At 37.1% G+C, this 144,179-nt stretch overlaps 2 protein-coding genes across 2 annotated transcripts; both read right to left on the bottom strand.

The window, feature by feature from the left end:
* Positions 1-59,013: 59,013 nt before the first annotated feature.
* Positions 59,014-125,872, bottom strand: VTA1 (vesicle trafficking 1). Its single transcript, XM_053591349.1, has 8 exons — positions 125,635-125,872; positions 103,179-103,273; positions 100,442-100,569; positions 99,418-99,493; positions 88,801-88,909; positions 82,235-82,411; positions 75,765-75,845; positions 59,014-64,688 (listed from the first exon to the last, which is right to left on the bottom strand). Exons 1-8 carry the CDS (start codon positions 125,744-125,746, stop codon positions 64,543-64,545), a joined length of 924 nt encoding a protein of 307 aa, XP_053447324.1. The 5' UTR covers positions 125,747-125,872; the 3' UTR covers positions 59,014-64,542.
* Positions 125,873-131,230: 5,358 nt separating this feature from the next.
* Positions 131,231-133,666, bottom strand: GJE1 (gap junction protein epsilon 1). Its single transcript, XM_053590614.1, is given in 8 exon segments — positions 131,231-131,278; positions 131,280-131,403; positions 131,405-131,565; positions 131,567-131,626; positions 132,157-132,273; positions 132,276-132,313; positions 132,316-132,340; positions 133,628-133,666. Coding segments are annotated over 8 exon segments (612 nt in total).
* Between the last annotated feature and the right edge of the window lie 10,513 nt (positions 133,667-144,179).

Genomic DNA, 144,179 nt, shown 5'->3' with positions numbered 1-144,179 from the left:
CAGTAGGGTCCCTGCTCCTTTGAGAATCTAATGCCACTGCTGACCCAGCAGGAGGTGGAGCTCAGGTAGTGAGGCAAGAGCTGGGGAGAGGCTGTAAATACACATAAAGCTTTGCTTTTGCCTGCCACCCACCTCCTGCTGTGTAGCCTGGTTCCTAAGAGGCCACGGACTAGTACTGGTAGCCAGGGTTTGTGGGGAACCACAGTCTTAAAGGATATATTTCTCTTTCAGGAAATAATTGTAAAAAGAGGCAAGAGAATATACAATTATTGATGGTACATCTTTGTTTTTAAATCTCAGAGCTAGATTAATAAAGAAATTGGAAATTTCTTCAATTGAATTATTAGCAAATTAATATTTGCTGAATTCTAAGGTATATAAAGCTCAGTAAGAAGTATTATCTGATATTTCACAGAAAGTAAAATAATAATCCTTGAATTAAAGAATGATTTTTGTTGCAGTTGCCCCTATTTAAAACGAATATGTAGTGTTCAAATTTATAATCAGGGTTTGAACATGTAATAAAGTTTCCATTTTAGATCTAACTAAAAGGGGCAATATATGTGAACATCTACTAATTAAGCAGACTGGCTCAGAGTATGTGTAAAACAAATTATTATTTATTATTACTGTTAAAAAAAAGTATTACATGGCTTGGAGCCTGTGGCTCAAGCGGCTAAGGCGCCAGCCACATACACCTGAGCCAGCAGGTTCGAATCCAGCCCGGGCCGCCAAACAATAATGACGGCTGCAACCAAAAAATAGCCAGGCATTATAGGGGGCACCTGTAATCTCAGCTACTTGGGAGGCAGAGGCAGAAGAATCGCTTGAGCCCAGGAGTTGGAGGTTGCTGTGAGCTGTGACGCCACAACACTCTACCCAAGGCGACAGCTTGAGGCTCTGTCTCAAGAAAAAAAAAAAAAAAGTATTACATGACAAAGTCTTAATCTTTGTCATGTTATTTTCTCTTCAGTGTAGCCTTCAGTGCTGTCAAGAAAATAAAGAAGCAACTATGATTTTTACGGAATTTCCTATTCTTTCATTTATGCCCTCTAAACTTCTTTCTAATAAAATAAGCATCTCTCCTTTAAACCAAATTTAATCCTGAATTTCCACCTAACATTATAGCTAATTTATTAATACAGTCACAGCATATTTGTTTTTCCTGTTTGGCCATATTTCACTTTGTGTATATCATGAAGTTCCGAATTATTTATATTGTATATTTTCCTTATTGTTCTTACGCCAAATCATAGTATAGTGAAAATAATATTTTTGCAGAAATTGATGAGCTATATAAATATAAATATGAGTTATAAGCTTTGTAATAATTATATGTAAATGAATCTGGTTCGAATTTAAGTTTCAAGTATAAGAATATATTTTCATAATTTAACATTTAGATTGTACTGTGAGATGTATTTATAAAACTAGCATTCCTAAATAATCTCTATAGTCCTATACTGTTGTAGCTATGAAAGCATAGTGTAAATGAAAGATATATTGATTCCGGAGTCAAAATGAGTATGGACCCTAGCCATAGTTCCAAAGACACTAAGCTGAGTGGATTATGGCCTGGGGACATTGATGCAGAATTATCTCATTTATCCTGTGAATATACATCATAACTGCTATCTAAAAGATTTTGAACATTTAGCTTAATTTAAAATTGTCATTATAGCAACATCTCTTCAACATACTATATGGATCACATTAAATGACAGATGGGACCATGCCTTACAAATTACAAAGTGTTGGAGAGGGCGGAGCAAGATGGCAGCCGAGTAACAGCTTCCTTGCATCTGGGCACCGTGAGTCTGGGGAGATAGGACTCCAGGCATCTCCGGCTGGTGGGAACTGCCTAGCATCACTCCTATGAGGATACAGGGAGTCAGCGAGAGACTTCTGGACCCCAAGAGGAGGACTAAAACAGTGGAAAACCGGCAAGTGGTCGCATGTGTTCAATCCGTCTAAACCCGCCCACAACTGTAAGTTCAGTAGCAGCGAGACTGCAAACCAGAAAGGCCTTACCTGTGAACTGTTTTGATGTCCTTGGACTTGGCACTGAGTTGAACTGCCCTGGGGAAGGCCTGAGCGGGAGTGCGGAGAACTTTGGCCGTTGTCTAGGGCCCCAGTCTGAGCCGCTGAGCCAGACGGAGCTAACAGTGTTTGGCGGTGGGTCACAAGGAACCATTGCCAGTGATCTGCCCTGGCAAGCTCCGCCCTCAGGGTCGCAGAGCTAGAAACGGGTGGGAGCTTGTAACCCAGCAACCAAGTAGCCTAAGGGTGGGGTCTGAGCCACCTTGCAGCCCTAACCCTCAGGGGCAGAGTGAGACCGGTTTTGGCACACTGGGTAAGTGGATAGCCACTTCAGCAGTGATTCCAGCGAGAAAGCTGGGAGAGCTTCTGCTCAGCAAGTTTACAAGTTCAAAGTGCCTTTTAAGTGGGCTGAAGAGAGATTTAGGGTGTCTACCTGCTGGGGTTTGAGAAATCAGCAGCCTCCAGTCGTATCAGAACTGTGACTAACATCTCATACCCCAGAAGACCACGTGTTGCCCAGACAATATTCAATAACATATACAAACTGCTTTGTTTTTGGTTGTGTATTTTTTTCTTTTTTTTGTTTGTTTGGGTTTTTTTTTGTTTGTTTATTTTGATGTTGTTGATGTACTTTTGTTTTTTAATTTCAATCTTTTCCATACAGATCCCTTTTTCTTTCTCAATTTTTCCAGTTTAATTATAATTTCCCATTGCTGCCTTTTTTAATAACTACAACTTCATTTTTGCTAGTGTTTCTACCCCTATCATTTGGTTTTTCACCCAATTGTATCCCCGTAAAGTTTTCTGTTTGCTTCTTTTGGTTTGATTTATAGCATTTTTGTCTTTCCTCTCTACTTGGTGGAGGTGGGGTACTGTGTCTGATCAGGTTAGCAAAGAGCTGCTGACCTCAAGGGAACCACCCAACTGGGCATACCCAGAAGGTGGGGTTTTTTAAGGTTGTGTCAAAGTACCCTATTGTACACCTATATTGCCCTGTCTCCCTCTTTCTGTACCTCTCTTCTTTTTGTCAATATTCCTTATCCCCACCCCCTCTCCTTTCTCTATCTTTCTTTTTTATCTTATCACTTGGTCCTCCTTTCTTTCATCCCTTTTTTGCTCCTCAACCTTCTCACCCTTCTGGTCCTGTAACCCTTAGTCCACAGGCACAAGAACTTAGAGCAAGAGGAAGTGAAAGGAAAATTAGGGCAAGGAAACAGATAAAAGAAATCACTCATGAGGAAGAATCAGCAGAAAACTCCAGGCAACATGAAGAACCACTCCAGAACAACCCCGCCAAGGGACCATGAGGTAGCTACTGCAGAGGATTCCACCTATACAGAAATGTTAGGAATGACAGAAAGGGAATTTAGAATACACATGTTGAAAACAATGAAAGAAATGATGGAAACAATGAAGGAAACTGCTAATAAAGTGGAAAATAACCAAAAGGAAATCCAAAAACAGAATCAAATCAGAGATGAACGATATGAAGAATATAAAAAGGATATAGCAGAGCTGAAGGAAATGAAACAGTCAATCAGGGAACTTAAAGATGCAATGGAAAGTATCAGCAACAGGTTAGACCATGCAGAAGAAAGAATTTCAGAGGTAGAAGACAAAGTTTTTGAGATAACTCAGATAGTAAAAGAGGCAGAAAAGAAGAGAGAGAAAGCAGAATGTTCACTGTCAGAATTATGGGACTTTATGAAGCGTTCCAACATACGAGTTATAGGAATTCCAGAAGGGGAAGAAGAATGCCCCAGAGGAATGGAAGCCATACTAGAGAATATTATAAAAGAAAATTTCCCAAACATCACCAAAGATTCTGACACACTGCTTTCAGAGGGATATCGGACCCCAGGTCGCCTCAACTCTAACCGAGCTTCTCCAAGACACATTGTGATGAACCTGTCCAAAGTCAAGACAAAAGAAAAGATTCTGCAAGCTGCCAGGAGTAAGCGCCAGTTGACATACAGGGGCAAATCCATCAGAGTGACCGCAGACTTCTCTAATGAAACTTTCCAAGCAAGAAGACAATGGTCATCTACCTTTAATCTACTTAAACAGAACAATTTCCAGCCCAGAATTCTGTACCCTGCTAAGCTAAGCTTCAAAATTGACGGAGAAATCAAATCATTTACGGATATACAAACATTGAGGAAATTCGCCACAACAAGACCGGCTCTATAGGAAATACTTCAACCTGCTCTGCACACTGACCACCACAATGGATCAGCAGCAAAGTAAGAACTCAGAAATCAAAGGACAGAACCTAACCTCCACACTGATGCAAAAGATAAAACTAAGCAATGGACTCTCACCAAATAAGACGAATAGAATACTACCACACTTATCAATTATCTCCATAAATGTTAATGGCTTGAATTCCCCACTGAAGAGACATAGATTGGCTGACTGGATTAAAAAACACAAGCCATCCATTTGCTGTCTGCAAGAAACACACCTGGCTTCAAAAGACAAATTAAAGCTCCCAGTCAAGGGTTGGAAGACAATTTTTCAGGCAAATGGAATTCAGAAGAAAAGAGGAGTTGCAATCTTATTTTCAGATACATGTGGATTTAAAGCAACTAAAGTCAAAAAAGACAAAGATGGTCACTTTATATTGGTCAAGGGAAAACTACAACAAGAAGACATTTCAATTCTAAATATTTATGCACCCAATTTAAATGCTCCCAGATTCTTGAAGCAGACCTTACTCAGTCTGAGCAATATGATATCTGATAATACCATCATAACAGGGGACTTTAACACACCTCTTACAGAGCTGGGCAGATCCTCTAAACAGAAATTAAACAAAGATATAAGAGATTTAAATGAGACCTTAGACCAACTATGCTTGATAGACGCATATAGAACACTCCACCCCAAAGCCAAAGAATATACATTCTTCTCATCACCCCATGGAACATTCTCCAAAATTGATCATATCCTGGGACACAAAACAAATATCAACAGAATCAAAAGAATTGAAATTTTACCTTGTATCTTCTCAGACCATAAGGCACTAAAGGTGGAACTCAACTCTAACAAAAATGCTTGACCACACCCAAAGGCATGGAAATTAAACAATCTTCTGTTGAATAACAGATGGGTGAAGGAAGAAATAAAACAGGAAATCATTAACTTCCTTGAGCATAACAACAATGAAGACACAAGCTACCAAAACCTGTGGGATACTGCAAAAGCAGTTTTGAGAGGAAAATTCATCGCTTTAGATGCCTACATTCGAAAAACAGAAAGAGAGCACATCAACAATCTCACAAGAGATCTTATGGAATTGGAAAAAGAAGAACAATCTAAGCCTAAACTCAGTAGAAGAAAAGAAATATCCAAAATCAAATCAGAGATCAATGAAATTGAAAACAAAAGAATCATTCAGAAAATTAATGAAACAAGGAGTTGGTTTTTTGAAAAAATAAATACAATAGATAAACCATTGGCCAGACTAACTAGAAATAGAAAAGTAAAATCTCTAGTAACCTCAATCAGAAATGATAAAGGGGAAATAACAACTGATCCCACAGAGATACAAGAGATCATCTCTGAATACTACCAGAAGCTCTATGCCCAGAAATTTGACAATGTGAAGGAAATGGATCAATATTTGGAATCACACCCTCTCCCTAGACTTAGCCAGGAAGAAATAGAGCTCCTGAACAGACCAATTTCAAGCACTGAGATCAAAGAAACAATAAAAAAGCTTCCAACTAAAAAATGCCCTGGTCCAGATGGCTTCACTCCAGAATTCTATCAAACCTTCAAGGAAGAGCTTATTCCTGTACTGCAGAAATTATTCCAAAAAACTGAGGAAGAAGGAATCTTCCCCAACACATTCTATGAAGCAAACATCACCCTGATACCAAAACCAGGAAAAGACCCAAACAAAAAGGAGAATTTCAGACCAATCTCACTCATGAATATAGATGGAAAAATTCTCAACAAAATCCTAGCCAATAGATTACAGCTTATCATCAAAAAAGTCATTCATCATGATCAAGTAGGCTTCATCCCAGGGATGCAAGGCTGGTTTAACATACGCAAGTCCATAAACGTTATCCACCATATTAACAGAGGCAAAAATAAAGATCACATGATCCTCTCAATAGATGCAAAAAAAGCTTTTGATAAAATCCAGCATCCTTTTCTAATTAGAACACTGAAGAGTATAGGCATAGGTGGCACATTTCTAAAACTGATTGAAGCTATCTATGACAAACCCACAGCCAATATTTTACTGAATGGAGTAAAACTGAAAGCTTTTCCTCTTAGAACTGGAACCAGACAAGATTGTCCTCTGTCACCTTTACTATTCAACGTAGTGCTGGAAGTTCTAGCCAATACAATTAGGCAAGACAAGGAAATAAAGGGAGCAGAGGAGGTCAAACTCTCCCTCTTTGCTGACGACATGATCTTATACTTAGAGAACCCCAAAGACTCAACCACAAGACTCCTAGAAGTCATCAAAAAATACAGTAATGTTTCAGGATATAAAATCAATGTCCACAAGTCAGTAGCCTTTGTGTACACCAATAACAGTCAAGATGAGAAGCTAATTAAGGACACAACTCCCTTCACCATAGTCTCAAAGAAAATGAAATACCTAGGAATATACCTAACGAAGGAGGTGAAGGACCTCTATAAAGAAAACTATGAACTCCTCAGAAAGGAAATAGCAGAGGATATTAACAAATGGAAGAACATACCATGCTCATGGCTTGGAAGAATCAACATTGTTAAAATGTCTATACTTCCCAAAGCAATCTACCTATTCAATGCCATTCCTATCAAAGTACCTACATCGTACTTTCAAGATTTGGAAAAAATGATTCTGCGTTTTGTATGGAACCGGAAAAAACCCCGTATAGCTAAGGGAGTTCTCTGTAACAAAAATAAAGCTGGGGGCATCAGCATACCAGATTTTAGTCTGTACTACAAAGCCATAGTGCTCAAGACAACATGGTACTGGCACAAAAACAGAGACATAGACACTTGGAATCGAATTGAACACCAAGAAATGAAACTAACATCTTACAACCACCTAAATCTTCGATAAACCAAACAAGAACTTACCTTGGGGGAAAGACTCCCTATTCAATAAATGGTGTTGGGAGAACTGGATGTCTACATGTAAAAGACTGAAACTGGACCCACACCTTTCCCCACTCACAAAAATTGACTCAAGATGGATAAAGGACTTAAATTTAAGGCATGAAACAATAAAAATCCTCCAAGAAAGCATAGGAAAAACACTGGAAGATATTGGCCTGGGGAAAGACTTCATGAAGAAGACTGCCACGGCAATTGCAACAACAACAAAAATAAACAAATGGGACTTCATTAAACTGAAAGGGTTCTGTACAGCTAAGGAGACAATAACCAAAGCAAAGAGACAACCCACACAATGGGAAAGGATATTTGCATATTTCCAATCAGACAAAAGCTTGATAACCAGGATCTATAGAGAACTCAAATTCATCCACATGAAAAAAGCCAACAATCCCTTATATCAATGGGCAAGAGACATGAATAGAACTTTCTCTAAAGACGACAGACGAATGGCTAACAAACACATGAAAAATGTTCATCATCTCTATATATTAGAGAAATGCAAATCGAAACATCCCTGAGATATCATCTAACCCCAATGAGAATGGCCCACATCACAAAATCTCAAAACTGCAGATGCTGGCGTGGATGTGGAGAGAAGGGAACACTTTTACACTGCTGGTGGGACTGCAAACTAGTACAACCCTTCTGGAAGGAAGTATGGAGAAACCTCAAAGCACTCAAGCTAGACCTCCCATTCGATCCTGCAATCCCATTACTGGGCATCTACCCAGAAGGAAAAAAATCCTTTTATCATAAGGACACTTGTACTAGACTGTTTATTGCAGCTCAATTTACAATCGTCAAAATGTGGAAACAGCCTAAATGCCCACCAACCCAGGAATGGATTAACAAGCTGTGGTATATGTATACCATGGAATACTATTCAGCCATTAAAAAAAATGGAGACTTTACATCCTTCGTATTAACCTGGATGGAAGTGGAAGACATTATTCTTAGTAAAGCATCACAAGAATGGAGAAGCATGAATCCTATGTACTCAATCTTGATATGAGGACAATTAATGACAATTAAGGTTATGGGGGGGGAAGCAGAAAGAGGGATGGGGGGGTGGGGCCTTAGTGTGTGTCACACTTTATGGGGGCAAGACATGATTGCAAGAGGGACTTTACCTAACAATTGTAATCAGTGTAACTGGCTTATTGTACCCTCAATGAATCCCCAACAATAAAAAAAAAAAGAAGAAGAAATTACATAGTGTTGGACAGATGTTTGTTGTTATTTGAATCTCTTACATGGAATTTAAATAATTGTTTTCATATTTCTGATTTTAAAGTGCCAAGGACAAAAATCTCTCTATCTTAGATGACAGTAGCAAACACTTAAAATGTTGAAGCATAATAAGTAAAGGGCCCTCGACTATAGCAAAACCCAGTCCCCATAAGAGAAAACACAAAGTGAAGACCTTGGGTCTGAGAGGGCAGAACACAGAGTCCTTCAAAGTAAGCAGAAATGTCCACAGTCAAAATCAATAAAGTATTATCTGGGACAATCAAATTCGAGTAGTTGGCATGATCTCTGAAGCACCTGAATTCTGTTGGCATCATGTTCTGGCATGGGAGCCAAAACCAGAATGAGGAAATATAAAATCAAGGCTCTTTGCCAGAAATAATCCATTAACTTGGCAGTGTGATGGATAAATTGTCAGTGCATAATAGGCCTACAACTGTCGATTTTCATTCAGCAAAATCGAGACGTATGTGCACATGTGTGTGCACACAGAGGCACATACACGTACATACACATACACCACACATACTCGTTCCATTATCTGAAATTTTTTCTAATGAGCTGTGGCGATTTCTGAGATGCCAACTAAAATAAAACCTGAACAACTAGAAGCCAAAAACCGAGCAGACACATTAGTAACTATGTACTACATGGAGACAAGTTTCAGAGTCTGAATCCAGGCAAGTTACAGGCTAGTACAAAAAAAAAGCCTCAACAATCCTCAGAAGAACAAAACAGATTACAGAGTGGCTACAGTGTCCATTGTTCAACCAAATTCATACAACAACAAGAAACCCTCAGTTATACAAAAACTCAGGGATCAAAGCTGTCAATAGAAATTAACATAGGGCTGGGCATGGTCACTCACACCTGTAATCTCAGCACTCTGGGGGACTGAAGCAGGTAGGTTGCTTGAGCTCAGGAGTTCAAGCCAAGCTTGAGCCGAAGTGAGACCCTGTCTCTAAAAGTACAGGTGTTGTGGCAAGTGTCTATAGTCCCAGCTCCTTGGGAGGGTGAGGCAAGAAGATCACGTGAGCTCCAAAGTTCAAGGCTGTTGTGAACTATGAGGCTACAACACTCTACCCAGGATAACTGAGTGAGACGCAGAAAGAAAAAAAAGAAAGAAACTAACTTGACCCAGGTGTTGAATATAATATATAAAAACTTCAAAATACTACTATAAATTAAAGGAAATTTCTTCAAATAACTGAAGAAATAATGTAACATTATAGTATGATGATATGAATAGGGAAGTAGAAACTACAAAAACACTGAAAATTCTAGATCATAAGGTATAATAACTGAAATAAAAACCTGACAACAAACTCAATAACAGATTTTAAATGATAAACAAAAAAGTGTACTTGAAGATGAATTATTAAGATTTATTTTACCTCATAAGCAGAAAGAAAATAAAGACTAAAGACAATAAAAATTTTTGCAACTTGCTTGGCACCTGTAGCACAGTGGTTATGGCGCCAGCCATGAGGCTGGCATGTTCGAGGCTGGCCACGGCCAGGTAAACAACGACAACTGCAACAAGAAAATAGCCAGGCGTTGTGGCGGGTGCCTGTATTCCCAGCTACTTGGGAGGCGGAGGCAAGAGAACTGCTTAAGCCCAAGAGTTTGAGGTTGCTGTGAGCTGTGATGCCATAGCACTCTACCAAAGGTAATTGAGTCCCAGAAGAAGAGGAGCAAAAATTGAGTTCATAATTGAAATAATTTGTTCACAGAAAATTTAGCAAGAAAATTGCTAAATTCTATCAAATATTAAAGGAGAAATAATATCAATCCTACACAAATTCTATCAGAAAACAGAAGAAAAGGGAACACTCCCAACTCATTTTATGAGGTCAGAATAATCCTGATACAAGAATCAAGGGAAAAAAATTCCACAAATATAATGAGACAAGAAAACTACAGACCAATAATCCTCACAAGCATTGTTATAAAAATCCTTTGACACATCAGCAAATTAAACACAACACAACCTGAAGACTATAAAGGGAACAGAATATTAATATTTGCATTAGACATGGCAAATGAAAGTGGAGAAGATTTTCTTTTCTTTTCTTTTCTTTTCTTTTTTTTTTTTTTTTTTTTTTTAAGAAAGAGTCTTAAGCTGTTACCCTGGGTAGAATGACATGGCGTCATAGCTCGCAGCAACCTCAAACTTGGGCTCAAGCGATCCTCTTGCCTCACATTTTCTATTTTTAGTAGAGATGGGGTCTCACTTTTGTTCAGGCTGGTCTCGAACTCATGAGCTCAAGCAATCCACCCGCCTCAGAGCACTCCCAGAGTGCTAAAATTACAGGCGTGAGCCACGGAGCCTGGCCCAACAAGTGAAAGTGGAGAAGATTGTTAATGAGGAAAGAACACGAAGAATGCTGCTTTAAAGTCGGTTGGAGTCTGTGTAAAACTATAACATGGGAAGAAGAATACTCATCTCATGTGGTTGTTATGAGGAATAAGCGAGATAATGTACAAGTACACACATTGCTTAAAACAGAATCCAAGGCATAGTAAATTTTTGATGTTGATACTATACAGAGAAAAGAACAAGAAGAAGCACAAAATTAGAAAAGCACAGGCATATTTTGGGAAAGGCTAAAACTCTTCTGTCCCCGTTAAGACTGAGGATGGGGGCTAGGAGTGAGGGAATCAACTATTAAGATGGAAAATGAAGGGTGGCGCCTGTGGCTCAAAGGAGTAGGGCGCTGGCCTCATATACCGGAGGTGGTGGGTTCAAACCTGGCCCCAGCCAAAAACTGCAAAAAAAAAAAAAAAAAAGATGGAAGACGAAAAGGCCATATTTGGGGGGTCATGCTAAATAGAAAGGATTTCATCTTATATGCATCAATAGATAGCTTAAATCAGGTAGTGAAGGGTTAAAAACTTTGCTTTAAGAAGAGTTCTCTGTAGAAGGTATTTGAATATTTAAGATATTTGTGTGTTCACTGCTATAGTCTAGACAAGGAAACTGGCATTAAGGTATTCCCAGTAAAAATGAATGTTTTGAACATTTGCAAGATAGAATTGAGGAACTTGTATTCTGGGGATAAGATGAAATGGTTCTGGGGTTTCTATCTGAATGAACAGAAAGACAGTAATTCCAAAATGAGGTCGGGAATAAAGGTATTTCTAGAATAGGTTCAGTAAGGAATTTATGATATTAAAGTGTAGTGATCCATCTCTTGTTTTTTGGATATGGCATTCTCAGCACCCACTGAAACTTTCTGTCCTTTAGGGAAGTCATTTAAGGTCATTTAGTATTAGATGAGTATTAGTTTCTTCTTGAGATATAAATATAAGTGTGTGTGTGGGAGAGAGAGTGTTTGTGTGAGCGTTTGTGTGTGTGTGTGTGTGAGGAGAGAGAGAGCGAGAGAAAGAAATTAACTAAAGCCTGACATGACATTATCACAAGAATTGCCATATTGCAGTCAGGATATAGACCCAATGTATGCAAACATGATTACTGTTATTATTCAAATAACACATACTCCATTTACACAGATTATTTGCTTAATCTAGACTACTATCTGGTTTTAGAGCATGTTTTTCCTATAGCCACAGGCGCCTCTTGGAACACTATGCACCCTGCAGGGGAACATCATGTGTTCTCACAAAGAAGACAGTCCTTGTTCCCCACCCTCACCTCTCACTTTAAAATGGACTACTTATATAAAATGTCTTGCCCCAGGCTTAGGTGAATCTGTTTATAAATGAACAAGGGGGAAAAAAAGAGGATCAGAGGAATTTATAAAAGATATCTGTACACAAAATAGGAGATCGAACATTTATAAAAACTACCATAATGCAAAGTAGCATGTAGGCATGTCCTCACACTGGTGCTGAATAGGAGCGTGGAAACATTCTTGCTTTCTACGGGGGCACATACAGGAACAAAGTGACATTAAGTTGGCTCTTTAAAACGTGACCCTTCAGACCTAACCTTTAAAATTACCTCCTCCCTTTTTTTCTCTTTTTTCTCACTAACCCCTATCAAAATGTATTGCCAACTAAAAGTTAAGACTGCTATAAAAGGGGTTAGAAGTAGAAGTGTCACAGCTTGCTACTTCCCTGGGTAGTTTAACAGGTAGGGAACAGAATGAATAAGTATCTAGTGGTAGAATTTCAGGAATTTGCAATAGTAGTAAAGGTAATTTCTAGGAGAAGGCCCTTGTCAGCAGCAGGGAAGTCAGTTCTATTGATTTTAAGCGATCCATTATCTACAGCTACATTCAAAAAGTAGGAGTAGGAAGAAATATCAGAATGGAAACTGAAACATGGCCTTTTTTGGTCGCCTTCAAAATGATTAAAAAAGAGCAGTACCTTATTACTGTGTAATGCACCAATGTCAGGACAAAATCCAAAGAAATTTTAAGAGGATGTGGGGGGGTGGGAATGACTAGAGAGGGTTTCCTTTGGATTGTGTGAAATTTCTTTGACCTCCACTAGTCAAAGAAAATATCATTTCTGTACCTCTGAGAATTATACAAATGTAAGTCTTAGACACCAGATACTTGGACTGTTGAGAATCTGAAAATTAAATTGGAAGCCCCACAGCACGCATGTCATTGCCAAGTCATTCTTAAATTCCTCCTCAAAATATCTTTTTGGTTTAGCGAGAAGATTTTGGCAAGTGCCCAGAGATTTTTGAACCATCTCTGTGCTTGAGACCAAAAAAGATAGGCCTTCTGAAAGCTCCCTAAGTACTATTTTTCTGGGGTATCTTTGTGTTTCATTTTATTTTGTTTACAGGAAGTTTTATTCTTTGAGCACCTGGACTTCATTGCCGCACTTGTTTTGCTACATGATTTAAATGTGATGCCTAGTGGTCAATTAATAAATCAAAAAGAATAGTCAATTTCCTCTCCTTGAGGTAGGAATTTCTAGCAGAAATGTTGGCTGAAACATGTGGTTTTAAAATGTATTATGCATGAAAAACAAGGAACTGGTGGGTGGTCAGTACAATGCAGTGGTCATAGTGGAAACCGGAGCACTTGAAAAGATCCTTGTGGAAAACACTGTGTATGTTTAGAGATGTGTAAAGATTCCTGTGGGCTGTGAGCTTCTACATCAAAAATAAATTTAAGGTAGCCTCAGAACAGAGTTTTTAATGGCTTGGCTTAAAATGTAATCAACAGCAACAAAAGCTAATAGAAGAAAGCATAAAATATCTTAAGTAAATTCATAAATCAACGAAATGAACTAATGATGAAAGTCAAATAATGTACTTGTTTTTAAAAATAAGACTGATGGGCTGGGTGGAGATCATCATTAGAGTATAGTTCTACCCAAATACAAAGACATGAAAGCCACGATCCCTGTTCATATTTTTGATTTTCTGGGATTATCTTGTGTTTGCTGTTGAATTAAGTAAGGAGTCTGAGTCTCATTAGAGAGGCTGACAACATATTGAGAAGTTATACTAGTAGCTCTGGAGGTCCCCAAGTTTCTGAAGCAGGACATTAATAATAAGTAAAGACCATCTCCATGGCCACTCTAATCTTTATTCCAAGAACTCTCTGACTAACATTGGTGGAGGTATAGTCAAGCTTGATTTGCTTTAAAAAGAAAAAGCTTGGAATAATATTGAGTTCCTGGACTCCTTAAATATAACTTTCTCAATTTCTGTTTTTCCTTCCTCTCTTCTTTTCCCTCTCTTTCTCTCTGAAATTTAATTGACCGTTATTGAGGTTTTACTGCCGTGTCCAGCACAGGCCACCTTCTGTGGAAGGACAGAAACGAATGAAAGCCGTGGTTCCCATGGGCGCCTTCTTCTGTGCTCACGCTTCTTACTGGACAGCCCTTCTCGCCTGCCTGGTCCTTCCCCAGCTCTCATTATTATTTCTTGATGAAGAAGGAAATTACCACATGTTAATTTCTCCACTGTAGTAAACTGAACGTGTGTTTTTGTCTGTCCCGCCATCCATATGTTAAAATCCTTCCCCACCCAGCGCTGCTAGAGGAGGTGGGGCCTTTGGAAGGTAATGAGGTCACGGAGGGCGCAGCTCCGGTGTGCAGGCACTGAGCACCACCAGGCTCACCCTGAACAGTCCTCGGCGCCCAGCCGCTCCGCTCCAGTAGCGCTGACAAGGACACACGGGCCTGTCCCGCCGTCCGGCCTGCTGGGCCTTAGCGGAGACACCGGCGGTCTTGGCCCCGAGCTTCCCTCTTTCTGCATGGCTAGGGGTATGTGTCCTTTTGGTCCCCAGCTGCTGTCCCTGACAGGTAGGGCAGGAATGGCTGGGCCTGGCAGAAGAACTGCCCCCGCCCCAGCTTCTCTTCTTGACCGGACTGAAGACACAGGGGAGCAACTAAGTGGCGTGGGCTAAGGGCCCGGAGTCAGAACCAGGGTAGCGCTAGGGACTGTTCCCCGTCGGAAAGAGAGCGAGGAACCCCGAATGACCCCGGAACACAGAGGGAGGAACCGCGAATGACCCCGGAACAGAGAGCGAGGAACCCCGAATGACCCCGGAACAGAGAGCGAGGAACCCCTTATGACCCCGGAACAGAGAGGGAAGAACACCGAATGACCTTGGAACAGAGAGGGAGGAACCCCGAATGACCTCGGAACAGAGAGCGAGGAACCCCGAATGACCCCGGAACAGAGAGCGAGGAACCCCGAATGACCCTGGAACAGAGAGGGAAGAACACCGAATGACCCCGGAACAGAGAGCGAGGAACCCCGAATGACCTTGGAACAGAGAGCGAGGAACCCCGAATGACCTTACACCAACTTGGGCTCATGGCGGCCATTATATATAACTGCACTTGGAAATTTTGACCCCTGTGAGGTCTTCAGAGGTTGGAGGGAGGCACTGGTGTGTTAAGAAATTTTGTTATGTAACCCCAACCTGTCAATTGCTCCATAGGCAAGAGGCCACAGCCTTTGCGGCTGGGAAAAAGGAACAAACCAGTTGGCTTAGTCGGCCTATAAAAGAGGCTGTGTGCTCAGACTTCACAGTCTATTCTCCGCTCGCGGAAGGAGCCAGTCATGACCCTCCATTGGTATGCTCTTATTCTCCTTGTAGTTTGCCTTTGGCCTGGAATAAACGTGGGTAATCACCATTACTTTATGTTTGTCATCACATGGGCTAGGCACCAATGCTCGCCGAGAACCAGGGAACATCCTCCCCCAGAGGGACCTCACAGTGCCCTTATGGAAAGCCCCCGGAGAGCCCTCCAGTTACCAGGAGAGGATGGCCTATTGCAGCTGGTAACAGGCTCCCCACCAGGACCCAGCCCCGCGGGCACACTAATCTTGGAGTTTCAATCCGTAGATCTGTGAGAGATGTATTTCTGTCCTTTATAAGCCACCTAATCTACAGCATTTTTCTATATTAACCAGAAGAAGACATCCACAAAGCCTTCTCTTCTTTATACTGTGCATTTCTGAGGGCGGGGCCCCTATTACTCATCCCTAGAAGCTCTGAAGTATCTAGCATTGTGCCTTGTATGTTCTAAATATTGACTGAGTTCTACTTCTGATCCCCAGATACATAAAGCAATGAGTAACAACAATATTACAAATTAATAGATGAGTATGTGATAAAATGAGTGATCTAAGCAAAGAAAATGCAGGAATTCTGAGAAAGAAGAAGCCCATTTACAGGGCTGAGAAAAGCATCAGAAAGAAAAGGGATGAGCTGGACATTAATGGAAGATGGGAATTGGATAAATGTGCAAAGGGAAGAAGGACATTCACAGGCGAAGGTGTTATAATTTAAAAAAAAAATTTTTTTTTTGTAGACACTTTATTGCCCTTGGTAGAGTGCTGTGCCATCACAGCTCACAGCAAACTCCAGCTCCTGGGCTTAGGTGATTTCCTTGCCTCAGCCTCCCCAGTAGCTGGGACCACAGGCGCCCGCCACAATGCCCAGCTATTTTTTTTGTTGCAGTTTGGCTGGGGCTGGGTTTGAACCCACCACCCTCGGTATATGGGGTCAGCGCCCTACTCACTGAGCCACAAGTTTTTTAGGCAGCACCCATAGCTCAGTGAGTAGGGCGCCAGCCACATACGTTGAGGCTGGTAGGTTCTAGCCCAGCCCAGGCCAGCTAAAACAACAATGGCAACAACAAAAAAAGAAAAATAGCTGGGCATTGTGGTGGGTTCCTGTGGTCCCAGCTACCTTAGAGGCTGAAGCAAGAGAATCGCTAAGCCCAAGAGTTTGAGGTTGCTGTGAGCTGTGATGCCATGGCACTCTACCCAGGGCCGCAGTTTGAGACTGTCTCAAAAATAATAATAATAATTTAGAAAGTTTTTAGCAGAATCATGAGAAAATATCTTGGCTTAAGTGGCAAATTCAACCTAAGAAAAATAGGAAGTAATAACGATACCTGATTTTATAGAGCATTTTAAACAGGGAGAAGTTATTGATCTACTCTGAGATTTTTCCAGTACCCTAGAAAGTTATATATATGTGTGTAGATTTTTTTTTGAAAGTGACTTAAAGATTATTTAATCCAGGCTTTATCAACAAATGAAACAAAGGCTAAAATAAATAAAGTGATTGGATTAGAAGGCCTACAAAGTTAACAACAAACTGAGACTCAAAGTCCAGGTCCCCAGACTTCAAGTCCAAGTAAATGCATCTCCCATTCATTTCTCTTGGCTGCACACCATCCTCCAAGAGCCTAAATGCCTTTGGTTTTATAGTAATTGCTATCAGTTTTTCTTGGTGGATAATCCTTATAAACCAGCATACAGATAAGTCACTTCAATTCAACTGGAGCTTTCTTTCTAGTCTCTGGCTCACCAAACAACTATTGGAAGCATGTGGGCAACAAACAGATCTGTTCAGCATGTACCTTATGGCCTTAGACCTGCCACTGAGCAGATGAGGACGAACATGCCCTTTAAAATACAAAAGACAGGCTCAGAAGCTTCTTAAGGGAGATGCCTGCCCCTGGATTTTTAGAGCAAAAGAGTTGCAGGCAACCCTTTGACCTATTTTCCTCCCACTTCATCCTAACATCTGGCAGCCACCTTCTCACATCCCAAAATCTCCATATGTCACTGGAAAGACTGATGCCTGGGTCTCAGTTCCCACCCAAGAAAAGCGTCTTTGGGGTTGAACTTTGAAATTTATAATCAAAATCTCTGAATTAGTTGAAATTACATACAAACTCATTCAAAATGACCAAAATATTCTGGAAAAAAGGATGTAGTTGGTTAAAAATGTCACCCCAAACACTGTCCTGATTAAAACTTAAGTTCTTCCCATGCCTTGGCGGTCAGGATGGAGCCATTGTGTTTTATTTTTTTGTTTTTCAGAGAAATGTACTTTTTAAAGATGTCTGACACAAAGGATCAGCATCTACAGTTAACAGCTTTTATGTTTTTAGTGGCCTAGCTGAAGAGAAAAAGAATAAAAAAAATTTCCCTGGAAAACTGAGATGGAGAGATGGCATAAATGTCTCCAAAGATGCCTTTTTCATGCAGCTAATATTAGAACAGCACTGAGTCCTTGCAGGACTGTTATTTATGAAGAAATTATCTTTTCCAGAAGAGACAGAACTATCCACAGGGAAATTATGACCTTTTAAACAGAGAGAGGTGTAGAAAAGAGCTTTTTAAAGAAAATCAGAATGAGTACCGTTGGCAAGGAAAGTAAAATAATGGTGCCTTGACCTATGCCTAGGCCATCCCAAGTAGACTCATTTAGCTGCTACGCTTGCTATGTAATATTCTGTGCGGTGATTTTAGGTACATTATTTCTTTAGTCCTCAGTTACTCCATTAGTAGACATTGTTATGGTTCGCGTTGTATGGATGAGAAAATTTAGGCTAAAATTACATGACTGGAAATTAATGGAACCAACTTATGAACTCAGATTATTTCTGAATCAAACAGGCATTATTTTAAGCCGTATACTTCACTACGACAACCAACAGAAACAACGGTGGGCTCTGGAAAGATATACAGTGAGAAATATATAGTCTATGGCATTGGATAGATTTAGGATGGGATTCTGTTTTCACTACTTCTTAATAAATGTGACAATACAATTTACTTAACTATTCTAAGCCTCTATTTGTTCATCTGCAATAAACAGTAATAACGTGAGGTTTTCTTGTTAGGATTAAATAAGAAAAGTAAAACTTCTGGTATATATAGCACTTACTTGGTTCTCTTCCCTGACTATTTCTTGTTTTAAAACAGTCAGTCAGCCTACAATTTCATTCAAATAATCTAAAAGCAGGATAAAGTAGAGGCACATGCTGAGGGGAAGGAAAAGATAGTTGCAGTCCTTGGAGAGGTACAGCTTTGCTGTCCCTCCCTCCAGCCCCCCTGCCGTGCATGGCCTGCTACTCTGTGACACTGATGATGATGACCGCACTGTCATTTTATAGTGAAGTATGGCGGGCATTGGTCACAAGGGAGGTGTATGAGAAAGAGGCATATTTAGAGTCTGTCACCCTAGCAGCAACAGCAGAAGTAATATTAAAAATATTTGTGAAACCCCTTCACCGTGGCTGGCAGGACAGGAAGAATATTTTATGTTTGCAGTCCAGGGCATGGTGCAAGTCTGTACATTTGTGCGGATGTCAAGTGTCCTTGCCTTTCCCTGACTGCTCCTCTTTTTTTTTTTCTGTGACTCAGTGATGCACTTCTCCCTTCTCTAGGTTACAGCTGACAACTGTTAAGTTCCAGCAGGTTTTCTTTTCGATGAAGAAATGAATGGAAGAGTGAGACATAGGTGCTTCAGGGCCTTTGTGAATCCAGAAGGAATAACAGAAACTGGCTTTCTTCCTGGAATCTGCATTAAACAGCTTCAAGACAAACAGTTTTGAATGACCATTACAGCTTCTCTGATAATGTCATTAGGCCAATAAGACCCCCAGCTCTATTATTCCACTAAGTAAAGAGTGATGAGAAAGCCCTCTTATCGATGTTTGACAAATCTTGGTGTAGGTCGGTGGCTCAAAAGAAGGGTAGGGAAGCTCCCTGAAGTATGAGGAGTGGGAAATAAAATTTGTCCTCCTTTCCCCGATCCTGCTCCCCTCCCCGACAGTGGCTGCCAAGAGAGACAACTGAACCATCATGTGAAGGCTTCCCTGGAAAGTGGGCTTTAAACCTTTCCTCTACAGGTCCTGCAATGGCACCCCCAAATTCTCATCAAAGGAGACTGGTTGAATAAATCTTCAAATACAATGGAATATCACATGGATGTAAAAAAGGAATGGGGAATCGCTAAATATACTACTTGGGAGGTTCTGGCATAGAACCATGGTGAGTTGCTATAAGAAAGGAGAGGAGGCCAGTCCAGAGACAAGGAAAGACTTTAACAGACTGGAAAAGGAGAATGGAGACTGAACAGGTGTCAGCTCAGCTCCCACACACAGTTGCAAAAAGGCTTTTATTAGCCTTATCAGTGTAGCTGAAATGGGGAAGTGAGCCTAGAGAACCACCTGGGACTATTCTGTAATGTGGGTCGGGATTGTGAGCCTATCTTTAGGGTCAGGATCATGGGCAAGGTGTTTCCAGGAACTCTGGCTTTGAGGAACTCCTGGAATCTGAGGAGGGGATTGCTGGTTTCTGACTTGATTTTCTAAAATGGCTACACTCATGTCAGGATTATGAGAATTCCTTTCCCACACTACTGTGGAATGATCTCCAAGATTTAAGTCCAACAAAAAGCAAGCTAAAGTGTGTATACTTTTTTCTTGTTTTTTTTTTTTTTGAGACACAGTTTCACTATGTCACCATCAGTAGAATGCCATGGTGTCAGAGCTCATAGCAACCTCAAACTTTTGGGCTTAAGCGACTCTCTTGCCTCAGCCTCCCAAGTAGCTGGGACTACAGGTGCCCTCCACAACGCCCAGCTATTTTTGTTGTTGTTGTTGTGGTTGTCATTGTTTTAGCAGGCCTGGGCCAGGTTCAAACCCTCCAGACCCTACCTACTGAGCTATGGGTGCCACCCTAAAGTTTGTATACTTTCAATAAACAGTGCTGCTGTTTATCAAAAAGAGGAGAAATATAAATATATGTGCATATCCTATATTAAAAGTAATGGAAGAATAAACCTTATTTTAAATGGTTACCAATAAGTGGAGAGAAGAAATAGGGTAGAAGGCACAGGGAAGGGAGCTACATTTCTTTGACTATATCTTCTACTTGTAGATTTGCTTTTTGAATTATATATGTATTTAACATAGTTATTAAACAAAATTTAAATTGGAAATCTTTTTAAATATTCAAATATTTTTAAATGAACCTATTTTGTACCAGCCGATGGCACAACTACACCAGTGGAATTATTTCAAATGACTTTAAAGTTTTAGTGGGGGATACAGGGACAAAAGAACAGCTCCATGTTTATTTTTTTCAGTAATTATATTGATACGACAATGTTATTCTAGAGTGTTCTGTGAGTCAAGCCTACTAAATCAAATGAACAATTATGTGATACTTAAATTTTAGCATCACCCTTGTCCTTGAACACAAGGATACTTGGCATTGGAATAAAGACGAAGTTTTGTTAACTGTAAGATAGCTGAGGATCCATAAAAACAATACAGTTCTAATTCTGCATTGAATATATCAAGAATAATTTATATTTTACAGTTGTGTCCACTGAAAAGGCCCAGAAATGATTAGCAGTAACGATAATACCCCTAAAGCACAGATGTGGTTCCTACATATTTCCCACTTAAAAGGACATATCTTAGACTTAGAGATATGTATAATTACCAGGTGTGCGGTAGGAAGTGTATCAGATGAGCTTGGACCTGCTATCATACCAGAAGGCAAAGAACTTACAAAATACTAGAACTGTGACAAAAAAGACGCAGAATCCAACCTAAAGTGGTCCTACCAACCAAAGATTGGGCATCTATTAATATAACTAATACAGTGAATGAAAACACATTTGTATATGCTCATTTATGAGTAATTCTGAAAAAAATTAGAGAAAGAAACCCAAAATCTTAATGCTTGCCATAAGAGGATATCGTGGATCTAACGGATTATTCTGAGGACTGGTAAACAGTACTTTTGATCTCAGCCCAAAAGGCGAAGAAGACCTGTAAGTAAATGAGAAGAACCAAATGTGTTCTGCTTTTCCTGCAAACCATATGCCACTCTGCAGTGATTTCGGTAAGGGGAATTTCTTTCTGTACGTATGTTCCAGTTAAGCAACAAAATAAAGACTGATATTGTAACCTGAAATGAATTAATTGGTCTTGGCTAGACCACCAGTGGCTGCTAAGATCACAAAAAGAAAGAGCAGCACTGATTAAGAACTCCTGATAAAAAAAGGTAACATCAGTGAAATAGTCTTTAAAAATATCAAAACTGAACATGATCATGGTACTTATTTATAGGAGATACATGTTACACCACACAACTCTATATTGTAATCGGCAGAAATAACCAGGTATTTGCAATGAATATATTACAAAAGAAAAAAGAAAGAGCTGGAAGGGAAGATCTAAAAATTAACAGATGTTTAAAAGCAGCAGTATGCTATTAAATTGACACTGCGGGGGAAAAAAAGATCCAGAGTGTTTGGCAATTTCCATGGTGTAAATAATCCAAAAACTACACAACTTTTTCAGGATTATGTTGGCTGTTCTGAGTCTTTTGCCTTTCTATGTAAAGTAAGTACTAAAACGCCATCTGGGAGATGGGGTATGATGGAACAGCTATGAAACGCCACCTTGTACAAGTCTCCCAGCTCCTCAGAAGCCAAAGGAAAAGGAAAGAGGTAGAAAAGACAGTGAAAGCTGTGACTATCCTAGTGCCCTTTACCATTTCCTTTCACTCATGGCAAGGTCACCTCCATTTAAGACGAGGATGTGTGCTTAAAGACCTGACTGCTCCAAGGTCTTTCTTCCATGATGATGTCATTGGAGCACACACCAGAACAATGATTCTCAACTTTGTGTATATAAATCCATGCACCAGTATCAGAGATTTTGACTAGTGTGGGGTGGGATCAAGGCATGCATTTTAAAAAATGAATTTTAAGGCTCAGCGCCTGTAGCACAGTTTACAGTGCCAGCTACAAACACCAATGCTGGCAGGTTTGAACCCAGCCTTGGCCTGCTAAACAACAACAACAAAATAGCTGGGAGTTCTGGCGGGCGCCTGTAGTCCCAGGTACTTGGGAGGCTGAGGTAAGAGAACCACTTAAACCCAAGAGTTTGAGGTTGCCATGAGCTGTGACACCATAGCACTCCACCAAGGGTGACATAGTGAGACTCTGTCTTAAAAAAAAAAAAAAAAAGAATTTTAAAAACTTTTCAATATCCCTACACGTGAGTCTAATGTGAAGCAAGAGGTGCAAATCAGTGCATAGAGAAACTTCTGTAAAATGCCTGCTGGTTTAGATCACACTAACATACAGTGTGTTTCAAATGCCTTAAGTGAGCTCTGATACTGAAACTGATTCCATCAGTCCTCTGGTTGCTGCAGCCCCTGTGCCTCTGCCTATGAGCCGCCCTGTCTATTTCCCACAATGTTTGGGGGACATAGTATCATGCCAAAAAGCCTGAGAAACACAGAGGTAAACAAGAGCAGAGATTTGTTTCCAGAGAGCGGTAGAAAATGCCCATTTGTTACCAGGGCAGGGAGAGAAACACACAAAAGACTCTTCTGAATTCTTTTCCTGTGGCGGTCCTGAGAAGGCGCTAGCCAGACCCTGCTGCAGAAAGGGAAGGCATCTGACTGACGGTGCCAGCTGCGGCTGCTCACCCACCCCGTTCACCCCGGTGGGCCCCTCAGAGATGCTCCCAGCCAATGGCTGAGCACTGCTGTGGGATCAGAGCCAGACCTTCTTACCTGAGCTGGTCTCCTCTGAGGGTAACTGTGTCTCAAGGACTTCCCACTGGCCTGGCTGAACTCTCAGAGCCATACTGGTGTCTGAGCCTCTTCCTGCCAGTGCGCCTTTCTTCTGCCTCTCCTCCTCGGGTGTCAGGCCTGCATTGCAGAAGGAAGGCTTTGCCCTCCTTCTCCTGACCTAATCCTTCTCCTGACCTATTCCTTCTCTTTACCCTTCATAAACATTTCCCCCAATATCGCTCTTGCACTTCTAATCCCATTTTGGCTTCTGTTTCTCTTCTATCAGCTGATGAATAAGAATCAGCACATCAGACATAGTAACTGTTTCCTTGAAAGACAGAATAGGTCTGGCTTTGAGAGATGGGATAAAAGAAAAACAAATGAATTGCTAGAGAAGTTAAAGGAAGTCATCTTTCAATGGTTCAGGAAAAATAACTATTGCTAAGAGCAGAGCTGTAGAAGCTATGCAGCCCTGAATATAGGAACGAGTTTGAAAACAGATAAAAACATACACTGGGGAAAAAAATCCTTATTCAATACATGGTGCTGGGAAAACTGGATAAATACATGTAAAAGACTGAAACTGGATCCGCACCTCTCAGTGGACACAAAATTTAGCTCATGATGAATAAAAGACTTAAACTTAAGGCCGAAAACTATAAGAATCCTAGAAAAAAATGTTAGGAAAACTATTAATGATATTGGCATACATAAAAAATACATGAAGAGGAGCCCAAAAGCAATCACAGGAACAATAAAAATAAACAAATGGGACTGATCAAATTAAAAAGCTTCTGTACAGCCTATGGCATAGTCAAAAGAACAAAAGGACAACTCAGAGAATGGGAATAAAATATTTGCACGCTATGTATCTGGTAAACCACTGATAACCAGAATCTGCAAAGAACTCAAGCAAATCAGCAAGAAATAATCAACCAACCACATTAGAAAGTAGACAAACAACATGAACAGAAAATTTTCAAATGAAGACCTACTAAGGGCCAACAAACTCATGGAAAATTCTGAACATCTCTAATCATTAGTGAAATGAAAATCAAAACCACGATGAAATATCACCTAACCCCAACAAGGATGGCTTTATTAGTAAGTCCCCAAACCACAAACGCTGGCATGGATGCAGAGAGAGAGAGAAACGCTTATACTCTGTTGGTGGGACTGCAAATTAGTACAGCCTCATGGAAACTCATGTAGAGATTCCTCAAAGAACTTAAAGTAGACCTACCATTTGACCCAGCAATTCCATATCTGGGTATATAACTAAAGGAAAAAAAGATCATTTTATAAAAAGGACACCGGCACATGAATGTTTATAGCAGCACAGTTCACAATCACAAAGACATGGAAACAACCCAAGTGCGCATCAATACATGAAGGGATTAATAAACTATAGTATCTGCATACTATGGAGTGTTACTCCGGCATAAAGAAAAATGGCAATCTAGTATCCTTTGTGACAACCTGGATGGAATTGGACACCATTCTTCTAAGTGAAACTTCATAGGAATGGAGAAACAAATACATGTATTCAGTAATGGTGTGGAATTAATTGATCAGCACTTAAGTGCACATATGGAGGTAAATCTCAGTGAAAGTCAACAGGAAAAGAGGAGAGGGTGGGTAAATGAACACCTATGGGGTATGGTGCACACTGTCTGGGTGGGGGCATTCTTATCACTTTGATTTAATTTGTGCCAAAAACGAAGTATGTAAAGAAAACACGTGTGCTCCCTAATATTCTGAAATTTTTTTAAAAAAAAGAAATCAAACAATTGGAATTAGAAGCTCCAGAGAACAGTATTTACGTGATTTCCTGGCAGGAATATTTGAGTATCTGTTATATAGTAGATACTTTAGATATATTTAGAAAAAAAAATAATGTTCTTCCCAGGTGGAGTTTTAGTCTCGTGATAGACACTGAAAGTAAAGTCTTTCCTTCTCAGCATGGTGTGACACTGGGCTTAAATGTTACCTTTCTGACTTCTGACTGTTCAGACACTTTACTCTCCACTGCACCAATAAGGCAGCAGGTCTTCCTTCAAGTCTTCTGCTGTTCTTCTAACTCAGAGCCAGCATTGAACTAAACCTATTGTATAACATTTTGTTTGCATATCTGCTTTTCCAACTAGACTTTGAACTTCACTAGATCTCCAGCCTCAACCATAGTATGAGGTACTCAGCAGTAGTCCAATAAATAAATGTATACTGAATAAAAAACAGGTAGGGCATTGAAACATAGCTTTTTTTTTTTTTTTTTTGAGACAGAGTCTCACTTTGTCACCCTTGGTAGAGTGCTGTGGTGTCATTGCTCACAGCAATCTCAAACTCTTGGTTTTAAGTGATTCTCTTGCCTCAGCCTCCCAAGTAGCTGGGACTACTGGCACCCAACACAATGTCCAGCTACTTTTTAGAGAAGGGTCTAATTCTGGGCCAGGCTGGTCTTGAACATGTGAGCTCAGGCAGTCTACCCGCCTCAGCCTCCCAGAGTGCTAGGATTATAGGGGTCAGCCACTGCACCAGGCCCTCAGTTTTTTTGTTGTTGTTGTTTGTTTGTTTGTTTGTTTTTGAGATAGTTTCCCTTTGTCACCCTTGGTAGAGTGCTGTGGGAGTCATAGCTCACAGCAACCTCAAATTCGTGGGTTCAAGAGATCCTCCTGCCTCAGCCTCCCTAGTAGTTGGGACTATGGGCACCTGCCACAATGCTGGGATATTTTTAAAGAGGGAGCCTTGCTCTTGCTCAGGCTGGTCTTACACCAATGAACTCAGGTAATACACCTGCCTCAGCCTTCCAGCGTGGTAGGATTATAGGTGTCAGCCACTGCCCTTGGCCCTGACAAAGTACTTACTCTTTTGTACTGTTTCTTATCTTTATACTTTTGAGACTTATCCATGTCACTATAAATGGATATTTACATAATTCAAGGACAGTATAAATTATATCAAATGAAGAAATCACCATTTGTATATCCATTCACCCACTGAGTTTTCCTGCATTTTGGACATTACAAGTTATTCTGAAAATGAACTTCTTAGAATTGCCTTCTTGTGCACATTGTAAGAAAGTCCGTTTAGATGTGTGCTGTAGGGGGAGTGGGCATCTTCATTTCTACTAGATAGTTACTAAATTACCTTCCAGGCAGATCTATCCATTTAAACGGTCAAGCATGTGGTTTAAAACCACATCCCACTGGCTAACGCTTCATTTTTAGGTTCTTCTAATTTAAAAAAAAAATTAGCCATATTTGATGTAAAATGTTATCTCACAATGTTTTAATTTGTAATTCCTTGGTGAATGCTGAAGTTGAGATTCTGGACATTCGTTTACAGACTTTCCAGTTTCTTCTGTTACTTACCAGTTCATAACCTGTGGCAGAGAGCACTGTGGAGGGTCCATTCTCCCCAGTGACTCTGTGGAGCTCTTGCTGATGCAGGTGACCTCAGACAGAAATCGTATGTCCAGGCACCACTCACATCCAGATTGGACCCCATGACTTGTTCTTACCAATGGGAAGTGGGCAGAAATGATGCTGCCTATGTCATGTTTAGAGATGGTGGGTAAGAAGTGAGAGCGTCCTCTCTATTCTTTTTCCCTTCTAGCTGTATGCAGAACCCTCTGAAGCCACAGGAGATGGAGAGCTCCCCATGATGGAGGGAGGCTGGGTCCTTGTGTTACCATGTGGAGAAAGATGGCCTTCAACCAGGAATTCTGGGCTTAGATTGTTAGATGACTGGAAAATAAATTTCTGTGTTCATCTAATGAAATGTGGAGGTTTATTTTTGAGAGAAGCTATCAGCATTGACTTAAGCAATGCAAATCCTTTACCTATTTTTCTGGAAAAAATACATGTGGATGTATAAAGTGTCAAATATCTTCTCTCAATGTGTAGCCTGTTTTTCTCATGCTATGATGTATATAGAAGCTTTTAGTTAAAAACAAGCCATTTTTATTAATATTTTTCCTGGATAGATTGGGCTTTTTCATCATTGTTTTTTTAAAAGTAAATCTTGGCTCAGTGCCCGTAGTTCAGCAGTTAGGGTGCCGGCCACATACACCCGAGTTGGCAGGTTTGAACCCAGCCTGGGCCTGCTAAAAGCAAGGACAACTACCACAAAAAAGTAGCCAAGCATTGTGTTGGGAGCCTGTAGTCCCAGCTGCTTGGGAGGCTGAGGCAAGACAATTGCTTAAGCCCAAGAGTTTGAGGTTGCTGTGAGCTGTGATGCGACAGCACTCTACCAAGAGTGACATAATGAGACACTGTCTCAAAATAAATAAATAAATAAATACATGAATAAATATAAAAGTAAATATTTTGCCTAATATCACAATAATTATTGTATGTCCGGGGCCAAAAAACCCACTCTTCTATTTTTAAAGTTTTGGTCTTTATTTTTTTCCTGAATTTATATTTGGTGTGTGCAGTTGATATAATTGTATCCTCCCCTCATAGTTAATTATCCCAGAACCAAATTTCCTTTGTATTTAATTAATTATTTTGGTTTTTGCATTTGTTAAACACTCATTATTACCCTACTGAACTATAATGCTTCCTGTAAAGGCCTTCTGATCTGTAATACATCAAGTTCCCATTGATACTGAACTATTGGAGTAGAGAATGGAACTGAGAAACTGATCTTTCCTTTCCTCTATACGCACGGTATGATATGCGTATGTAGAAGGTTTTAAAAAATCATTGTTTTCAAAAAATGAGATCATATCATATATACTTTCTGTATCCTGGTTTTTCTGTTCAACAACATCTCATGGAAATATACCCAAGAAAACTAATATAGCAATAACATTTTTTTTTTTTTTTGAGTCTCAAGCTCTCCCTGGCTAGAGTGGTGTGAAGTCATAACTCACTGCAACCTCCAACCCAGGCTCAAGAGATCCTCTTGCCTCAGTTTTTTCTATTTTTACTAGAGACGGGGGGCCTCGACTTTTGCTCAGGCTGGTCTCAAAACCGTGAGCTCAAGCTATCCACCCGCCTCGGCCTCCCAGAGTGCTCAGATTACAGGTGTGAGCCACCGCACCTGGCCAGCAATAACATTTTTTTAATGACTGAATAATATTTTATGAACAAATGTTTACAAATAAGAATGAGTGTTCTATATTTTTTTTTTTTTTTGCAGTTTTGGCGGGAGCTGGGTTTGAACCCACCACCTCCAGCATATGGGGCTGGCACCCTACTCCTTTGAACCACAGGCGCCACCCTGTTCTATAATTTCTTAACCGACTCCATTAGTGGGTATCTGTTTTGTTTGTTTTCTTATCACGAAAACATGGTTGCAGCAAATAGTCTTATATATCTGTATCTACGCGGTAGTGCCAATATTTCATTGGGATAGAGTTCCAGAAGTGAGATGGTTAGGCCAAGGATATATATATTTTAATTTTATTATATCTTGCTAGATTGCCTTCTAAAAAGTTATAAGACATCACATTGACACTGAAAATATGAAAGTAATCTTTCCATTCACTGTGCCAGCAATAAGTGTTATAGCTCATTGTTAAGTTTTACTAGCCTGGGGAGTACAAAGTGATATCTTTCCGCTTTTTCGTTTTTTTTTTTTTTTTTGAGCATTTTTTTCCCCCAAGTAAGCATTTCTTTTAAGTGTTTCTTGACCATTTATATTAACTCCTCTGGGATGTGTTTACTTCTAGGTTATGCTCCTGGATATTCTGTTTAGCTGTCATTTTGTTAAATTTTTATAGCTTTTTATAGAGCACATATACTAATTTTTAATGTTTGCAGTACAAATTCTCCATCATAATTACCTCCTGATTTTATTTGTAACATTTTTGTCCTATAAACACTTTTAATTTTTAAATTGTTATGCCATTCTGAGTTTCCAATAATGGACAAGTAGATTTTCCCTTCCCCTGTTCTAGATTTTCTTATAAAATTATTCTCACTTTATATTTCACCTCTTCAGTTTCAGTTGTTTATCTGGAAAGAAATAAAGTGTATAAATATGTGATTTATTTTGTATTTTGGGACTTTTTTGAACAGTTTGTATTCAAAATTAAAACCCTACGCTTTTAATCCAGAGACACTTTATTTAAAAAAGTGTTTGATGGTTTTTAAAAGCATATTGAAGACTTTTTTAAAATTATAACTAACATACTGCTTAAAAATAGGTTTGCACTGTGTTTCCTAACTCTCTGGACTTGTTCTGGTTTCTAACTTACATTGCAATTTATTCTTTGAGACAAAATTTTCTAGATAAGATTTTTAATGCTAATATATAGAATTTAATATTAACAGTTTTATTTATTAACACTTGTTTTATGAATTATTATGTACTCAACATTTACGTGTGTTCCATATGTATTTATAAAGAATATGTATCCTCAATTGCTGGATGCATAGTCTATGTCCATTAGATAAAGTTTGTAAATTATATTTTAAAAATAATTTACATTCCGCCTGTGGTCCCAGCTGCTCGGGAGGCTGAGGCAAGAGAATCGCTTGGGCCCAGGAGTTGGAGGTTGCTGTGAGCTGTGTGAGGCCACGGCACTCTACCGAGGGCCATAAAGTGAGACTGATTCTCTACAGAAAAAAAAAAAATAAAAATAAATAAATAATTTACATTCTATCAATTAATTTTTTTTGAGAGAGAGAGAGAGTCTCACTATGTTGCCTTCAATAGAGTACCCTGGCATCACAGCTCACAGCAACCTCAAACTCTTGGGCTTAAGCGATTCTCTTGCCTCAGTCTCCCAAGTAGCTGGGACTACAGGGGCTCACCATAAAGCCAGGCTAGTTTTTGTTGCAATTGTCATCGTTGTTTACCTGGCCAGGGCAGGATTCAAACCTGTCAGCCTCGATGTATGTTGCTGGCGCTGTAAGCACTGTACTATGGTTGCCATGTTTTTTTTGTTTTGTTTTGTTTGTTTTTGAGGCAGAGTCTCACTGTGTCACCCTTGGTAAAGTGCTATGCTGTCATCACTCACAGCAACCTCAAACTCTTGGGCTCAAGCGATCCTCTTGCCTCAGCCTCCTGAGTAGATTAGTTTTACTACAACGCCTAGCTAGTTTTAGAGACCAGATCCCACTCTTGCTCAGGCTGGTCTGGAACTCCTGAGCTCAGGCAATCCACCCACCTCGGTCCCACAAAGTGCTGGGATTACAGGCATGAGCCACACCCCTGGCAATTAATTGTTTATCTATCTTGCCAAACAATTATTGAAAGAGATGGGCTAAAATGTCTTACTATGACAGAATACAGTATTTATAAATTTCCTTTGTATTTAATTGAGTATTTTGGGTTTTGCATTTGGGGGCTATATTTTTAAGCACACACAAGTTCAGCTTTGTTACATTTTCTCATGAATTTTTCCTGTTAGCAATATACGAATAATCCTTTTGCTTATCATTATGCTGTTTGCATGTATACTTTATCAACAAGACCATCAATAGCTTTGCTTGATGCCATTTAACGGGTCTGCCTTTTTCTCTCTCTTTTCTTACATATATATTTGCTGTATTTTGATGTGTCTCTTATAAACATTTTAATGATTAAACATCATAGCAGACATGGATGACCTCAACTTCTACACTTACAAAACACAAAGCTAAAAACTTGGACAGAAGATATAACACCATTGTTTTCAGAATTGGACTTTGGATGTTGGTGGTGCAAGCCTGCAGTGCCTAGCAGAAGCGAATCTCATCAGATCAGCCCCACTGTATCCTGGCTCTGTATCTGGAGAAGTTTTCTGAGCAGGGTACAGGGGTGGAATGTGGACAGAAAGAAAACTGTGACCGCACTGAGCCAAGGAAGCAGAGCGCAGAAGAAGCTGGAATCAGGAAGGAGGAAGTACCAAAGGCCCCGCAGATGAGGATGCAGACAGTTCAAGTGGAGCGGAGCCTCACATATGGGCAGTGAGGCTGCTCGGACTGTCGGGGGAGGACTGTTTGCCCCACAGTCCAGATTAGAAGGAATGTGCTAGAGTGAAGGGCAAGCCACCATGGGAGCTGTGTTAACAACTTTTTCTGGTGAATTCTGAAGGACAGACAGACATTCTCTGTGGTATTGCACACACTTTCACTTCTGTCCCTTGTTACTTTTACCTTTTCCTCGTTTTGTTTCTTTTTTTCCCCCTCAACCTTTTTCTCTCCTCTGTTAAAATGTGTGCCAGGGCTCTCTGGGACCAAGCATAAAAATGTTTTCTTTGGCTGTGTTTTATTTATTTATTTATTTTAGAGATTTTATTTATTTATTTATTTTTTTATTAAATCATAGCTGTGTACATTAGTATGATCATGGGGCACCATACACTTGGTTCATAGACGGTTGACACATTTTCATCACACTAGTTAACATAGCCTTCTGGCATTTTCTTAGTTATTTTGCTAAGACCTTTACATTCCACATTAAAGGATTTGATCTGTGGTGTCAATAAAAATATAAAACTGAGCAAGTAGATATTCACGTCTTACCACTTGTGTTTTACAAATGAAACAACAGTGGCTCAGAGACATCAGGTGATTCTTTTTTATTTTGGCTTATAAGTGCCACAGCCACGAATGAACGCCAAGTTGCCTGCTTCCAGAGCCTTCCTCTTTCCACTACCCCTTGCTGCTGTCCTAGTCACAATTCCTAGCAGCAAGGGCTTCTGTGAGCTTCACTATATGGTCAGGCACTGGTCTACAGAAGAAATGTGGGGCAGGTTATAGCCAGACTCGCCTCCTGAGAAATTCCTGCTCTGCATTATTTTGGGGTGACGCAGAGAATGACGAGCATGCCCAAAGTCACCTTCTGCCCTCGCATCTCCTCTTCCCAGGGCCCTGCCCTCCCCACTCTCTCCTTTCTTTTCATCCCTAGGCATCTCCCCTCTCCCAGGCATCCAGCACCCTCCTCCCCTGTCGCTTTCCTGAGCAGCCAGTCATCTGAGAATGGTACTGACCAATACAGTAGCCACTAGCCACATGCAACAATTTAAATTTAGCTAAAGCAAAGTTAAAAATTCAGTTATTCAGTTGTTCAAGCCACGTTTCAAGTACTCTATAGACACGTGAGGCTAGTGAGCTAAGCAATTAGTGCAAATATAGAACATTTCCATCATCACAAAAACTTCTATTTATTGGACAGAACTGCACTAAAGTGTAAGTGACTAATGACAGCTTAAAATATTTTTCCTTCTGGGAGATCTATATTTATCTGGATTCTTTTACTAAATAGACCCAGCTCTGATATGAGCCTTTGTTTTAAGAGGAAGCTTAGGAGCATCCCGCCTCTAGGTTGCCCCAAAGGCACCGCAGCTAGACCTTGGTGCTCAAACCTTAGGGCGCAGAGCTCACCCGGAAACCTAACAATCCTCTCAGAGGGGGCAGGACGCTGTAGCTCTGAGTGTTGTCTAGGTGACTTTAATAATCAGTTGCACTGAGAGCCACATTTGCCATGCCGTGCTCTGGGATCTTGTTAGTTCTGCTCCCCTCGCTGCTGTCCCCTTCAGCTTCCTCACTGGAGTGGCCCCCGCCCAGCCTCCAGTCCACGTGTCCATCCTTAGGATTTAAAGTGGTTCTGCACTGAGTTTTACTTCCCTGCACACCCACGTGTGGATCAACCAGATCCAATTTAGCATTGAGTATAGGTGGGGTTTGTTTTTCTGTACTTGTGATACTTCCCTTAATGTGTGTACCCCTGTAATTCTCTGAAACTGAAAAAAATAAATACACTTAAAGTGATCCATCAGCCCGGCTCCTTCCCTCTCAGAGCCATATTTACTTGTGCTGGCACGGGTCCCTTAGGCCCAAGAAACTTGCTTTCTTTTTTCTTTATTGTGTTAGCATTTCAGTCTAATTGACCTATGTGCTCAATAATACTGATATAAACATTTCAGTGATGCAGGGAACGGAGGTAACACTAAGCAGTAAGGCAGAGAGTCACTGGGGGCTTGCTTTCTGCTGTTCAAAAAGTGCGTTCATTTCCTATTAGCCAAACCAAAAACAAGAATATTGTGGAGAATATTTTTCATGCAGTTGTCAAAGAGGCCCTGAGCCACAGAGGGATAGATGGAGACCAGTTAGTGGAAGGCTCTGATCATGTAAAGAGGCCTAGAGGTGCGGGGTATGCCCAGCTGTGTGCAGGAGGGACCAGCCCCCACACAGTGTGGTCACCCTGGTGGGGCGCCTCCACGATGGGCCTCTGCCTCCCACGGAAAAACATTTGTTTAAATGCAACAGCTCAAAATCCACATAACAAGGTCAGCGCCTTTATCTGAAACAGTATATAACCATCAGAATAGCTTTAAACATTTTTTTTTAAGGCATGGGGAAACATACTAGATAAATATGAGTCTGACTCAATTTTTTTTGGATCCTATATTCTATACAATTTGTGGGACTCTCTTTAAGGAGAAGACATTAGGTATGAAACAAATATTTATTAATTTTTAGAAAAGAAATGAAATAATAGTTTTAAAAGACTGATACTGCAAACCAAAAACTCTGGATAAAAGTATTTTATTAACTATAGCAAGGGCAGTAGTGTGCACCTATAGTCCTAGCTACTCAGGAGGCGGAGGTGGGAGAATTATTGGACCCCAGGAATTTGAGACCAGCCCGGGCAAGACAGATAGATCCTGTCTTTTAAAAAATTAAGAGGTGACACACCTTAGTTTTTTACCTCATTTTTTTCCACCTTTGACAACTTTCATATCACTCTCTTGGTAGGAATAGAATGATAATTCAGTATTTTCTCCTTCATAATCAATTATTAGTCAATAATTACAATTACTGATCGTTTAGAAAACTTGTAGCTTCAAACCCCATTACTGGTAATGTCATATACATGTTTAGGATTCTTGACAAATCTGGGGAAATGCTAGTTTCTTTTTATTTATGTAAGCTGTAGGACTCTTGGCATTTCAATATTCTCATCTAATGACTTATTTTATTTTATTTCACATATTTATTTATTTATTTTTGAGAGAGAGTCTCACTATGTCACCCTTGGCAGAATGCCCTGGCGTCATAGCTCACAGCAACCTCTAACTCTCGGGCTTAAGTGATTCTCTTGCCTCAGCCTCCCAAGTAGCTGGGACTACAGGCACCTGCCACAACACCTGGCTATTTTTGTTGCAGTTGACATTGTTGTTTAGCTGGCCTGGGCCAAGTTTGACTCTACTACCCTCAGTGTATGTGGCTGGCGCCATAACCACTGTGCTAGGAGCGCTGAGCCTAGACAGGGTCTTATTTTGTCACCCTAGGTAGAGTGCCGTAGCATCACAGCTCACAGCAACCTCAAACTTTTGGACTTCAGCAATTCTCTTGCCTTAGCCTCCTAAGTAGCTGGGACTACAGTTGCCCACCATAATGCCCACCTTATTTTTAAAGACAAGGTCTTACTCTGGCTCAGGCTGGTCTTGAATTTATGAGATCAGGCAACCCATTCACCTTGGCCTCCCAGAGTGCTAGGATTACAGGCATGAGCAACCGTGCCTGGCCGACTTATTTTAAATGCTTGTTGAATTACCAACATCCATTATTAACCAGTTGGTCTTGATGGCTTTTAGTGGCAAGTTAAGAATGTTGGCTTTGCTAACATCAGATGCTAAGTCAAGTTAGCAAGAAGTTAATAAAAGCTTTAGTAAAAGCAAAATGCATGGTCTAACAAAGGAAGGCATGTTCTATGGATGGAGCATGGTTTACAGGGAGACGTGGATGGGGAATAAACCAGGAAGGTGTGGCAAAACCAGGCAGGACATGAGAAATAGTGTCCAGTGCTGTTTGATGGCTGAGAATTGACTATAATGACTTACGTTAAAGAATTAAAGAACCCTTTGTAGATTTCTAAACACATGAAAGAAAATGTACGGTCGGGAGAATATTCAATAGAGTCAGAAAACCCTCTGGATTCTGCCTTTACTCCCACTAGTCTGCGAATCCTCCCAAGCAACAGGTAAGCCAGATATGGGAGTGACCGCAAGCTACATAAATAGACCTCCCCAAACCCAAACTAAACGTATCTTCAACATTTCAAAGATGATACGTTTCAAAGATGATACGTTTACTTCATCCCTACCTGGCAAAGCAGAAACACGAGGGATCTAAAGTTGGAATGAAAATAGAGCATGTTCTGAACCAGTGGTTCTCAACCTTCCTGATGCCAAGACCCTTTAATACAGTTCCTCATGTTGTAGTGACCCCCAACCATAAAATTATTTTCGTCGCTACTTCATAACTGTAATTTTGCTACTGTTAAGAATCGTAATGTAAATATCTGATATGCAGGATGTATTAGGTGACCCCTGTGAAAGGGTTGTTCGACCCCCAAAGGGGTCGCACCTTACAGATTGAGAACTGCTGTTATAAACAAATAGGCTAAAATGTCCTACTTTGGCAAATTTTACAAGAGCATACAGCTATGTGAAGGTATTACTGGGGCCCTACTTAGAGCCTCGGGGTGATCCATGAAAATGAGAAGTCCCAAGGCATTAGTTCCAGGGTTAGTCTTCTCCTTGGAGCTAAATGCTTGGATGTGAATCCTAGCTGTGCAACCACACACAAGTTAACTAATCTCTCTGGGTCTCAATTTCCTCATTTTTGCAGGAGGCGTAATAATAATCTCTACCTCATAGTGCTGTTGAGAAAATCGATTGACATATGTGAATGACTGATAACAGGGCTTACTACATATCTTTTTATTTTAGAAGTATATTAATAATAGATGGTAACTATTATTGTATAATTTTTATAATAACCATCCTTTCAATATTTCTGTGGTGTGGTTATCTCGTTTCTGTTTTCCAAGTAAGAAAATCGAAGTCCTAGCAATTTAAGTGATTTGCCTCCGAGTGTGTGTTACATGTCTTTCCTTAGAGCTTTCCTGCGTGCCTCGCTTACTGAACAAATTAATACAGTAGCCTATGTATTTGTCTGTGTCCTCTACTCAAGCATAATCATTGAAGTAAAGGCCAGAGTCTTGTTTCACTGCAAATCCCCAGGGCCTTTTAGGAAGCAATCACAGCTACTTGCATCTCCTCTGCCTAAGTTTCTTAAAGGACAAGTACTTATGGCCACCATCTGGTGTCATCTGTCAACTCTGTAAATGTGTTTTTCAAGATATAGGAATGCAAACCTCTCTAGACATGCTAATGGTTATCATCATTTGCAATTCCCACTTGCAAGAATGAGGCCCCCTTTTACATTGTGGAGAAAACACTGTATTTCATGACTATGTTAAAGCTTGGGAACTACTTGATGTGGGGAAATTAAAAACCAGCTCTCTTCCCTGAAGCCAGTAGAGAAAAAAGAGGCCTGCATGCTGGAACCAAGGCCATCTCCACCTCTTTTGTTGGCCTTTTTCTAACAATTGGAATTCCTTTGGAAATCATTTATTGAAGGTAGTTTTCCTCTTCCAATTTACTATTCTTAGAACAGACTTATTGGTTGTAATTTCTTGCCAGTTGGCAAGTTATTTGTAATGTTTTCCACTGCCAGGAATGCCTGTTGTGGTTTATTTTGAATGGATTTACTGCCTATTTCCACTGGAAAACTTGTATGATGGAATTTAGAGCTACTCAGTTGCTTTTTTTTTTCATCTGTTTTATATGTCTGAAGACTCCAGGGATTAGTGTTCAGAAGACACATGGATTTGGTCTGGTTTCTGATATTTACTCATTTCCCCAGCAGGATTCCTTCAACCTGCATCGGGGCCAACCCCACCTCTACCTTCTTTCAAGTCGATCAATCAGGAATGTGAATAAAAATAACACAGGAAAGTTCTTCTTTCCAATCAACAACAACTTTCTCAGCTTACCTCACTATTATTCCCACCGCAGCATCTCAGCCACGCGGGAAAAAATAAACAACAACAACAACAAAAACAACAAAACCCAGGATGAACTGGGGCTCTTTTAAGACCTGAGAAGATTAGAACTTGAGTTAAAAGCATAGATGTTCTTTGTCATCTTTACATTTAAAAAAGAAACCCTATACTTTCATCCTATTGAGAAGATTATTCCTGATTTACAAACTGAATAATAATACAAATAGGCAATTACTTTTTCGAACTAAGAGAACGTTGTTTGTGAAAAATCTAGGTAACCAGTTCCTTGAGACGATTCATTAGGTTATTGATTTGTGCTTTTTCTGTTTTTTGGATGTGGGCATTTAATGCAATAAATTTCCCTATTAGGACTGATTTTGCAGAATCGCACAGGATTCTTAGTTTGTGGCTTTTGTTGTCATTTTGTCTGAGGAATCTAATGATTTCCTTCTTTATCTCTTCCTTGACTCACCTGTCATTCAGCATAAGGTTGTGTAGTTTCCATGACTTTGTCTGGGGATGAAGGTTTTTGTTGGAATTGAGTTCCATCTTTATTCCACTGTGGTTCAAAAGATAAAAGGTATGATTTTCTTCTTTTAAATGTGTTGAGATTTGATATGTGTTCTAGGATGTGGTTAATTTTGGAGAATTGATCTATGAGATGATGAGAAGAATGCATATTGAGTATTATTGAGGTGGTATGTTCTGAATTTGTCTGTTAAATCCATTTCTTTTAGAGTCACATTTGAGCTAAAAGTAGACTTGCATTTGATCCTGTAATCCCATTATCAAGTATCTACCCAGAAGAAAAAAATCATTTTATCACAAGGATATTTGCAGCTCAGCTCACGATTGCAAAGATGTGGAAACCACCCAGGTGACCATCAACCCACGAATGGATTAATAAACTGTGGTATGGCATGGAATATTATTCAACCATTAAAAAGACAGAGACTTGGGGCAGCACCTGTGGCTCAGTGGGTAGGGTGCTGGCCCCATATACCGAGGGTGGCAGGTTCAAACCCAGCCCCGGCCAAACTGCAACAACAAAAAAATAGCTGAGAGTTCTGGTGGGAGCTTGTAGTCCCAGCTACTCGGGAGGTTGAGGCAAGAGAATCACTTAAGCCCAGGAGTTGGAGGTTGCTGTGAGCTGTGACGGCATGGCACTGTACTGAGGGTGATAAAGTGAGACTCTGTCTCTAAAAAATAAAAATAAAAAAATAAAAGACAGAGACTTTACATCTTTTGTATTCACCTTCATGGAGTTAAAGACCGTTCTCCTTAGTAAGGTATCTCAAGAACGGAAAAGCAAGCGCCCTATGTACTCAATATTAATTTGAAACTAGTAGGTGAACAACTATAGGCCCACAGGAGAGAAAAACATAATTAAATTCAAGTAGGAGGGAGTGGGATTGGTAAGCTCCCACCTAATGGGTTCGATATAGGGGTATATAGCATATCTCCTGGGTGAAGAACTCTACTACAACTCAGATGCTACTTAACAAATGGAAATGATGATGTACTCTTATATTAATATGAAAAAAAAAAAATCCAGGTAAACAGAGTTGTCCTAGCATGGAGATGTCCCCCAAAGGTGCTTGGTATCTCTTCAAGGAGCATATCTTTCTTTATTATTTTATTTTTCCCTCCATCTAAATTTAAGGAGTTTTGTTGTTTATCTGAAATTTAACAGTGAACATTGATAGACATTTAGACTTTGAGCAGCTTGAAGACACTGACCTGGAATGCAATGTTAATAGGTGATATGGAAGTTAGCAGGTAATAACAATAACAAAAATAATGTAAATAATGACAGCTTCAACATCATTTCCATCTTCAGACTGTTTGCATCCTTCAGTCTTCACTGATCCACTAACCTCCTAGAGGGGCCTAGAAATAAAGGATAGGGTTTTACTCACACTCCTTCCGCCCCAGTAGTGGGAAAGAGAAGAAAAGGAAAGAAAAATACACTAGATAAGTAGTAACAAATGAATTGATCTTTTTTAGAGAAGATGTATTTTAAGACCCCATTTCCTAGAAATTTTTAACAAAGGACATTTTCTTCACTATTAATGGAAAGTTACAGCCGCTTAAGGGACTTCGAGTTTTGAACGTGTCCTTTGGGAGAACTTTAGTAAGTAGGGATGCCTTACTCATTCTTCCATGAGCTCACTATTAATAACTGCAATCCACGCGGTACCATAAAGGTTTAAAGGATGCTCATCCACTGGGAATTGGGTCCTATTTTTTTTATACACAGAAATAGATAATTAAAAGCCTGGAAGACATGGGGTAAAGGACAAAGGGTGTTATTTCAAATTTTTATTTTTTATTAACTCACCTATCCTAACATTCTTAACCTTTCACCTTTTCCTAGATTTTCATTAGTAATTCTGAACTCTTTGTGGAACAGCTGATGCTCCCTCAGGAAGGAACTTACAGGAAGGATAATGAAGTTAACAGAATGATATTTTGAATATTGTCCTTTGGGGACAACACAAGGACTGGCCAATTTTTTGCAGCTCCTGATAACCTAAGTAGAAAGAAACAACTGGAACCTTCTGGTTACTTGAAGTCATGATAAACCAATTCCCTTTCCACTGAGGGACGGATTTTTATTGTTTTTATTTTAATTATAGATTAATATGAAGGTACAAACAATTAGGTTGCCATGTATGCATTTGTTAGGGAAGGTTCCTGATATAGTTGTGCCCCTCACCCAGGAGTTGTGCCATAGTTGTGTGTATAGTTGTGCCATACACCCCTACATTGTGCCATTAGGTGAGAGCACACCAATCTCCCTCCCCCAAAGTGAATTACATTGAGATTTTTCTCTTTTGTGGGCATGTATTAGTTCTTCTACTGGCTTCACATTAGTATCGAGTACATTGGATACTTGCTTTTCCATTCTTGTGATATTTTACTAAGAAAAATGTGTTTCAAATCCATCCAGGTTAATATAAAAGATGTAAAGTCCCCATCTTTTCTTACAGTTAGTAAACTCCAAGGTATACATATACTGTAATTTATTAATCCATTAATGGGGCAGTGGGCACTTGGGTTGATTCCTCATCTTGGCAATTATAAACTGAGCTGCAATAAACAATCTAGTGAATATGTGAAGGACCAATTTTTAAAAGTTCATAATACTTTGGTCAGTCAGAATGTGAAGTTATAAAAACTTACCTTAACCAGTTCTGCAGGCCAGGTGTCATTTAGCTGAGGGATGAGTCTGCCCATAGCCAGAGTTCGTATTTCACAACCCTCAGGCATTCAATTTAGTTCCATTCAATAACTTTACTGAAAGTCAATTATGTTTTAGTAGCAGAAGCTGATACAACAAATAAGGCGTGGTTTCTTCTTGCTACAGCTTGGCGGTCGGTCACCCCATGAGCTGAATCAAGAATTCTTCCTAGCTCCCCACCTCTAGCTCAGCGGCTAGGGTGCCAGCCACAGACACCAGAGCTGGCAGGTTCAAATCTAGCCCGGGGCTGCCAAACAATGACAACTGCAACCAAAAAATAGCCAGGCGTTGTGGTGGGTGCCTGTAGTCCCAGCTACTCTGGAGGCTGAGGCAAGAGAATCGCTTATGCCCAAGAGTTTGTGGTCGCTCTGAGCTGTGATGTCACGGCATATGTGCGACTTGTCCTACCATAATTCTCATCCTTAAGACTTTTCCCAGCTTTTTCCAAGTCTTATTCTGTTGGCAGTTCTTCTTGGCTTTCTCTTGGGTCTTGACATGGTTCTCTCCCTATTTTTGTAGAGTTAACACATTCAAGGGCACAAGGGACCCACTACAGAGCTAAAACTAAAGTTAAAAATATTAAAATATTTAACGGACACTATATATACTGGTTAATAGAAGGGGCGGGAGATTATGATACTGAACTTTTCAAAAATCTGAAGCAAATACAGTAGAACCTCTATAGCTGACCACGTCCCTACACTGACCACCTCCCTACACTGACCACCTCCTTAAGTTGGCCTGATTTTCATAGACTGGACATGCACCGCATGTACATGTCAGTACAGTGGGCCTAGTTCCTAATGTTGACCACCTCCGTGTGAGGACCAGTTTGTTACAATCCCTTGAATGGTCAATTTACAGAAGTTCTACTGTGGTTAGAAAATGTGCTTATGTTTAACAGGCAGAGTCAATTTTTTTTATTTTTTTTTGCTATCTTTTGAACTTTCTGTTTTCATTTTTTTTATTTTTAGAATTCACACACACTCACACACACATACCCAAGCATACACTCACACTACACACACATTACTGTGAGTATAAAGAAAAAACCTCTTCAATGCCTATGAAATGAAATACAGATTCTCAGCCCTAGAAATTATAGCCATTCCTGACCTTCTGTAACCCACTTCTCCAACATTTCTCTCCCTTCTTCCCTGACAGCAGTTGCCTGCATTTAATGGCTCACTTACTTCCTATCTCCTCACCTGTGTCTGCGATCTTTCCCCACTGCTGCATTTTTCTGAAGCCTGCCCTGCCAAAATGTCTACTTACCCACAGATTGCATAAAACACTTTAGGCCATTGAGAATACTAATAATAGTACCTGTCTGACCGCATTTCTGTCTCGAGGGGCCTCCATGTCCCTAGCACAGGTAAATGTGGTGAGACAGGTCGAAAGAAGAAGGAGGAAAATGTGGAGACTGAGTAAGTATTCAATAGGCAGTTAGTTAACCAGGGTTATGGGTCTGCGATTTAAACTGAAAAAACTGATACATTTGGCTCGGCGCCCTTAGCAATAGTTACGGTGACAGCCACATACACCAAGGCTGGCGGGTTGGAGCCCGGTCCCGGCCTGCTAAACAACAATGACAACTGCAACAAAAATAGCCGGGTGTTATGGCAGGTGCCTGTAGTCCTAGCTACTTGGGAATTGCCTAAGCCCAAGAGTTTGAGGTTGCTGTGAGCTGTGACACCACTGCACTCTACTGAGGTCAACATAGTGAGACTCTGTTTCAAAAAAAAAAAAAAGGACTGATACATTTAAGATGGTAAGCAAAAAAGGCAGAAGCCCTGTGGAGTGGTCTTTATGAGGCTGTCTTGTTGAGTTGTAGAGAAATAAATTTATAGTTTTATGAATCAGAATCATGGTGGGGCCACTTGGAATTCTCCACTAAGATTGCTTCAATCAATTTTGTATATCATGGTGTGGTGCCTAGATTTTTGTCATTAACAATAGGATCTATCTGGAAGATTCTTACTTTAACTATTTATTGATGTGCAAGTGCTAAATTTAGATATCAAATCTCAAGATTAGTAAAACATCACTCACTAAAATCTGTGAGCCTTATCAATGCGGATACCTGGGCAAAGTCCCACTCGTTCCCCCATTATTATATCAACAAAAGTAGGGAATGTGGGAGGAGAAAAAACTTTGGGAGGCAAATGATGAACTCATTTTTAAAAAAATAAAATGTTTAGTTTAGAATAGTTTTATATTTATAGAAAAGTTATAGACACTGTCCAGAAAGTTTCCTAATAGCTTAAACCAAATTTCCCCATTATTAACTTTTTATATTAGTGTGATACATTTATTGCAATTAACAAACCAATTTTGATACATTATTCTTAACCAAAGTATATACTTTACTTCTATTTTCTTTTCTTTTCTTTTTTTTTTTTTTTTGGTTGGGGTGAGTTAGACCCCACCACCTCCGGTATAGGGGGGCCGGCGCCCTACTCCTTTGATCCACAGGCTCCGCCCCTTATATTTTCTTATTTTTTTATTTGACATCTTTTTCCAGTTCCAGGACCCCATTCAGGATAGTATCTGACACTTAGTTGTGGTGTCTCCATGGGCTCCTCCTGGCTGTGACAGTTTCTCAGACTTTCCTTGCTTTCGATGATCTTGGCAGTTTTGAAGATCACTGGTTAGGCATTTTGCTGAATGTATTTCAATTGGGATTTATCTCACATTTTGTCCACGAGGTTATGGGTTTGGGGAGAAAGATCACAGAGGAAAGGTAGCATGCTCATGGAATGGGAAGGACAGGAAGGACACATGTGACCCACTTCGTTACTGATGTTGGCCTTGATCACCTGGCTGAGGAAGCGTTGCTTGGATTTCTCCATGAAAACTCACTCTCCCCTCTCTGTATTCTTTGGAAAGAAGTCGCAGTGCACAGCCCACACTTAAGGAATGACAAATTATTCTCCACTTCCTTGAGGGTGAAATTTGTACATGAAATGAGTTCATTTTTGACACTCAGAGTTTGGGAAGCCTACGCAATACATAGTGGAAACTCTCTATGGGTGTTGAAAGTATAAAATTGTAGCTCCATAGAAAAATAAGGGCAGAGAAGGAGAGAGAGAGTGAGAAGGAAAAGTCAGCATCATAGAAAAGAATATTCAGTGTGTATCTGGAAGATGAGGAGCCCCAAGGAGAGCAATGAAGGGAGCGGTCCCTGGGGAGGAGGGGGAACTCGAAGGAGCAATGTCCTGGAAACCAGAGGAAAATGGGGTCGAAAGGGGGAGGATAATCCGTGATGTAAAATGCTACAAAAATCCAGATAAATGAACAAAAACAGCCAAAAAAGCTAAGGAAACTTTTGAATTCGGTACCTAAAGAGTTCATCGCTACTTTTTGTTGTTTACTGCTTGTTTGCCTTTGTCCATTGATAGCAGCTGGAGCCTACACTTGATCTGATGCCATTGTCAACTCTGAGCCATTCCCAGGGTTGATATGCCTGTTCCCCCTGCCAACTACATTTTGGTCATGTGTTACCTTGACTTTGCAATGGATCATTTGTCACTGTTATAACATATCTACATTCTCCAAGATCTCATGGAATAAGGGGATTTCTGCTATAAAAAAATGACAGCATATTTTTATATTACAGATGGGTTTTGTCTTATGAAGGACTATTTCTTACATGACCTTTAAGTTCAGAGATATTTAAGAGAAATAATAGGATACAGAGAGTACAGAAATAACTAGCTTCCTACCCTGAGAGAGGTCCTTGAGAACTCTACACACAAAGACCACCAGCAACAAGAAAAACAGGTGCAGTGGAGAACGCAGTGGAAGGGCAAACTGCACCACGTCAGTGGTGTTTGTCTCTTTGTGTTGGCTATGTGTCCATAAAGCCAGCAGCCCTATATGTCTAGTTATTATAGTACGTGCTCCGAGGTGTATCTGATTTGGTGTTGAGTGAATCTGAGACATAAATGTTCTAATTCAATATACTGTTAAATATTTCCTTCTTAAACTACTTTTTAGACAAAGGAGAAAAGCATATTTGCACTCACATAGAATTAATTGCTTTATCTAGTCAGCATTTAAAAAAATTTTTTTTATTTCAAATTAATATGAGTTTACAAATTTTTAGGTTGCCTTGTTTTCAATTCTAAGGTAAAGTTCAAATTGCAGTCGAGCCCTTCACCTCGGGGGTGTGCTGAACACCCTCACACTGTGCACATTAGATGAGGTCCTGCCAACCCCCTCCCCCTCCTCCCTCCCCTCTTCCTCCTCTCTCTCCTCCCTTGCCAAACTATATTTGTGTTTTATCATTCATGTGGGTGTGTAGTTGTTTATATATTAGTTTCATTTTAGTATTGAGTACATTGGATTTTTTTTTTTTTCCGTTCTGGAGATACTTTACTGAGAAAAATAAATTTCCACTCCATGCAGGTAAACATAAAAGATGTGAAGTCTCCATCTTTTCTTGTAGCTCAGTAGTACTCCATGGTGTACCTACGCCACAGTTTGTTAGTCCATTCATGGATTGATGGGCATTTGGGTTCCTTGGACAACTTGGCAATTGTGAATTGAGCTGCAATAAACATTCTGGTGCAAATGTCTTTGTGGTAAAAATGATTTTTGTTCTTCTGGGTAGATACCTAGTAATGGGACTGCAAGATCAAATGGAAGGTCAACTTTTAGTTCTTTGAGGATTCTGCATAATTCTTTCCAGAAAGATTGTATTAGTTTGCAATCCCACCACCAGTGTAGAAGCGTTTCCTTCTCTTCACATCCACACCAGCATCTGCAGTTTTGAGACTTTGTGATGTGGGCTATTCTCACTGGAGCTGGGTGATAACTCAAGAGTGGCTTTGATTAGCATTTCTCTGATGATTATAGATGACAAGCACTTTTTTCTTTTTTTTTTTTTCTTGAGACAGAGTCTATGTTGCCCTCAGTAGAGTACTGTAGCTTCATAGCTCACAGCAACCTCAAACTCCTGGATGATTCTCTGGCCTCAGCCTCCCAAGTAGCTTGGACTAAAGGCATCCGCCACAATGCTCAGCTATTTTGAGAGATGGGGTCTTGCTCTTGCTCAGGCTTGTCTTGAACTCCTGGCTCAAGCAATCTACCCATCTCTGCTTCCCAAAGTGCTAGAATTATAAGAGTGAGCCACTACGCCTGGCCTGATGAATATTTTTTTATGTGTTTGTTGGCCATTTATATGTCATCTTTAGAGAAGTTTCTATTCAAGTTTCTTGCCCACAAAGAAATGGGGTTGTTTGCTCTTTTCTTATTGATTAATTTAAGTTCTCTGTAGATTCTAGTTATTATCCCTTTATCAGATTCATAACATGCAAAAATCTTCTCCCACTCAAAAGACTGTCTGTTTGCTTTAGTTGTGGTACCCTTAGCTGTGCAGAAGCTTTTTAGCTTGAAATTTTTTCATGTTGTTGCAATTGCCTGGGGAGTCTTCTTCATAAAATCTTCCCTGACAGCCTCAAGTTTTTGGAAAATATTTGAGACAGAGCCACATCAGAATTTGACTCTTCAAAGGAAGAGTAGAAGCTATTAATTCTAAACCAAATATGTCTGTGATCCCACATAACGCAAAACCAAAGGGAAATGAAACCTTTTTAGGGTCTTGCTTTCCAAACTCTGCCCTTGGAATGATAGTTGGTAGCTGAAGGAAAGGATATTCCTGGAAATTAAAGCTATTACTTGAGAATAATTCAGGACTTTAAGATATAAATATATATGCAAAGCGTTCTGTAGAATTTTGATTGTCATAATAATTGTAAATCACCCACTGCTGTCTTTGGCTTATGGTAATCACTCAAGATTTTCAACATTTTATAAAAGAAGGTTTAACTTTCATTGGATTCTGATTAACTAAATTAGCTATGGGCAGAAAAAGTATTTTTCTTTTTTTTCTAATACAGTGTTAAGGGACTAGTTTTGCTTTTTTTTTTCAATCTGTGGGTTCCTCAGGAGTGTTATGCGTAAATCTAATGGATCACTGTAACAGATACGGTAATGATGAAAATGTTTGAAATACTGAAAGAATTACTTAAATGTGACACCAAGACATGAAGGAGCACATGCTGTTGGAATAATGGCTCAGACAGACTTGCTTGATTCAGGGTTGTCAAAACCTTCCATTTGTAAAACGTGGAATATTGTGACCTGCAGTAAAGTGAAGTGCAATGAAACAGTTATGCGGAGGCCCAGCGCGGAGGCTCATGCCTGTAATCCTACCCCGCGGTCCAGGAGGATGAGGCCAGAGGAGCGCTAGGGACCAGGAGTTCACGACCAGCCTGGGTAACATGGCGAGGCCCCATCTCCACACACAAAAAAGAAGTTAGCCTGGTGTGGTGGTGCGTGCCTGTAGTTCCAGCAACGCGGGAGGCTGATGCAAGAGGATTGCTTGAGACTAGGACTTTGAGATTGCAGTGAGCTATGATCATGCACTCCAGCTTGGGCGACAGAGCAAGACTTTGTCACAAAACAAAACAAAACAAAAAACCAAGGTATGGCTGTATTCATAGTGTTACAAACCAGAGGGCAGAGGGACAAAAGAGAAAGTGGGGCAGAGGAAAGGGATTTTATTAGAGAAAATTAGGTTAGAACAAGAGGTTTTGCATCTTGTTTCTAGTTGAAATAGCATGCAAACGTAACAAGGAGTCTCAACAATCTCTCTCCTTACACAGAGGGATGTAAATGAGGGGCATGGATGGGATGAGGACGGAACTATCAAATTTCTTAAGGAGCAGGGCTTTTCTGCACAAATCCTGAAACCCCATAACAGTCATGGGCTCTCTTGCCACCCCCAGGTGCCTTTCCTTCAGGACTGTGTTCTGGCTGCCATCTGCCTGTCCTCCTCTAAGGTCTGAGAAGAGAGGACAATGATGTCATCAGGGAATTTCTCAGTGTGGTGGATTATGGGTAAACCTTAACTGTTTATGCACCTTTTTCTATATTTTCTTAACTTTCTAAAATTAAAAAAATACATTTTTATAATCCAAAAAAATCCTTAAAAAAATTTTACCCAGGGCATATCACATGCACACATCAAAACAACATAACAGTTTAGTGATAGCAACTTTTCAGAGAAATTTCAACCTTCCAGTCTTATGTCTTAGAAGAACCAGAGTTGTTTCTGAGGCTGATGACCATGCTATGCCCTTACTACCCAGGAAATATTTATGGCCTCCAGTGACAAGAACACAGGCTGTATAAGGGTGAAGTTCAGACTTTCAAGTTACAGAGATGTGGTTTAAACCCTACATCACATACTTGTTAGCTGTATGGATTTGGTGAGTAATTCAACCTCTTGAGTTCTAATGTCCTTTCATGGAACTAGAAACCAACTCACACCTTGGAGACTTATTACAAGATTACAAAAGAGAGACCATCACACATTTTGTGGAGGTCCTGCCCAATAGAAAGAGCATCCTTTGTAACAGACACGGTGCAAACCACCATTGTTTTCCTGTAGTTCTTTGATCCAGGATATTTTGTACTGACCTATGAAAAAAGGGACAGAGGAAGATTTATTTTACAAAAATGTCATGATCTTTTAGAAAAGCAGGAGATAACATGTCACCCATGGATCTTTGTGTGACAGTGGAGCCACAGGATAAAAGCAACCTGGCTCCACTGATCACCACCTGCAGAAGAGCCACCCTCTGACCAGATATACCCCCTTGGATTTTTATGAGTAAGAAACACGCTATAATTGTGTTTGTGCTATTACGCGTTTTAGGCGTACATATGTTACAGTTGTATAATCCACTCCTACTATTACAAATTCTTATAGGGTTTCTTTAGTAGCATGAAATTATATAACACTCTCTATCACTTTAAAATTAATTTAAGAAATCAGACCTGCTAAATTCAAACTACTTGCAGCACCAGTAAATATATTCTGCAATTTGTTACTATTTATAACAATGCACAGGCATTGATGAATTGTTTGGTTATATGAAATAAACCAATACAATGCTGGTCCCAGTTGAGGATTGCTATTAGAGGCAAGTGATGTTTTTTGGGGTGAGTGGGAATATTGAACTGCTTTAGTGAAAAAGGGATTGAAAACCATGATGCACAACTTAAATGTTTAGGATTTTACAACTGAATTTCGGCATTACTTAACTTTTTTTGCATTATAGAAAACTCTCTGTAAGACATTCTGAAAATCCCCCATGTAAAAAACAGATATCATTTGACACAGCTTTATGGGACTTGAGGCCAGAAGGACTATAGGCATCCTAAGTAATGAAAAATACTAGTTTTGAATTCCTGAAAACACACTGAGGTTCATGAAGTGCAGAAAGTAGATCTATCAACTAAATTAGACCTTGCACAGTGGAAAGCTGGCAACATTATAGTTCTGGCATCCTGTTCTGTCTAAGATCCAGATATCCTACTTTATTATACATTATATATTCTTGACCTGGACTAGAGACAGACATTTCTAACACATCTGTGTCTCATTACCAAAAGGAGCTAGTTCTGGGAAAGAATGATTGTATTCTTTCATGCATATTTTCAAAAGCAAATTGATCAATGATTTAGAATTTTATAATGTTTTCATTGGCAGTTTTAATTTTTTTTTTAATTTTCTTAAGTTCTAAATGCACACTTTTAACAAAACTGCTGCTTGCTACCAGAGGACACAGATCTTGTGCTATTAAATGGTCTGCAAATTATGCCTAACAGCAGATAGACTGAACTGATGTTGACAAAGACAGACTGAAGTTTGGTTACTTCACGCTCGTGGCTGCTCATAAAGAAAGGAACGTCTCTTTTAGATTACAAAAGATCTTTTTATTTCCCCTGACAGGTTCCAAAATAACAGGTAAGAATGCATTTTTAAATTCTATAAGATGGCTGGATGCAGTGTCTCATGCCTGTAATCTTAGCACTTTGGGAAAATAAGGAGGGAGGATTGCTCGAGGCCAGGAACTCAAGATCAGCCTGGATAACAAGGTTAGACTTTTTTACAAAATTTTTTTTTTTTTAATTTTTTTTTAATTTAATTTTTTTTTTTTTTTTTTTTTTTTGGCCAGGGCTGGGTTTGAACCCACCACCTCAGGCATATGGGACCGGCGCCCTACTCCTTGAACCACAGGCGCTGCCCTTTTTTACAAAAATTTTAAAAATTAGCTGAGAGTGGTGGCTCGTGCCTATATTCTCAGCTAATTGAGAGGCTCAAGTAGTAGGGTCACTGGAGTTCAGAAATTTAAGGCTGTTGTTAGCTATGATTGTGTTGCTGCACTGCAATTTGGGTGATGAAGTGAGAGACCCTGTCTCAAAAACTAAACTTACAGCACAACTTTACAAAATCAATATCACTACCAACTTTAATTAGCCAGATACTTTAAAAAGTGATATTTATAAATTGAACAGGTAGAAAAACGGAAACTTATTTTAACGATTATTTGGTATTAATATAACAGGGTTAGGAATTGATGTCAAGAAGAAATTGCCAGAGACCCTATTGCCATTGAAGTGATATGGGAATACCATTCATTCCCTCGGCATAGATCCTTTTTATTGGGTTTTCATTTTCCTACAACAATTCCCTACCATGATAGTTTAGTAGTTGCTGGGTTCATCTGAAAGCTCATAAAGTAATAATGTCAGTTAAAAGGACTAAAATCACTCTTCCCTTGGCTTTTGTCCCTGCATGAATGAATTGCCTGTCTGAATGTAATCCAAATTTGGAAATGCTGGCAGGCAGAACAAATAAGAATCACTGAGACAAAAAGTCAAGGGGAAAGTCAAGCTTGAGTGAGAATTATACCTGTGATTTTGCTACAATTTTCTTTTTCTGGAACATTTGGATAATTGTGATGGACACATATATAGGTTTTTCTTTGGGGTCCCACTAGGCATTGATGGGTGTCAGTGTCAAACTACGCAGGGTTTTCTTTTTAACTGTAGCTGCAGACCCTATCAGACAGGGATTTTTAAACTATTTTTATACCTGAACACCTCTGTGTGTGAAGTTTCTCAGAATAATATTTTTAAACGCATAAAATTAAATGACTACCACACTAATTTGCTACTGCTGCCATACCACATACTGGAAACTTAGTGAATTTGACAACACGATTTTATTTATCATCGTTAGTTCTGGAGGTCAGCCGTCTGCCAGAGGTCTCGCTGGGCTAAGATTAAGGTGTTGACAAGGCTGCATTCCTTTTTGGAAGATCTAAGGGAGAATTCATTTCTTGGCCTTTCTGGCTTTCTAGAGGCCACCCACATTCCTTGGCTCATGGTCCCCTTTTTCCATTTTCAAAGCCTGCAAAGCAGGTCAAGTCCTTTTCACAGCACCCTCTCTGACCACAGCTGGGAAAGGCTCTTTGCTTTTAAGAACATGTGTGAACCCAGGTGGATTCAGGCAAATCACAATTGCAAAGTTCCCTTTCTGAGCTATATTCATAGGGTATGGGAATCAGGGTGTGGGCTTCATTGGGGGCCATTACTCTACCTAATGGAATTACGGATTAAATAATTATGTGGAAATCATTCATAAAAATATATTTAAAAACAATATTGTGATATAGTAATATATGTTTGCCTTCATTAACACATGAAATAACAAAATCTAGAGCAGGTTTAGCCATGTCCGTACATTTGAAATAGTGATGAGCATAAATGATTTTCTTTCTTTCCTTTTTTTTTTTTTTTTTTTTTGTAGAGACAGAGTCTCACTGTACCGCGGCTCATAGCAACCTCTAACTCTTGGGCTTATGCGATTCTCTTGCCTCAGCCTCCGGAGTAGCTGGGACTACAGGTGCCCGCCACAACGCCCGGCTATTTTATTTTTTGTTGCAGTTTGGCCGGGGCTGGGTTTGAACCCACCACCCTCGGCATATGGGGCCAGCGCCCTACTCACTGAGCCACAGGCGCCGCCCGAGCATAAATGATTTTCTAATACATCAGTAACAACTGTGATGATGTGAGAAGATATGAAAATACCTGTAATTAATTTCTGTCAGTGACAGATGCAGAAATTACTACCACTACTGTGATTTGTTAATTATATTAATAACTGTAAGAAATGTTAAATTACAGCTAGAGATTAAAAAAGTAAAGAGGGCGGCACCTGTGGCTCAAGGAGTAGGGCACCAGCCCCAAATGCCAGAGGTGGCGGGTTCAAACCTGGCCCCAGCCAAAAACTGCAGAAAAAGAAAGATGTATTTCCCCCCAGCCCCCAATCCAAGATCACAGACCCTTTTCCAGATTGGGAACTTTTGTTCTAAGAAGACATCAAGAAATAAAACAGTGATGTTGCCCTGGCAGTGGCAAAAAGAGTGCAGACTCTTCACACGAGTCACGCAAATTATCTTGAATAGCAAGCGTGAACAAAGACGGCAGAGAAATGAGTTTCCATAATGCTAGGAAAATCCAGTTATCTTCCAGCTCTGCTTTCTCCACAAAGCCTTTTTGGACACTTCTAAGGACGTAAGTGACAGCTGAAATCCTTGTTCCTGTCTGTCAGTTTGGCATCTTATCATACAGTCCTTTGGAATGTTACATATCTTTCATCTGTGTGTTTCTTATTGATGAGATTTGAAACTCTGTAAACAGAAGTGGTTTACATTTTTATTTTTTTGTGGCCTTTTGAGAACATTTAATAATGAGTGAATGTTTATGAAGTGATTGGCTAATTAATCAGTTAATGATCCCCACTGAACTTACGTATTTTAATGTAAATGGAAAATTTTTAAAAACGTGCTTGATTAGCTGAAAGTCTTGTGGAAATAGTCTTAAGAACGTGGTACACGAAAAGATCTCTCGTCTGAGGGTCAGAGTTATTTTTGTGTTTTACCTGTTCTACTAACCAGCTGCGTGACCCCCAGCAAGTAATTGAATCTCTCTTGCATCTCAAGTTCATCCTTTGTAAAATGGAAGGATTGGATGAGATCACCTCTCAGGCCCTTCCATCTTTAACAGTGTGAATCAAAGAGTTTAGGTCGCCTTTATCAACATTACTAAAGCTTTTAACACTGCATTAGGACTGAATTCACGTTTCCAGGATTATTCAGCTTCCCCTACTTTGAGAGTTTAAGTGCCTACACGGAGAAGGTAAATTGTGACTTTATCAAACACACCCCTCATAATATATACTCCTTCTTGTCAAAAGACTCAACTAGAGTGATACACTATCTCCAATCCTACTCAAATCCTTTCATATCCAGATGAAAGAGGGATTAGGTGATGAGGTTTTTGGGAACTTTTTTTTTTTTTTAGGTGTTCAATCAGTATAAAAGCCTACTGTGGGGAGGACATGATGGCTTACGCCTGTATTCCTAGACTTTTGAGAGACTGAGGTGGTAGAATCATTTGAGGCAAGGAGTTCAAGGCCAGCCTGGACAACTTAGTGTGACCCCATCTGTACAAAAATAAGAAAAATTAGCCAGATGTGGTGGTGTGCACCTGTAGTCTCAACTACTCAGGAGGCTGAGACAGGAGCGAGGCAACAGAGACCCTTTCTCAAAAACAAAAAACCAACAACAACAACAAAAAAATAAACATGCTATGAAGTTTTCAGTTACTTTCTTACAAAAACTATAAAACTATATATCTTTTTTTTTTTTCTTGTAGAGACAGAGTCTCACTTTATCCCGCTCTGTAGAGTGCTGTGGTGTCACACAGCTCACAGCAACTTCCAACTCCTGGGCTTAGGTGATTCTTTTGCCTCAGCCTCCTGAGGATCATTTTGATAACTTACCCTGGTACTCACCGAACAATAACCACCAGTGATTCTCTGAGCAGGACTGTAATGACTTTTCATGGAAGGTGTTGATACTGAGTTGCACCCTTACTTTGTCTTTTAAAAGTCAGGGTAGAATATTCCACCCCTTAACCTGCTTCCAACTTCCTCCTAGCCCTGTTCACCCCGTCTGCTCCATAGCACTCACTCCCTATGGTGAACCATCCCTTACTTTGGGCTGTATGTGTCTGAGAGATGTAAGGCACAGGGCAGGTGTGTGACGATCAGGAAGAGGACTGGAGCTTATACGAAGTTGGGGTCTGTAGGTTCAGCTGGGGATCTACATGTTCAAATTCAGTTCTACAGGTTCAGCTTCAGAAAGAATACTGGAAGGAATTTGGACTCAAATATACTATTTTATCTTTTGTTTTGCCTTTCTTGATGTTTGCTAGGACACTGTATTCATCCATCCTTTTTTCTCTCTGTGGCCTGGGCTGAAGTGCAGTGGTACGATCATACTCACCGTACCCCGTCACTCAAGCTTTCTTCCTGTCTCACCGTCTAAGTAGCTGGGGCTCTATGCAGCCACACCAGCACACCTGGCTAATTTTTAAATATTTTTAGAGATGGAGTTTTGTTATGTTGCCTAGGCTGGTTTTGAACTCCTGGCCTCAAGTGATTCACCTGCCTTGGCCTCCCAAACGCTGAAATGACAGTCATGAGCCACCAGGGCCATGCATCCATCTATTTTTAAGTAATTAATATTCATATTTGCCAATATACATAGTGGGTATTATAGCTATAAAGAATAAAATACTGCCTGATTGTCAAATAACTCATGTCCAAGTACAGGAGATGCATTACAGGACTGCTGTGGTCTGAGCGTTTGTGTCCCCCAAACACTGAAACCTAATCCCCAATGCAATAGTATTAAGAGTTGGGGCCTTTTGGGAGGTGGTTACGTAATGAGGGCAGAGCCCTTGTGAAAAGGATTAGTGCCCTTATAAAAGAGAGGAGAGGGAGCTCGTTTTTCCTTCTGCCACATGAGGACAGAGCAAGAAGGCAATGTCTTTGAAGCAGAGAGTTGGCCCTCACCAGACATGGAATTTGCTGGTGCCTTGATCTTGGACTTACCAGCCTCCTGAACTATGAAAGATAAATTTCTATTGTTTCTAAATCACCCAGTCTGAGGCATTTTGTTATAGTAACCTGAAGAGAAGGTAGAAGGTTGAACTTCAAAATTTGAACTAGTGAAACATGCAAATGAGTAACTTGTTTCAAAAATTTATTCATTGATATGGCCACGGACACAAAAACTAAATGGCCTATTGAGATTGCCGCCTGCCTTCCTGGGAAGATGTGAGTGTGCCTGTTCCGTTCAGCAGTTTCTTCTTAGAACTAACATGGTTATTCTGCTGCAATCCAAATAAGTTAGGTGCTTTCTCTCAATTACATTTTTCCTTGTATGGTTCCCTTTTATCTTTTTTTAAATTTTAAATTTTAATTTTCTTATTTTTCTTTTTTTTGAGACAGAGTCTCATTATGTTGCCCTCCATAGAGTGCTGTGGCATCACAGCGCACAGCACCCTCCAACTCTTGGGCTTAGGTGATTCTCTTGCCTCAGCCTCCCAAGTATCTGGGACTTGGGCACCCCCCACAATACCTGGCTATTTTTTGTTGCAGTTGTTGTTGTTTGGCAGGCCTGGGCCAGGTTTGAACCCACCACCCTTGGTGTATGTGGCCAGCGTCCTTACTCACTGAGCTACGATCGGTGCCGAGCCAGTTCCCTTTTATCTTAATCATGCATCTTAGTTCCTCTGCTAGAATCCTGCTCATTCTATAAAGCACAACTCAAATGTACAACCTTAATGAAATGTCCTGCTGCAGTTACCCCAGTTTGAGGGGAAAAAAATATTAGGTTTCAATAGCAAAATGTTAGTGTTTCTTTTTGGCACTTAAACTGTGCCTTCAATTATGTTTATTCGTGCACATCCCTGTTCCTGAACAGATTTTAAATGGCAGAGACCTCTAATGAAATGTTATATCATCAGGTTACACAGGACACAGTGCTTTACACTTACACATGTTGAACTGATGTGGATGGAAAACCTACTGTCTCCATTCGGTAGCTCCAAGATCATTTATTAGAAATGATCTGATCTTCTTTTTCTATTTTATGGAGACGAAACTACCCAGTATGTAAGGGACAAAAAAAATTGCCAATATAAGCAGATGCGGAGATTAGAATAAAAAAATAAATTCTCTAATTTTCTTTGCTTCTTGTTCTACATGATTGTACAAATTATCTTCAAAAAGATCACATATATGTTCATAATGACATATCTGGTATATATTATACATACACCTACATATATGCAAACATATACTATTCAATAGGATTCTGTATGCTATTATACCTGCAATGTTGAGATTTTTCTCTTAAGATACCAAAAAATAATGAAATCATCTGAGAGCTTTTTCTATAGTGATAGATAATATTTGTTTTCCCCAAGTTGCTTGTTGGCAGATTCTTGGAACTATTTGGAACATCAAGGCTGGGTGGGGTGGCTCATGTCTATAATCCTCGCACTCTGGGAGGCCGAGGTGGGTGGATCACTTGAGCTCAGGAGTTCGAGACTAGCCTGAGCAAGAGTGAGACGTTTTTCTACCAAAAAGAAAGAAAGAAGGAAAAAAAAAAAAAAAAAGAAAGCGAGAGAGAAAGAGAGAAAGAAAGGGAAGAAAAAGAAGAAAGAAAGAGGCAAGAGGATGGCTTGAGCCCAAGAGTTTGAGATTGCTGTGAGAGATGACACCATGGCATTCTACCCAGGGTGACAAAATGAGACTCCGTCTCAAAATAACTCAAATAAAGAATATCAAAGAATGCTTATAAATACTAATAGTATCTCAAAACAGTATTGATAAACGGATCAGTAAGTATATATACTCACAAGTATACTCATTTGTAAATAACTAAACACACCATGTACCATTTCCCTTTGAATTCAGCACCAAAAAAAGCAGACTTGTTGGCAATCTACTTATGAGTCGAAATAAAATCTCAGAACAAGAGAAAAACAGGATCAATGGATCATTTTCATACTATCCCATATAAGAATCACCCCCTTCCCCTTCCCTAAAGAAAAGGAAAAGCTCACTGCAAAAGAAAAAAAAATTCAGGGTCATATGGGCCAATTTATTTTAGGACCAGTGTACTAGTCATATTTCCTAACCGTTCTATCAATTATTCAGATGGGGGTTAAAACCCACTTTTCTTTGCAATTTTTTTTTTTAGCTTTTGCTTCATGTATTTTTGTTTTGTTTTGTTTTTGAAATGGAGTCTTACTTTGTCACCCTTGGTAGAGTGCCATGGTGTCACAGCTCATAGCAACCTCAAACTCTTGGGCTCAAGTTCTTGCCTCAGCCTCCCAAGTAGCTGCAGGCATCTGCCACAACACCTGGCTGCTGTTTTATTTTTAAGTGATGGGGTCTCGCTCTGGCTTAGGCTGGTCTTGAACTCGTGAGCTCAGGCAATCCACCTGCCTCGGCCCCCCAGAGTGCTAGGAACAGGTATGAGAGCCAGCGTGCCCGGCTTGCTTCATGTATTTTGAAGCTAAGTAGGCACATAAACCTTTGAGACTTTTATGTCCCTTGATTAATTGACCACTTTCTCAACATGAAACATCTTTTTATCCGTGGTAACATTCTTTGCTTTGAAATCTTCTTTGTCAGTTTTGTGCTCAATGGCAACCTTCACACTGACAGAAGAAAATCCCTTGACCAAAGAAACTGCAGTTATTTTGCTGTTCTGGTCCTTCATTTCAACGTTGTGCAAAGGGATTAATTTACAGCATTCCTGGCATATTAACAAAGATGTTCAGGGATACTCACTGAGTAGGATGAATGTCAGGATTTAAGTTTTAAAAACATGGTATGTAACATGTCTGATTAAAATGAGGAGTGTATTATTCAGAGACTTGAAAAACTTTAGATCTTCCAAGGATGTTAGAAATCTAGCTCTGCCTGCTCATGTTTTATATGGGAAAACTAGGACTCAGAGGAAAGTCAGGAGGGCATATTTCCTCCAGTTGACGGACAAAAGACTGGGGCATTGCCTGGACCAGGAGCCCAGCTTCCCGACTCAGAATACAACTGTCTTCATGGCAGCATTCTGTAGCCAGGGTTTATCATCTTCACACTCTTTCTTCAGTTACTTGTATTTGGACCACTGTGCACAAGAGAAGGTTATATATAGAGGAAAAAAATCAGGTGAGTTCTGACCTTCCCACCAGTGTTTGTATCTCAATGGCAACTTTAAGCTTCCATTTGCATTCATCTATAAAAATAATCTTTTAGTTAGTTATGTTTTCCTGAGATGCCATAATTATTTTCAGTTTTCAATATGGTCTGAGTATTTTTTTCCTGTTTTTAACATACAGAGTTGTACTTCTTATGAATACGTGAGACCTGCCAATTAAGTTTGCTAACTCACCCTAGAGAAAGCACTACATACCTCCTTGCAGGATATCACTAGTCATGTTTGAAAGACCCCCCTTGGGAAGGTGCGCAACACCAGCAGCGCCGAGTCCACCTTCAAAGCAATTTTGGAACTCTTTTTCTGGAATAACTATCAGAACTGTCATCATATTACTCTTGATGTCCAGAGTCTCATCAAAATGCCTTCCTTCAGTATTTCTTTTATCTTTGTGTAAAGAAAAAAGTCCCTGGGGGCCCGATCAAGTGAGTAGGGAGGGTGTTCCAATCCACTTATTTGTTTACTGGCTAAACACTCTCCCGCCCTCACCTCCACAGTGCTGTGAGCTGGTGTATTGTTGGGAAGCAAGAGCCACGAGCTGTTGGCAAAACGTTGAGGTGGTTTTTATTTTTCACGCAGCCTTTTCAGCATTCCCAAATGGTAAACGTGGTTAACTGTTTGTCCAGTTGGTACAAATTCATAATGAATCATCCCTCTCTTCTGTAACAGGTTACCAACATCCTTTTGACTCTTGATTTGCAAACAGAACTTTTTTTGTTACTGAGAACTGGCTGACTTCCATGGCGCATTTTGATGCTTTGTTTCAGGGCAGCATTGGTACACCCGTGTTTCATCACCAGGAATAACATGGCCCAAATCATCTTCTTGCCTCCCCAAAAGGTCTTGGCAAATTTCTACCCTCCTTCGCTTTTGTTCATTGGTGAGCTCCTTTAAGGCTGTGTTTTGCACACACCTTTCCCATGCCGAGATTTTCAGTTAAGGTTTTCCAGTTTCCTTGTCGATGTTTACTTGGTCTACTGTGCGTCTCAGGCAGCTGACAATTTTGATGCACAATTTGACACATTTTTGCAACGTTTTCATCAGTTCTGCTCATTATTGGCCGCGCTGACCTCTCTTGATCAGTGTTGCTTTCTCTCCCCTCAGAAAAATATTTAAATCCATTTGTACGCTGCTGTTTTCTTCATGGGATTGTCCCCATAAACTTGGACTGATACGGCCCTGATTTCACTTTCACCATTGCCAAGTTTAACAAGAATTTTACGAGGGTTTGTTTGTTGCTCTAATCCAAGCTCCGACATTCTTGCAACACACAGAAACATGCAACGATCATGACCACCACTCAGGAAGACACGGCCACATGACATGGACACAGCTGTGAGACAGCTGACATGCCACAGTTAGGAAACCTTACGGAGCCAGTGTACATGCACAGGGGCAAATCTGCAAACTTAATTGTTAGACCTCATATAATCTCCACCAGGGTACAGACTAAGAACATAGAAGCTGCTGGTCAAGAACATGTGTGTTGTGACTAGTATGTTCTTAGTATAGATCCTAAAATGATCTGTGCACATCTGATTCAATGTTTTTCTTCATAATTTCAAGAGATAAAGAACCATACTTTTGAGTTAGGATATGAGACTTCCTGGTAGCATGGACTCTATGCACTGTTCTGATATTTTGATATCAGAAATGGGATATGGAATGGGATGAGGAATATTTTTGATAATAGATTAATAAGTAATTTCAGAACTTTGTAATTACCACTATGTCTTTGATCACACTACAATATTAGAGAACAGAAGTTTCTGCATGTAATTCTTTATTTGATGATTTTAGTATATTTTCACCCATTCAACTATTAATTCCACCAGTTAGGGATACGCAGAATGTACCAGGCTTCATGCAAAGTAGTAGGGATTCACAGATGTATAAATAATACTCTGAATCAAGGAGCTTAGCATCTAATGCAGGAGATACATGTCAATAAAGTTTAACTTATATAAAGTGACAAGGTAAATACTAAGAGAAATGTTGCCAAGTTACTGCTGCTAGCAGGGCACTACTGCTTTTATACAGAAAGCATTAGAAACAAAGTATATAAACATTGCACAGTAGATAAATCCAAATGCCCTTCTTCCTTCTCCGAGCGTCTCCCATTCCACAATACAAACAACAGCCCAGGGGTCAAAAACATGAAACAATTCCCCAAGTACCATTAAAGCAGGTGACCAACAAGGTTCCCAGCACATTCGAGCCTCTCTGTGTCCTCACCCAGCCTCTTCTCTGTACAGGCATAGAGTGAATGAGCTTTGCTGGCTCTGGTTCTTGCCCTGAGGACACTAGTCCTGTAGAATTAGGGTCCCACCTTTATTACCTCATTTAACTTTAACTGCCTCCCTAAAGGTGGCATCTCCAAATTCAGTCACATTGGAGGTCACTATTGCAAATTCTGAATTTTAAAGGGGGCACAATTCAGTCTATAACACCTCCCACCTACGCAATCTCACATTTCTAACTCCTGGTCTCTGTGGGCTCTCTGCACGGCAACACTAAGTTACTTGGCTCCCCTGAAATTTCCCCCCCCCCCCACCCCCCGGGGTGTTGCTCATACTTTTCTCTCTGCTCACTTCTCCTTGCTTCTCTGCTTGGCAAACCTTCAGCTCAACCTCCTCGGTGAGGCCTTCTCTGACTTATCACATTAAACTTTTGAGGGTAAGTGCTCAATAAATAGTAATTCTGACCATATGAATCACTTAATATTTTACAAGATCTCCCAATATTGCTGAACTCTCAAGCTAGTTCTCCATGAAGTTACATTCACAGAATCCTGCTGTGCAATCATCTCTTTCCCCCACACTTGGTTTCTGAAGAGACAGGGACTCTCGTGACAGACTTACCAGGTAGAAATTTAATTCAGAAAATACTTAATAACATTGTTAATTTTATATCGAAGTCCACATCCCAGTCTGATTTAGTGAAGGTGAAGGCTATCTAATTAGAAACAACAGAAATGATATTTAAATAAAAAGGGAAAAATGGGGACATCCAAGAAAGCCAGGACTCTAATGATGCAGGACATCCTATCCAACAGACTATTAATCCATTATATAGACCATTATTTGTCCCAGACTTGATTTCAAGCCATAGTTCCATGTGTGTCCCAAATACTGAAGGTGCAATGACATTTTCAAGTTCATGCCCCGTGTTTACAGTCTAGTTATCACAGTTAGTTGGAACTTACAGGTCAGATAAGAGAAAAATCTAGTTACTACACCTCCCACTTATCCTAGAAACTGTCCAGTGATCTTGATAATGTGGAACTCACATTATCTCACTGTACTCACAGTAATGTGTCTGATAACTGATCACATGGATGATGTTTCTTACGGTCTGAAATAGGCAGTCTGAGCTTAGAAATAAATATTAGCTATGAAACTTAGGCTAATTTATTTATTACTTTGGGGCTCAGTTTCCTCATCTGTAAAACACTGGTGATTGAATCCATCTCTCAGGACCACTGGCAGGATTAAATGAATTAATATATGTTAAATACTCAGTAAGCACTCAAATGCTAGCTATTATATTCACTATTATTAAAGTATTGCTTACTTGGAGGTAGTCCTACTTATGTATAAGCCTGCAGTCACACGATTTCACACAGACATCAAAAATTACAATTAAGCAGGCAAGAGGATTTCCATCTGAAAGATGTCTTAAAAGTTCTGTGATCTCTTTGAAGAACAGAACTTTTCTGATGGAGGTTTGTTGGGCCAGATTAGAGGATCTGATTCTATTGCTTTGGTGTAGTTAAAAAATAGAGGTGGTTAAAGAGAGGAAGCCATGCAGATAACCAAAACCCTGCAACTCCACTCTGTTCTTTCAGAGTTGAAAATATTTGTGAGAATGCTACTAGAGTGTAAGCTTCTTTAGAATAAAACGGTATAGCTTTTTTGTTGTTGTCCGGAGACAGGGTCTCTATCACGTGGGTTGGAGTACAGTGGTGTGACCTCTGCTCAGGGCAACTTCCAACTCTGTGGCTCAAGTTATCCTCTTGGCTCTACCTCTCACGTAGCTATGACAGCTGCATGCCACCACGCTCAGCTAATATTTAAAGTTTTGTTGAGATGGGATCTTTCTGTGTTGGCCAGGCTGGTCTCAAACACTAGGTCTTAAGTGATCCTCTCATCTCAGCCTCCAGAAGTACTGAAATTACAGGCCTGAGCCATTGCACCCAGCCAAGCATACAAATGCTTACACAGAAACCTCAAATTTTTAGAAGTACAAGTTGTACGTAAATTCATTCTATGAACATCCAAGGAAATTACTTTTCGAGACCCATAACCAGAGCCTTTTTCTTGGTGTTAATTTGACGCCTGTAAAGTTCCTTGGCTGTGCTATCCATGGGAACTTTTCTTGGCTTGTAGCTGCAGTTCAGCAGTAATTTGGTGAGATATCTTGGCAATCATTATAAACAGAACTCTATCTTATTCCCCCCCCCCCCCCCCGCCGTCACACTGACAAAACACTGAGTTGGGATGGTCAAAGGAACATGGGAACATTGTACTTGAACCAAAATGCCTGGAGAACTGGCAACTTTCCCCTGCAATAAATGACTATTCATTCCTTCCCTTTAGGCGTTCAGGCTAAAGACTTGGGAGTCAACCCTAACTCTTCCTACGTTCAAACCTCATATCTGGTTTACAGAAATACTAGGGCTCTACTTAAAAGAAGAGCCAGAAACCAATTACATCTTATTATCTCTGAGGTTACCCCTGCTCTAAGTCATCATAACACCTCACCTTTATTAATGGAACGGTATTTTATTGCATTAACTGCCATGTAAGTATTTAACTCAGGCTAGTTTTGAGCCCAGGGCCTTGTGAGGCATGTAAAATTCATGTCGCTACCTTGGGAACTGTGTAATAAAACAGTGGCCCCAAGGAAAAAGGCTTGCTTTTTCTAGCATGGCAGTCAGTGTGCTAACTGGTTTCTTAGCTTCTAACCTTACCCTCCCTGTGGTCTAGTCTCAGAGAGTCCTTGACAGAATCCATTTAAAAGGTAAGTCATATCAGGCTACTCTTCCACCCAAAACCTGTCTGTATTTACATCTAATATTTTCTATTAAGGTTGTCTGTTTCCTCCCTGTTCGAATGTAAACACTGAGGCACGGATCTTCTTCTTGTTTTCTGCCATTTCCTCTTGCAAAGAACAGTACTAGGCACAACAGTTGTCCAATAAATACACGTTAAATGAATAGATGAAAACTGCTTGTCCTAGAGTTACATCAGAACATGTCTCCTAATTTTATCATCAAATTTTATATGAAAAAATACAAATACAAAGTTAAAAAACATTACATAGTTTAGTCACCTCATGCAAGAAAGCATTTTTAAGCACTGGGCCACAGAGACAATGGAGATTTCCTGATATCTGGGAAATAAATTATTAACAATTTACACTATTATTACAGCATTAATATCAACAGTGAACATTTATGGAATGCTACCTCGTGCTAAGCACTCCATGTCCTGTATCTCATTTAGTTCTCTAACAATCTCTGAGGTGGCTAATGGTGTCAGGCTATACAGGGAAGAGCTGTTACACCACACAGCCCACTGTCAGTGGACTCCACAGCTTCCATAGTGTCTCCTTCCCCTTATGTACTCTCCCAGTTGGGAGCCAACAGGCAGGGTGGGAAATAGGTAATGAGTTTGCTATTTACTGTCTAGACATTAAGGCTTGGATTAAACTGTGCTGATCTATACTTACCTCTTGTAACATTAAAGCTCATCCTAGCCAGTTTCCTAAAAATGTTCTAGACAGCCACTGTTTCTACGTGCAAATTGTGAACCCTACAAATGTTCACGTATCTTGTAAAAGATATGAAAATGTTTTTACGAGGGTTGTTTTTTGTGATAATTTAGAACAGTTCATTCAGCCTGAATATTCATTCTACCAAACCCTGTACAATAGCATTACATTTATACAGAGAAAAATTTATACTTATGAGTTAGTGATTCAGTTTTTACCGAAGACTAGGTGTCAGTAAACTTATTCTTCAAGGGCTAGCTAGTAAATAGTTTAGACTTGCAAGTCATATTATTCAATAGTTGTAGAAAGCAGCCATAGACAAAACATAAATGAATGGGTAAGGTTTTGTTCCTATAAACTTTATTTTCACAATAGGTGGCCAGGTGTGGGCCATGGCTTGCTGACTCTGTAGTTAGATGATTTTAATCTTAGTGGCCTGAATGAAATGGACCAGGTAAATTAATTAAATTACAAGTAAACTATCAAATTTACCTTATAAAAAACCCCTCTTTGACTATACAGAAACATCCATATTCTTGTAGCTAAAAATAATGACTTAAAAAAAAAATGACAGTTTAGCATGCAAATTAAGACAGACATTTGGCTCTGTATTAAGCTGAACTAGTAAAAAGAACCTTTGTAATTTATTTTGCACACAGCACAAATGCAGGCGACATAGTAAGTACTTTATTCCCCACAGAAATGAAAAACATAAAATCTCAAGTCTTATAATCTTCTGCATCATTCACAGCTATGCACGCTGTGGAATCTATTCCAAAGGAGTCAGGAAAACCTTAACTTAAAGCACCAAGTTTCTAGGCATTACTATAAGTATCTTCACATTCTCTAATACATGCAGTCAAACTGCCTACGAAGCAAATACCAATTCACCTTAAACTTGAATGGATAAGAGAAAGCAGTTGGGGAACCAACAATTTTAAGTCTCAAAGTGATCCTACTTCTTTACCTTATTGTATTTTCTTCCATAAAATCTTAAACTTTTAATGTAGTTATATTCAATATGAAATACACTGAATTTTGAACATGCCTTAGTTTAGGAGGTTTCTGTATGTTTTATGTCTTGAAAAAACAAAAACATATCTCTAATCTAGAATATTCTGGCAATCTTTATTAGAAGTTAAATTTAGAATTTTAAAGCAAAGTAGTATGGTCTGTTCATCCAAACACTACAGATTAAAAAAAATATGTAAATTAAGATACAAAGCTTATTTCCAATGTACATTTTATAGAGGTATGTTTTCATTTTTTGAAGTAGGGTTCAATGGGCACTTTAAAGGTCTTGCTACCATCAGCTCTATATACCCAGAGATGATAGGATCCACCAATGCACGGTACAAACTGGTTGAGGCTGATGATGAATGCTTCAATAGGAATCTGATATTTACAGGCTGCACTGTCATTTTCAGTAGCACTGAAGTCTTCTTAAAACTCATCCTGATAGGCAAAGGGACCATTAGTTTCTTACGCCAAAAATACATGGAACTTCTTGTACAAAGGCTTCATTCTCTGCCTGTTGTCAGTAACTTGAGGGCCTTTTGCAGATTCTGTACAGCAGTGCTTACATCCTCATACTGCAAAGCACTGCCGGCATATTTGCAGTATTTCTGAGCTCTAGCAAAGTCCTCCGGGGTTAGACGGATATCCCCTAGAAGAAAAATAATTAAGATATTTATAAAAACATAAAACATATTTTGTTAGGTGAGTTACGTAAATATTGTTATAACTAAAGAAGATATTTAAGGTTATGTAAAAACACAAAGGTATTTTTCATTCTCATATAAACTTTGATAAATTTTCTTTATTCTTTTCAATTTTTTCATTACTAATATAAACCATAGGTATGTCAATATATAATAACTTATACAAATAATAATTCCTTCAAGAAGCAATAAATTAGGAATTTTTATATTTTAGCAAATTAATTGCAAAAAACTTAAAAGAGTTTATGTGAAACAGGGAGACAGTAGCTTTGGTGTTTTTGTTAGAATCAGTGAGACTCTCTCTTCATGGAATAATACACACAGACTAAATCATTCAACCCTCATTTGAGCTGGAATATAAATATATCTCCCAATAAAAAATTACGCAAATAACAAGTGTTACATAAAACAGTTACATGTCACTTAATTTTTTTTTAGCACAAAAATGTTTGTGCCATCCATGTAAAAAATTCTTAAGCTTTACCAAAATTTTGTATGAATAAATACCCAATTAAACATGTAAACAACCATTACAAATTATTTCTCCAAAATTTATTCCCACCAAGTTTTCTAGTCATATACATAATTAATACGTAAAAAAGCACACTAAAAACATTTCATTTAATCTAAGATATGAATATCTTTAAATATATATTTTTAAAGACAAAATTAAAAACTGGCATTATATCTTGTCTTTTGAAATAATCATCATTTTCTACAGCAATTTTTATGAGGATTCGAAGGTATACTGATAAGAGGCAGGGGTACAAAGTACAATGAGCAGATGATATATTTCAATTTTATTTATCAATAGAATGACTTTGTTTAGTTGCTTTGAATTTTGCCATATATCTTTGTGTAAACATAAAATCAAAACTTTGACATTACCTAGGTAAAGACTTCAAAATAGGTAGCAACTCCAGGTAGGGTGATACTAAATTCTGATCCAAATTATTATTTTCTAAAATTTTCAGAAGGAATACTAAAGCAATGTATTCTAAAGTTTCTAGCTTAGTGCTCAATAACATTAATGAATGAATATGAAAAGGCAGCTTGTACTTTATCTTCAATACTTTTAAGTCTTCAAATATCTGTTGAGTTAGTATTATTTAAGGTTACATAAAATTTGGTCCTTACTATTGTGAATCAGAGATCACATATTGCAATCTTAACAGATACTAGTTTAATTTCCTTAAATTTTGGTCTTGCTTCAAAAGCAAGCAGTATTAATAAACTAGTAGTTATAATTAGGTATTAAAAAAAACCTGAACAGTTTCTCCACAATTCTACTTTGACTATTTTAGTGACTTGCCATTTGCTAGCCATTAAACCTAAAAACAACTACCTTACAGTTTTACTGACGATTCTGTCAGGCATACTACTTCATATTTTTTCCTTGAAAAATACCTACCAGATTCTTTAATGGTTTTTCAAAATATATTTAGAGGCTCTAGTATCCTAGGTACACATACTATCCAGTAAGACACCTTTGAAAACTAAGTTTACCCTAAAGTACTGCTTATTTTGTGTGTTAATATTTTATCTGCCCATCTTTTAATTGCCTATCTGCAATCTTTTAAATACACAAGGCATCTGTCCAGAATTTACTGGACTTTCTGGAAGAAAGCCATAATGCTCAGACTTATCTTATTTTTACAGCATTAGCTTTAGCACTGTTTGGTTGAAATATCACTTATCTATTAATATGATAAAATGTGTAATATGGCAAGAACTTTGTTACTATTTTAGTTTTTATCAATTAAGCTTATCTACAATGATAAAACTATTTTAAAATATAAACACTATTTTTTCATGAAATAACAATTTCAGTATTTATAAAATTGTTTATAAAAATTTTGTGAATGAAAATATTTTGATGGGAAAATAATTAGAATTAGATATATAACATATAAAGTTATAGTCATCTATAACAAACTATGTAACTAAATAAATATGTAACTATGTAACTAAAATATGACTAAATAACAATTTTCAGGTTTCAATTCAAAATGTAATTTATGCACGTAAAGAGATGTTAGATTTTATTTTGAACAATTAAAAACTATATGCTTAAACAGCCATGTCAAAAAGTTACTTTTGCTATTTTGTAACATATTAGGCTCTTATTTAGTTTAAAAATACAGTAGTTTATAAATCATTAATAAAACATGATTTAAAAATTTAAATTTAACAAAAATAAAATCTGTCATCTAATATATTTCTTTAAAATTAGCACTTAGGCTGGGTGTGGTGGCACTCCTGTAATCCTAGCACTTTAGCGGTGGATTGCCTGAGCTCATGGGTTTGAGACCAGCCTAAGCCAGAGTGAGACCTCGTCTCTAAAAATAGCCAGGCATTGTGGTAGACGCCTGCAGTCCCAGCTATTGGGACTAAAAAAATAAAAATAAATAAAATAAAATTAAATAGCACTTAAAAACTCAATAGAGAAAATCCAAAAAACATAAGGAAAAAACTTTTCAGGAAAAGAACTGTTAAATATCAGTTTATTTGATTTTATACTAAAAATGGTACATGTAATCTTAATTAAATTAATTAATTAATTAATTTTTTTGAGACATAGTGTCATTTGGTTGCCACTGGTAGAGTGCCCTGGCGCCTGGCTCACTTCAAACACTTGGGTTTAAGCAATTCTCTTGCCTCAACCTCCCAAGTAGCTGGGACTACAGGCACCTGCCACAATACCTGGCTATTTTTAGAGATGGGGTCTCCCTCTAGCTCAGGCTGGTCTTCAAACCTGTAAGCCCAGGCAATCTGCCCACTTGGCCTCCCAAAGTGCTGGGATTACATGTATGAGCTGCCGTGCCCAGCCGAATAATCTTAATGCACCAAGATAAAAGCTGTTTTTTTCTATTATTAAAATTTACTAGAAGCCATAAGGAGAACCAGAAGAAGCACATTAGGAGCATGAAAGGTGTTTAAAGGATTTGAGAGCTTGTCTAATACATCCTTCTTCTGAATGCTGTGGTTTTGTAAGTTCCAGATGGGCTGTGGATACAACCATCTTTCCAAGAGGGGTTCTCCCTTCAGAGGTCACGAAAAAAACAGGCAAAAGAGAGCTATAGCTATCACCCAAATTCTCTACCATAGTGGCAAAGAGAGCCCAGGGCAGCACTGGATCAAAGAAAAATCACTGCATGCTCACTTGACATAAGCATCCATTTCCAAGGTTAATTTAACTGATGTCATGACAGAGGACAGAACATTTAATGTAGACTATTTCCAAAATTGGTCCCTCTTTCCAACTACACAGTGAAGGAAATTTACATATTGAGAGCTCTGAATAATCTCATTTGGGTGTTATCTATTATCTCCTGACTGGAATAGAGTAACAGAACCATCCAACCTGCAGTTAATCTCGGAGGAAATATACAACACAGTACTGAACCCTTGTATAAAGGTGTTGCCACAGTATGTCCCTTAACAACCGCAACAATAGTAGTAATGAATACAGGCACAATTGCACTATGTTAGGCACTGCCCTAAACACTTCTCAGGTGCTTCTCCATTTAATACTAAAACACTTTATGACGTAAGCTGTTACTCACACCCTCTTACTATTTAGAGCAGTGGTTCTCAACCTTCCTAATGCTGCGACCCTTTAATACAGTTCCTCATGTTGTGGTGACCCCCAACCATAAAATTATTTTCGTTGCTACTTCATAACTGTAATTTTGCTACTGTTAGGAATCGTAATGTAAATATCTGATACGCAGGAGATGCCAAAGGGGTCGCGACCCACAGGTTGAGAACTGCTGATTTAGAGGAACACAATTTACGGTAAAAGAGTAAACTGTGCTTCAAGTACCTACCTCTCCAATTCCATTGTCCTCTTCAGAGTCAGCCACAAATTCAGTACAAACTATTTAATATACATTAATATTAACACATATATTAATATATACCATATAATATGTATATTAAAAGGTGGTAAGTACCAAGCACTGGAAAGAAATTTGTAGCAGAAAAGGGGTTCAGGAAGTACTAGAGATGGTGGTGATGATAACGATACTAGTTATAACAAACTTATTTTTGTTCAAAAACATTATTTTTTTTTAAGTACTTTTAAGTTCACTGCAACATCTAGAGAAAAGTATAGAGATTTCTCTTATCTATCCCCCTCCGCACACGCTTTGCCTCCTTCATTATGAACATCACCCACCAGAGTGGCCTGTTTGTTACAAGTGATGAACCTGTACTGAGGTATCATTATAACCCAAGGCCTATGTTCAGGTTAACCCTGGGTGTTGTGCATTCAATGATTTTTGACAAATTTACAATGGCATGTTTCCATCACTTAGTGTCACAGAGGAGAGACTCAATGCCCTAAAAGCGCAGGATGCACTGACTATCCCTCCTCTCCCTCACTCTTGTCAACTACTGATCTTTTTTTTTTTTTGACTTTAGACACATATAAAAACTTTTTATTAGATATGAGAAAGTGGGGCAAATTTGTATTCTTTTTTCATCTTTAAACTACTGATCTTTTGATTCCATAGTTTTGCCTTTCGCAGAATGTCACGGAGTTGGAATTGTCCCACTACGCAGTCGTTCTGGCTTGGCTGCTTTCAGTTAGTAACATGCATTTAAGTTCCCTCTGTGTCTCTTCCTGGCTGGATAGCTCATTTCCTTTTAGCACTGAGTAACATCCCAGTGTTTGTATGTAATGCAGTTTATCTATTCATTCACCTATTGAAGGACATCTTTCTCGCTTCCAAGTTCTGGTAATTATAAGTAAAGCGGTAGAGTCCCCCCTGCCCCCCCCCCCCTTTTTTTTTCTTTTGTAGACATAGGTTTTTAACTTCTTTGGATAAATACCAAGGAGGACAGCTGCTGGATTATTGGGTAAGAGTATGCTTAGTTTTGTGAAAAACTGCCAGACTGTCTTCCAAAGTAGCTGTACCAGTCATAAATGAGAATTCTCATTGTTCCATATTCTCACCAGGATTTGGTGTTGTCAGTGTTCTGTATTTTAACCATTCTAATAGCTGTGTAGTGGTATCTTATTGTTGTAATAATACGCATTTTCCTAATAAAATCTAACATCTTTTCATATGCTTACTTGTCATCTGTATATTTTCTTGGTGAAGTGTGTTTAAAGGTCTGTGGCTCATTTTTATTTAGGGTCCTTTGTGTTCTTATTGTTGACTTTAGGAGTTCTTTGTATATTTTGGAAAATAGTCCTTTATCAGATAAATCTTTTGAAATGTTTCTCTCAATTTCTGTGTTTTCATTCTCTTGACAGTATCTTTCTGCAGAATAGAAACTTTTCATTTTAATAAAATTCAGCTTATGAATTTTTTCTTTTATGGATCATGCCTTTGGTATTGCATCAAAAAAGTCATTGCCAAAACCAAGATTATCTAAAATTTTCTTCTATGCTATCTTTTAGAAGTTTTATAGTTTTGCATTTTAAATTTAGGTATGTGATTCATTTTGAGTTAAACTCAGGATGTAATACCTGTGTCTAGATTCACTTTTTTTTTTTTTTGTATGTGGTTGTCCATTATCTTTCCTCCACAGTATTGCTTTTGCTCCTTTATCAAAGATTATTTGGCTACATTTATATAGGTGTATTTCTGGACTCTCTATTCTGTTCCACTGATATAATTGTCTATTCTTCTGCCAGTACCACACTATTTTGACTACTGTAGTTTTATAGTATGTTTTAAAGTCAGATAGTGTTAGTGCTTCAGCTTTGTTTTTTCTTTCAATATTGTGTTAACTACTCTGGGTCTTCTGCCACTCTATATAAACTTTAGAATCAGTTTGTTGGTATGTACCAAATACCTTGCAGGGATTTTGGCTGGAATTACCTGAATCTAAAGATCAAGTTGAGAAGAACTAACATCTGGACAACACTGAGTCTTCCTATCCACAAACATGGAATCTCTCTCCATTTAGTTTTCCTTAGATTTATTTCATCTGAGTTTTGCAGTTTTCCTAATATACATATACTGTTAGACTTAAGCCTAAATATTTCATTTTGGCAGGGTGCTAATGTAAATGGTATTTTGCTTTGTATTACTGTGTTTGTAATTTCCACTTGTTCTGTGCCAGTATACAGAAAAGCAATTGACTTTTGCATTTTAACCTTGTATCCTGCAATGCTGTTATAACTATTTATTAGTTTTAAGATTTCAGATTTTCTACATAAATGATCAAATTATCTATGAACAAAGACAGTTTTATTTCTTCTTTTCCAATCTGTGTATCTTTTCTTTCTGTTTCTTTACTTATTGCACTAGCTAGGACTTCCAGTACAATATAAAAAGAAATGCATATTATGGTGGCTGCATATGGTGGTATGTGCCTGTAATCCCAGCTACTCGGGAGGCTGAGGTTGGAGGATTGCTTGAGTGATTCTTTTAATGCCCCTGGCATCTGTAATAATGTTCCCTCATTTATGATATTAGTGATTTGTGTACTCCGTCCTTTTGCCTTAAAGCAGTGGTTCTCAATCTTCCTAATGCCACGGCCCTTTAATCAGTTCCTGTGGGTTACAACCCACAGGCTGAGAACCACTGTCTTTAAAGCTTATCAATTTTATCAATCTTTTCAAATAATCAGAGTTTTGTTTTATTCATATTCTCTACTGAGTTCCTGTTTTTAGTTTCATTAATTTGTAATCTTACTTTTAAAGTTTCTTCTGTTTAATTTTGTTCTTTTTTCAGTTTCTGGAGGTAGAAGCTTAGCTGATTGTTAGATCTCCTCTAACACGTGCATTCCCTCTAAGTACTGTTTTTGCTACATCCTAAAAATTTTGCTTAAGTTGTATTTTCATTTAATTCAAAACGTTTTAAACTTTCTCACTAACCCATGTGTTACTTAGATGTGTGCTGTTTAATCTCTAAGAATCTGGGGATTTTTCCACTATCTTTCTGTTACTGGTTTCTTTAGTTCCACCCGCAGACATTGCCTGACTTCCATTCTCTCACATTTGTGAAAGGACGTCTTATGACCTACAATGTGATCTATCTGAAATCACATTTTTTAGTTCGTGTAATATCCAGTTTTTCTTAAGTATTTACACATTTGTACCCATAGGAAAATACAGTTTTGTTTTAAATGCTTTCTTTTTTTCCCCCCTAAACAGAGTCATGCTGTATGTATTGTTCTGCAACTTGCTCTTTTGTATCTAAATGATCTTTTCACATGAGGCTATCGTATTCAAAATGTGCAGTTTTCCACAGTTAAAATGAACCATAATTAATATAACCACTTGCCTATGAATGGGCATTTAAGATCACTTTCTATGATTACTACAAACAATGCTGAAGTTTCTGTGTAAATATACTGTGCCCATGTCTAAGTGTTTAAGATAGAATCCTAAAAGTGAAAGAGCTAGGTCAAAAGCATAAGCACTTACACGAAACCAAATTCACTTTAATTTTCAATTTCCCTAATTACTAGTAAGGATGGGCAGCTTTTATATATTCATTGCACATTTGTATTACCTGTTGATTTTCTTGCCTATTTTTTCCTACTGATTTGAGTTTTACTTACTCATTTGTAGGCACTCTTTTTATATGCTACGGACATTGTTTCTTTACTTAAGTATCTGTCATGGTTTGGATATGTGACCCCCTTCCATCCTTATGTAGAAATTTGATTCCCAGTGTTGGAGGTGGTGCTTAATGGAAGGTGTTTGGATCATGGGGGCAGAACTTCATGAATGAATGCCTGCAGGGATGTGTGTGTGTGCTGGTGAGTGAATGAGTTCTTGCTTTATTAGCTTTAGCAAAAGTTGGTTAAAAAGAGCTTGGCACTTCTTCCCCTTTCTTGCCACGTGCTCACTGTACTTTCCCATCTGCTCTCACTTGCTTCCCATCATGAGTAGAAGCAGTCTGAGGCCCTCATCAGAGGCAGGTGATGGGACAGCTTATAGAACTGTGAGCTGAACCTCGAAATCTCTTTTCTTTATAAAATACCCAGCCTCAGATATTCCTTTATAGAAACAAACATACAAAAACCACACTAAGACAGAATCAAATATTTCCAATTTATTATAATGAGGAGGATCTTTTGTTGTATGGAATTTACTACTTTTAATTTGTCAAATCTGTTACGATAAAACCAAATGAGACACAAGATAGTGAGATAGGTATCTAAAGTAATTTTTTCCCCTGACAGCTAATTGTTGTAATGTCACTTGTCACAATGAACCAAATGGCACCTTCATCATTAATTCCCATACTGTGTGGCCTGATAGATTCTCTATTCTGTTTCATCAATTTATTTGTCTATTCTTTTTCAGATATTTTCATATTAAATTGTAGATAAAGCGATAAAGCTTTTAAAGGTGGATTGAACTATAGAGAGGAATGTGGAAATCAAATTTAACAGAAGAAAATAGAATACAGCTCGGCAGGTTACCTATCTATCAACAGATTAATCATTTTCCATGATTCCTTACTTTCCTTACTTTAACACTACCTGCTCTCCATGAAACACAAAAATACCTGTAAAACTAAAAGTTTTAGGATTCAAAGGTCATCTCAGCTCTTAATTTTAGGCCTTATAACTCATCTGCTTTTGCTTAGACTGGAAAAAGTGGAATAAATTTAAAGTAACTCAGACACTCAACTATAAGTAAACAACATACTACATTTAAATATATACTAAACAACACAGTTCCCAGAGCTCGAAGACGGGACTCCTTATCAGAAGAGTGAGCGCACTGCACTCCAACACAGCACATTCTTCTAAGCTCTTCATTCCCTTAACTTTTTTTAGACTTTGAACCAACTGAAGATAAATCTCTCACCACCAGACCAGAAGTCAACTGAGTACAGAATTAAAGAAACGAAATTTACACAATTCATATTATGTTCAAAGTGGTATTACCCAATCCCCATGCAAGGGACCATGTTGGGCATTTTATTATTTTCAGAGTGATACGAGCATATGATTTAAAAATTAGGGCAGAAGTGTATATCATAGGTAAAGTCACCTGCCCTGTCCCTCCCCAACACATTCCCAATTATTTCTGCTTTTTGTTGTTTTTTAGGTTACTTCCCTAACCCTAACTCATAAGCTTATTCCACTGTTTCTTATCAATTTTTAGATACTGTTTATTGACATGATACTATGAAAAATAAGAGTTTAGCTCACCCACACTATTTTTTCCTTCTCTCTTGGCCTATCTCCTCCCATTTTTATTAGTTCATTTAATTTCTCTAGGTACTTACTTTCATATTCTATTTTTCATTTTATTAACTTTAGAAAAAAATCACCAGCATTCTACTTCTGGACACTTCTAATTGACAACTTTCATCCATACATTTCACCTCTCAAATTTCAGAAACATATTTCTACCTTCACTTGTCAGTGTTAATATTTATATTCTGTCCTGAATGAAGTATTCTGGGTTTTGTGATAAACCTTTTGCCATCTGAAGGAGAATATTCTTTGTATCTAAGTCAAATGAAATTATTTTCTTTTTATTTCATAATTCTATTAAAATCATGTCATATTTTTATTTGTCTTCAAATTGTAATTTCTGGTATAATTTTTAATGTTTTCTTCATCTTTTAGTTTTTGGTTTTCTTTTCCTGGTTGGAAGAAGGATTCTGTGGCTTCTTATCTGTCTTTTATATTCTACAGCTTCTTCTTCTATATTACGTGGACTCTATCGTTTTTCTTAAAGGAGGGGAGTTCTCTGATTTCCTGTTCGAATTTCAGAGCATTTTTCCCCCAAGCTTTTGGAAAGGTATTGCACAATTTTCTCTCTTCAGACTATTTTAGGTTAATTACCCCATTTCTTACACCTTATACTTCTCTTTCTCTTGATTATTACCTTTATCTTAATGGAATATATCCTAAAGTAAGTTCCTTAAAAAAAAAAAAAGAATGTGCTAAGTAAAGTTTCACAGTTTGTACATATTTAAAAGTACTTATTTTGTCCCCACACTTGACTGATAGTTTGGTTAGGTAAAGAACTCTAGGGTTTTGATTCTAGCTATAGACTAAGGATTAATGATTCTTTTTCTTGAAACTACATTAAAATGATAAGGCAATATTAAAGGAAATAAATCCATAAAATTAAAAAAAAAGAGAGTAAAAAATTAAAAAAAAGAGAGTAAAAAATTAAAAAGGGAGAACTGCGAAGAGATTTAAAGTACATATCCAGAAAATTATGGAACAAACTGTCTAGACAGTGTGAGGACTGACAAGGTAGGTATGGTCTCTAACCCACCACTTCCCCAAAAGGATCTCCTTATTCCACGGCTGACAGGTAGGCAGGGAGGCTATGGCCAGCTAGTTCCTACTTATATAAAAAGAACAGAAAAATTAAGTGGGAAAATACACCTGCACACATAATATAAGAGGAAATTCAACAATAGTTACCAAAAATAATTAGTCAAGATTTTCACTGTAAATATAAAAGGACTAAATCTCACTAGACATAAGAAAAAAAAAAAAAAACTGTAAACGAGGAAGACCAATATAAATACAACCTTGACTTTGGGTAAAAGAGAGAAGTCAGGAAAAGTAGTAAAGATTGTAATTAGCAAATCAATCACCTATGAAAGCAACCAACCAACAAACCAACCAACCAAAATAATTAACCTCAGAGATTTTTATTTTCAATAATGGTGAGTTCCTTTCTTTTTAGATAATCTAATAACTTAATAAAGATAAGGAAGATCACAGTCACACACACAGTGATCTTGAATAACTATAATCCAGCATCAACTTCCATGATAGCTTTGGCTATGTTTGTGCCTCTATATTCAGAATACAAAAACAAAACCAAACAAAAAAACTGTAACAAAGGGAACACGTTGGATTTCAGTATTATTAATAATATTAAACAATCCTGGTTCATTTGAGAATCCAGTGAACATAGTATTCAAGAAAATATATTTCTAATTACCTAAAAACTCAAGTTTAAATGAGAACATTTAAATATATAGCTATCCTAAGGTAAAATTACAAAATAACACCCCAAACAGGAGATATAATAATAAAATATCTTATAAAATAGTTAGCTGACTTACCCTGGGAAATTGTACTGAAAAGTGTGGGATCAATAGCAGGAAGACTCTGTGGAGTAGGCTGGATAGCACTGCTCGCTACACCTGCAAATCAGAAAAGCATAAGTGTGTGTTACATCTTTTAATTATATATTAGGAAAGTGCTTAAAGGATCACGGGGGAATTTCATTATTTCATTTAACTATATTAAAACATTAATGGATTTTTAAGTGCGTATGCTTAGTTGATGTTGGAGGTTGGCAGAGAAAATATGCAGGAAAATATTTATGAGCGTTTGCATATCTGTAATGGCTGTACATTTCCTTAATATGTAGGAAATTTGTTTATCTAATGCTTCAATTCATTTCTCAATTAAAGCTTACCAAATATCTGCAGAAATAAAAGATTTCCTTCCCACTTTTTAATATTTCAGTCAAATAATTTTGGGAACAGAATAGGACACAATTATGATTTAGTTTAACTTAAAGGATGAGTCCTATTTCATCATTGCACATATAATTACAAATTATACATTCCACATTTTCCAGTTTTAACATTTGAAAAATAATATTTTTATAAATCCAATAAACAATTAGTGTAGCCTGACTTTGGTTAGCACTTGTCAAAACTGTCACATTTAGTAAGTAAGCATTCTTGATTAATGGTAAGGAATATACTAGAGTTAAGGATTATTAATCATCTAAAAAATTAACAGAAAGTGTTGAAACATTCTTAAAAAAAAACCTTACATGATTCAATCAGCAAGGAATGCAAAAGGACAAGAAAAGCTGATTACTCCAAATCAATGAAGTTATTCCCCCCAAACAGGGTTCTTTTACACCAAGCTAACAGGTTAAATTGGAATAGGCAAATTGTAGTAAGAGTAAAGTGGGAAAGACAGCAGATAAGGAAAAGGGAACAGAAGAAAGGGTGAAAATAAAGCGGGAAGATTCTTGGGGCACAAAAACATATCTAATGATTCTAGAATGTTGGTTTCACAAAAAATCATTGAAGTTCTAAAATATAGTGTTTCTAGTATGAAATTCTGACTTTCAAGAACTTTCTCATCTCCACCTAAGGGAAAAGGTAGTTTAAATAAAAACTATTTTACTTCATTTAATTTTTTTTAGGGCAGACTCGTTTTATTTTACAGCCTTTGAAGTATTAAAAGTAATGAAAATCTTATTTTTTAACTAAAAATTGAACTAATAAATATTTTAAAAATACAAAGGGATACAGATGAAAAGTGAAGTACCAATTTTAAATAGTACAAAAAAGTATAAACGTGAAAGCTTGCCTTTTCCTATGTTCAACCGCTTCAAGGTCATTACCAGTTTCTCAAACACCCTTCTGTTCACACAAAACCAGGTGAGCCCACTCCAATCTCTCTCTATATCGATGCTGTTCTTTGCTAAGAAATCTGTGTTTTGAAATTTGAACAATCATAATCCCCCAGAAGGCATGCTTTGTTGTGTGTGCATTTTACAAATGGCAGTAAGTTCTGCATACTATATTGTTCTGTGCATTTTCCCTTACTGTGTCATACCAATAATCCCAGATTAATTCATATAAATATGCCTTGTTCTTTTTAATGGCTATCCATATGCATGTATCACACTTTATAAAGCAAAGCATTACCGATGAACATTTATTTCCAATCTTTTGCTACTATAGATAATACTATAGTGAATATTCTTATATACAGTGCATGCATGAATACATTTACAGAAAAATTAATAGAAGCATACTTGCAAAGTTATGAGACATACAAATTTTAAATCAACTAATTCAATGACTATTTTTTGCTTGATTTTTTAAGTGCTAACCAAATATATTATTATAAACATTCGACATAATTTTCTCCACAAAACTTGCTAAACACTATAAGGCATGTAAGTAACAATATTTAAAAAAGATGTTAGAATGTAAGATCTGAGAGGACTCTTCAGAGACTACTTAGTTAAGTCTGGTGCTTTGAAGCAGCTGTACCTGAAACTTATGTTAATAATTATATATATTCTTCACATAGAGCTTTACAAAAAAGTAAGAGTATAACATTTTCACAGTTCAATCTATCATTGCTATTCCTTTCTAAGTAATTTCAATTTTGCCTAAATTAAAATGCTCCAAACCAATTCTCTCTCTAGGGAAAAAGTATAGTTCTTGGTCAACAACCTGCCTTAATTCTTAAATGTTTATTTGCACATCTCCATATGATTGACAATACTAGCAAGAAAAAAAACCATAATTTACAGGGAGAACATTTTTAGTTATGTAGCAAATTTTAAAAATGGTAGTTTGCTTTTTATTAAGTATTGTGGTTGGTCATTCCACTAAGCTTTGGACTGACTACATGCTCAACATGCCTCAGGCAGCATGGTCAGAAGATGCCGCTTTGCGTTGTCTTAAAGTACCAAGGCAAGATCTGTCCTAAACAAACACATTCCCACTGGAGGCTAAAGTACTGGCTCCACACAATCTCATAAATACCTGCTAAGCTAGTAAAAGGTTTTTAATTTATGCTATGTATTTATTTTTTGAGATGCTCAGATTTAGTTACTTGTCCTTCTTTCTTGACATGGATAGATTTCATTTACCAATTTACAAATGGGTTCAAGTCCCCTAGACTGTAATACTACACATGTTGGAATAGTATGATAATAAAAATATTTCTGGGGGAAAGCAGAAAGGTTTTAGAAATTTCTTTCTATTGTTTAACAATAAAGAAGTGTTAACAGTAATTTCTGGGCTGGGCATGGTGGTTCACGCCTGTATTCCTAACACTCTGGGAGGCCGAGGTAAGTGGAGTGCTTGAGCTCAAGAATTCGAGACCAGCCTGAGCCAGAGCAAGACCGTGTCTCTAAACATAGCTGGGTGTTGTGGTGGATGTCTGCAGTCCTTGCTCCTTGGGAAGCTGAGGTATACATCAAGAGGATTGCTTGAGCCCAAGAGTTTGAGGTTGCTGTGACTATGATGGACTGTACTGAGGATGACAAAGTGAGACTCTGTCTCATCCCCACCCCAAACAAAAACAGTAACTTCTGGTTAACTTCTAAGTAGATGGTTATATAGCATATTAGATGGGATTAATACAAAGAATGAAATGTAAGATTTCTAATTAAATACTAAATTGTTCTATTAACTAAATGGCATGGAGTCTGAAAAAGGAGGTTGTGGTGTTGGTTATAAAACTACAGAAGATTGTCCACAAAGTGTAATTCAACACAACCCTCGAAGAAAGGAGCATTTGGAGAGGCACGGAAAAAGGGAGACAGACATGTTACCTACAAGGAGCAGCATAAGCCAAGGTTAAAAAAAAAAAAGGACTGAGTTGAGTAAAACCTCAGTGTAATTATGGGAGTCAGCATCCAAAGAAACGTGTAAGTCCCAGTAGCAACAGAATATCTAACCCTAACAGAAGAACTCAGGCAGTACATGGTACTTCTGACACAGTAACACATCTTAGATTTTGATCTATACCTGGGCTGAGCTGCATTTACAGTGAAAAGGCTAGCATTAATTTTAAAATAATTCTGTTATTTAATCTGATTAGATTTATTACTAAGGTCACCTGCTATAATATTTAAGGACCGCAGAAAGCTTATGATTTATGAGAAAGAAACAAACAAAAAACAAAAACTACACTGTATCACCTACATGTGATATTTACACAGTGCTTAAAAGCACAAAAAGCAAACACTTAGTCTGTTTAAACAATCACTATCCCTGTCCTCATTGAACCCCCTTTGCTTTTTTGTGGAAGAACTAAAAACTGTAAATTAGTACATACTATTCTTTTCAGCTATCTTAAGGATTTCCCTTTGATAAAAGTGCATCCTGGACCTTTATGTGAGAGAAAGTAAATCATTCTTAAAGTAAGTAAGAGGGGAAACATCTGCTATATTTATGTAAACCAAAAATGTTATTTTGTTTTTTATTAGGCAACTATGAACTGATTTTTTTATTGTTTCAAATATAATAGAAAAAAAAATCTGAGGCTAAGAGGAGGAGACTCCAACACCTCAAATCAATCTTAAGGGCAAACAGACTATCAGGAAAGTAGGTTTAGACTTGATGGGATTTTACTTCCTTGGAAGGAGGGATATAGAAGGGAAGTGGCCAAAACATGAAGTCAAGAAAACCTGGATTCAAATTCTGGTTCTGTCACTTACTAGGCATGCTCGTTTTCCTAGGATAATTGCTACTCTCTTTGGAGTTTGTAAATTATAGACAGCAATATTTAATTTAGTTGCTGTAAGAATTAGTGTGTGTAAATCTGCTGACAATTATTTATATGCTAAGTCTGGAAGAATATATAAAATAGAAAAGGATTTCATCCTACAAAAGTTGTAGGATTTTTTTTAGTTTTATTTCCTGTTCTGAGGAACAAAAGTGAGAAAACAAGAGGCTCATGTGCCATAAAACTTCCCAACAGAACACAACTTCTTGGTATCTATCTTTATGTCACGAAAAATGTATTATAACCAGAAGATACTATTAGTTTGAACATACGAAACTATCAATATTTTGTCATTTTTCTTATACAAAATTAGAATCAGCAATTTCATATGGATCAATCTAATACAGCTCTCCTACTAAAGTGTTTAATATTCATTGTATGTATATATAATATTTTTGTGTACATATATAAATGTATTTGTGTATGTGTCTACACCACGACTCTGTCCTAAGACATGCTGCCTGAAGCAGTGCTCTGTGGAGGGGGGGACAGCCTTTCTATGTTAATATCCTACCCTGAGGTGTGACGGTTCTCTTGATTCACAAAACAATTTTTTAAGTGTTCATTAACTTACCCTCTCTTTCTTTGGCAAAGAGACAGGAAGGAAGAAGGAAAAGGAAAGGAAGCTAATTTGCTGAACACTGAATTTCTGCTGGACATAGTACTACTTCAAGTTTTATATCTCTCCCCCTTCAAGAATTAAAATAATCATAAGTAGGTATGATTAATTTCATGTCAAACAGAGGAAAAACCTAAGTCAAGAGAAGTTGAATTTGTGGTTTAGCAAGGGATAGAAAGTTACAGTCAATACTATTTGATTACAAAAGGCTTTTTCTTCCATGGCCCCAGCATGAGAATGCCTATGTCTGGGTCTCTTGACCTTACTGTTTAAACTTTCCAGCATAATTTGAACAGTATTCATCTAAGGCAAACATACCTAAGTAGCTGGTTTTGCTTACATTATTCTACAATGGAAATACTGGATGTTTCTAAAATATAATAAAATATTTAAAACAGGGTTCCATGAAATTTTACTAACAAAACAAATTCAAATTGGTTTGTCTTTAATATCACTACATAGGACATAAAGCATTGAAGTGTCAGGGTAAAATAGACACAAAAGAGATCAGTGCTAAATTATCATCATTAATCTCAAAGACAAAATATTAGTAGTATGTGTAGATAATACAAACGTGAAAGTTTTAAAAGAGGAGGAGACTAATCATAATTGCCACTACGATGGTAAAAACAGAAAACTTTTAAATGTAAATTCAAATGACACAAAATAACCTACATGGTAAAATAAGGCTAACAACTAAACATCAATGAAATAATAGTGTGTAACATAACAGAGGGCATTAGCAATCAGAGCTCAAAGGATGATCCTTAATCCATTAATCAAATATTTTGAGATGTTTGTGAAGTTCAGTACTCATAGGTCATCCTTACACTGGGATAAAAGTAAATTTTTAAGAACAACTCCTGAAAAAATTACAACAAATTAAATGTAATATTTAAATAATCACTCACTGCTAATGCCCCTGTATTTGGAAGTAAGGGTGATAGTTCATCAAGAATACAAGTAAATGAAAGAGCACTTCTAATTTTGTGAAAGTATCTTTCTCCACTGACATTGACTACTAGAGACTAGTTTCATCAGATTTTTTTTTTCCTAAGAAAACACTGACGTACATTATCAATTTATTCAAAGATAATAGATACCCTGTCTCAGTTTTTTTTTTAATTCATACATTTGTAAGGTTAAAAAAAAATAACCTAAACCCTTCCTTTCACTTGTCTAGGTTACACTATTAGTGAGATTCTACACCTCAAAAGTGCTCCCATCATTAATAATACCCATATCAGGCCAAGACAAGGATCCTCAGGGAATAATGCAAGACAAATTTAACCTTTATCACAGTAGGACGTTGACCAACACACCCTATATAAACCCCACCCACCTCAGTGCTGTTCTTAAATAGTGAAGGGGAAAGAAAGGAAAGTGGAGGAAAAGAACAGCAATATACATGCCAAAACCACAGAAACTATTACTAATGAAATATATGGTTAACTGACATCGTATAAATAAATATTTGTCATTTTTAAAAAAATTATCATATTAAAACTTCAATAAAAGAAGTGGGTTCAAAAAAAATTTAAGGGCCTTATTATCTTTATGACCATTATTAATGAAGCACAAAGATGGTAAGTAGTACAAGGGAAAGTCACAAATTGTTCCGTTTCAGTTTCCTACCTGTGCTGTGAGGCACTTCTGCTGGGGTATTCGCAGGAGCGTGTGCGCCGGGAGGAATCTGTATTCCAGTGTAGTTGCCCGATGGCATGTTGCTTGGGTCGTAAGCTGAAGATGATGATGGCTGAGGGGGCTGCGTGGGCAGAGAGGCTGCTCCGGCATCTTCATTTTCTTCAGGGTCTATTACATGAGATATACACGATGTTAAAGTAGGAATTTTGAAATACAAATGCCAGGTACTCTTATTTTGCTATACATATGACAAATGAAACCTTCAAATCCAATTATTTTTAAAATGACTTGGGAGTGTTTTAAAAGTTAAAGATGTAACACAACAATTCTGCCCTCACTAATCACCCAGAGCAATAAAATATATGCTGTATATTCACATAAAACATGCGAAATGTCTAAAAAGTACATGTAATTGACTGTTCAAGTAGATTTATTCTCAAACTGCAAACAGTGACAATGTTCATTAGCAGGTGGACTGATAAACTGGTCTCACCATACAATGAAACACTCCCGAGCAGTGGGAAGGAACAGACTACTGACACACAAGTATGGGTGAATCTCACAGATAACAGCTGAGAGAAATTTGCTGGGCACGGAGAATATTGCATGACTCCATTAAACAAAGTTCCACAACAGGCAAAACTAACTTACAGTTTAAAAAACAAAGGAAGTCAGAAATTACCTCTCAAGGTGGAATGGACTGGAAGGAGTGGGAGATAATTTTTTAGGGTAACAGAAATATTGGGGGGGGTACTAAAGTCATTGAATTACACCCTTAAGAGGTATGCATTTCAATGTATAAAGCTTTTATGTCAAAACAGAAACACCAAAAGATAAAAAACTAAACAAAAGTCTGCATTTTACAGTGATATGGGATACTGATTCTGACTCTATTATCTGTGTTTTTTAGACATCGGCAAATGAATGAATTGATGCTAGTAGGAGCCAGGCTTCTTAGTGTTGTTGAATGAATGAATATATGTATTGTATTAGGGTTCTCCAGAGAGGGAGAACTAATACAGTGTATTAAATACGCCTAGATAAGATATATGTAGATATGGTTATAGACTTAGTTATATTGAGAGGGGATTTATTAGGGGAACTGATTTACACAATTACGGAAGCAGAGAACTCCCACTGCAGCCACCACAAGCTGGAGACCCAGGGATGCAGGCTAAGTTTAAGTCTAGCCTCAGAGCCAGGGAAGCTGAGGGTGTGATTCTTAGTCTGAGGCCTGAGAACACAGAATGGAAAGACCACTGGAGTAAGTTCTGAAGTTCCAAGGCCAGAAAGCCTGGAATTCTGATGGCCAATTTATAATTTCCAACTGACCTTAAGTAGGAGGAGAATGTCCCAGCTCCAGGAGGTGGCAAGAGAAGAAATCTGTTTCTCTCCTTTTATGTTCTGTTTGGGCTGGATGGTACCTGCCCAAATTGAAGGTACATCTTTCCAACCCAGTCCACTGACTCAAAGGCCAATCTCTTCTGGAAATACCCCCACAGACGTACTCCAGAAGCAATGTTTTACCAGTTTCCTATGTATTCCTTAATCCAGGCAAGCTGACCCCAAAATTGACCATCACAAGTCCAACCTCATCAATCTGACAGCCAGAAGCATTCCTTAAACCATGCTTAATCTCTAAATAAAATTTAGACAGTGACAAGGTTAGAGATCTGCCTTACATGGTACAAGTATCCTGCGTACAACCAAAAATGCCCTATTCCTTTTCCCAGAAGGGGAGGTAAAGTCCTTAGGTGATGTTTACTCCTCTCCTGATTATCTCCTAACTTGAATACTATGATGCAAAATTAACAATTTAAGAAACTGATATAAAGTCAATATATCTTTAGTGACAAGATAATGAGAGGAATGAAAACAAATATTTGGTTAACATATGTATATATATATACACAAACATTAACAAAACACAAAACACTCATGACAACTGTAGTCCTCATTTCTTCTGCAACCAGTCACCTGGCCAGAGCTGTTATCTGTAACTACCACCTTCCACATAATACCATTTACACCTGGAGTTATCTTGTAAGAGTTAATTTAAAAATACAACAGAATATAATGATATACTGAGAAAAAGAAAAAACAGATTATAGTTTTAAAGATGACTTTTCTCATACATATTCAGATTTAATGACATTCTCTTGTAGAGCCATTAGTCATTTCTGAGGAAGTATTTCTAGATATTATTACTTAATGCCTGATTATGATATCAGATTATATTTTAAATTAATGAGCTAAAATTCTTACTCTATCCATATTGGAAAAAATGAGGAAGCTTGTTGTAAAGAGAATGCTAAGGCTGTGGCTGAACCACCATTTGACAAAGAGATCATGAGTTTGACTCATGAACTTCATCAGCCATGACAGCAGAAGTCTCCAGTGCCACTGTATATACAGACAGGTATTTACAAAGAAAATAAAGTTAAATGAGGTCATAGGGTAGTGTCCTAATCTGATAGAACTGTGGCTTTATAAGAGGAGGAAGTAGGGAGGGCAGGGTCTCTTTTCACCATATGAGGACACAGAGGGAAAGTGGCTATCTGAAAGCTAGCTGAAGATAGGTTTCATCAGAAACCAAACCCTGTTGGACCTTGACCTTGGACTTTCTAACTTCCAAAACTGTGAGAAAATACATATTCTCCTAAGCAAAGTAACTCAAGAATGGAAGAAAAAGTATCCAATGTACTCAGTACTTCTATGAAACCAATTTATATTTCCTCACACTTTCTTATGAAATATAGATCACAACTATAGCCCAGGATGAAGGAGAGAAATGGAGTGGGAAGGGAGGTTTGATAGAGGGAGGGTAAATGGTGGGACCACACTTGTGGAGCATATTGCAAGGGTACAAGTCAAATCTATCAAGTATAGAACATAAATGTCTTAACATAATAATCAAGTAAATGAGGTTTACTTGGTTTGATATGAGCACTCCAAATTGTATAAAAAAATCAACATATTGTACCCCACATATGCATAAATGTATTCATGATCTATGTGACTTAATTAAAAAAAAATTTCTGTTGTTTAAGCTATCCAGTGTGCAGCATTTTATTATGGCAACCCAAGCACACAAAGGAGACTGGAGTAGGGAATAAAGCTGGAAGAAAAGGTGGGGTCAGGTGGTGAATCTTGCTGGAAGGCTTAAAGGATCTTAAATCTTTTCTTACAGACAACTGGAAGCAGTAAGCAGATTGAACCAAAACATCCCTGATTATGGTCAGTATTAAAATAGAAAAGGAAGTGTAGAAAACATTCTAACATATTAAACGAAAAAGTGAGAAATAAGATTGTGGCAATATACTTAAAAAAAAAAAAAATCCAATTCTACTGTCATGATAAAAACCAAAAAGGCAATCATGTCTTAGAATGGTCAATTTAAAACATTTAATGACAATTTTAATATTATATTATTCCTGCTGTGGAAATAGTGAAAAAAATATAGGACTTAGAGGGAGAAATGCAAAATTCAAATTTTGATTCTCCTCTTTTTGAGGTTCTATAACCTGAGGCAGGCCAACAGCCATGTGGAACCTCAATTTTCTCCTCAAATAAAACAGGAGCCAAATAAACTACCTTTTAAGGATTTCTGAGGGCATAAGACAAAATATGTAAAAATGAATTGCAGGACTTAAGGACATGTGAATGCAAGACATTTATTATGTAAAATTGGTACAAGAAGCATTTTAAATGAAAAACTACTTTAAAATTTAGGTGAAGACATATCATGAAACATGCTTCAGGTATCGACAGAAACAGAATACTGCATCTCTAGAAGATAAAGTGCAAAATAATTTACACATAGCATTCATATGCAACATCAAATTCCTTTTTCACTGAGTGGTATAATAAAACTCTTAAGAATTCTCTGGATAAATAAATAAAATACAAAGGTTTTCCTGTCTTCCCTATTCATTCTTTTTTTTTTTGTTTTATTTTTTGTCTTTTGGGGGTACTTTCATTGAGGTATAATTTACATATAGCAAAAATCATGCTTTTAAAATTAATCCATAGTATTTGTACATGTTTTTTAGGTATTCAGTTTCGAAAACTTTATATAGTGTATAACCACCACCATAGCCACAATGTGGAATATGCCCATCATCCCCCTAATTTTTACCATGTTCCTTTACCTACCCCTAAGAACTCACTGATCTGATTTCTGTCCCTAAAGCACTGCCTTTTCCAGAAATGTTACATAAACCCAAGCATACAACTGATAGACTTTTGAGATTAGGCCATATCATTACATGTACCAGCAGTTCACTGCCTTTAATTGCTGAGTAGCAGTCCACTGCAAAGATGGTCCAAAATTTGTTTCATGCATTTGCAAACTGATGGCATGTGGATTATTTCTAGTTTTTAGGAATTACAAATAAAGTTGCTATAAATATTCATGTTTAGGTCTTTGTGTAACTGTATGTTTGCATTTCTCTTTTTGGTAAATAAATGCCTAGAAGTAAGACTTCAAGTTCTTACGCTAAGCACGTGTTTGATTTTATAAATGCCAATTCTTTCCCTATAATGCATTATGAGAGAGCTCAGCATCTTTTATCTGCATGGTATGTACTATCAGCTTGTTAAATTTTAGCCTTAGATTCTAGTAAGTGCATAGGTTATCTTGTTGTTTTAATTTTTTTTCCCCTAATGACTAAATGTTTCAGCATCTTTACATGTCCTTACTGGCCGCCTACTCATTCTTAAATGATAAATGGAAATACTCATCTGTTATATTTGGTCAGTGGATCCCTATACAACCTACATACTGCATACCACTTGTGCAGAACTGCAGCTTAGAACTGAAAATTGAGGACAGCGCGCATATTCAGAAATCACTAAAATGGGCCGAAAGTACTAAGATACCATTTATTTCATCATTGTATATTCGCTTACTAGTTACTGGTTGAGAAATACACTATAAGAAAAAAATTCTAAGGGGACAGATTTACCAATAGTGCTAAAGAATTATCTCAGTGCTAGGGCCAGTGGTTTCACAAGTTTTTAGGAAGTATTAAAAGAGCAGATAATTTCACCATTTCGAAGCATAGAAAAGGAATAGAAACTTTCAGATTGTATTTATGAAGCAAGTGTAACACTGATAACCAAACATGAAAACTGTAGATCAATTATAGTTAGGATGTCAAGGCAAAAATCCTAAATGATATAGAAGTGAACGGAATTCATCAGTATAATAAAGAAATAATATATCATGACCAGGTGGGGCTTGTTACACAATATCCAGTTGGTTCAATATTAGGCTTTTAATAACATTCACTAAAATAACAGACCTATGGAGGTGAATTAGATTGGGGTTGGCCAACTATGACAAGTGGATATGCTGGCTGTTTTTGTAAATACAAGTACTGCTGGAACATAATCATGCTCATTTGTTTACACATTGTCTATGGCTACCTTTGCATGACAATAGCAGAGTTGAACAGTTGCAATAAAGATTGCATGATTCATAAGCCTAAAATATTTACTATCTGATCCTTTAAGTAAAAATTGACTAACCCCTGAATTAGATGATTATCTTCACAGATGCTTAAAAGTTGTATAGCAAAATGCAAGGATCATTTGGAATTTTCTCAGTTCAAAGTACAATGGCTGTTTTCTTCATAACAGTCTATTTCTACATTTCTAATAAATAAAAACTGTAAGTAAACAACTTTTTTCCTTTTCTATTGTACATTAACTGAAAATCCAAATGAAACAAACCTGTTATTTCCTGATTAAATTTTGTAAAGCTCATTATGTGGTGGTAACATTTTCCTGTACATATAAAAAAAAAAAAAGCCAAGTGCAGAACAGTATGTATGCTGCCAACTGTATGACAAAAGAAGGCTACATATTCCTATTATGTTCATAAATGCATAAAAAACGATCTCTGTAAAGGTACACAAAACACTCAAACCAGTATTTATGTATTTGATTTTTGGAAAAGATCTGGGAAGATGGAGGATATGGTGGAAATGAGAACTTCACTTTATATTTTCTATTTACTCCAAAACGTTTTTTTTTTTTTGAGACAGAGTTTCACTATGTTACTCTTGGTAGTGCCGTGGCGTCACAGCTCACAGCAACTTCAAACTCTTGAGTTTAAGCGATTCTCTTGCCTCAGCCTCCCAAGTAGCTGGGACTACAGGCAACCGCCACAATGCCTGGCTATACTCCAAAACTTTTGAACCATATGAATGTATTACTTATTTCCTTACCCCTAATCATCCATACGATTCAAACAGATGTTAAAAAAATAGTGTTTTTTGTTGTATAGAAATGTTTTATATATTATAAATGGATTGCCTTTCTTGTGCAGAGATGAATGTGTTTAGAAGGACAGACAAGCCAGTTTGTTGACCTGGACAGATATTACAAAGAGTGGCCTTTAACTCTCATTACGTTCATTATTTTACACTTAATTTTCATGGATTTTGGCCCTGGTATCAAAATTGCATTGTTCCTTCCAAAGACTCTGAATAAAAATCAACAATTATGACTCTACCAAATCATTTTACTTACAAAAATGAATGAATACACACCATTATCTTCTTCAATTCCAACAGGGCCGGCTTGAGGGGTCTCCCCATTCTTTAAACAATTATGAATATATGTTGCCTTCCACCTTGCATATTTCCTGTGTTTCACATTCTAAAAGAGAGTATTTTTATATTGATATTAGACTATGGCAAAGAAGTAAAAAGTAAATATTTATGGTGACCCATACCAAAAACAAGATAAAACTTATTTTTATAGGTTACAACCCTGAGTCTGGCAATCTCTCTGCCCTAATGCTGGATTCTATTAATTCCAGCTATTTAGGGCTTGACAGACTTCATGAAAAGCTGTCTTCCTCAAAACACATACCCAATTCTTTTTTGTGGTTTCACATTTCAGAAAAGATCTGCAAAGAAAATAAGGGAATGTCCAGCCAGTAAAATGTGCAACCCTTATATGGAATTCTAAGGTTAAATATGAAAGATAAAAATAGGTTGAACTTATTTTCACTAAAGAGAAAAAAACCCAGACCTGTATAAATCTATGAAAACAAATGGAAAACTAAGGTGATGTAGTGGTTAAAGAGCAAACACTTGACTGATAGGCGAGTAAACCTTTTTAAATAGCTACATGCTAGTACAACTATAAACTTCAGTTACCTCAATTCTGAAAAGGGAAAAATAATACCTCATTGATTTGTTGTAAAGAAAACTAAAAATATCACTTAGAAACTTGATAGCTGCCTCTTTTTTCCTGCCTTCAAATTTATGCTCCATGTTATAACAGAAAAGTTTGCTTTAAAAAATAGAAGAGTAAAATGTCTCAGGATTTTGCATGGGATGGTCATTTTTAGTTTGTATTTTCAACAGACCTATACAACATCCATAAACCAGTGGCACTGGGATCACCTGGAAGCTTGTTAGAAATGAAGAATCTTCAAGCCCACCCCAGATCTGCTGAAAGAATCTATGCTTGCTATAACAAGATCCCCAGGTGATTTTCACACGCCTTAGAGTTTGAGAGAGCACATGGTTTTACTATGTTGAAAACAAATGTACTGAACATAGGGTAGCATTCTGCAAAGATCCGTTAAGTCATGGCAAAGCACAAGTACAGCATATGGTCCAGACACTTAAATTTAAGTATTTTATAATGTAATTCTCTAGATATTACCACAGATAATGTCTACAAAGAAATCTCAAAAATGGTAACCCTCAAATTACTGAATTTGTATCACATTTCATTTCCCTTTTCTTATGGTCTTATGTATTTCATTACATAAACACTCCTCTTATATACCTCATTAAAAAAATTCCATACAGTAGGCCGGGCCTGGTGGCTCATGCCTGTAATCTTAGCACTCTGGGAGGCTGAGGTGGGTGAATTGCCTGAGCTCAAGAATTCAAGATCCCATCTCTAAAAATAGCAGAGTGCCTGCCGATAGTCCCAGCTACTTGGGAGGCTGAGGCAAGAGGATTGCTTGAGCCCAAGAGACTGAGATTGCTGTGAGCTATGATGCCACAGCACTCTGCCCAGTATGACACAGTGAGACTCTGTTTGGAAAAAAAAAAAAAAAATTCCATACATTGAATCCAATTTTCTTCTACAGTTAAGAAAAAAAAAAAAGCCAAGTGCAGAACAGTATGTATGCTGCCAACTGTATGACAAAAGAAGGCTACATATTCCTATTATGTTCATAAATGCATAAAAAACGATCTCTGTAAAGGTACACAAAACACTCAAACCAGTATTTATATATTTGATTTTTGGAAAAGATCTGGGAAGATGGAGGATATGGTGGAAATGAGAACTTCACTTTATATTTTCTATTTACTCCAAAACATTGTTCTGTTCCACTTCACAATGAGTTTTCCAAAAGAAATGTCCACATTTAAAGTCTTGCCTTCATCATTTGTTTCACTCTGGCAAGAGGGGGGTAGTGTTCTCCTTTTCCTACCCTATCCCTCTGTTCCTTTCCTTCTTTACTTTTCTGTGCCTTTTAATGGCAGGAAGCCCATATATGCCAACCCATACCTCACTTAAGTCATTAATTCACAACAGGAACCGCTCTTGCTAATGGTACCAACAGCCTCTTCCACAGTGGAAAATCCAAGAGGCATTTTTCATGCAAAACTTGAAAAGTATATTAAATTCTAGGCCATTCAACCTTTGTGAAATAGTTTCTACCAATGACTTTTGTGACACTCTATTCTCCCAGTTTTTCTCCTATTATCTCCTTTGACTGCTAATCCTTTATCTGACCTCCAAATAATTTTAAGTACCCTGTCCTGGCAGAGACTGCAAACAAGTGTGCTCAGTCAGTGCTGATTCATGTAGAATTTCAAATATGAATTGTGTCTGCTACATTTAAATTCCGGGAAAGCTGCAGAAAATCCAAACTTCTAACTTCTCTTTTAAAAAAAGGAAGATCTGGATCCACATTTACATGGTAGTAATTATCGGAACTGAATAGGTGGAGTCCCTTCAGATGATGAATACCCCTCCGGTCTCCATCTCTCCTCCACTCTTTCCCACCTCTTGTTCCTGAACCTGCCAGTTGCTATTTGCCTCACAGTGGGCTGCCTTCACTCATTACACAGTCTACCAGATTCCTACAATCAGGAGCCTGCCAGGTAGCCTATTTTCTTATCTCTCCATACACATTCCCGTGGCTAGGATTACCACTGATGTCTTTATTACTCTTAAATTTATGTACTAGCCAGAATCTGTTCCTGACAAATACCCATGTGTCCATGTGACATCATGTGACGTCACACTTGGCTGTCTCCTATATGACTAAAATTAATTTGAAAAAACTGTTCTCTTGATTTCCCCCACGCCCTTCCTCTGTGCCCCTCCAATTTCATTCTCTTAATGTGTAGGAGTCAATTTTAGCTGCTATGTTTTCTTTTCTTTTTTTTTGAGACAAGAGTTTTAAACTGCTGCTTTGCATGGAATGTCATGGTGTCACAGCTCACAGCAACCCCAAACTCTGGGGCTTAAGCAATTCTCTTGCCTCAGCCTCCCAAGTACCTGGGACTACAGGCACCCACCACAATGCCCGCCTATATTTTGGTTGTAGTTGTCACTGTTGTTTGGCAGGCCCAGGCTGGATTTGAACCCACCAGCTCTGGTGTATGTGGCTGGTGCCCTAGACGATAAGCTATAAGTGCCAAGCCTGTTCTCTTTTCTTTAAGTATAAATTTTTTTCTTTTTACTTATGATGGGTACATAGTAATTATATATATTTATGGGATATATGCAATGTTTGATGCAGGCATATTAATATAAATTAATCAAATCAAGGTAACTGAAATATCTATCACCTCAGGTATTTATCACCTCTTTGTATTAGGAATATTTCAATTCTATTCTTGTAGTTATTTTAAAGTAAACCCTAATTATTATTGATTATAGTCATTATGTTGTGCTACCAAATATTGTTCCTTTTAACCATGTAACTATATCCTTGCACCCATTAACCATCCCCACTTATGACTCTCTTCCTGCTACCCTTCCCACCGTCCAGTAACCATCATTCTATTCTCTGTCTCCATGAGATTGTTTTAATATTTAGCTTCAACACATAAGTGAGAACATGAGAGATTTGTCTTTCTGTGCTTGCTTATTTCACTTGGAACAGTCTCCAATTCCATTCACATTGTTGTAAATGGTAGAATTTCTTTTTATGGCTGTATAATATTCCACCGTGTATACAAAGTCTGACAATTAAGTTCATGAACTTGCCACTATGCACTTATGTTGGGAGTGCTGTATAAACAACCTGGTCAGGTTTCCTAACCTTGGTATACGTAGTATCAGCATATCATAGTTGTGTTTATGTTGATGTGTGGTGGTATCCTGTTGAGTGGTGTTCATTATTGTTGTAGGATTTTATGTGCTTTTATGAGAATGTTGGAGCTTGAATTAGAGCAACAAACGTTAAATTTCTTGTTAAACTTGGTAAGAGTGGCAGTGAAATCATGGACAGGTCAGTCTAAGTTTATGGGGTTAATGCTGTAAAGAAAAGGGCAGTGTACAAGGGAGAAACACTTCTTCACTGATGAAGAGAGGTTAGGATAGGCAGTAATGAGCAAGCCACACTGACAAAAACATTGCAAAAATTCATTGAATGTGCATTAAAATCATCAAATAAACATCAATAGAGAAACAGAAAAATCTTAACGAAAATCTTGGCCAGCAACTCATGGCTCTTGCATCATGACAATGTACCAAGATCTCATGGGGCTATCCATGAGAGTGGTTTTAGCCAGTAAACAATAACTGTTGGAACACTCTTCCTACGCACCTGATCTGGCCCCAAATGAATTTTTTTCTTTACCCAATAATAAAGGAAATACTGAAAGGCAGATACTATGATGGCATTAAGGACATTAAGGGCAATATGATGACAGCTCTGATGGCTATTCCAGAAAAGAGTTTGAAAACTGTTGGCATCAGTACATAGCTTTCCGAGGGGAGTACTTTGAAGAACCTAGAATGTACCATAATTTTTTTTTTTTTTTTTTACATTTAAGGACCGGGGTCCCAGTTGCCCCTCGCTGCTCGCTTCTCTGCCAGTGCCTGTGGAGAGCGGCTTGGGGCCCTGTTGCCGAGTCCCGCGAGCAGCACGCGTGGGCCAAGAGCAGGGAGGGGACTGGCCCGGCAAGGGCCGGCAACAAAGGCCGTGGGACTCGGACCCAGCACACCAGGTTTGGGGCACAGCTGTCCAGCCACAGCCACCTGCTCCTGTACCATAATTTTTTTTTTTTTTTTTTTTTGTAGAGACAGAGTTTCACTTTATGGCCCTCAGTAGAGTGCCGTGGCGTCACACAGCTCACAGCAACCTCCAACTCCTGGGCTTAAGCGATTCTCCTGCCTCAGCCTCCCGAGCAGCTGGGACTACAGGCGCCCGCCACAACGCCCGGCTATTTTTCTGTTGCAGTTTGGCTGGGCTGGGTTTGAACCCGCCACCCTCGGTATATGGGGCCGGCGCCCTGCTCACTGAGCCACAGGCGCCGCCCTGTACCATAATTTTTTTATCCATTCACTTGTTGACGGACATGTAGGCTGACTCCAACTCTTGGCCAGTGTGAAAAGTGCTGGCAGCTTTCTCTTTATCCTTTGCCCCTCTCCCAACTTCCTTATCTAACACACCAGAAATCCAGTTGATTTTCCTTCTGAAATCTGTCTTTAATTGGTCTTCAGCTTCCTATTTGCTCTGCAATAGCCTCCTCTCCCCCTTATCTTCCTTATCCAATATTCAGGGTAGGGTGATCTTTCTCAAATATATATTGATTCAGGCCAATCTTTTCAGTGGCTTCCTAAGGCACTTAAAAAACTGACTCCAACTGGGGCAATATTAATCCCAATTTATAATGACATATTTATACGTATAGAGTGTCCTCTTCCCCCAAACACATACACCCCGCCCACACACGTGTGTGCATGCACATGCACCCCTGAGAAACTTATTTGTCTGCTGTTTACGTATCAGACACTTGGCTTTGTAACCAGTATACAGGAGTTACTTAACAAACATACATGTCTCCAATGTATGATGGCTTTCAGGGGTCCTCAAACTACGGCCCGCGGGCCACATGCAACGGTGTGATTGTATTTGTTTCCATTTTGTTTTTTTACTTCAAAATAAGATATGTGCAGTGTGCACAGGAATTTGTTCATAGTTTTTTTCTTAAACTATAGTCCGGCCCTCCAACGGTCTGAGGGACAGTGAACTGGCCCCCTGTTTAAAAAGTTTGAGGACCCCTGATCCTGATCAAAGTTTCTGTGGTAGTAGAAGGAACTATAATTTCTGGAATATATGTGTACAATGGGCTACTGGGTTTAGGAAGTTCAATTAAGTCTAAGTACAGTTAGAAAGAATGATTTGAAATTTCCAGTGTTTGACTGTTTTTCACCTATAGGAACAGCAGTTTCTTAGAGTTCATTGTTTGACAGCAAAGAATATGTACTAAAGCACCATTTTATTTTTCATTTTTCAAAATCCTGAACAAGAAGGATCGAAAGTCTACAAATGCTGGATTAACAGTCTCTAGGTTTGTAAGTCCATTTGAAGTCAATATCTACAAAATTACATTATTTTTAAATGCTCATTATTTACTTATACTCTAGCAATGAGAACAAATGAAGGTAATTACTTATATTTTTAGTGATTTAGTCTCCCTCTTACAGGGAAAACATAAAATATATACAGATAACCTTTACATTTTTAGAGTTTAATAAATACTTGATGTTAATTAAGACCTTCCATTAGCAATATTAGATATATAAAGTTAATATATTATTTCTACTGTAGGGAGCTAATCATCTTGATATGAATATGGAATTAAAATAGAAAAAATATTACTATAAAAATATATTAAATGGGAAGTATTAAATTTGTTTTTACAGTAAGTACATGGACCAGTTCAGAGAACAAAAAAAAAAAAAATAGAGTAAAGGATGACTGGTAAAAGAAATGACACTTTAGTTTGGTCACGTAGGATGTGTATGTGAAAAGGTAGAAGGACAGAAAAGGAAAAGTAAGAACAAAATCAGAAAGGCAGAATTAAAAGAAATATTTGAGTAATGAAGATAAGTCAGTTTGCCATGGGCAGAAGATATATATTAAGGGCTAGCTGGATAAGTAACATAATCAAAAGATTAAAGACTTGCTAACATCTTTATAGCACTCAGCAGGTTATAAAGCACTTCCACACATTTTCCTCTTCCTTGGTCCTCACAATAACCCTGAAATTTAAGGAGGTGCTGTGTTACTCCACTAAGGCTTTAAGACATTATAGGACCGGCTCAATGTAAACATAGTCAAAGCTGGCCTTTGAGGCCCTCTACACTGTGCATGCTGCTTCAGTCGCATTCCCCTCAGCCCAGATGGGATTCTGTCTCATCTGCATTCTCGTCTCATGCTATTCTCTCTGATCTAACCATCGTTTCCTTTTCTTCCAAGTCTCTTCCTACCTAAAGCTCAGCTCAAATGTTTATTACCTATGAAGCTCCTTGATTTCCAGCAAGTCAACAGTTGCTTATTATTTATAAGATCAGGCACTAAGCTAAGTGCTGGGGAAAATAAGCTAACAAGAGAGGCATGAGTCCAATGTGAAAGCCAGGTAATAACTGGCTTTCCCAACTGTAATACTTGTCTTATCAAATCCCATAATATTTCTTCATCTTTCTTAGGATTCTACAATCACATCATTACAGAGATAAAAAAAAGATGGAGATTTTACCTCTTTTATGTTTACATGGATAGAGCTGGAAAATACTCTTCTTAATAAGAGTATCAGGAATGGAAAAAAAAATCCAATGTACTCGGTACTACTATGAAACCAATTTATAATCACTCATACTTTCACATGAAAGATGAATCACAACTCTAGCCCAGGATGCAGGGGGGAAGGGGAGGAAGCTGAAGGGGGGGTGGTTTGATAGAGGGTAATGGTGGGACCACACCTATGGAGCATATTGCAAGGGTACGGATTAAGTCTATCAAGTATAGAACACAAATGTTCTAACACAGTGATTAAGAAAATGAGGTGAAAGCTATGTTGATTAGTTGGATGTAAGCACTCCAATTTGAACAAAAAATTAACACATTGAATCCCACAAAGGCATAAATGTATTCATGATCTATGCACATATGACTTAATAAAAGGAAAAAAAAGAAATCTTAATTATAAAGAATTATAAAGGTAAATTGACTTCCTGAAGGTCACATTACTTTAGTAGTCAGGGCTGCCTTAGTAAATTATAATTATTCATACTGTAATTTGCAATTCAGATGAAAAGTTAAAGCATATTAATATAGAATATACTTTTTGGTAGTTATAAATAAGACCATTTTAAAAGCAAATGAGTAAATTGCTTAGAAAATTTAAATTCCTTTTGGGATTTTTAAAAATAGTACGAATTTTGCTCCAGCTAAAATAATTTTATTCTATTTAAAGATTTAATGGGAAAGTTGTATTGTAACAACTTCAGAAAATTCTTCCAATCCTAACTTCTTCGTGTGAGTACCTGACAGCAGTCCCTTCCATGGGCACGCTCTCCCATATCCCAGCCTAGAGAGGATTTTGAAGAGATCTTGGGTGGTTTTTGGTTACCTCAATTATTGGGGAATGAAAACTGGCATTTTTCATATAAACAGAAGAATTTTTTTTCTAGTTTTGCTATATAATTTTTTATAAAAATGCAAATACTTCATATATAGATTGTACTTTGTTTTGTTTGGAACTTTACTAAGAGCTACTCTTTGTTTTGAAAAAAATCCTATCACAGAAAACAGAGTTCCTCATGAACAGTGTAGAGAAGTTAAAACTGCTTTAGTATGTGAAATTTAATGAACCATTAGTATGTGAAATTTAATGAAACATTATTCTAAGCTGAAAGGGTTCTATTTAGTAAATAAATTTTAATCATTTTCTCCAAAGCATATAGAAGTAACATAATTTTGATTTTTATTTCACACTTTCCAAGACACCTCTATTTCTACAAACTGGTACATACAATATTTAGTAGAAATTGCTGGCAATTTTAATCCAAAACTAATACATTTTTCAATGCTATTTTCTTTAAGATAAAATACGCAGATATTAAACAGTATTTTAAGAGGAAATTTTCAAGATGTCAATATTTTTGAAATCCATTAACTCCTTTTGGCTGATTAGACATCCTTTCTGGGAAACAGGAATTGTAAGAACTTTTACTTTTGTCCCTGGCCTCTAAGTTCCTGTTTTGTAACTAGATTGATGAGAATCACTGACAACTGCAAATTTTGGCTACTAGAGTTAGCAGCAACATACATGAATTTTCATTTATTTTTAAAATCACTTGCTAACCTGAAGAACAACTGGTTAGAAAACACCAACCATGGCCTGCAGCAGGGGTTCTCAAATTTAGTGCCTCCAAGAAACATGTAAGAGTGCAAAAAAAAAAAGTAGCCCTGGCTGAAACTATGAAAACTATGATATAAATCACTCTCCGTTAGCATACCAAAAAGCCACACTGAAAGGGAAGGTTTTTGCATTAGTGATTCTTCCTTCTTGATTTTTCCTTAGAGCCCATCCTAAGCAGGATTTTATCCCCACCACTCCCTGCTACTGCTTTTGTCAAGATTACAGATTACTTCTATATTGACTGCTAAACCCAATGCTTAGATATCATCTTCCTTGACTTATTAGTAGGTGGATCCATAAGCTACAGAACACAGAAAGGTAATACCAGTGAGAAGCAGTTTAGGTTTTTACACTCCAGATTTCAATTCTCTTTTACACTACTCTGTAAAATAATATAAGGTACCTGAGAGCAGTGCCTTTCAATGGACACACTCCCATACCCTAGCCTAGTGGGTATTCTGAAGATATCTTGGGTGGTTTTTGGTTACCTCAATTATTGGGGAATGAAAACTGGCATTTTACACATAAACAGAATATTTTTCTAGTTTTGGTATACAATTTATTTTAAAAAGGCAAATATTTCGGACGGGCATGGTTGCCTATAATCTTAGCACTCTGAGAGGCCAAGGTGGGTGGATTGCCCTGAGCTCAGGAGTTTGAGACCAGAATGAGCTAGAGTGAGACCCCATCTCTACACAAAAATGCCACGCATTGTGGTGGGCACTTGTAGTCCCAGCTAATTGGGAGGCGGAGGCAAGAGAATTGCTTGAGCCCAAGAGTTGGAGATTGCTGTGAGCTATGATGCCACGGCATTGTACCGAGGGCCACAAAGTCAGATTCTGTCTCACTTAGAATAAATAAATAAACAAAAAAACAAAATTAAAAAAAAATCTTCAAAAAAATGCAAATACTTCATATATATATATATACTTTGTTTTGTTTGAAGCTTTACTAAGAGTTACTCTTTGTTTTGAAAAAAATCCTATTACAGAAAACAGTGTTCCTCATAGTATTCAAACCACCAATATAAAATACATGTATCATTTTCATTGGTAGCTCTCCCTTTTTCTCTATTTCTTTCTAGATTATATCCCCACTCAGAAAACAAATTTTCCATACTAATGGTAAAGCCTACTACAGTAAAAACACTGAACTCGAAGCAGTAAGCCACTTAGCCTCAATTTGCTCATATATAAAATGATTATGTGCACTGTTTATCTTGAAGTCATAAGAATTAGATTGATAAAATATCAACCACCACATATACTTTGCAAGGGAAATAAGTCATCAATAGTAATACCTAAAATGAAATAGAAAGATAAAGCACAAAAAGCCTCTGTCTCCAGTATATTTATCAAATTATAGAGTAGAAACTTAACAGCATACAAAATTAGCAATATGTATGAACACTTAATAAAATGAAGTGCTGTCCAATACAGCAGGCATACATGTGATGAAGTGTAAAATTCACACTGGATTTAAAGAGCTTACTATAAAAGAAAAAAAAAAAAATATATGTATATATATACACACACATACACATACATATATATACAATGGAAAATAGTTTCATCTTTTTCTTTCAACTTTGTTAAAGTGGCAAGTAAAAAATGTAACATTACATTTTTTGCTTGTATTACATATTTCATGGACATTCTGCTCTAAATAAGCAATGCAATAATAAAACTGATGAACTGTAACATTACCGATCTTCAGAAATTAGGACAATAAAGAATGTATGCTTACTTCATCAGTGAGTTCTCCAAACACTGTTATGACATCTATTAAAAGACTTGCGGTATAGAAGGACTTGATCATGTTTCTGCAAGAAAAAAGAGAGCTGGTTTAGTTTAAATAAATAAAAACATTAAAGTGTAGTTAGTCTTGTACCTCTGAGAGAAAAAAATTCCAATGTTGATATAAGTACTCTGAAATTAATGTTTTAAATACCATCAGATTCCAGGAACACAAAATCCTTTTCTAATCTGTATTTCGTAAAACATAACAAAACTTGCATATAAATAAACATGCTACAGCAAGATTTTATCATATACTTTTCATTTTAGAAAATGTAATTATGGTATTATCTGAATCCATATCAACCATAATGTATTTTGTTGCTTTTAAATATTATCATGACAAATCATTTGAATTAGCTAGGGTGGTATTTTTAAAATCAACATCTTTGGGCCGGGCCATGATTATAGCTAAATTAACTCTTGAATTTTATTAAAGGTTTATGAATGGCTAATTAGGGTCCATTTACTAAGAAAATAAACCTGCCAGCTTGGCGCCCACAGCACAGTGGTTATGGTGCTAGCCACATACACTGAGGCTGGTGAGTTGGAACCCGACCAAGGTAGGCTGAACAAAAAATAGTCGGGCAATGTGGCAGGCGGTTATACTCCCAATTACTTGGGAGGCTGAGGCAAAGAGAATCACTTAAGCCCAAGAGTGTGAGGTTGCTGTGAGCTGTGATGCTACAGCACTCTACCGAGGGCAATGCAATAAGACTCTGTCTCCAAAATAAATTAAATAAATACATAAATAAATAAATCTGCCATTGCTATTTCTTCTTTCACAATCATTTTTTTCTAAAAATAAAGGCCTGCATTTGAAACCCCAAATCATTCTGAGCTCTATAATAAAAAAAAAAAATCTAAATCATTAATCAGAAAGTCAGAAAGTGTTCCATACAATACTGGATAATTCTGGTTGTACAGTAACCAAATTCAGAAAATAACTTTTATTTTCTTCTTTCTTTACTCACTTGTGAAATCGCCCAGCGCGATCTTCATTGTCTGCATACAAAAACATTTTCAAAGCATAATTCTCCAAATGGGCACAACCAACTATTTCTTGAGTAATGGCTTCATTATCACCCAACTGTTTCTTGAGCTAAAATAAAATCAGATTAAAATTTTAGACTTTCTGAAGTGTCTGTTTAAATATAAATAATATTTAATGATTTTAAGTAAATTATCTTATATCCTCTTTAATAAAAGATATATCAATGAAGTATTGCAAAAATATTCCAATTTATTTAAAACAAAATACAATGGTTACAAAATTTAGAAGAAAAACTTAATGATAACCTCAAAGAATAATTTAGCTCTCACTATCGAAATAACTAAGAATAAAAAGAATGTCAAAGAATTTTAAAATAATGCTGTATTATCCAATGAACTATCAGTGACCCAAAAAATGGAATTAGAAAATGCTTTCCTAAGGATAATCTAAAATTTTAATATTCCCATTTCAACTTCTTCTATCAAATATAAAAAAAATAAGATGAGAAACTACACTATGTCCTAAAATAGTATATTTCTAAGTGCACATTATATAAAAAAAGAGATTCTAATTCTAAAGGAAATTTAGAATTGGATTATGGAAGCTTTTAAAATACATACCTCCAATCAACACAACTTACAGTACAGATTTCAGACTGTAGTATCACTTTCCTACACATACAATAATTTAAAGTATTTAAAAACAACAAAATGCCTACTTTTTACCTGGACTGGCATATTGGAATAAAATGACTTTTTGGAATATCAGATTTGAGTGCTATCCTGTTGCTTAAAAATTGCTTTTTTCAAAGATGTTATAAAGTGGCACAGTAAAAGGCGGCCACGGGATTTTTCATAAAATCAATACAGTAAATACTTCATTATTACAACAGAATAATTTAAGGTCTATAAGGGCTTTAATGTTGGAGTTTAAGGAAATTTTGGCCATGTTTACATGTAACTCCAATTCACTGTATCTAACCTGCAAAATGATTTATAAAGGTGGATTTAGTTCTAGAAAAATTTTACTGGGAGTAGGTCCTTCATCTCATCTACAATAAAACATATCTGACTGCATAAAAATAATATACTTGGACGTTTTTAAACCGTAATACAAACATTATAGCACAGACATGTGTGTAGCTACCATAAAATAAACTTACTCTACTTGTTATCTAATTTTGGTAATGATAAACTCCTGATGAATCCCTTTTAAACGTAGTTTTACACTTTGTTTATGTATTATACAGAACTATTTGAATTTTATCTTATCTGAGAGCTATTTTTATCTTAGCTATCACTACTATACTGTGAAAAAAAATTTTTTTTTTTTTTGTGGTTTTTGGGCAGGGCTGGGTTTGAACCCGCCACCTCTGGCATATGGAACCAGCAACTTACTCCTTGAGCCACAGGCGCCACCCTATACTGTGAAATTAACAAAGAGACATATTCTATATAAAATGTCAGATAAAGCAAGAATTTTACTAATACATTGTCATGTGTGAGAAACATGCTCCCTCCGGCCCCAACCCCATCCCTCCAAAAGACAGCATTCAAATTTTTTTTGCATCCAAAGAAGTAGCATTTGAAGTGAAGGCCAGACAGGCACTAGTAACACATAAATTCCCTCAGTAGTGCCACCACGCCCACCTTGGGCAGTTAATGGTAACAGATGACAGGGGCTCTGTGTCAGCATGCTAAAGAGAAAGTGAGAGAGAATGCTACTGCCCATGGCTGCCTAGAACAACTAGGCAGCAAGTTCTGTCTTGGGATAGGTCTGGATCTGACAACTTTCTAACAATAAATATAAACAATGAAAACAACAAAAAGCTCTGGGCTAACTAGTATAAATGTTTTGATTTTGTTTTTTATACGTCTTAAATCCTGTTTCTCGAAGCAAAATAATGCAATTGATCCAATACATAGGTTTCTAATTCTCCAGAGCAAGTCACACAGTTAAATAAGCAAATAAAAAGTAAGTCAAAGCAAGTGAGGTAATGGCTTTAGAGGAGAGGAATTAGTGAGGAGACACTTTGTTGGTTAAAAAAGAAACCAGAGATGGCTGTGCAGAAGAGTCACAGAGCAGAGCACTACTGACTAAGTGTGATAATATAGCTGGCACTGTCTTCTTCATCCATCGACGCCAAATACAACCCATTCAATTTTCCCTTAATAGGAACTTCTATAGTGATTTGTAAAGTTACACCAGGTTTAAGAAGATGACTTAATAGTCACCTACCACATTTCTGCTAGGAGGAAAGGATGTCTAAACCACAGGAATATCTTGTGCTGGGACCCAGAGCGGGAGAGAGAATAAGCAATTGCTACCATTTCCTTCATTATTATTTTTCACTAAATAAATAGTCCATTTCACTATTATAAAATATATCTAAGAGTTTACAAATCAATCACCCATGTGACTGCACAAGGGAAGATTAGAAAGACAGGTCACTTATGAAAGGATAAGCCAAAATCCATCTGTAATACCATGGAACAAAACAGTATAATGTTATATGCAAAGACATTCAAATCTACTTACAATTCCTCCAGCGGTATGGAGTAAATAAAAAAAACAACTGTCTAAGTTTTCCTTGGGTATAATGGCATTACTGATTGTTGCTAAGGGAAAGAACTAAAATGACAACACCGACACTACGTGTACAAATAAAATCATACTTTAAACATAATCAGAAAATAAATGATCAGTGTTTAACTTACCGCTTCTAGCTGATCCATTAACTTTGATAAAAATTTACGGCATTCAGGAGTTTTACTATCAATCTTCATTCCAGTCTGCATTGCATACAAACGACCTACAAAGGAAAGAAAAATGAGATGATCTGAAAAATTTCATTTTTAAACGTATTTTTCTATGACTGAATGTTTAAAATACTTGTTTTACCTAATAAGTAATTTAAAATTTAAGTAAACCTGGCAAAAAACGAATAAATGGTAAATAAATTATTGGTAAACTTAAATAAACTTGAATTGGTAAACATGAATAAATATAAATTTTACTTATATAGAACACAGAAATACCCAAAGAATGCAAGCTATCCATAATAATTATAAATATTTAGCAAATAAGGCCCCTTTTCATTTGGCATTATGTTTAAAAAAAAAAAAAAGCCTAAGTAGACCCCAAGCTGTCAAAGGGACCTACAAATGAATCGGTAAGTCAGGGCATACAGAAAAAAACCACCATATGTACAAGAGCACCCGCCAAATGCCAGACTAATGATACTGATAAAACAGACAAAATGGGTTGTTGATAGTGGGAAATGAGACCTGAATTGAGGTGTATGGAGGGAATTGTAGTCGTATTATATGTAACTCCCCTTTTAAGTAAATATGCCTTTCATTTAAAAAGGTACTAAAAATAACTGAGATAAGGTTAAAGGTAAAGAATTCTTTAACAGCATAATCTCTTTTTTTTTTTTTGAGACAGTCTCAAGCCCTTGCCCTGGGTAAGAGTGCCATGGTGTCACAGTTCACAGCAACCTCAAACTCTTGGGGTTAAGTAATTCTCTTGCCTCAGCCTCCCAAGTAGCAGGGACTACAGGTGGCCGCCACAAGACCCGGCTATTTTTTGGTTGTAGTTGTCATTGTTTGGCAGGCCTGGGTTGGATTTGAACCCACCAGCTCCGGTGTATGTGGCTGGCGCCCTTCTCCCTGCTTTACTTTTACCCCATAGCACATAATTGTCTTCTATTTACTTATCCTCTGTCTCTATCCCAACTAGAATTTAAACAGCATGATGGGGATTTTAGGCTATTTGCTTTGCTTGATTTATCTCTTCTGGCATCTAGGAGAGAGACTGGCCCTCAATCAACATTTTCTGAATAGATACAACATGAATGAAAGAACAGCTCATTCTGTCCCAGTGATATAAATGTCACTTGTATCATTCATTACCATATGTTAAGTTTCCTTGGGATAACAGGGTCCAATCTACATATTGCCTGCCCTACTTAGGTCTATGCTTGTTTTATTATCAGAACTTTTAAAAAAAGGTTTGGCATCTGTTAGTTATTTTCAGAATTTCCAATTCAATTGTCTACCTGACAAACTCCTCTTTAAAAATGTATTAATATACAAATGTACTGTTATTTACCTATTTTATCTACTTATGTTTTTAATTTTATGGTTTTATCTCAAAGAATTACTTAATAATAATGCTTAGGGATATTTCATGATACAGAATTTGAATTTATTAATGTATTCCTTTCTATACATCAAATTTAATGATTTGATCTTGGTGTTAAAGAGAGAACAAAATGGAGTTCACACTACTATGAAGAGTAGAAATGTGGTGCTTTCACTGTGCACCAGACAGCACTGAAGTCACTATGACACACAAAGATACTAATTTGAGAAGCAAAATAAGCATCTTAGTTTAAATATCCATTGCTTTGACTATAAATGTAACCAGTTTTCTGTCTTTTTTTACTCTTTCTTTTAACCAGCCACATTTCTTAACAAGTTGTCCTGGTCTCATCCCCTTTGATCATACAAAGTGGTTTTTTTTTTTTTCCAGTTTTTGGCTGGGGCTGGGTTTGAACCTGCCACCTCCCGCATATGGGGCTGGCGCCCCACCCCTTTGAGCCACAGGAGCCGCCAAGTGTTTTTTGTTTTGGTTTTGGTTTTGAACTGTTGGCCTCAAGCAATCCTTCTGCCTTTCAAAGTGCTGAGAATGAGCTGTAAGCTACCAAGTCCAGCTGACTACACCTGGTCGAAGGCACTCCCCTTTTCAAACCACTTGCATTTGAGTTACTCTTTTTTTCTTAAAACTAATTCTCCAATCATTTCCTTTTTGTTGAGCTGTCAGGTTTTTTCTTCAAAGGTTTTTGTTTCAAAGATGTCACTTGAGCTCTTAATAAATAGGCTGATTACAAATATTATGCCCAATCCTTTAATTTTTCAATGTTGTTTTAAAATACACAGGCTCAAAATATTTATGTACTTAAAACCATAATAATATTTGTGACTCTACCCCACCCAATTCTAAGCTCAGAAAGATACTTTATCTCTAGAACTTCACATTGATGGTCAGTTATTTTTCTTTTTCCTATGATATATTTTTTCAAATTTTACTCTGTAATCTAATTTCGTTTCCCCCTAAGTTATTGGAACCTGTTTCAAAATCACTTACTAAATAATCCTTTCTCTAATCATCTGTGGTTCTTTAATACATTTTTACTTTTTTATATTTCTTGGCTATCTGACTTTGCTAAGATCTCAGATCAAGGGTTACCTCCTCAAATGACAATATCTATATAAATGATAACATGCTTTTTCTTCCTCCAAATTCAATCTTATGATGTTTTACTGTACTGTCAAAATTTCCTGAAGAATGTTAAGTGCCCTTGCTCTTATTTTTAAGAGGAAGGCTTCTAGTATGTATCATTTCCATGCCAGGCTGCTTGTATTTCCTCTTGGAGAGCCAAGACCCTGAGCTAGACAGTAGTTGAGGTCTTTGAGACCCATATGGTCCCAAAGATCAGAAAAAAGAAAACAAAAAAAAACCTGACTCAAGTGTGAAAAGAAAACATTAGAGTCTATTCATATTTTAAAAATTTCTCTTTTTATAAACCTTTTACAGTACATATAGTATTGGCAAATCAATATGTAAATATAATTGGTAAATAATTTACATAATATATTGACAATCTGTTTTCAATGTAATGATTTTCAACTGGTGTACTGTCAGAGGATCTCAGGTGCACTGTGAAAATTTTTAAAAATGATTAATTTAAAATATTTTAGAAAGAGTTCAAAGCACAGTAAGTATATTCTTATCTTTACTTTTTTTTGATCAACATAATTTAAGGGTGCCACTGAACTTTAAAAAAGGCTGAAAAACACTGTTTTAATGTTTTCTGTTAACTCATATGATGGGTAATCAAAAGGCCAACGATTCCTGCTCTACTGCATCCTCACTCCCCCCAAGTAGGCTGTATTTTTTTGTCCCAACCCACCTCATGCCTCTTCCCCACACTCCTATGGCTTGCACCAAAATTGCCTGAACTACTGCTTCAGTATCAGTATCCTCCATACATTTTCTCAGATTCCTTCTCCTTCTTTGCCTTAACTGAAACTTGATATCACGTGAAGAAATCACTTATGTTAATATTTGTGGTCCTTTTGAGAAGTGGCATGTTAAAACAAATTCTTGAGGGACTTTACCTAACAACCACAATCAGTGTAAGCTAATTCTTTGTACCCTCAATGAATTCCAAACAATAAAAAAACAAAACAAACAAAAAAAAAACTCTCATATTCCTCATTAGGGTTAGCAAGTTCTTTCTTATATTGTCAAAGGATTGTAATGTATCTAGGCAAAAGAGTACATGTTCCAGTATCCTTCAAAGCAAAATATGGCAATGTAGTAACCAGAAATTGTTGGGAGAGACTTCTGAAAATTCTCTTTAAAAAGCGTTATGGCAGGATAAAAAGCTTACTAACTTTCTCCTTTTCTTCTGCCTGATATCTAAAATAAAAATACTAGTTGACTGAAGGTCTTATTCAAAGATCCCAACTGACAGGAATAGGTAACCCATAACAAGAAAAAATACAAGCCAACAGTACAAGCAGATCAAACAATGACAAAATAATGGAAATAGGAGATAATGACATTTAGATACTAGGGAATTATTATGAAAGGCCAAAAACAAACAAACAAAAGAAACCCCAAAAACACCCGATCCACCCCCATCCAATAATTCACTGGATAGGACTGACAGTATAGACACCAAAAAAGAAAAGATTCTAGGACAAAGCAATATAAACTACTCAAATAAAAGAAGACAAAGAAGAGAAAACAAAAACTAAAAATGAAACCCAAATCTCTCTTGAGGTGTGGGTATTCTAATACACAGGTGAAATTAGATTCCCCAAAACTGGGAGAAGGTAGCAAAAGAAAGTGATGAAAGACAAAACTGACAAATAACATTCTTTATCCAGCAAAATAGCATTCAAAAATAAAATAAATGCTTATTTATAAACAAATAGAAGCTGAAATAATTCATTAGCAGCAAGCCTGATTAAAAAAATGATAAAACTCTTCAAGAGGAAAGAAAATAATACCAGATTTAAAACTTGAATCCACAAAGAAGAAGGAACAGCACTGAAAATGGTAAAAATAAAAAAGGTCATTTTCTCATTTTATAAATTTCTTTAAAATAGAATGGATTTGTTCAAAAAAATACATTATAGGGTTTATGGCATATGTGTAAGTACAATATATGACAACTGTAGTCCAAGGACAGGAGGGAGAAAAGTTCTTACTTTATATGTTAGCATTAGGTGGTATATTAATGAGGCAGTTAAATTATGTAAGCACTAACGCAATCACTAAAAAAGTTAAAACAAAAAAGAACATTTAGTAAGCCCATAGTAGAGTCTTAAAAAGACTTCAATGACAGCTGCAACCAAAAAAATAGCCGGGCGTTGTGGCAGGTACCTGTAGTCCCAGCTACTTGGGAGGCAGAGGCCGGAGAATTACTTGAGCCCAGGAGTTGGAGGTTGCTGTGAGCTGTGATGCCACAGCACTCTACCCAGGGCAACAGCTTGAGGCTCTGACTCATAACAAAACAAAACAAATGACACAAATAGAAAACCAATAGCAAGACAACAGACCTAAACCTAAACACATTAATATTACAAGTACATTAAACATAAATGGTTTAAATACTTTGATTAAAAGGCAGAGGCTATCATACTGGACAAAAATGAGCCAACAAGATACTGTCAATGAGATTCCACTGAACTGAAGCAATAACCACCAGCAAAGTATTTTGTATCCCACAAAAATACGTTTTGCAAAAGAAAGTGAAATAATCTTTCCCAGACAATCAAACACTAAGGGAACTTGTTACCACTAGACCTGGCCTACAGTTCTTTATACATGGAAAGAGCAATGAAGACTCCACCAGTGTAAAACACCCAAAAGTTAAAGCTTACCACCCTTATAAAACAGCTAACTCAACAGAGAAAACAAAGCAATTAGGTTATCATTCAACATGATGAACAGAACAGCATCTCACATACCAATACTGAACATGAAGAGTATTAATGCTACATTTGAAAGATACAAACTGGTTGAATGGATGAAAAAATACACCCCAAGGGCGGCGCCTGTGGCTCAGTGAGTAGGGCGCCGGCCCCATATACCGAGGGTGGCGGGTTCAAACCCAGCCCCGGCCAAACTGCAACCAAAAAATAGCCGGGTGTTGTGGCGGGCGCCTGTAGTCCCAGCTGCTCAGGAAGCTGAGGCAAGAGAATCGCGTAAGCCCAAGACTTAGAGGTTGCTGTGAGCCGTGTGACGCCACGGCACTCTACCAAGGGCGGTACAGTGAGACTCTGTCTCTACAAAAAAATGAAAAAAAAAAAAAATACACCCCAAGTATATAGGAAACTCATTTAACTTACAAGGATGCTCACAGACTCAAAGTAAAAGGATGGAAATGAATATTTCACATAAATGGAAACCAAAGGTAAGGAGTATCTATTCTCGTATTAGATAAAAAAGACTTTACATTAACAATGGTAGAAAAAGACAAAGACAGTCATTATACAATTATAAAGTGAGGAATTCAGATAAAACAATCCTAAATATATATGTACCCAACACAAGAATTCCCACATTCATAAAATATATTCTATATCTAAGCAAAGAAACAAATAGCAACATAATAGCTGAGAACTTCAACCCTCCACCGATAGAACAAGACAGATCACTGAGGCAGCAGATCAATAAAGAAACACTGAATTTTAAACAGGACTCTAGAACAAATAAACCTTTTCATCAGTGCATTTTCCAAGACAGATACGTTAGCCCACCTAACAAATCTCAGCAAATTAGAAAAACTGAAATTATTTTATATGTCTTTTCAGATCACAACGGAAAACTACTAATAGTCAATATCAAGAGGAACTCTCAAATCTATACAAAGTCATGGAAATTAAATAACATGCTGTTCACTCAATTTGACAAAATTAAGATAGAAATCAAAACATTTTTCAAAAAGAATGACAAACATGACACAACCATAAAAAAATCTACAGACTATAAAAAAGCAGTATTAAGCCTTACATGCTTGCATTTAAAAGACAGAAAGATCACAAATTAACAACTTCACATCACACCTCAAGGAACTAGAAAAAGAATATACCAAACACAAAGCTAGAAGAAGAAAAGAAATAAAGCTCAAAGGAGAACTAAATGAAATGGAAACCAAAAAGCAACATAAAGGATCAATGAAAAAACTTGGTTCTTTGAAAAGATAAACAATACCTGTAGACATCTAGCTAGATTAACCAAGAGAAGAAAAGTGACTCAAATAAGCTCAATCAGCAGTGAAGACAGAGACATTACCACTGATACCAAAGAAATACAAAATCTCATCCATGACGACTATGAAAACCTCTATGCACATGAAACAGAACATCTAGAGGAAATGAATAAATTTTTAGAAACACACAACCTGCCAAGTTAAATCAGGAAGAAATACAAATCCTGAACAGAGCAATAAAGAGAAGAGATTGACCCACTAAGAAAAACTAACCCATCAAAATAAAAAAGGCCCAAATTCATAGCCAAATTCTACCAGACCTACAAATAATAATTAGCACCCATTCTACTGAAACTGTTCCGTAACATCAAAAAGGAGGAAATCCTCCCTAACTTATTCTATAAAGGCAGTATCACCCAGATACCAAAGCCAGGAAATAACACAACAAACAAAACTATGGACCGATGTCTCTTACCAATGCAGATGAAAAAATCTTCAACACAATACTAACAAACTGAATATAACAGCACATCAAAATAACAATCACCATGATCAACTGGAATTCATCTAGGGATGCAGGTATGGTTTAATAAATGCAAAGCAATAAACATGATTTACCACATAAACAAAATTAAAAACAAAGACCAAATGGTCATCTTAATAGATGTAGGAAAAAGCATTCAATAAAATCCAGCATTCCTTTATGATTAAAAACCTTCAATAAATTAGGCATGGAAGGAACATATCTCAAAACAACAGGTAAAAGCCATATGTGAAAACCCATAGCCAACATTATACTGAATGGGGTAAGTTGAAAGCCTTCCCTCTTAAGAACCAGAGTAAGGCAAGGATGCCCACTGTCACCACTGATATTTGAACTAATATTGGAAGTTGCAGCCAGCTAAGGCAAGAGAAAGAAATAAAAGGCATTCAAACCAGGAAAGAGGAAGTCAAACTATCCCTGTTTGCTGATATGATCTGAGATCCAGAAAACTAAAAACCCCACCAAAGGGTTCCTAGAATTTATAAATTAATTCAGTAAAGTTTCAGGTTACAAAATTAATGTACACAAATCGATAGCATTTCTATATGCTAATAACAGTCAAGCTGAGAGTCAAAACAAAATAATATACTGAGGAATATACTTGACCAAAGACATGAAAGATTTCTGTAAGGAGAACCCCCCATAAAACATTAATAAAAGAAATCACAGATGACACAAACAAGTGGAAAAATATCTTATGCTTATAGATTGGAAAAATTAACATTTGTTAAAATGTCTGTACTGCTCAAAGTGATTTATAGATTCAACACAATTCCCATGAGAATTCCAACAGTTTCTCATGGACTGAGAAAAAAATAATCCTAAACTTTATATGGAACCCAAAATGACTCTGAATAGTCGAAGCAATCTCAAGCAAAAAGAACAAATCCAGAGGAATCCTATTACCTGACTTCAAATTATACGACAAGGTTATAGTAACTAAAGCAGCATGGGTACTGGTTTAAAGGTAGTATAAAGACCAGTCAAAGACAGTAGAGAATTCAGAAATTAAACCATGTATTTATGACCAAGTGATTTTTGACAAAGCAGACAAAACATACTGGGGAAAGTAAGCCCTATTCAAAAAATGGGAGAGCCAAATGCAGACGAATAAACTGGATTCTTATCTCTCACCATATAAAAATGTTAACTAAAGATAGATTAAAAATTTAAATCTAAGACCTAAAACCAAGAAAAGTGTAGAAAGAAATATAGGAAAAATTCTTCTAGACATTGGTATATACTGGAATTCTTCTATCCTAGGCCACAGGATACTAGTGTGCTGTGAGAGGATCTCAAGGGTGCTGTTCAAATTTTTAAAGATCATTAATTAAATTCTTTTCAAAAGAAGTTCTAATGTGCTGTGAGATAAAAAAAGGTTGAAAAACACTTATCAAGGCAAAAAATTCATGAGTTTGATCCCAAAAGCAAATAAAGCAACAAGAAAAATGAAGGGGATTTAATTAAACTAAAATGTTTCTGCACAGCAAAGGAAATAGTCAAGAGAGTAAACAGACAACTTGGAGAATGGGAAAAAAATTTGAAAAGTATATATCCAACAAAGGGCTAATATCTAGAATCTATAAAAACCTCAAATCAGTAAGAAAAAAATCAAAATCAAAAAGTAGGAGACATGAACAAATTGTTCTCAAAAGATAGACTAGTGGCTAAGAAAGGTATGAAAAAACGCTCAACATCACTAATTATCAGTAAATGCAAATTAAAACCACAATGAGATATCACCTTGTCACAGTCAGAATTATTATTATTAAAAAGTCAGAAAACAATAGATGCTGGTGCCAACTGTGGTGAAAAGGGAATGCTTAGACACTGTGGTAACGTAAACTTGTACAACTGCTATGGAAAGCAGTATGGAGATTACTTGAGGAACATAATTAGACCTACCATTCAATTCAACCATCCCCCTATTGGGAATCTACCCAAAGGAAAATAAGTCCATTTAATTAAAAAAAAAAAAAAAGACACCCAGACCCAAATATTTATGATTGCACAATTCACAACTGCAAAGATAAGGAAACAAGCTAAGTGTCTGTGACCCGAGTGGATAAAGAAAATGGGGTTAGTATATACACATATATACCACAGAGTACTACCTAGACATAAAAAGGAGTGGAATATTGATTGCATTTTGCAGCAACTTAGATGGAACTGGCGACCATTATCCTAAGTGAAGTATCTCAGGAATGGAAAACCAAGCACATGCTCTAGTAAGTGGGAGCTAAATGGTCATAAAGAGCTGTCATGGACATTGAAAACTAAGAAAGGAGAAGATTGGGAGGGATAACGATCTACCTATTAAGTACAATATACATGATTCTGGTGATGTGTACACTGAAAGCCTTGACTTAGGCATGATACAATTCATTCATGTAACAAGAAACACTTGTACTCCTTAAATGTTTTGAAATTCAAAAAATCCCCTCATGCTGTCTCTTGGTAGCCACACTCTCCCCTAATCTAAACCACTGGCAAACACTGATGCTCTTCTTCCTGAAAGCTATGTTTTTCAGAATAACATAAATGGAAACATGCAGAATTTAACCCTATGAGACTGGTTGCTTTTAGTAAATCCAAACATGGTTTTACTTTCATAATGAATTTTGGATTCACTCGTGCTGTGTGTATCAGGAGTTTGTTTTTTTAACTGTTCAGCAGTATTCTATTGTGTGAATATCTATTCACCTGTTAAAGGACCTGTAGATTGTTTCCATTTTTGAGCAGTTAAGCTAGAAAAACTTTATTCAGTGCTTAAACTGAATTTATAAACTACTATAAATACATATAAAGGCAAAAAAGAAAACTGAAGGGCAGCGCCTGTGGCTCAGTGGGTAGGGCGCTGGCCCCATATCCCAAGGGTGGGGGGTTCAAACCTGGTCTCAGCCAAATTGCAACAAAAAAATAGCCGGGTGTTGTGGCGGGCGCCTGTAGTCCCAGCTACTCGGGAGGGTGAGGCAAGAGAATCGCCTGAGCCCAGGAGTTGGAGGTTGCTGTGAGCTGTGACCTGTGTGATGCTATGGCACTCTACCGAAGGTGTTAAAGTGAGACCCTGTCTCTACATTAAAAAAAAAAAAGAAAACTGAAGCTCACAAAATAAATTTGCCCAAGATCATGCAGCCAATAAGTGACAGACTGAGATTCAACTCAGGCTCAGTCTGGCTTCAGTCATTGTACCATGCATCTAGAAAGAAACTTCTCTTCACATAAACTTAGATAACTACAAATTTTATATATATGGGACCATGTCATTTTTTGTATTTTTCTTTCCTAATCTTTCAGTTATATTTTATTAATGAACCATCACAGACTTGACAGGCATTTAGATTTTCAATTTCATCTATTATCAAAAACCATACCTGTGTGTCTACTTTTTATACTGTCATTCTCTTTTTAAGATACATTTTAATATACTGGACTACTGAATTGAAAAGTCCCGTATAATAGTCCTTCCCTATCTGTGGTTTTGCTTTCATGCTTTCAGTTACCTGTAGTCAATGAAAACGTTAAATAGAAATGTCCAAAAATGAACAATTCATAAGTTTTAAATAGTATGCTATTTTGAACAATGATAAAATCTTGTGCCATCCCTCTGTCCCTTCATCACAAGATGATATGAGAATGGTATAAGATATTTTGAGAGAGAAAGATTTAAAGAGATCACATTCACATAACTTGTTACTAAAGTATATTATTATAATTGTTCTATTTTACTATTAGTTAGTGTTACTAATCTCTTATAGTGCTTCACTTAGAAATTAAACTTTATCATAGGTACTCATGCACAGGAAAAAATAGCACATATAAGGTTTGGTTCCATCTACGGCTTCAGGTATCCACTGCGGGTTACAGAAGATATCTCCTGCCAAATAAGGAGGGGGAGGGGCTATTGAATTTGTTCTCTTCATATGACGCCTGTTCAATTAATTTGTGATCATCAAAGACTAAGAAAGTCTTAATCTGATAAGAATCTCATGCTCCAATCATTTATCTTATTTTTTTCTTAAAAGAAACTGATAGCCAAGGGGACCAGGTGACACATGAAGTTATAGAACGATAGATAATAAATAAAAATGCTTACATAATTTTACATTTTAATAACTTTAAGAAAATGATGCCCATCAATGAAAACTAAGTGGAAATGTGGCAAAATGTTATCAGCAGTGATTATAATTCAAACTGTGTTACTTCCTTTCTTTAGGCTTTCCTATCTATTTCAATTTTTCTATAATGACGTATTAGACTAATGTTTCTCAAGGTGGCAACAATAATACTGCCACTTACAGAAAATCATGAAGGGTTACCATTTATTTTTCATTTTGTGTCTGTTAATACAATGTCGGGGGGGGTCTATTACCATTTAGAACAGTGGTTCTCAACCTTCCTAATGCCACCACCCTTTAATACAGTTCCTCATGTTGTGGTGACCCCCAACCATAAAATTTTGCATAAATGGTAACCCTTCATGCTTTTCTGTAAGTGGCAGTATTATTGTTGCCACCTTGAGAAACATTAGTCTAACTAATACGTGATTATAGAAAAATTGAAATAGATAGGAAAGCCTAAAGAAAGGAAGTAACACAGTTTGAACTACTTTATAACTGTAATTTTGCTACTATTATGAATCGTAATGTAAATATCTGATATTAGGCGACCCCTGTGAAAAGTTGAGAACCGCTGAATTAGAACAATGATAACCTGAACTGGGCTGGGCACTCCTGATGACAAAAAATCGATCCTTAAGATGTCAACAGTGTTTCCAAAGAGAAATAACAAATTATGATTTTAAAAAAAAAGTAAAAAAAAAGCAACAACAATAAAAAAAACCCCAAACCTAAAAACCATGACATGTCACAGAAAAATTAAGAAAAACATAAAAAAAAGTCAACATAGTCCAATGAAGAATTTGAATGAAAGCAAAAACTTATCAAGCATGGTTACTGAAACAACTTATATATAATCTTGTGCTGCTCAAGCTTATGCCAGAGTCTGCTTTTAACAAACATAACTGCATAAAAAACAAATCTTATCAGAGATGCTTAAATTTGTACAGGTGCCAAAGAGAAGTGAAAGTTAAGAATGTGTTATTTGACTCCAAAGACCTTGTCCCTTTAATTTTATAGTTTATTTCTAAGGAGCTGCAAAATGAAATAACTTAAAAAACAAGAGTAACTATTAAAATGATGACTTTTACAAAGTAACATTCGGATTGGCATATATTTTCACCAGTTTTTGGCTGGGGCTGGGTTTGAACCCGCCACCTCCGGTATATGGGGCCAACACCCTACTCCTTTGAGCCACAGGCACTGCCCAGGAGAAGAACCTCTTCTCTTCACTAAGTTAAGCTTGTCTGACTTTTAAAAATCCAATTTCTTTTTGATTAACAACAAAAGGCAACAGATTAACACTAATATCTATCTTATTTACCATCTATCAATGAAGAAATACAGTAGTAGTTAACCTTTATTTAAACTAAATAAAAATTTTCTGCTTGTATGTCCTATAACATCTCAGAAATAAAATAACCATATGTATTTACAACTTCCTGAACTGTACTGTATTTAATTTTCCTATGATCATATAAACAAATGAAGACCCTCAACAACATTTATACACTTTCATTAAAAGTCTATTGATTTTACAATGTCTCCCCCTAAAGGAAACCTAAAAAAAAAAAACCCAAAAAACAAACTTCAAACTTTACCCACTTACTCACAGCAAACTTAAAAAGGAAGGAACGATCTTTCTGGATTTAGCTTTATCTATACCATCAAACCTGGCAAAATCAAAATATTTATCAGACAGTGCCTGCTTTTAGTAGGGACTCAAATACTTTCTGGCTTCATTAAAGAACAAACACAGAGCAGAGAGAGATGTGTGGTTAACAAAGCCTGTTCTTCATTTCCATTCTCTATTTAGGCATCTCCCAGATTATTATTTCATTGGCTTTTTGTCCCCTTTAATTTGTCACCAATTTAGTGGGTCCTTTCCCCTCACTCAATAACTGGTTCACTTATTACTAGCTACTACCATCAATTTTTCATTCAACCATATCTCATCCAACATCCGTCATTCAGGTCCTGGTTTTATCATTTAGTAACACAAGGACCAGAGTGACTGTGAGGATCAAATCAAATATCCTGTCTAGAAGGAAAGCACTGTTGCAAATGCCAGTAGCTACATGAATGTTAGTTGTTTGGCTTCTTTATTAGGTCTAAAGCCTATGGTCATAATTCCCTCTGGATACCACAACTGCCTAAAAATTTAGGCCAATTTAGCAAACATGTTTGGAGTACCTACTCTTTATTATGTAAATCTCTCTACTAACCTACCACTGTCAGGCACTGTAAACGACGGAACACCCAGAACTAAGCAAACCTTTCCTAAATTTAAGGTCTAGAAGAGAAAGATAGGCAAATGAAATAGCAATTAAGGTAAAGATATACATGGCAAAAAGGACAAAGAGAAAAAATATCTGAAAATTAGGGTGTTTAAGAGAAGATGTCCCGGAAAAAGTGACATTCAAGCTAATATCTTTTAAAGGAGAAATACAGAGTGGGTGTGGTGGGAAAGAGATATCCAGGCAGAAATAATATAATGTTAGAAGGCCTGGAGAGGAGAGAGTGTTATGTTCTAGGAATGGATCAAAATCCAGACTGATTTAAGACTCCAAAAGATGATTCAGAATTTACATTATGAGAGGCCATTGAAGATACATATTTCTGGATACACATACGGATCCATGTGTATATGATTCTGTAACCTGCATTTCCATATAACTTTTCCTTGGATTATAAAGATGCTTTCTAATTTCCAAACAATTACATTGCTTTCCAGCCTGTGGATATAACGCAATTTACTTAACCATTTTCACAATATATATTTAGGTTATTTTCAATTTATCACAAATATGTAAGTAATCATTCAGGAAATTTTGCGTAAAGCTCTTACTGTATTTGTGATTACTTTCCAAACACAAGTTTACCAAAACTGAAATTACTGAATTACAGAAATTTCCCATTCTGTCAAAATGTTTTCCAAAACTTTATACCAATTCACTTAGACATGCAAAGATTGGACCACATACTCATTTATATTAAGTCATAGTTTTGCAGTCAAGAACTGTTATGTCATTTTAATTTACATTTGTTACTAATTAAACTGATGTTAATAATTAGTATTTCCTCCTTCAGTAGCTGTCTGAAAGAAAACAAAGGGACTCATTAAATTGGTGACAAATTAAAAAATCTGTCAATTCAGAGATCTTACTTTTTTAAAAAAAGGATTTGTATGAATGTTTTATGTATTGGTGATATTGGCCCTTTGTCTCTTTACTGGGAATAATTTTTCCTAATGTAGTATCTGTTAAATTAATTTGTACTATTTCTGTCATACAGAATTTCTAAATCTTCACAGCCAACTCCATCATTTACTCTCTGTTTTTTTACTAAGCATTTGAAACAGATCTTTTGAAGGCAACAGAGATTACATGTTTGAAGCAATAGCTGAGAAGCTATGCCAGTGGTTGAGGCACATATAAGGTGTGGGTATGAAACTGATGACTGGCTGGTTGTGAGATATGAGGAAACGAGGAAAAGGTTAATTTTTAATTACCATAAATATCAGTGTTGGCTTAAATGGAAATTCTTTTAATGGGAAAAATTTAGAAATCTGTTAAAGAACGTCTAAAAATACAAAGTTCGGTTTTATCAATTACATTTTTTGTACATCTAAAGAAAAGAGATAAATCTGCTGCCTTTAATTTAACTCATATTTGAGAAAAAATAAGCAATTTTCTTTTTAATATTCAGGAAACCAGCATAATATTATTATGAAAAATCTGAAAATGATATCACTTTAAAAGAAAGGCTGAACCAACTCAGTAACATTCCTTGGGAAGGTGGGGGCAGAAAACAGACTAGGGCATAGCCACTTGGAAAGCAGTTTGGCAGCTTCTTTCTCTTCATGCTGAATGCAATTACCATATGCACTTTTGGGCGTTTATCCCAGAGAAGTGAAAATTAGGTTCACACAAAAAACTGTATATGAATATATTAGCTTTATCCATAATTGCTATGAATTGGAAACAACCTAAATGTCCTTCAACGGCTAAATTGTTAAATTATGTAAACACATACCATGGAATAATATGGAGCAAACAAACAAACAAACAAAAAACACTTGGATCTCCAAGGTATTACACCAAGTGAAAAAAGCAAACCTCAGGAGCTTATACAATGTATGATTTCATTTATGTAACATTTTTTAAATCATAAAATTTTAGAAATGGAGAACAGGTTAGTGGTTACCAGGAGATAGGGGCTGGAGAAGGAGGTGGGTGTGATTATTAAAGGGCAATAAGAGGGATTCTTCTTATGAACCGTTCTCTGTCTTGACTATGGTGATGGGTACAGATACTTACCCTTGACAATATTGCTTAGAACTATATATATATATATAGTTCATACATATATATGTTCAAACATTCATACAAATCCTTTTTTTTAAAAAGTAAGATCTCTGAATTGACAGATTCTTTAATTTGTCACCAATTTAATGAGTCCCTTTGTTTTCTTTCAGACACACACACACACACACACACACACACACACACACACACACACACACACACACACACACACACACACACATATATATCTTTAAATAATTCCCAGTAAGGCCAGAAATAAATTATTTTTGGAAATATTAAGTATTAGAAAGGAGAAGGCCCAAAGTGCATACCATAACATGATCTATGCCTTAATCTAAAACGTCATAACCGTAATACACACACACGTAAAACTCGGACCATCTGAATAAGACTGCTGGATTGTTTCAATGTCAGTATTTATTCTGGTTATTACATTATAATACAGTTTTGCAAGATGTAAAATCCATTAGGGGACGCTGGATAAAGAGAACACAAGACCTTTCTGTATTATTTCTTACAACTATCTGTGGATGTATAATTATCTCAAGATAAAAAGTTTAATTAAAAAAACTAATAGGATTCTTTCTAGAAATGGAAGGGTGTTTTAAGTACGAGGAAATTTACTATTCTGCTAATACTTTCTACATTAAAAAGTTCAAAGAAGTAGAGGGGCGCCTATGGCTCAGTGAGTAGGGCGCCGGCCCCATTATGCCAAAGGTGGCGGGTTCAAACCCAGCCCCGGCCAAACTGCAACAAAAACAAAAAAATAGCCGGGCATTGTGGCGGGCACCTGTAGTCCCAGCTGCTCGGGAGGCTGAGGCAAGAGAATCGCGTAAGCCCAAGAGTTAGAGGTTGCTGTGAGCCATGTGACGCCACGGCACTCTACCCGAGGGCGGTACAGTGAGACTTTGTCTCTACAAAAAAAAAAAAAAAAGTTCAAAGAAGTAAATAAGCAAAGCACTTCCACAGGTAGCAAAAAAAATAATTTGATATATATTATTTCAATATTCATTCCTAATTTAAAAAAAAACAAAAGATCAATTATTATATTAGCAATATTAAGACAATTTTTTTAAATGAGAAAATTTAAAAATAATTCCCATTAAGGCCAAAAATAAATCATTTTTGGAAATACTAAGTATTAGAAAGGAGAAGGCACAAAGTGCATACCATGACAACATGATCTATGCCTTAATCTAAAATGTTATAAACATAATAATGGAATAAGTGATAAATACATAGTATTAGGATTCTTTCCATTATGTTTCCTTCCTAATTAGTGACAACATGTTAAAAAGCTAGAAACTAATGTACAGTTCATTTATTCAATCAACAGATAAAATCTATAGGTATCTGCCAGGTCTTAGGAGTTAGAAATTTGACAATTACCAATGTAAGACATACTTCTTACTCTTAGGGAGTTTACATTCTAGTGGAATATTAATATAAGTTGGAAAGAAGCATTAAGAATTTATAAATCCCACTTATGTGCCATATAAAAGAAAGATATCAATCCCTGCCCTCTAGGAGAATCAAGAAGACTGAAGGGTAAATAAATGTTAACAGTGTGATAAGATTGTGCAAAAGAGTAATTTCTAGACCATCCTATAGAGGTCATGAAAAGTAACCTGCAAGAAGTTAGTTTGTACAGAATCAGTAAAAAATTAGTCAAATTAAGAGGAAGGCAAGATGATTCCAGGCAGAAGGCAACACACATGTGTATAAAGCCCCTGAGGTACAGGAGATATGAAGTTTTTATGATTCAACAAACAGTTTGGTAAAATAATCTTACATTTTTTTTTCATAAAAAAATTCTTCCTGGTGGGAATTTGTAAAATCTTATTTGTTCTAAGATTGTAGAAATGTAGCCTTTAACACATTTTTCAGTTGACATTTATACCTTTCACACAAGTTGAAATTAGTATAAAAAAATGTGATTTCTACAGTACTTCAAATATTAACATTACAAATCACATAATTCTTTTAAATTAAAATATTATAGCAACTTTATATCTATCACAATCTAATTTAAAATACAAAAAACTCTTTTTTAAGAGTCAGAAATTTTACATCATTCTTTTTTCTGGTAACTCATATTTATTTAACCTACAGAATTTCATTATACACGAAGGTATTTGCATGCTCAAACTTCTTTTCTTGATTATCCCATCATACTTCTCTGCAACGAAAAGTACATAAAAATTGAAATTTAAATTTTTACAAAATTTCCTGTGAAGGTGTTAGGTGTTAAAATTTTCTTCTAGAATTGAGTCTACAATTATTATAATGTATAATTGATCAAAACAACAAAAACATTACATACTATTTCAATACTTATTAAATGCAAAAGTAAAATTTTGTTAGCAAAGCATCTTATGAACTAAATATCTGAATTAATATTATTTATCCTCATAAAGAGCCTGAGTAGAGTATCAGGGTTCTATTCACACTTTTCATTTTTATAAATTTAACACGGGAAAAACTTTATTCATTCATATAAAGAAACAATGATAATAGAAGGAATTTTGCCACAGCAAAATTAATGAATGCATTAAATTCCTTCTTGGTTATAGGCTAAGAACCATATAATCACCTACCATAAAATAATATTTTTAATTTTTTCTTTCTTTTTTTTGAGACAGAGTCTTACTATGTTGCCCTCGGTAGAATGCTGTGGCATCACAGCTCACAGCAACCTCAAACTCTTGGGCTTAAGTGATTCTCTTGCCTCAGCCTTCCAAGTAGCTGGGACTACAGGCACCCGCCACAACGCCCAGCTATTTTTGGTTGTAGTTGTCAATGCTGTTTGGCAGGCTTGGGCTGGGTTTGAACTTGCCAGCTCAGGTGTATATGGCTGGTGCGCTAGCCACTGAGTTACAGGCGCTGGGCCAATATTTTCAATTTATTATCGGACAATTCAATTAGATTTGCTTCAAAATTTGTTTAAAAATAAAAAAGAGATTTGTTCTCTATCTCTTCAGTCATTCATTTTCTCAATTCCTAACATGTATACAAAAAAGACATTATAAAGATTGATCATTTTGTTTCAATCAGAGCCTTCTCATTTATGGCAGGACAGAGAAAGAATTGGGAACTGAAAAATGATTTTATCTTACCACCCATTTTAAATGTACTTCCGAAAAAAGAAAACCCCTCAGAACTAAATATTTTAGCTGATTTAGTTTAGAAGAATGTCTACCATATTGGACGAATGGCAAAGTCAGTTGTTAACATCAAACCAATCGGCCACATGAGACTTTTTCAGAAAAATACAACTTAACTTTCCAATTGGAAAGTCAATCCATTATCACCGTTTAATTTCTGAATTTCACTAGTAATTCTAAAACAGCAATAAATTGCAGAGCCTACAGGAGCTCATTGTTTGGATAGCACAAGCGACTTTATTTAATTTCACTTTCGTAATCAACTGGCAGCGATATTCTTTAATAATGAACTAGAGTGAAGAGCTAAGATCATCTAATGAAAATTTTTTTTCATTCTGAGAATTCAGAACACTGTAACACTGCGTAATTTTTAACATGAGACACTACCCTTAAGAGATATAAATACTCTGAAAGAGTATTTTTCATATCTAGAGTATCCTGCCATATCTAGCTAATCCTCCCCAACCCTCTTGCATATGACCTTGGCCTCAAATTGTTACCAAGCACTTCCTTGATAAAATCCAAAATGACCAAATAATGGCTAATAATATCCAAGAATAATTCCTTGGTCTTCTGAGATCATTCTCTACCCTCTGAAGAAAAAAACTCCAGGTGACTTTGGGTATCCCCCTTGCGTAAAGTTCCACCCTTTCTCCCCTAAATTGGAACCTTTCACATCCAGTATTTAAGAATCAAAGCCCATCCTTTGCTCTGCTTCATTTTCTTCCATATAAGATATAGAAAGATAGGAAGCTCTACCAATACCTTAAATAATGGAGGCTTCAGTTACCACAAGTAATCTGAATTTGCTTCCTCTGAGGGAAACTCAGGAACCCCTTCTCATTCAAAGCAAAACACCATAAAAATACTCCAGATACGTGAGAGAAAGCCTTTCTTCGTTAAAGTAGAGAAAGGCAATTGTGAACAAAATGTGAGAAAAAATACGGAGTACACTACACTACTTTGCTTACCCTGACCACAGAAACTTTGTCAGGATGATCAAATTGAGGAAGGAAAACAATAAAATTAAGGATTAAAAAACTGAGTACTTTGGAATTGTTGGTATACCTCAATTTGAGGGGCACTGGTTTAACATGCTTAATGCACATTTACAAGGAAAGAAGTCACCATGAGCAATGTTCTAACAGCAGAAACAGATTCATAAATATTGAAGCTATAGGAATTATTAAATAGCAAATATAAACTGTTCGAAGACATAAGAGTGTTTAAAAAATATCAATAAAAAACTATCAGAAATGGTTATGCTGATCTGAAAACAAAAAAAAGAGAACATTCAGAAATAAAAAAATAAAGTAGAAACTCATAAGGGTCAAAAAATAAGATATATGGAGGTGAAGACAAGCTTTAAGAAATTACATGTGTGTAGCACACAGAGAAGAAGATAAAAATTAAGAGACAAGGAAGTTAAAGTGGAGAAGTATCACGTGTTTAATCAAAATTTCAAGGGAGAATCAAAATAATAAAGGAGAAGCAATATTTGAACAGTTAATAGTACAGAATTTTCAGAATTGATGAAAGACATTCACAAAAGGTTTAATTAATATATGAAAAGGCATTCAACCTTATTAAGACTCAGAGAATTGCAAATTTTGTTCCAAATGTGACACCATTTCAGACTTACTAGATTGGCAAACATTTTAAAAGTCTAATAACATCAAATGTGGTGGGTGTAGAAGTGTTCATTTTATTATTACTTAAACTGTTTGTAAATTATACATGTTCCTTTCTATGTCATGTTTCATAACAAAAAGTTTAAGGGCCACCTCAACTTAGCAATAAAAATATTTCTTCATTAACCGTGCTCAGAACAGATTCAGTGAAATAGTGGCCATGAAAACTGGCCTGGAATGGGCTGAAAAAGTTCTAAAGATAAGGATGTAAAGCCAAGTACACATAATTTATTTCAAGCTTACTTATGAGGTTGGGCTGAGGGGACTCCAACTTTAGGGGACTGTCATGGTGAGAAGGTTTTTTTTTTTTTTTAAATAAAATAAAATGGATTAGGTTTATAAAGAAACAGCAAAAGGGAGAGGGTAATGACACAAGAAATAAAGGGATCTTGAGGTATTACAAAGATAATACAGAGGCAGGAGAAAGGGTATTATTTCACTATTACCAGATTACCTCTTTGTTTTTGTCACATCACTTTCTCCCTGCTCTACCTATTCCACCCACAATGACCCTTGCTCCTCCTTCCAGCAAGCCTCTGCCTCAGGACTTTTGTACTTTTTATTATTTCCCTTGTGAAGAATACTCTTCCCCAAATCATGTAAGACCTGCCTTTCATTCTTTCTTTACTCAAATGTTAACTCTGGGAAGTGTTCATTGAGTACACTGAAACTGAAATCTACTCTGTACTCCCTTACTCTTTTTCCTTGCCTTATTTTTCTTTATAAACTTGTAAAAGTCAATATGACAGACTCATTTTATTGCTTGATGTCCCTATCCCCATTGTATGTAGGCTCTATGAATGCAGGAACTGTAGTCACAGTGCTTAGTTAACAACCAGTAGAAGGTTAAAGCTCACTACATACACAGTGAATGAATGATTAATGGACTCTCCTTAAGAAAGCTGAACAAGTATAATGGAAATAATGCAGTAAGATTTGAACAAAATCAAGTCAAGCACAGAGAATAATTGATTTACTGCCTACAGAAGAGGTGACATTTAAGTTAGATCCTGAACCATAAGCTTAACAAGTGCCAAAAAAAAAAAAGTGGACATTCCAAGAGAGTGAAGAATACAGAGGTCTGAAATGGCCTTGTACACTTAAGCAATGGGGGTATATTTGGAGTACGGCAGGTGAAAGTGGACCAGACTTTTTTCAACCTTCAATATCCACAACAGAGCATACAAGTAACTGAGCCTCGCAACTCTGAAAATCCTTTTCAGAAGACTTATAGTTGTTCAGTCACTTGGTTAAGCTGCAGTTAAGTTAGAGCATAGAATACAAAATAAAGTTGATATTAAATTACTGGAACTATGCCCTACACTTATTACGAGGTAAAAAGATTGAGCAAACTTAACACATGTTAACCTATGTCAACCGTGGATTACATGAATCACAAAGTGGGAATATTACTAGCAAAGATCTTAACTACAGGTATTATTCAAAGAAGTCAAGATTAAAAATTCTCAATGGGAGAGAGCAGTTTTGTCGCAGAAAGGGAACTGTCAAATTCAAGAGCTTGTTCAGCAGCAGACACTGTCTTAACCATTTACGAGTTTCAGAATGGGCTTGCAAGCTGTCACGATTAACTTTCCTTTATTACTATGCTTTCAACTGGCCTTTCTGTAATCCGTATCACTACTATCTTTGGAACGTTCGCCTTCGTTTTAAATCTAACTCAATCACTATATCCAGGTTATTTTCAGGATTCCTAATGGAGACAGGAGACTCGTGTGTACATAAAGAAAACCTCGGGAAAAGTGTGTTCCACAGTTCATGCGCCCGTTTGATCAGTTGGAGCATTTAGGTACAAGGCGAGGAAGTGGTGGACACGGACGTGCTGTGGGATTTTTGCCTTGCTCACTAAAAGCTCTAGCTTCCAGGGGGCGGGAACCCCAGAGTTCCCAGGGCAGGCCAGAGGTCAAGGCTCAGGTCGAAAGACAGCGGGGCGGGGCGTGCCCCAAGAACCCAGGAGCGGTGTTTGGGCCCCGCGTGTAACTGGGGAAGGAGGGGCGCGGCGACTCGGAAAGACTCACAGTAATAAGCCACCACGGGGTCCCGCTTGTCATGCTCCTGAGCCGTCCTCAGATGATGCTGTATACTCTTAAACTGTGGGGGGAGAGGGGGCAGCGGAGCGAGAGCCGCCATCTCTACTCCAGGAACCACCACTTCCTACTCGCGCGCTACCGACACTTCCGCTTCCGTCTGGGCGGTCGCGCGCTGCCGCGCTCAGGGTAATTCCCACCCATTCCTTCATTGCTCAGTTGCTCAAGTCTCCTACGGAGGCCCAGTAGGGACAATTTCAATTTGCTCTCTCGCCGCGGAGCCCAGAGAAGGCTGGGGGGTGGGGGGGTGGGGTCTTAGCTGTTATGCCGCATATAGCACCAGCGCTCTCTGCTGGTAGGAGGAAGAAGAGTTTTTGTTTTGTTTTGCTTTTTTGTTTGGTTTGTGGCAAAGAAAAGATAGAAAAGGGGGGAAAAAAGGAAAATGTTGTTTGTTGACTGGGAGAAAGAATATAGGCACGAATTGCCTTTGCCATCATTCAGGTATTAGTGCTAGTTCTTAAAATAATATTAAAAGTGTCCATTGTGTGAGACGGTAAATGGTGTGTTTAAATTTTAAATTAAAATTTTATATCTTGACATACTGAATATAATAGCCAGACTTTTCTCCACTTTAAACACTAAACACACAAAACTTAAAGAAAATGTAACTTTTGTTCTGAACTGGCCAATATATATTTTAGTGAATTAATAATCTGTAGATCATTCATCGATGGAGAATGATTAATACTGTGGGAAGTATTTTTCACGTTCATTATCTTGCCCTAATTCACAGATAGGGTATTTGGGACTTCTTGTTCAATGTTGCTGGCTTATACCAACGGGTGGTAGGCATCCCATTTTCTTTCTACCACCAGTGACTTCAGTTCTCTTTCCCTCACTCCACCTCATGCTATCATCTTTCAAGACTGCACATTTTAGTTACCTCCTCTAGTCTAGTCTTCATCTTCCTTCCATCTATCTCAGACCCCGAGTTTCAGGATTCATGTTCAGTGAGGTCACACCATCCTCAAGAACCAAAATCTCAAGCTCTCAAATTACATTTTCTAATCACTCCCATTCCTCCATCTGCAAAGAACCCATTTTATGTCCATGTATTATCCTACTCCACATTCTTTGTCTATACCTTTTTTGCAGATTCCTTCATTTTATTCTAGGTCTGGATTTATTATCCAGCATGATATAGAGTTCTGTATTCTTTCCAATCTCAGCAATGAATTAAGCACCTCTTGGGAATGTATGGTTTTTCTCTTTCTCTTATTCTCACTGCCCTTGTTAGAAATTTCTGGCTTGGTAGAAAAATTAATGAAGACAAGTAGACTGCAATAACCATAAATACCTTCTTTAAGTCCTCACAATGTCTCATTTATTACATTCCCATTACTTCTTGATTTTCAACTGTGGCTATCCTCAAAGGTCAACTCAGAAACTTTTAAGAAGACACATATCCAAGTCCCACCACCAGACATTGTGATTTAATTCCTTTAGGTTGGATACTGAATGTTGTATCGGTATCTTTTAAAGGTCCTCATGTAATTTTAATAGGACTTCTAGGGTTGAGGACCAGTGCTCTAAGGATTGTCCATAGATGGTGTTTCAAGCTTCCCATACTTTCTTCATGCTAGGCTCACTGCCCAATTGTTTTTTTTTTTTTTTTGATCTGGTTTCTTTAAAAATTTTTTTTGAACACAGTAGTTAAGAAAATGCCCAATTGTTTTGATTAACAAGTGCCACTTCCTTTTTTTTTTTAAGATTAAGGGCACCACCAGATATGAATTCTTTCACCTTGCCTCTGTCAGAGTTCAAATTAATAGCTAGCATTTGCTCAGAACCTCCTATGTATAAAGCATGTTGCTGAGGTCGTTACATTAATCCATTCACTCTTCACCACAACCCTTAGATAATGTGTACAAGGTCATAATCTGTGAGGATGAATGTTCCTTCACTTATCCTGAGGATTTGGTTAAAGTCTAGGTGTTTGGGTTTTAGAGCTCATTAAACTTAACCACTGCTTGACTATGATGTCTCTCTAGAGTCCAATATATTGTGTCTTATCTTTTCTCTGTTATATCCTTTAGGTCCAATAAACAAATGTTCCAGTTTCTGATGAAAACTGCACCTTCCTGTTAACTCCCTTGATCTCTCCTTTCAGGACTAGAGGTTGCCAGTCCTTTTCTTTCTTTTTTTTTTTTTTTTTGTAGAGACAGAGTCTCACTTTATGGCCCTCGGTAGAGTGCCGTGGCTTCACACAGCTCACAGCAACCTCCAACTCCTGGGCTTAAGTGATTCTCTTGCCTCAGCCTCCCGAGTAGCTGGGACTACAGGCGCCCGCCACAACGCCCGGCTATTTTTTGGTTGCAGTTTGGCTGGGGCCGGGTTTGAACCTGTCACCCTCGGTATATGGGGCCGGCGCCTTACCGACTGAGCCACAGGCGCCGCCCCGAATCTATATACTTTCAATTGTCAGTTTCCCATGGGTCATATCTCATGGGTCTTAATATACAGTGTTCTGCCTGTTCATTTATAAATAGTCTGAAAAACTTCAGTTTACATTGCCTTATTTGGCCCCAACACTTCATATGAAATAGTTTTAAGTATCTTTTCAAATAGTCAGATGTTATTTAGCTTTAATATTCTTCTTAATTTTTACCATATTTGCATTTTGGTCAGAAAAATTAGTTTTTATATTTCAATCTGAATTATATATATGGCTATAGGGCTATCTAGCTATGTACTTAACAGTTCTGATATAGTTACTGATCAAATGAAATCACAGAAGAGCAGATCAGTAAGGAATTAAAGAGATTGTCCACATCAACTTTCTCATATTATCTCTATCTTTAAACATAAAAATTTGTAATGTTTACTTAGAAGAAGTGACGTGAAAGAAGTAGATGCAAGCAGGGTTCCTTTGGTGGCTTAGAAATGCCATGCTTCCACCTTGTCAGTTGAGGAGCTAGCATCCAGGAGGCCAAAGGGACTGGATTTCAAAGGGAAGAGTATAGTTTGGGGAGTCCTGGGGAGCAGGAGAGCTTTAGAGATCTGCAGAGGGTCTTCATTCAGCTGAGTCTTGATTAGTGTTACTTTTTTTTTTTTTTTGAGACAGAGTCTCACTCAGTAGCCCTGGGTAGAGTGCTGTGACCTCATAGCTCACAGCAACCTTAAACTCTTGGACTCAAGTGATCCTCTTATCTCAACCTCCCAAGTAGCTGGGAATACAGGCACCCACCATGATGCCCAGCTAGTTTTTCTATTTGTAGAGATGGGATCTTGTTTTGCTAAGGCTGGTCTCCAACTCTTTAGTTCAGGCAATCTACCTGCCTTGGCTTCTTAAAAGTAGTAGATTTACAGGTGTGAGCCACCTGATGTAACATATTTAAATACATTTCCAGGAAAAGAACTACCTGAAGGGATCAAAAGGAACAATACCCAAGATTCACACAGGACTGAGAATAGTTGCTGTTCCTAACAGCTGGAGTGGAAAATCTCTTAATGAGGAGGTAGACTTTGACAGTTCCCCAGAACTGTCAAAACAGGAATAAAGCAAGGTGTTCATTGCTCTCTGTGAATAGGCAATGATGTTACTGGGAAATCTTCTGTAGGGTCTTTTGAACAAAAGATCTTCCCTGTGAAAAATCCTGAGATAAACCAGAAGAATGGCCTTTTGCCCATTTTTGCTTTTTTTCCTTGGACGGCATGAATATTTGCTTCCTGTAGCAATAGCAGTTTATCTCACAATCACAAGTCAACTAGCATGAGGGTGGTATTCAAGAATTTGAAAATAATGGCAGAATAACATTTCCAAACAAGCAAAGGGGCATCTGATAGACAACTCAGAAGGGTTTTTCCTTAGGGATGGGCCAACATGAGCCCTTCAGTAAGTACACCACTAGTTGAATCCAAGAAATCTTAAAAGTAAAGCAGAAAGGAGCTTCTGTTTCTAAGTAACTGAACTGTCTCCTAGAAAAAGTTCAAGAATATTTATGAGAGGAAAAATATTCTGTACCTAATAAGGTAAAATACACAATGCTTGACATTCAGTTGAAAATACTAGCCTTGCAAAGATGCAGGAACATATGACCCACGACAGAGAAGTGCATGTTTGAGGATTGGTGGGAGCAGCACACCTTGATGCAGGCAATAAGGGATGTATTATCTATAGAGAATTTAAAAATAAGAACAAATCAGATTAAAGACTATTGCTGTGCATTAGCAACAAGGGAAAGTAATACTAAACAAAGATAGTGAATAAATATTTATTCTTTTTTAGGATGGGCTATTTTTACCAGTCTTCAGCCTCTTGGCATGCCACTTGGCCACTCCCTGGAATATGATTTTATGAAGGTACTAAATCTTAATTATCCTTTTCATATGAACTCCTAATGCAGTTCATATTAAATAATAGATGCTCAGTAGCTTTTTGTTGGAGAAAAATAAGTTGGATTTTACTCCATGCTTTTATGTGGAGAAAGCGTCAATGATAAAAATCTTAAATCTGGAAATTCATGATAAACATGAATTATCATTATTCTGAATGATTCTTAAGAAAAAATTGAAATCTTAGTATTTGACTATAACTATAGTATTTGATTATAATTATTTCCCTCGTAAGGCACCAGTGTAAGGTAATAATATGATTTTAAGTGATATAAGATGAAGATGGTCATTGGTAAGGCAGGCAGATAAAAAGGAAATGCACCAAATTGATATGAAGTTGTCTTTGAAATAATTTCATATCTATTGAGGAGGTCTAAACATCATTTTACCTGTTGATAACCTTAAATATGGAAGCTATAGTTATAGGATGGCATAGAGGGTATGTTTTTCTCAACAAGAAATATGGAAATCATGCACAATATTATCCATAGCATTTTAAAAATTTATTTGGTAACTACATGTCTATAGCATTTAATTTTTAAAAATTTCTAGGAAACTGGATAAGTATAATTTTTAAAATGTAATCGCTCCATTTCTTCAAGTTAATGACCAAACTATAGAATTACTCTTTGATAATTAATTTACAACCTTTGTGCTTAAATAAGTTATAGTTTACATGAATGCAAATATAATTACATCCTCAAAGTTAAAAGTGCATGTCTCAGTAGAAAGGAAACACAAACAAGTGGGTTCTTCTCTGGTTTGTGACTTTGGGCATATAAATTAACCTCGCTAAGCAGCAATTTTTCACTCTGTGTAGAAGAGATAATAAGGGTTTTTCTGGCCACAACTTGTGATCAGTTAAGATGTGTGTGTCAAAGAACTTTATAAAAGCACTATATAAATGAATTAATTGCACTTCTGTGTTTAGTTTTAAGTAACAGTAGTTCTGTGTATAGTTTTGAATAAAATAAGTGACAAAATTAAAATAGAAAGAAATGTTTGTTTAAGAATCTCTGTCTTAGAACTTAATATTATGTTTCATAGTAGGCATAAATTTCAGACCCTGAGGTCAATTTACATAGCAGACATTTATGTTTGTAATCGTAGCACTCACTGAATAAGATAGAACTACATACAAACGACTGATTCATAACTGTGGCATGACGGTGGTTAATTAATCCTACATTCATTACCTACATGGAAAGCATAGTCCTCTAAATATGATCTCAAAAATCTCCAGCAGCACATAATACCATTTTAATTATAGTACATGTATACACTGCAATGAGAAAAATGGTCTTTTCCAAGTGTTCTAGAACCATACATTTTCTAGTAGTCAATTTTTTCCCCCTAAGATCATCCTACAGGGAAAGATTTTACTTGGAAATCAACAAGGATAGTCTGAAGTCAAAATGCTATAACCTGTAGACTAATTCTCAATAAAACAGCGAGGATGTAAATTATGGTGTAGATGGGTTTTTGAAAAATACATCCTTGATCAATGCTTTTACATGCAGCTTATGGAAATAAGATGGAAAATAGTTCCAGGAACTAGAACAATCACCAGGTGGAATGCCCAGAAAACCTGAAGTGTGTCACAACGTCTTAATCAATTAAGCAACATGTAATTAAAAATACACTAAAAAAATCTCTACCTCTCAAGACTGGCTAACTTAAAAATTCCAAGTTTCATAAAAGTTTTATAATGATATAATGAAGTTAGTAATAGCAAACATCTCATTTAATTACTGACATGTTTTAAGCTTTACACATAGAGTAAACGGGAAAATATAGTCTCATTTTATTGTCATTATCTGTTCAATTACTAATAATGGTGAAGTAGTTTATTTTAGTAGCTACCTGATTTCTATACTCCACATATAGTTCTGGAGTATGATTGTAACATCAATATCTAAAAGAATGCTGGAGTTAGAAGAAGCTCTTGAACAACTCAAATTCATTCATCTGAAATATACAGCCAATTAATGAAAAAGTAACACCATCTTCAAAATGATACCTGTTAAGGATGCCTCTTTTTATGGCATTATTTTGCTAAAAAGAAAATAAACTGTATTTGTTGTAGAGTTACTGTTTATGCACACAGAAAAAGCTTACTTGCGGAGGGATTGGCCTAAGCCGATGGTAACAGAAGAGATTTCTTTCTCTCTTGTCTGGGACACAACTGAACTGCAAAGCCTCATGCCTATAGACTGCAAAGCCTAGTTCCCCCACCAAAAGAATGTTCAGACAGAATCAAAGAAAATGGTATGGACTGACCAATTACCGCTGGAAGTTTAACCTGTTAATATATATATATATATATTTTTTTTTTTTTTGAGACGGTCTCACTATGTTGCCCTTAGTAGAGTGCTGTAGCGTCACAGCTCACAGCAACCTCAAACTCTTAGGCTTAAGCGATTCTCTTGCCTCAGCCTCCAAAGTAGCTGGGACTATAGGTGCCCACCACAATGCCTGGCTATATTTTGTTGCAGTTGTCATTGTTGTTTTTTTTAGCTGGTCCAGGCTGGGTTTGAACCAGCCACCCTCGTTGTATGTGGCTAGCGCTGTAACCACTGTGCTATGGGCGCCAAACCTAACCTGTTGATCTAAAAACAAAAATCAAAGAAGGACATTTTAAAAAATGTTCACATTTAAAAAATTTAAGATTCAAGAAGGTTTGAAGCAAGATAGACTCTTAGAGATCATCAAATCAAATGCAAATCCTGTTATGATATTTCTACTTGTCACTCTTAAATTATGAAATGCATCAGTCAAAAAGTCCATGTTGCTAATCAAATATGTTAATTATGGAAATTTGAAGCAGTTTTGAAACCAATTAATATCTCCTGATCCTGTAATTCCTTTGAAATAAAATTGTAAGAAATTTTTAATCTGGCTGGGTGCAGTGGCTCACTCTGGTAATCCTAGCCTTCTGGGAGGCCAAAGTGGGTGCCTTGCTTGAGCTCTTGAGAACTAGCCAGGCATGGTGGTGGGTGCTTGTAGTTTTAGCTACTCAGGAGATTGAGTTAAGGGGATTGCTTGAGCCCAAGAGTTTGAGGTTGCTGTGAACTATTATGTCACAGAACTCTACTCAGGGTAACAGAGTTAGACTCTGTCTCAATAAAAAAAAAAAAATCCTTAAAATCTTTTGGAAAATTAGATAACAAATCCAGTATTAAACTAAATGTACACACTACCTTAATAACCAAATAATTTTTATTTAGTTGTCATTACAACATTTTTTCTACTTCCTAATTATGGAATTGAGAGAGTGAACTAATTTAGAACACCAATAGCTAAAAGGTACTTCCTGAATTCTTCTAATTATAGTTTTATATACAGATAACTTTTTTTTTTTTTTTGGCCAGGGCTGGGTTTGAACCCACCACCTCCGGTATATGGGGCCGGTGCCCTACTCCTTTGAGCCACAGTTGTCACCCCAGATAACTTTTAAGTATATGGTTTATATTTATATTGTTCTCCAAATATGTAAAGGAACTTATTCATCCAGACTCATGCAAATCAGGTGAAAATACAAAAACAAGACTCATAAAATTGATTTTGTGTGTGTGTGTGTGTGTATCACACATCCTTCCTAGAAGTTTTTTATGTAGTTTAGTAACATGTCTCAGGAGATGTTATGCAGGCATTACATGGGTTAATTTTTTGACCCTCATTGCCAGTTTGCTTTTGCCAGAATCAAGCTCTTAGTTTCTTTCATGACTTTTCCAGCAGAAATCACTTATCACTGCAAATTTCTCTCCCCTCCTCTTTCTTTTCTTTTAGATCTCTGGGGCCCCAGCTTTCCTATCTCTGCCCTTCTCTTCCAAAAGAAAACACAAAGAAACAGAAGCAGGGAGCATGTGGCCAATATAATCATCCCTTAATTTGCATCTTCAATATGAGTCAGCCAGGAAGCCAAGAGTACCAGCAAAGAGAGTGGCAGTAAACTCTCAGTGTCTCTGCAATTGCCTGAGAATTGTGCAGGTATAAATCAGTGAACCCATTGGCTTGGGGTTTTCTCCTCAGATCTCAAATGACCTACTTTTATTTATTTATTATTTTGCTTTAGTTTAGTTGTGTCCTCAAAGATAAGTACATGGAATACTTTCTTGATACCTTATTGTCTACTTCCATAGAGTATAAATTTAATTTCTGGGCACTATAAGAAATTGTAATACAGGCGATGGCAGCTATCACATCATTTGAAATAACTGATGTATTGCTATGTTTGCCTATTTGCTGACTGCTTGCCACAGACATAGAAAAATCTGCAATTAGGTCTCTGTTCTAAGGAAAAAGGTAGGGAACTGCAGTTTTGGTAGTAGATTACCTTGGTTGTTTGTACCAGTATCTAGGACAAAATTGAGAACAATCTTTCTGATCTTTTTTTTTTTTTCCATCCTGCAGTAGCTTCATCATCTGTTAGGCACTGTTGTGGGTGCTGAGGACCCATAGGAACCAAGACAGATGAGTAACTACCTTCCAGCTTAGGTATCTCACATCCACCTGTTATACCATACAGCTAATGGTTGATCATGTATGCGTTCTTCACCTCCCTTTCTCATTTTTCTTTCTCTTGTGATCTGCCAAAGGCTGTAACTCTAGACCACTCCATCGCTCATCTCCACAAGTGGAGGATGACTGTGTCACACATGTATTGGTAACCAACAGGCATGGGGCAGTGCTGGATAAGGAAAAAACAAAAATCTCTCGGAATGATTTGATAAAAGAAATTAGTATGCATTTTTATCTCTTCAGAATCAGAAATCCAGTTTGCTTTGTGTTGCTTGCTCTGAAAGATCATCTAAAAGTCCTAACAACCATTTGCATGAAGGAATCTTGCTTTAGTTCCTACCATCAAACAGTAATGAATGGATACAAGTGTGTCAGACTTGTAGAAACATTAAAGTTTTCCTGTTTTCTGTCAGGGATGTACAGAATTGTCTTGAACCTTAATTGCACCTGCGGAAGAAATGCAGCATTGTCTTCACTGCTGGGATGTATGAAGGGCCAAATAAATAATACCGATCTTCCTCTTACACATTTGGATCCAATTGAGTAATAAGACAAGGGAATAAAGCATATGTTGGTCAAAATATCATCCTTAGTATGTATAAAGATTTGGTTGAGGAAGGGTATCTCTTTGAGAAAGTGTCAGTCTTAGATACATAGTTGTGGTCCTTATGGATATTGTATCATGGTGGTCTTTCCTTATGGAGTGCCTTCCTGCCTGTCTTTGCGACATTTATGGCATGTAAAGAGCAGAATATAACTGTTTATCTCTGTGAAAATGCGCTTACAGGATGAAAGTACTAGATAGTAAACGATGTATGGCCAGTCTTACCTTCCAAAGGAAATATAAACTCACCAAATAAGGTAGATAAGACTGGACTCACATGTATGGCAATTGGTAGGGCATTTAAATTAGGGTGTCAACCTAGGCTTCTTTACATATTAATAGTTGAATGTTTCCAAAAGCAGCAACAATGGCACAAGCACTGTTCAGGCCTCTTCTTGCTTCATGCTTGCTAAAGATTTGATAAGGAGCTTCTACCTCTGGATGGATCTGTAAGGACACCTTGCAAAGGTGTGGGTGAAGGAATAGAAAAGTTTGTGGCCAGTTTCATATTACATCACAGCGTGTCCTCTGTCCCAAATATTGATATCCTTCCTACATGTCTTTGCCATCACTCCAGAATGTCAAAACTACAGCATGTCAGGGCAGTGCCTGTGGCTCAAAGGAGTAGGGCGCTGGCTCCATATGCCGGAGGTGGTGGGTTCAAACCCAGCCCCAGCCAAAAACTGCGAAACAAACAAACAAACAAAAAAACTACAGCATGAAGATTGAAATGGAGGGTTTTGTGATTTGTATTATGTCTGAATGTGGCTCAGATACAGTTCCTCTTAATCCAGATTCTGCAGAAACAAAAGGCAAAGTTATCTTTCCCATGACATCAATATACAAGGTGCTAGAGGGGCGGGATGACTAAAATAGACACTTTCACTCTAAAAGCAGAATAGGAATATACAATATACAACTGTCACTGGTTCATAACAATTCTGAAATCTTGAAGAAAATAATATTTTCGGTTGTCTCTACTCTAGAGGAAAGGAATGTTCCATGATTAAGGCATAGTACTATTCCCTGGAAGCTGCTCCCCACTCTTCTGTACCCTATTGCTTAAGAAAAGTTGTTCCCAAGTCCACTATTGTCAATGACCTGTAGCTCCGTCCTCTGTTCTTAGCTGAAAGTACCTTCCATTTTTCATTTAATAAAGAAAAGTAATGACTGTGTTTGAAGCTAAAAAGCTTCCTCAGACTCTTCTTGTTGGAAAAAAGTTGGAGAAGCAGAATTATTTTTTTTTATAACTCGACCGATATCTGGCCCTTTTAATCTAAACTAATAGTTCTTTTGCTGGTATAACACTTATAATCATTTTTTAGCTTCTGTGTACCAGATTTAATGCACTTAGTTTGAATAGGAGTCTTGCAATTATTTTAAAGACATACCTTTCTCTCTTTGTATATATTTACTGCTGTTTTGGGGTTAGGATTTTCTGAGATCTTACTTTTATGATTTTTTAGAAGCCTGTTGTCTGATTGAGGTGGTCATTAATCATGCGTTAAGTATTTAAAAAGTCTTGTCAAAGACATTGTAGCCAAACCATTGATATGACTTTTACTGTAAGACCATTTCCTGTATTAGAAATTTTACTGATCAAGGAGACTGGCAAGAAAGAAAAAAAAAATCCCATGTAACAGTTCCTGACTCTTCTATACTTTTAAAAATTTTGCTTGCAAAAAGACGTTTTCACAAGGCAATCTAGGTTGGTTTCTGGGATCCTGAAACATGGGAAATTAAGGGGGACATCAACTTAGACATTCTCATTTTCTCTTGTGAAGAGCTCAGTTGATTTTGGGGGTAGACGCAGCTGGATGGTGTTGCAGAGCTTGGCTCTTATCCCATACTCCTGGTCAGATCTCTATGTGAAGAGGAAGGGCCAAGCAGAGAACCACACTAACCTAGTATATACCGGGGAAGTGGGTGAGAAACACCAAGGCCATCGCATAAACGAATGGCATCAGTCTAGCAGGAAGGAGCACAGGGTTCTGGAATCAGAGATTTGAGATCTCAGGCAAATTATTTCCCACCCTTAAATCTCATTTTCTTCATATGGGGATGACAATACTGTTTACCTCAAATGATTGTTTATATAGATTATTAAAGGATCTGAAGAACATTTCTCCTGTCCTCAACGAGAGCCTGAAACCCCTATTATTTTCTTTAATTTTTCTATATTATACAGACTAGAAAATATTAATAAATTAAAGATCCTTCTTAAGCAAAAAAGAATCACTTCTTTCTTCGGTTTAAAGAACTTTTGTGTTGGCCGGAGCGAGAGTGCCTTGAGGAAGAATGAATAACATATGTAAGTCCCATGGCTGTTTTCAGTGTCTCTCCTGTCTCCTCCTGTCTTGTATAATCTACTTGCAAAGGGAATTTCCTTTTTTTATAGTCTGTTAAGATACCACAACACTTCTGCTCAGCTAAGACTAGTGGGATAGAACACCAGAGAAGCTTTGAGTAAATTTAATTATTAAAATCTACCTCTGCTCACCCAGCCCTAAAGATTCTTAATGTGGCTAGGATACTTTCTTAAATTTCCTGAGTAAGTGGACTAAAACTGGAGGTAAAAATACTAGTTTGCTTCCTTAAACTTGTTCAAGGTATTCAATTGCAAATAAAGGGGGAAAAAACAAGCTCAGATATACTATTACTACTAGTAGTACAAAAAAATTGTTGACATTTATTGATCACTATTGTACTAAACCCTGTGAGTCATGTATAATGTTTTGACAGACATTATTGGTGTCCTGAAATTTTTGTCTGATTTTAAAAACATTTAAGACTGTTGTCTAAACCATAAGGGGGATAAACCTCTAATTTTGTGTAGAACTGAAAATAGATTTGAAAGAAATATCAGTGTGCAAAAGCATCATGCATGGTTACTAACATGTGAAAATAAATCTACAAATGTTATACTATATATTACATGGATTAACAGCACCCTCTGTTCTAACTTAGTGCTTTGAAAGCAGGTTACCAAATATTCAAGAAAGAATTAATTCTGACCATTGTTAAATACCTCTAAAAAAAAAAAATAGAAAAAGAGGGAGTACTTTCAAACCCATTTTATGAGGCCGGCTTCACTCTGATACCAAAGCCAGACAGAAATACCACAGGAAAATAACAAACAAAGAAAAAGTGCACGGTAACATCCTTAAGGAGCATAGATACAAAGACCCTTGATAAAATGCTAACAAATCAAATTCAACCGCACATTGGAAGGATTACACCCCAGTGGGATTTATCCTGGGGACCCAAGGATTGTTTAACATGAAAATCAGTTGATGTAATACATTACATTAACAAAAGGAAAGATTAAAAAAGATAGGATCACCTCAATGGACATAGAAAAAGTATTTGACAAATCCAACATCAATTTATGATAAACATTTGCAACAAATTAAGCATACAAGTAATTTAACTCAATACAATAAAGGCTGTATATGAAAAACCCACATCTAACATTGTATTCAAAGGAGAAAAATGGGAAGTTTTTCCTCTAAGGCCCTGTACAAAATAGGCATGGCCCCTTTTGTCACTTCTGTTTAACATAGTACTGGAAGTTCTAACCAGGGAAATTGGTCAAAAAAGGAGGACGAGGAGGAGAAGAAGGAAGGGACAGAAAAATGAAAGGAGGAAAGAAAGAAAGCATCCAAATCAGAAAAGAAGAAGTAAAATTATCTCTGTTTGAAGACAACATAGTGATATAAGTTGGACCCACTAAAGACCACACCAAAAGACGTTGGAACTAACAAATTCAGTAAAAGTGCAGGACACAAAGTTAACACAAAATCAGTGGCATTTCTGTACACAAACAACAAGCTATCTGAAAAGGGAATTAACAAGACAACCCCACTCAGCATAATGATAAAAATAATAAAATACTTCAGGATAAACTGAACCAAGAAAATGAAAGACTTGTACAATGAAAGTTATAAAAACATTGATGAAGAAAATTAAAGAAGAAATAGATAAATGGAAAGACTTGTGTTCATGAACTGGGAGACTTAATATTGTTAAAATGTCTACACTACCTAAAATGATCTATAGATTCAATACTTTCTCTGTCAAAATCCCAGTGACATTTTTTAAATAAGTAGAAAAAACAATCCTAAAATTCATATGGAACTACAAAGGATTCCAAATATTCCAAGCAATCTTGAGCATGAAAAACAAGTTAGAGGCATCACGCTTTCTGTTTTCAAAATGTATTACAGTAATATGCCTGATGACATATTACTCAAAGCAGTATGAAATTTGCATAAAAACAAATTATAAACCAATGGAAAAGAATAGGGAGCCACCAGATAAATCCACAAATATATGGTTAATTGATGCACAACCAGAATGTCAAGAAAACATAATGGGGAAATTATAGTCTCTTTAATAAAAGATGATGAGAAACTGGATGTCCACACATAGAAGAATGAAGTTGGACCTTTATCTCACATCATATACAAAAATTAACTCAAAATGAATGAAACACTTAACTGTAAGACCTGCAACTATGAAAAACTACTAGAAGAAAATTATTAGAAGGAACACAAGGAAAAAGCTTCTCAACATTGGTTTGAGCATGAATTTTTGGATATGACACTAAAATCCAGGCAAGAGAAACAGAAACAGTAAATGATATTTCATCAAACTAAAATGCTTCTGCATATCAAAAGAAATGATTAACAGAGTAGAAAGCAACCTACAGATTGCAAGAACATATTTGTGAACTATTTATCTGGTAATGAGTTAATATCCAAAATATATAAAGAACTCATACGGCTCAATAGCAAGTAATAATAATCTGATTAAAAATGGGTAAAGGACCTGAATAGACAATTCTCAAAAGAAGACACACTAATGGCCAAAAAGTATATGAAAAAGCAACATCACTAATTATCAGAGAATTTAAATCAAAATCACAGTGAAATATCAATCCACACCTATTATAATGGCTATTACCAAAAAACCAAAGATGAGTGTTGCAAAGATTATTGAGAAAAGGGAACCCTTTGTACGCTGCTGGTGAAAATATAAATTAATACAGCTATTATGAAAAACGGTGCAAGGACTTCACAAAAATAAAAATAGAGCTATCTTAATAATTCTAGAAATCCCATTTCTGGATATGTACTCAAAAGGAATGAAATCATTATCTTGTAGAACTATCTGCATCCTCATATTCATTGCAGCATTATTCAATAATAGTCTAAATATGAAAAAACTAAATGATGTCAATCTATGGGTGAATGTATACATAATACACACATAGTAGAGTATTATTAAGCCATTAAAAAGAAAAATCTGGTCAGGCATGGTGGCTCAATCCTGTAATCCTAGCACTCTGGAGGCCAAGGCTGGAAAATCCCTTGATCTCAGGAGTTTTAGCACACCCTGAACAACAGAGAGGACCCATATTTACTTAAGAAAAATAGAAATATTGGTCAGGCATTGTGGCAGGCTCCTATAATCCCAGCTACTAGGGTGGCTGAGGCAGGAGGATCCACTTGAACTCAGGAGTTCGAGGTTGCCGTGAGCTAGCCTGATGACATGACACTCTAGCCTGGGCAACAGAGTGGGAGTCCCTCTCTCTCTCAAAACACAAACAAACAAAACTAGATGAAAGAAGGCATGATTTACATTTAATTCTTCCTAGTAGGTCACAAACTATCTTGGCTTATTTTGCAACTGGCAAACAAGAGGATATGATTCCTATACAGCTTTTCTCTCTAATATTCATTGATTCTCAGTATTTTGTATTGTGTCAGAGTAATTTATCCTATTCCTCATGAGATAACCAATGACTGTAGAATGGGGTGGAATAGATGTCAATTTACGTACTCACAATCATGTGTTTCACAGAAGGACAGCTCAGATAAGGCAATCTGGATAGCTGCCTAGATTCATAAATCACAACCCTTAACCAATTCACATCTCACTGAAATCTCTGACCTGCCAAAATTGTGTTTGTCTTTCTGCATGAATAATTCATATTTTCTGGAATGGAATGGGGACTGGCTTAGTAGAAAGGGTCAATAACCAATGGTGTTATTTTTGGGCAAACGATTTAACCTGTTGGGGTGTGTTTCCATTTCTCCAAAAAAAAAGGTATTAGATTCTGTGATCTGTAAGTAATTTCACAAGTCTATGGTTTCATGATTCCAAGACTTACCACCATACTTCGAGTTATGAGTTATTAGTTCTGAGATTTATTGTTAATAATTTGGATGGTGCCAGCAATTGCCAGATCTAATTAAAGGCCTTATTTTCCTTCCTTTTCAATGAGTTCATATTTCAAATATTAACCTGTATGATTTCCAGTTGCGTAACACATGTAACTATTTTTTTGATATCCCATTCATGCATCTAGGTGCCATAGCAGAGCACTGCTTTTAAATCCAGAAGACCTGAGTTTAGGTGTATTTTTCCACTTTTAATGGCAATTAGTTAAGCTCACTATGTTTATCCTGCTAGTTTCAGTTTTTCCAGCTGTAAAATGAGAAAATAATTCTTACCTATGAGGAACGTACAATTGAATGAGAGAGTACATGAGATAATAACTCATGCAGTGTCTGAGACGTACTGGTTTCTTCATAAATAATATTTTCACTCTTATATGGAAACCAGACTTATTCTATCCAGCTTTGGAGAAAATGTAACAAATGGGTAAAAACTCTGGTTCTTGAATCAGCAACATGGATCTGAATCACATGATTTGTAATGAAAAAGCCTTGGAAAATTACCTACCAACTCTTAAGCCTCAGTTTCCTCATCTGCTTGAGATTTCTGGAGCTGTCTGGATCTGCGGATTTGTTTGCAACAAATTTTGGAAAACACAATCAGCCATTATTTCTTCAGATAAGTATTTTTCCCCTCTCTCCTCTTGCAGGAATCTGATCATATGTATGTAGGATTGCTTGATAGGGTTTCAAAGGTAAGTGACCCTCTTTGTACTCCTTTTTAATGTTTTTTCATTATGTTTCATTTTTAATACAATGTAATTGCAATACAAGTAATTGCAAATACTTTTGTCTCATGCTTTAGTGTGGAGAAAATTAATGATTGCTTTACGTTTAGCAAAGCAGTATCCTCTGACTGCTTCCCTATGTCAGTATCTACTGGCTCATACTCTGTATTATTGAAACACATAGCATTTCTTTAATTTATGAAATGGTTGTGGAATTGAACTGTAGTGCATATAATCAGTCTTGGGTGCATAAACTCCGGATTAATTAATTGAAACCTCACGCCAAATTGCTGGGCTATAATTAGAACTTCCATTCCTTATTTCTTTTGTGACATGTTACCAGGGAAAACTCACTGCTTTGAATTATAATGGGCTAGAGACAAATTTAGCTTTTGAAAGCCGATTAATGTCTTTCCCTGTTGTGAACACCTAATTTGTAAAACACTTTGCTCTCTTTTATAAGGAAAATGGAATGTCCATTTTTCCATGAATTCCCACTTAGGAGTATTGCAATACACTCATTTAAAGTGCTAATATGAAACTTGGGATGCTGATGAACTGGAGCTGGCAAAATATAAAACCATATGTGAGATGATTATATTAACATGTTACTGAGTATAGTTATTTGGAGTTTATGAATTATATGAACTAAAACTATGAAAACCATCACACAGTCTCTGATAGTTTCAGAAGAAGTCATTTTCCCAGCTTTATGTATTAGTGGTATATACTGTTCAAGGTGTAGTGAGTTTCTATACATGTCTTGGTGACCTTTGGTGACCTTATTATTATTTTTTTCAGTATTTTATTATTATATTTTTATTATTTTTTATTAAATCATAACTTTTTACATTGATGCATTTATGGAGTTCAGTGTACTGCTTTGGTATACAATGTGAAATGCTTACATTGAACTGAGTAACACATCCATCACTCATTTCTTTTTTTTATGTAATTTTATTTATTTTATTTTATTTATTTATTTTTTTATTGTTGAGGATTCATTGAGGGTACAATAAGCCAGGTTACTCTGATTGCAATTGTTAGGTAAAGTCCCTCTTGCAATCATGTCTTGCCCCCATAAAGTGTGACACACACCAAGGCCCCACCTCCCTCCCTCCGTCCCTCTTTCTGCTTCCCCCCCCATAACCTTAATTGTCATTAATTGTCCTCATATCAAAATTGAGTACATAGGATTCATGCTTCTCCATTCTTGTGATGCTTTACTAAGAATAATGTCTTCCACGTCCATCCAGGTTAATATGAAAGATGTAAAGTCTCCATTTTTTTTAATGGCTGAATAGTATTCCATGGTGTACATTTACCACAGCTTGTTAATCCATTCCTGGGTTGCTGGGCATTTAGGCTGTTTCCACATTTTGGCGATTGTAAATTGAGCTGCAATAAACAGTCTAGTACAAGTGTCCTTATGATAAAAGGATTTTTTTTCCTAATGGGTAGATGCCCAGTAATGGGATTGCAGGATCAAATGGGAGGTCTACCTTGAGTGCTTTGAGGTTTCTCCATACTTCCTTCCAGAAAGGTTGTACTAGTTTGCAGTCCCACCAGCAGTGTAAAAGTGTTCCCTTCTCTCCACATCCACGCCAGCATCTGCAGTTTTGAGATTTTGTGATGTGGGCCATTCTCACTGGGGTTAGATGATATCTCAGGGTTGTTTTGATTTGCATTTCTCTAATATATAGAGATGATGAACATTTTTTCATGTGTTTGTTAGCCATTTGTCTGTCATCTTTAGAGAAGGTTCTATTCATGTCTCTTGCCCATTGATATATGGGATTGTTGGCTTTTTTTACGTGGATTAATTTGAGTTCTTTATAGATCCTGGTTATCAAGCTTTTGTCTGATTGAAAATATGCAAATATCCTTTCCCATTGTGTAGGTTGTCTCTTTGCTTTGGTTATTGTCTCCTTAGCTCTACAGAAGCTTTTCAGTTCAATGAAGTCCCATTTGTTTATTTTTGTTGTTGTTGCAATTGCCATGGCAGTCTTCTTCATGAAGTCTTTCCCCAGGCCAATATCTTCCAGT

Source organism: Nycticebus coucang, chromosome 5, assembly GCF_027406575.1.
Source record: "Nycticebus coucang isolate mNycCou1 chromosome 5, mNycCou1.pri, whole genome shotgun sequence".
Taxonomy (NCBI): domain Eukaryota; kingdom Metazoa; phylum Chordata; class Mammalia; order Primates; family Lorisidae; genus Nycticebus; species Nycticebus coucang.
This window is presented reverse-complemented; position numbering and strand designations above follow the sequence as displayed.

Excerpts from the sequence above, each read along its gene's own strand:
- VTA1 (XM_053591349.1), bottom strand. The coding sequence starts at position 125,746 with ATGGCGGCTCTCGCTCCGCTGCCCCCTCTCCCCCCACAGTTTAAGAGT. Across the intron at positions 103,274-125,634 it reads CCCCGTGGTGGCTTATTACT|GTCGTTTGTATGCAATGCAG; the intron begins GTGAGTCTTTCC and ends TTTCCTTTGTAG. Across the intron at positions 99,494-100,441 it reads CGCGCTGGGCGATTTCACAA|AAACATGATCAAGTCCTTCT; the intron begins GTGAGTAAAGAA and ends TTTTTCTTGCAG.